Source organism: Manis javanica, chromosome 1 (genome assembly GCF_040802235.1).
Source record: "Manis javanica isolate MJ-LG chromosome 1, MJ_LKY, whole genome shotgun sequence".
NCBI lineage: Eukaryota > Metazoa > Chordata > Mammalia > Pholidota > Manidae > Manis > Manis javanica.
Window position 1 is genome coordinate 107,882,666 of NC_133156.1, and position 144,179 is coordinate 108,026,844.

The window sequence follows — 144,179 nt, forward strand, 5'->3', positions numbered from 1 at the left end:
CTTTGTTACCACTCTAATTCATCATCATAAATTCTGTGCAGTGAAATAGTGTTGCTTTAATTTCCCCATCACCACTAGTTTCAACAGAACAAAAAAAAATCTGGCTCCTGCTGAAAACTGGAGAGTCTGGGCAGGATACTGAGGTGGAAACAGCCAAAACAATGCAGCCTTCTGGGAAAACACAATTTAAGAAAAAGAAAAAAACTCTGAGGCTTATCTCAATCTGACATAAAACCTAAAACATATTTGCTCTTTACACTGGAGGATGTTTGAACATGGGAGTGGGAAGGCGGAAGATAAAAGCAAATGCAGATAAACAAAACCAGAAAAATCAAAATACAGACAATACAGAGCAAAATTACTCTTTCAATCAGCAGTAAAACAGAAATGATTCTAAAATTAATGTGCAAATGATAAATAAAGTGGTAGTTCAACATGCATTTAATAAACCTGTTAAGCAGTTCCTAATAAAAGGGCTATTTTTCCATAGCTTTCTTTTTCTAAACTCAAAGTAGTCACCATCTTTAATAAAGAAAAGTGTAACTTTGTTTTAATTGAGTGAAGCACACTATTTAGAGACCAATACCTTGAACACTATAGAGAACAACAATATTCTGAAAATCCAGTTTATTTTCCATGTTGTGGACAGATCCAGTCAGTGTGATCAGTTTTTCTGCATGTGTAGTAATTTATCAAAGTAAGTTTTCCCATAAGACCCTTTTCCATCAACTCTGAAGATCCTGGTCTGACAAACATACCCAAATAAAGCTCTTGAAAAATCACCTCTTAAAATTTGGAAGAAAGTGTGGCAAGTCTTTCCTGTAACGTTTACTGAACTACAAATGGCTAAAGAGCAATTTGTTTTAAAAGGTGACTAGTACAACAGTTGAGTTCAGGAAATTAATGTTTTAGTGCACTTTGCTCCAGTTTTAGCCAACATGCTACATTGTCTTTTTTGGGGGGCACAGGGGGAACAAAGGACTTGAGGATTTCCATTATACGAAAAGATATGACTCTGCAAGCAAAACAGTGTAAGCTGCCTTTTTTCTTAAGACCTGGACATTTTAAGACAGAAGCTTTGCAAAACATTACACAACTTTTTTATTATTAAATGAGAAAATCTCATTTGTTACATCGTCACATTGCTAGTCAGAGAAAATGCTGCAGTGATGAAGAAAGTCAACGTTGGATCAACCAAAGTCCTCATTCCTACAACATTCATTTACAAAGAAATAATGTTCAACACAGCCCAACACAACATTCTTGGTTTTCTTCATATTGAAGTCCCACAAAATAATCATCTTCTAATGGGGTATTTTACTACATAAATTATAGTTCTTCATTTTTACAATTCACCCCAAACTGTATGAGAGATGTATCACACTAAAATTTCTAAAGCTGTTAGGAAATCCTTCACACATCGTCGTCATCTGACGTGTCACTGCTACTTGTCTCTGTGTCGTCATTCTCAATAGTTGGTTTGAAAGTGCTGTTTTTCCAGGGTCCAAACTTGAAGTCACAGATCAGGCCGTTTTTCAAAATACCATTTTTCCTCAGACCATTCTTCTGTAACTAAAAGGTCAAAAATAAGTAAATTAAATAGATGTACTATCCTCCAAGAGTTACTTACAAATTAAGAATGTTACAATAATTAAATGTAACCATGAATACAATGAAACTTAATAAAATTGCATTCTACCCGAAAATTCAACAGTTTAAGATACCAATTCTGAAAAACTAGTTAAAATACAAGTAATTGATCCAATGATCTGACCATCATTCACCCATCTACTAAACCACACAAAAAAATTAGTGTGTCATGGAAAAAGTAGATTTTAGATTCAGACAATATAGGTGTGAACTGGTTCTGTCACTTGTTAAGGTAACCTTTCCAAATTTTCGTTTCCTTAAGTGAAAACTGTAATAAATATCTTCAGATAATGCCCAGAATATAATCAGCAACCCTTAAGCTATAGCTGTTATTTTTATTATCCTGACTTAATTGGGCCATTAACATACCCCAAGATCTGCTTATTTAAACTTTGTAAAATAAGTAGAATACAAACTATTCCAATAATTACTGCAGTATTCAAGTAAGGTATAAAAAGTAACAAAATCAATTTGTAACCAATCAGATTGTAAAATATTTAAGATTAGGATAGTCTTTTAGTTCTAAAAATGAGAAATCAGAACTAAAGGCTTACTTAGTGTGGTAGGTAATAAGAAATGGGCTCAAGATCACACTGCATGGGGTGGGGGTTTTAGGAAACACTTGGCCAAATGAGAAACATTTAAAGAAAAAATTCATTAACAACATGCACTCTACTAACTCCAACCTTCTGGATTACTGAGACTCTGGTAATTTACATCAAAGTATCTAAATACAATCTTCTGTAAGACCAAATCCAGCTAATAACAAGTTAATATTTGGAACAATTTATAGATTTCATATTCTAGAAGGGTTTTTTAAGAAATAAGGATTAGGGTAAGATCTAAACCCAGAGAGTCACTTACATCACAGCTAATTTTGCTTGCTACAGACCTTCATGACAGGAAGTAACAAGTCTGGGGTCTTCACTTTCAGTTTGCCCTTTTCCCTATTTAATTCCCTATTTCCATAACAGATTTTCTCTTCAACCTAAATTCCAAAATTTAAGCTACCTCCCCTTCATTTTTTTGCAAACTATCTCATCATCTTTACTGAGAAAAACAAAAGCCATGTCCCCAACCCCTGGTGTTTTCAGTCACTGGGATGCTTACAAATACACCTTGTCCCTCCTTCTAAGGTACACTCTTTTGCCATCCCCCAAAGTTTTATCCTTGCATCACATGATTCATCACCCAACGCCACCTTATCTTCCACAGCATGAAATCGGCTGGAGAACTGTGATAAGCACTAGATCTAAACCTTTATCTCTTACTTGCTAAATGCTTACACTGTTCCCCAAGAACACTTCACTTAGAATTAAAAAAAAAAAAAAAAAAACTTTTCAACTAGCTCCTGCTTCTGTAGTCTTGTTTACAGTAATGACACAATGATCAGTTCATAGGCTGAAATTTCAAAATTCTGACCTATTTTTAGATCTTAGACATATTAAGATCATTTTCTACTGTCATTTCTCTACGTTAGGCCCTCATTTATGTCTCCTCTAATTATGACAAATACATTCCCAACCAATCATTCTGATTCTAGTTTTCCTATGTACGCTTGACACTATACCTGTACTTCCTTGTGCACAAATAATGATCATTTCACATCCCTAAAAACACCACCAAACATTTCTTATCCTAGAACATAATCTATACTCCTGATATGGCATACAAAGACCTTTATAATATGACCTCAATATATTTTTCCAACATTCCATCAAGGTTAAAGGCTCAGGATATGAAGTCAGCCAGACTTGGGCTCAAGTTTCAGCTCCATTACTGATAAACTGTATATCCTAGAGAAAACTATACAACAACCTCTATAAGCCTTAGTTTCATAGATATAGCAGGATTTATAATAGGACCTACTTCATATAAATGCTACATAAATGCACTTGGCAATACCTAGAGGACATTAAGAACTCACATAATGTTACTTACATTTAGGGAAGCCCTGTAATTTAACATTCAAAACTAGGATACTTCTGAGAATGAAAGTAAGCACTATTAGTAACTACAGTGGGATAACAAGTATAAAGTGGGACTCTCCAAGGCAAACCAGGGCTTAAACTCACCCTGCCTATTATTGTTATGATCTTTCACTAAAAACTTTCTACCCCATGATCCAGACACTGTGAACTCCAACATACCCTGTACTCTTACTTTATGCCTCTGTACACTCCTTGTACCAAGTATGTCATTCCTTCATCTAACTTGTCGATTCAAATCCAACTCAATTGTGATTTCTCATATCACTGCAAATGAAATTAATCTCTAGATTTAACCAATAGAATATAAATACTATGTGGGCAAAAATTTGGGTTTTCCCAGCACTCTAAAATAGGGCCTAGCATGTAGTAGGCACTCAAGAAAGATTTGATCAATCTGCATGACTCTCTCTCTTTCTCTCAGGCACCTGTCCTCACCTTAAACATTTTGAAAACTGCTATCACATTCTGGTATATATAGGAATTTATCTACCCTCATTAAACCGTTAGCTCTATTACTATGCTCAATGAAATAACTTGGCAAAGACAAAAGCCATATAATTTCACTTATTTGTGGAATATGAAAACAAAGCAAAACAGAATAAACAAAACAGCAAGAGAGAAGTGACTAGTGGTTACCATGGGGGAAAGGTGGAGTAGGTGGGTGGGGAGCATGAGGGGGATAAAGGGGCACAAAATTCTCTATCATAGTATATGCTGGTCACAGGGATAGTAGTACAGCATGGAGAATATAGTCAATGATTCTGTAACATCTTCCTATGTTGGCAGATAGTAAAACCGCACTAGATTTAATAATATGGGTAACTGCTGAACAACTGTGTTGTATATTTGAAGACCTATCTAAGACTGTGTATCAGTGATATTTCAATACAAATATAACTGTTAGCCCTATGAAGGAGTTCATCTGTGTAAGCTCCATAGTATCTTGGGTATAATGAACACTCAATAAATGCTTGCTAAATTGAAGAAAGGGAATTTGAACTCATATTTTTTCTCTTTTACAAGATACAATATAAATCCTTTTATAAACAGCATCACGCCCTAATGATTTTTCAGGCATCTATGTATCAAATGACTTGTAATCATTAATATAAAAATACCCATATCTTTATCATTAGTTCAGAAAAATATGAACATAACACTTGATATGGAGAGCCGTTGCTCTCCTACCCATAGTATGCACACAAATTTTGTATCATTTATTTTATTATTAATAGGGTTTTATCTACCTGCCCCAGTCATCACAAGTTTAAAGCCAATTCTCTCAGTCAGACAAATACTATGCTTTCCTTGGAACTACTACTACCTTTATGGTAATGGTACCTGATGGATTTCTCAATGTCTTTCTCCACAAACTGGTAAATTCATACAATGGTCAACTACTCACCAAACATGAGTGAGTTTTCTAAAGCATGAAAACAGTCAGATCTGAGAACATACAGTTTATGACTCAATTATTTCTGGAAAGGCAAAGCTATAGGAACAGAAAACAAAGCAATGTCTGGCAGGGACTGGAACTGGAAGTTAAAGAATTTAACACAAAGGAGGGACGAGGAGGAACATTTTGGGATGATGGTTATACAATTATATACATCAGTCAAAACTCATCCAATCATACATTTAAAGGCATTTTTTGTATATAAATTATACAATGTAATAACATAACCAGAAAACCCTTCAAAACTATTATCTAACATTAACTTCACAACCATGCTGTAAAAAAAACAGCACTGTTCACTAAGAACTTCTGGATAAAAAAATTTAGTTATCTGAGAAGGGAGAAATATGAAAGTGGAAAAGTAAAATTCTCTCTGTTCACAACCTGACCTTATATAGAGAGAACCCTAACGATTCCACAATAAAAATGAAAGAACAAATATGGCAAAGTCGCAGGATACAAAATCAATACATAAATCAGTTGTAACTAATTCAAAAAGGATATAAGAGAACAATTCTGTTTCTTATAGTATTAAAAAGAGCACTCAGAAATAAGTCAAAGGAATAAATAAACTTATTAATCAAGGAGGCAAAAAAACTTCTACACTGAAAAGTACAGAATGTTGCTGAAATTGAAGAAAACAATAAATGGAAATACATCCATACTTATGGATCAGAAGACTTAATATGGTTAGGAGGCAAATATTACCCAAAGCAATCTACAGATTCAATGCAATACCTATCAAAATTCCAAAGGTATTTTTTTGTAGGAACAGAAAAACCCATCCTAAAATTTTTATGTAATCTCAAGAGATTCCAAAAAAAACAATCAAAAAAAGGCAGAATTGTAGTTTTCACACTTCTTGTTTTCAAAACTTATTACAGAGCTGCAATAATTAAAACAAATTGGTAATGGCATAAAAACAGACGGAAAGCCCAATGGTATATAGAAAACCCAGGAAAACACCCTTGCATACATAATCAAATGCTTTTTGACAAGGGTGTCAGAACCAAGCAAGGGCAGTCTTTTCAACAAATGCTGTTAAAAGGATATTCACATGCAAAAGAAGTTATTAGACCCCTTACCATACAACCATGTACAAAAATTAACTTAAAAATGGACCTAAATGTGAGAACTAAAACTATTAAAACACTTAAAAGAAAACACAGAGGGTTTTTCTTGCTCCATGACACTGGATTTGGCAATAGTTTCTTGGACATAACAACAGCACAAATAACAAAAAAATAAATAAATTGGGCTACCTCTAAATTTTAAACTTCTATGCATACAAGGATACCAATCAATAGAGTGAAAAGGTAACCCACAGAATGGGAAAAATGTTTGCTTACCTTAGAGGTAAACACTCTGAAAAAAAATAAAGAAGTGTATGACTCAACACCAAACTGTGGTTTAAAAAATGGACAAAGGACTTTAAAAGACATTTCTCCAAAAATATACAAATGACCAAGCACACAAAAATATGTTCAACATCACTAATCAATGCAGAAATGCATATCAAAGGAACAATGAGATACCACCTCACACCCATTAGGATGGTATTATCAAAAAAAGGAGGGGGTGGAGGGTGGAATTCTTGAACTCTTATTGGTGGGAATGTAAAACGGTGTAGTTACTATGGAAAAATATCCAGTTCAATAAGTTAAAAATAAATGACCATATGAACTAACAATTCCAATTCTGTGTGTATGACTAAAGAATTTGGACTCCAGATATTTGTACACCCATGTTTCACAGTAGCATTATTCACAACAGCCAAAAAAGGGTATCCTTTAACGGATGAATGATAACACAAAACGTGATATATACAATGTGATATTCAGCCTTTAAAAAGGAAGGAAATTCTAACACATGCTGTATGAATGAACCCTGAAGACATTATGCTAAGTAAAATAAGCCAGACAAAAAGACAAATACAGCATGACTCTATTTTACAAAGTACAAATTCATAGAAACAGAAAGACCAGCAGTTTCTAAGAGCTGGGGGAAGTGAGGAATGAAGAGTCATGGCTTCATGAGTACGGAGTTTTGGTTTTACAAAATGAAGAGTTCTGGAGGTGGATGGTGACAATGGATGCAAACAAACTGAATGTGACACAAAATTCTACACTTAAAAATAGTTAAGATGGTATATGTTACACTATGTGTATGTACTTTGCCAGAAATTTAAGTACCATGGGAAAAAACCAATACATTAAATTCACCCTTTGAAAAATTAAAAGTAGAATGATAGAGTCCACTTTATTATGAAATCAAGTAACTAATTTCCTCAAAGATTTCATTCAAAACCTGAAATGTTTGAAGATTAAGTATCAATTATAACATCTCCATATTAAAAAATTGCTTCTTCATGACAAAAACTGTTTTTAAAAACTGTAACAGATGTGAAAAAAACATCTCAACTTCCTGAGGCTCTATGAAACATTTCCTAAATCTCAAAAAGGAAACTCTAGAGCCATAAAACAAGACGTTTTAGAATATGAAATATTTTTGTTCAAGGGAAGGATAAAAGGTGAAACTACTGACGCTTTCTACTTAGTCAGCCTTCTGCTATTTAAAAAAAGAAAGTCTGGAAAATGACAAATCACAGACATAACTGTTTATCCTAATTCCTAAGCACTGTACACCCACAAATTTAAAGTCATCACTGCAGACCTGTTTAAAACAAATACAATTCTGACCTAGAGAGTGATGTTTAATAAATTCCTAAATAAAACTATGAAGCCCAGCCCCCCAACTGCTTACTTACAATACATTGCTCTAATGAAATAAGGAAGGGCAATTTAAAGTAAATTTGTATGATTCAGTTCTTCTTACCTGTTCACTAATAACTTGGAATTCTCTCATTTCATCCTCAGTTAAAGGAGCACAAGTTTCATCATTTTCACTGTCTTCTTGCCAGCCCATCTCCTTTAACAATCTTGAGAGGAAATTAATAAATTTAATTTACCACTTCACTCAAGTAGGATAATTCCATTTACATTAAGTGCAAGAAAACATGATCTACGATCCATTATACAAAGTCCCCAAAATATATAAAAGGATTTTTTATTTTATGCTCTGAGTATCTTTCTGAAAAATGAACAGCCAAGATTAAGCCCAATAGAACTCTCTCATATAATAAGATCAAAATGAACTGCTTAATTGCTTTATCTTTGGTGTTAGAGGTTCACTAGGCTGGAAACTTGCAAGAAGGCTCTTCAGCATAGAAGCTGAATTAGCTAAATTCTTACACTACAAGTAAAACCAATAAACTTCCCCATTTCTTCAATACCAACCACAATCCATCGTATCCTTGGGTACTCATTAGGATTTCCATTTTGGAAGAGAAAAAAAGATCAGGCTATCTTACCTATTTTCGCATTTCCTAATGTATTTATGTATTCATCACACCTTATATGCATGCCAGTCATCATCCTCAACATGTAATTCAATTTGAAAAAGACATTTTATTCTACAGTAGCAGGAAGATGACTTTTTCAAAAGCTTTCAACCAGGAGCTAAGAACACAGAATGACTAATATGGTTATTCTCTTTTCCTTTCAATTTTCAAGGAAAGTACCTAGACCTCAAGTCAACTAGAGCCTGAGAAGATTAACAGGGAGCCAAATGACTTTCTCAGCTGAGCAAGACACTGTGGCCACAGCTACTGCATCTGACTCAAATATTTCAACTTTTTGCTTCCTATATAACCAAGTATCTTGTACTGGTCTGACTGGACTATTGTTGTTAAATAAATAAATATATCCCTTAAATATTTGTTACTCCTATTTATTTACACCTAGTCATCTTTCAACTTGAGACTACAACAAATAAGCTACTTTACTCCAGGAATCTCATAGAATATCAACCCTCAGAGACTGAATAAAATTTAACACCATACCTGTATTTTACAGATGAAGAATCAAGATCATGTAAATAAAGTAACTCGCCTAATTGATGGTAAAGAAGGAAACAGAATCCTGGTTTTCTGCCTCCCAAGTTAGTATTTATTACAACAAACCCTACTGCCTCTGGACCAAATGTCAGTCATTATTAATTACTATTTCTCTCATTCCTTTTAATCACTTAGAGGTTCTTTCCCCAGTCTTCACTCTTTAACCTAGATGGTTTCCATGTGCAAAGGGCATTTTCATTCCCAATGCCATCTAGCCCAAAGTCTACAGATCCAGACTAACACAATCTAATATGCTTTTGTTAGATCCTTGTTTCCCTTTTAAACACTGAAACTCAACTAAACTATAACGTGAGTGGAACAAAATAATTTCAAATGTTATGAAAGACAAATATTCCTAACTGTTCTCCCCACTTTTCCCTTCCCTCCAGAACCTATAATGTTTCTGGAATAGCTTTCTAAACAAATAACTCTGCTTCCCTCTTTTCCAGTTAGGAATATACTGTAACAGTGATCTGCACTTTGCTTTTCATTAGCATTTCTTCTCATTCTCTTTGAAACTATTACCAAATCGTCCTGATATCACCTTTCACAATTAACCCCTATGCTAACTATTTTCAACTTGGCTTCTCACTTCCCTAAAGGAACACCTTAATTTTAACACCATAACCACAAATTCAAATTCATTATGTTAAAAAAGCACAGAATTAAAAGAACTGGGTCACAATTCCTATCTATCACAAATGAGGTATAAGATACAGGCCAATTCCTTCACTTTCCTGAGCTATTCTTTCATCTGAAACACTGAGTTTCAGTAGATATCAAAGGCCCACTCTGCCTTTCAACATCATCTTTAATTTCATTAAGGACTACACACTCCTATCAAGATATTCCATTCACTGTCCTTAAACAAACGAGATATGTACTTACCTGCAAACATCCCTTCACACACCCCCTTCTAGAATGACTATCCAGTACCCTTGCCCTATTATTGTCTCATCCTTTAATATTTAATTTAGTTCCCAATTAAAATTTTCTGACTGTTATTTTAAAATAATGTTATCTACCCTCCAAACTTCCTTGAATTTTTAGTAACTCATTTCTACTAACTCATTTGGCACCTAAACAAGATAACTATCCCTTGTGATGCTGAGGCTATCTGTCCTCAACATCTTGATAATGATATATTGAAACTTGACAATAAAACTGAGAATATATGTGCCTGATTTTCATATTTTACAGTTTGCACATTTGAACAAAAGAATTGTTATCCTTGAGAAGTGTATCACCAACATCTGATTTAAGTTCAACAACACAAATACTTAATATGTACATAGCTTAAAATCACAACAGAAAATTCAAAGCATTGGGGAAGTATCACTGCATTTTCACAGAGAAATAAAACCTGAAATCTAGAAGAAGTCATTACTTTGTTACCTAAAAAAAGTTTGTTAACGTACATCTTTAGAACAATTACAAACATGCTGTACTAATAAGCATTGAGAAAAGCTAGGAAGTTTAAAATAGTTCCAAATGAGGTGAATCTTTATATCCTTTGCCTTGGAATCCTTTTAACCATGTGCAACACTATTCACAGAAAAATTTATAGAGTCTTTTAAAAAAAAATGTATATGATGAAATACTCATTCAGGTAGTCATCACTGACATCTCTTTAGCAGCTTGGTCCCGCCCATCTCCCTGCCTGCCCTAGAGTTTATTCCAATTTAGGATGTTTTCTTCTGGTTCTATTTGGCTTAGTTCCTAAATCACTCTCTCTTCACTTTCTCCTGTTAGTGGTCATAGAGGACTAAATTCTGTTTAAGTATGGAACTAAAAGTCTCTCTTTCCAGAGTCTTCATGAATGAAACAACAGACCATCAATAAGCTTCCTACACTAATTATATGTCTGCAGACTAAAAAGACAATAAAATAGTTAAGACATTCATTATGGACATTAGGGATTATTAATATTTTCTAATAGAAGTGTGGCTCAACTTTATTTGCTATAAAATACTGAAGGGAAATATAAAAACAAAACAGTATTAAGTGTCAACTTCCTTACAACAACCTTAGGAAAGGTAAATAATTACTTTCACTCTTTTATTGCCTACACTAAATCTCCCTGAAAGAGAACTCATCTTTTACTAGAGTTACAGCATCTGGTTTCTCTGTGTACTTTATTTTCTGTTCATACAACTACTTCTGCCATCTGATTAGAAATATTTTAACAACTATCAGGGTGACTGGAAATCAGCATTTGGGTAATAACAGAACAGTACCTGATCAGTTTAAATGTTTGCCATTTGTTGGCTTCATTTCTAGTAATGTATTCTATACACAGCCTATACAAATACTCAAGGATATGAACACAAGGATGCTCACATCAGTATTATTTGTAAGACAGAGAAAGAATAGAGGGAGGGAAAAGTGGGGTGGGGGCAAAGAATGGGAGGAGGATGAAGCACCTAAATCTTGACAACAGAGAAATCATCACAAATTATATCCACACTACACAACAGTGGCTTCAATGTGGGGGATGCAAGATGATCTACTAGCATGATGGAGATCTACTAGCATGATGGAAGAAAATACTGAGTTTTCTATAAATGTCTATCTTTTTTAAAAGGAATTAATGTCTATTATTTTCTACATGTCATGATGTTGCAACAATTAGGCTATAGACCAGAGACACAGTCAAACTATATGAGATAAAGGAGAATTTCACAACTTGGGTGGGAATAAAAAGTGTGGTTACTCATCCATTCATATTAAATGCACATTAATAAAACATAGTTTGTTTTCCCAAACAAGTGAATTTATAGATATTACCTAGTTAAGTCTGCTCCAAATTAATCTAATTTAATTAACTCCCAAATGGACGTGCATATTTATCATACACCTAATGAATTATTTTACACAAAAGTAATTAGTATATTAGCATAGAAAAATTACAAAATTAAAGCAAATGCCTATAATCACACATATAATAATTATAGCCACATCTATTAGACAGAGCATGACATGATTTGGCAAAGGGTAAAAAAAATGATCATACAGGTAAAATAAATAATAATGTATGAACTGGGCCAGAAAGACAAAGACTTAAAAGACTTTTTCACAAAGGTTATAAAGTCTTATGAGTAAGATAAATGTTGACTAGAATATTAGGAATCTGAAATGAGAAATAGTCTCTCAAAATAGGTACAGTTTTACAAAAAAGTAGCTGGGAAATACTAGAAATGTTATACCATTCACTCATTTAACAATTTTAAGCACACAGTGGTATGTCACACATCACTCCAGGTGGTAGAGACAATTGACTCATTTAACAATTTTAAGCACACAGTAGTATGTCACACATCACTCCAGGTGCTAGAGACCATTGACTCATTTAACAATTTTAAGCACGCAGTAGTATGTCACATATCACTCCAGGTACTAGAAACCATTGACTCATTTAACAATTTTAAGCACACAGTAGTACGTCACACATCACTCCAGGTGCTAGAGACAGTAGTGAACCAAATGGACAGAATTTCTGTCCTCATGGAGCTTAGATTCTTTTGTTGAAATTATGAATTTTTAAAAAATTAATCTACAATAGGTATCACCCAGCTCCCCACTGTCCTAGAATTAATGAATTTCTAGAAGAACAGGTATTAAACCAAACAAAAACTCAAGTCAGTCAACTATGCTGTTAACAAGTATCACCTGCACTGAGCCTTATAGAGGATGTAAGAATTATCTGTGGAAAAAGTTTATTCAAGGCAATTATAGAGTAATATATGACAATATAAGTATATAAAGTAACTTCTTATTGCCTTAGTAGTTATAATCCTTCAGTCATTAAAAGGAATTGAGACTAATAGGTTTAAGAATTCTATCTAAGCGTGAAAAAAACTGCACAAATATATATGGAACAAAGCCTAGAAAATGAAAACCAGAGATTGAAAAGTAAGCTTAAATTAATCCTAATATGTACAATACAGGAGAGAAAGCTGTGGTGCCCAAAATCCCTGTATGGTGTTGAACTTAAATGAGCTGAAGTGTATTTCTGGTTTCACAACTTAAGCTTCAGTAAAAGTTTGTGTGATTCACCTCCCTACTCTGCAACAAGGAATTTAACAGAAGTCCACAAATCCTCACGTACTCATGCTGAACCACGTGGTTTATTTTAAGACCACAGGCAGAGTTAAGTCATTTCTGCAAAACCCAAGCTCAACTATAAAACTCACTGGAAAAAAGACACACAAAAATCCACTCTAGACCTGAATACCCTTCAATACTGAGTGTAAGTCACATAAGAGTTCACTGTTTAAAAACTGTTCTAAACTATAATTATAAAAGCAGACAGTGTGCTTCAAAGTTTATAATAAAAAGTAAATAACATCAGAAGAAAGATGGCAAAGCAGGACAGCAAGGCAGAAACCTCCTCCCACACACTCACCAAGGAAGTATAGCAAATACAACTAACTATGAAAAAGACCTGAAGACTGCAGAACAGACCACCACCTACACCTGGTGACAAAGACCACACAAAAAAGAGTAAAGTGGCAAAGCCACCATCCAGCAGGGCCCAAGGTCTTCCCCCATCCCAGCCCACAGGCAGGAGGAAGAGGAACTGAGGAGAGGGGGTAGGCATCCAGGAACTTTGCACATCTGTCAATGGAGATCTGCTCTGAGAACAAGAGTCCACACTGCATGGGGTTCTGATGATTAGCAGGGCTGGACACCAGAAAAGTCAAAACACACTGGGAGGCTGTGACTCCAGCCACTTGTTCAGTACAGGAACACTCTGCCAGCCCCAGAGATCCAAAGCTCAAGTGGCAGTTTGAAGGAGTTGCCAGCAGTGGGATAGGTGCCAGAGGGGCAAGGGTTGGATGTTGGGCCCTTTCTTGGCTCAACAGTTGGGGCACTCCAGAAGCCCCAGACACTCCACCCCCCTCGCTAGCAGCTCAGTCCTGAGATGCTTCCCTACATACCACCTAGTACCAGCCCAGTCAGTCCAGAAGGGTCATACTTTGCTGTCTGGGAGACAGAGGGACACTCTCCCAGCTATCTCTGCCCAGACAAACCCAGTGCTGTGAGCCACACTCCCACTAGGGAGTGCACCTTCAAATCGCTGTTGCAACACTCCCTTACCCAAGACAGTGCAACAACCCACCCACCCACACATTAGCTCTGCAGCCCTGCCATTGCTTCAGAACAGGAAGAGGGCATCCCTCCCAAAACAATCCCAGCAGAAGCCACTGCTCTGATCACAAAGGGTTGGGTGAGGCAAATGCAAGCTGCAGCAGACTGAGAAAACTAGCAGCAGATAGACAGAAAGAAGGCCCTGCCCACTGCCCATGGACAGCAACTGGGGCTCTACCACAAAGGCAAACCAGGCACTGAAGAGTAAAAGATTTTTGGGCTTCTGGACACCACAGGACACCTTCTTCAAAAAGCCATTATTCTCTCTAGACCAGGAAGCATAGCAGATCCTTCTAATACAAAGGAAGAAACACAGAAACCCTGACAAAATGAGGAGGCAGGGGAATATGCTATAACAAAACTACAGGATAAGACACCAGGAAGAGGGCTAAATGAAATGGAGATCATCAATTTTTTCAATAAAGATTTTCAAGTAAGTCATAGATATGCTGACTAATCTGTGGAAAAGTATTAAGGATCTCAAGGAGCACATCAGTAAAGAGATACACGAGCTTAAAATGCCCCTCAGAGCTGAATAATAGAGTAACTGAAATGAAATATACAATGAAGGTAATGAATAACAGATTGTTGAAAGTAGAGAGACAATGAGATGGAACTGAGAGGACAGAAACACAAAGTTGAAAACAGAGAGAAAAAAGGATCTCTAAGAATGAAAGAATGAGAGCTGTGTGACCAATCCAAACAAAACAATATTTGCATAACAGGGGAACCAAAAGGAGAAGAGAGAGACAAAGGGATAGAAAGTCTCCTTGAGAAAATAATTGAAAGCTTCCCCAATCTGAGGAAAGACACTCAAAGTCAGAGAAGCAAAGAGAGTTACTAACAAAAGGAACCCGAGGAAGACAACACCAAGACATAATTAGAATGGCAAGCACAAAATTTTTAAAAAGTAGCGAAACTGTACAGAAAATCAATAATGGAATACACGAAAAGTGCAGATTATGAAATCTAATACATAAAGTGTGGAGGAGAAGGAGGAGGAGTACTTTTAGATTGTGTTTGAAAGAGTAATCAGCAACTTAATTTAGACTGTTATATAGTCAGGAACTATCCTTGAACCTTTGCTAACTACAAACTGAAAGCCTATAATAGATAAACAAGAAATTAAGAGAAGTCCAATGATAACACAAAAGGAAACCATCAAATAAGAGTATAAGAGAGGAAGAAGAGAACAGAGAGGATCTATAAAAACAAACAGAAAACAATAAAATGGCAATAAATACACACCCATCAATAAATTACCTTAAGTGTAAATGGATTAAGTACACCAATCAAAAGACACAGAATGGCAGAATGGATAAAGAAACAAGACTCATCTATATGATGCCTGCAGGAGACTCATTTCAGACCCAAAGGCATACACAGACTAAAAGGAAAGGAATGGAAGAACGTATTTCATACAAACAATAGGGAGAAAGGAGTAGTAGTAGCAGTACTTACATCAGACAAAATGGATTTCAAAACAAAGGAAGTCACAAGAGGCAAAGACATTACATAATGATAAGGGGATCAGTCCAACAAGAGGATATAACCATTATATCTATGCACCCAACATACAAGCACCTAAATATGTAAAATGAATATTAACAGAATTAAAGGAGAAATAGATTACAACACATTTGCTGTAGGAGATTTTAACACACCACTCACATCAATAGACAGATCAACCAGACAGAAAAATACATAGGGAAACAGAGGCACTGAACAACACATTAGATCAGATGGACTTAATAGACATCTACAGAACACTCCATCCAAAAGCAGTAGGATACACATTTTTCTCAAGTGTACACAGAACATTCTCCAGAACAGATCACATACTAGGCCACAAAAAAGAGCCTCAATAAATTTAAAAAGATTGAAGTTGAATCAAGCAACTTCTCAGATCACAATGGTATGAAACTAGAAGTAAATTACACAAAGAAAATAAAAAAGCCTATAAACACATGGAGACTTAACAACATAATTCTAAATAACCAAAGGATCAATGAACAAATGAAAACAAATCAAGCAATACATGGAGACAAATGAAAACAAACATGCAACGGCCCAAATATCTGTAGGACATGGCAAAGGTAGTTCTAAGAGGAAAGAAAGTACATGGCAACACAGGTTTATCTCAAGAAACAAGAACAATCCCAAATAGTCTAAAACCACAGTCAAAGAAACTAGAAAAATAAGAACAAATGAAACTTGAAGTCAGAAGGAGGGACATAATACAGATCAGAGCAGAAATAAATAAAATAATGAAGAATAAAACAATGGGAAAAAAATTAATGATACCAAGAACTAGTTCCTTGAGAAAATAAACAAGAGATAAATCCCTAACCAGACTTAATTTAACCAAGAAAAAAAGAGAATACACACATGAACAAAATATGAAGAAGGAATAGCTACAATGGGTACCTCAGAAATAGAATTATCAGAGAATATGTAAAATTAAACACCAATAAACTGGACAACCAACACAAAATACAATCTTCCAAGACTGATCCAGGAAGAAACAGAAAATCTGAGCAGACCAATTACCAGCAATGAAAATAAACTGGTAATCAAAGATACTCCCAATAAACAAAAGTCCAGAACCAAAATACCTTCACAGCTGAATTCTACCAAATATTCAAAGAGCTAATACCCATCCTTCTTAAAGTAGTCCAAAAAATAGAAGAACAGGTACTACTTCCAAACTCATTCTATGAGATCAGCATCGCTCTAATACCAAAACCAGACAAAGACACCACAAAACAAGAAAAACTACAGACCAATATCCCTGATGAACATAGATGCAAAAATCCTCAAACTGAATTAAAAAATACATCAAAAGCATTACCCATCACAACCAAGTAGGATTTATTCCAGGGATGCAAGCATGGTATAATATTCATAAATTAATCAATACCATACACCACATTAACAAAAAGGATAAAAACCACATAATCATGTGAATATATGCTGACAGTGCCATTTGGCAAAATTCAACATCCATTCATGATAAAATCTCTCAACAAAATGGGTACAGAGGGTACGACCTCGACGTAATAAAGGCTACATACAATAAACCGACAGCTAGCATCATATTCAGTGAAAAGCTGAAAGTTTTCCTCTAAGATGAGGAACAAGATAAGGATGTCTACTCTCACCACTTATATTCAACATAGTACTAGAAGTCCTAGTCATGGCAATCAGACAACACAAAGAGACAAAAGGCATCCAAATTGTTAAGGAAGAAGTAACAACTCACTATTTGCAGACAATAAGTTGTTATATATATAGAAAATCCTTTAGATTCCACCAAAAAAGTATTAGAACTAATGACTGGATTCAGCAAAGTTGCAGGATACAAAATTAATACACAGAAATCTGTTGCATTCCTATATACTAACAATTTTTTCCTGGACAATTTCCTCAGGCAAGGGAAACAAGATCAATAATGGAAAAGTAGGACTCCATCAAACTAAAAGCTACTTTCTATACAGCAAAGGACATGATCAGCAGAACTAATAGATAACTTACAGTATGGGACAATATATTCATGAATGATTCATCCGATTAACAGGTTAACATCCAAAATATAAAGAACTCATATGCCTCAACAGCAAAAAAACAAATAACCCAATCAAAAAATAGGCAGGAGACCTGAACAGACATCCAAAGAAGAAATACGGATGGCCAACAGATGAAAAGCAACACATGAAAAGATGCTCCACATTGCTAATCATCATGGAAATGCAAATCAAAACCACAGTAAGATATCATCTCACACCAGCCAGAGTGGCCACTATCTAAAAGACAAGAAATAACAAATGCTGACAAGGATGTGGAGAAAAGGGAACCCCCCTCACTGCTGGTGGGAATGTAAACTGGTGTAGCCACAGTGGAAAGCAGTTATGGAAGTTACTCAAAAAAGTAATAATAGAAATACCATATGACAAAAGTGTTCATCAAGAGATGAATGGATAAAGAGGTGGTACATATGCACAATGGAATATTATTCAGCCTTAAAAAGGAAAGAAATTCTGCCATTTGCAACATTGATGGATCTACAGGTTATTAAGCCCAGTGAAATAAGCCAGGTAGATAAAGACAAATACCATGTGATTTCACTTATTTGTGAAATACAAAAACAAAGCAAAACAGAATGAACAGAACGGCAGTACACTCATAGACACTGAGAAATGACTAGTGGTTACCATGGGGGAGGGGTTGGAGTAGGTAGGGAGTGTGAGGGGGATAAAGCGGCACAAAAATTCTCAATCATAATATAAGATGGTCACAGTGATAGTAGTGCAGCAAGGAGAATACAATCAACAATTCTGTAACATCTTCCTGTTAAGACAGTAACCGCACTAGATGGAGTGAGGATTTAATAATATGGGTAATTGTTGAACCACTTTGTTGTGTATATGAAACCAATATAAGATTGTGTATCAATGATATGTCAATTAAAAAAAACTGTCCTCTAATGTAAAAAAATAAATCACATTTGGGGGCAATTAGATGTCCATATGGAAAAGGATGAATCTGGACCCCTACCCTCACAACATACACAAAAGACGCCCAAGCAATAAAAGGGAAAAACTGACAAAATGACTTATCAAAATTAAGTTTTTGCATTTCAGAAGATGGGGAAAACATGGGAAAATGGTATATATGGAACATATGCGAAATGTATAATGAATATTTGTCAGTGAGACAAATAATGCAAAAATGATCAAAGAACTTCAACAGATATTTCTTGAAAGGTATACAAGTTGTTAAGAAGTACTATTTGAAAAGACCCTACACAGTGAACATTAAAGAAAGGCTTATTAACAACCATAAAAAGATACCACTTCATAGCCATTAGAACGGCTGTAATAAAAAAGCCAGATGGTAACAACTGTTGATGAGAATATAGAGAAATTGGAACCTTCATATAATACTGGTAAGGATGTAAAATGGCACAGTCATTTTGGACAGTTTGGCATGGCAATTTCTCAAAATGTTCAGCATATGTACCAGCAATTTCAGTCCTAGTATACGCTCCCCAAAGTAAAACATGTCCATACCAAAACTTGTATGTGAACATTCAGAGTAGCACAGTAGTATCCAGAATACTCAAAAAAGTACAAATAACCCAATATCCATCAACTGATTGAGTAAAATGTGTTAGAGCCATACAGTGTACTATATGGCAATTAAACAGAACAAAGCAGTGACACATCTTACAAAATGAACCTTGGAAGTATTATTTATCAGGTGAAAGAAGACAGACATAAAACACCAATGTATGACTACACTAATATCCATAAAAGGATAAATCTATAGATACAGAAAGTAGCTTGGTGGTTGTCTAGGAGAGTGTAAAAATGAGGAGTAACTGTGTATGAGACAGGTTTTCTTTATGGGGTGATGGCAAAGTTCTAAAATTAGACTGTGGCGATAGCTGCACAACTTTGAATATACCAAAATTCACTGAACTGTACACTTAAAAACAGATGAAATTTATGTTATATAAATCATCTCAATATTAAATTAAAAAATATATTACAACATTTCTATAATAATGTCAAAATTCTAGATGTAGAAAATGCAGAGAAAATAAATATTAACCTGTGTTCTGCCTCAAGTGAACTTGAAAGAACATCAGTTTGTGGCAAGGTTGAAGACCGAATAATCTGTTGGGAAATCACTGAAGCATTACCATTCTCTTGCGGAATTTCGTTTTCATCAAAGTTTCGGTTTATATCCCTTTCTTGGTGAGTACTATTGCTGTTATGCAAATTAAATGAGTCATCATCCTGAGTTTTAGGGGTTAAAAAAAAGAATGAGTTAGAGAATACACTTGTTAAGAAATGTAATAGATCCTGGTTAATTTCCACTGATAATATATAAATCTAGTACTTATTCTCATAAGATGTAAAACTAAGCTGTGAAGGATTAACCACAGCTTTCTGACTCTATGTATAATCATATTTTCAACAAAGGTGAAAAACCAAAAGGATGAATGAAGGTAGGCAAAATGGGGAAAACAGAAGAAAAAGATGAATAGGATTTTTTTTTGCACAAAACTACAGAATAAGAAAAATCTACTTTTAAAAAAAGTCATTATTAGTGCAAATAGCAGCCCTTCAGGAGATGAAAATTTGATTATAGTTTATTAAAAGGTCCTAAACTGTATTTCCTCAAATATTTCAATGACATATTAATGTCAAACCAAGAGTTACTCCACACTCATTTACCTTCTCTGAGCCAGCATGGCTTTCATCTTCATGTTCTTCTTCTACTCTGTCCCTTTTCAATGCCTTCAAAAATTCACTCTTCTTATCAGTGCGCATACGTGTCAGTTTGGTTAGGCGAGGCTGCTGATTAAGTTTGTCAACAGGTGAAGAGGAATTTGAGCGATTACACTAAGAAAAAATTCAGAGTATTGGTAAACATGTAGACAGAGAACTAACGTCAATATAAAGTTCACAACTCCACAACTTCCTATTCCACCTGAATTTCAATACAAAATTGATTTCAAAGTCTATTTCCTTCTATCCATATTACTCTAACAGTCTGCTTTATCAAACCCATTTAATGAGTAAACGAAAAAATTTTCTTCTCATAAAACATGCTGGTAATACTATGAACTATGTTCTAAATTAGGAGTTTAAACACTATTTTATAAAATGGATCCTGAAACTATTTAAACATTTCTATAATACCTAGAGGAGTTTTTTAAACCATGTTTCACAGAGCTCTAAGGTTCTGATAACAGCTCCAATAAAAACTGTTTTATAATTATTTATATGCCAGCACACATAGGATTTATCAGGAAGGATTTCACCAGGGTAAATAGCTGTGGGAGGGCAGGGACATGTACTGGAGTCTTTTTTTTTTTTGGTGTTTTGACAGTGGAATACAAGAGGACGTTAGAACTCTATGTCACAGAGATTTTTTTAGCCACTGAAATAAACCATAATGTTTAACTTAACTGTTGGCAATAATATCTTTAGACAATAATGACTCTAAGCCACAATTCATCAGTTGAGAATCCTGGTCCTTCCACCACAGCTCAAAATTCTATGACTGAGAACTAGTATATGAGAGACTATGACACTTCAATATAGTACCCAGAGAAATTTCACGTTTAACAACAATCACAAGTGTCTTTTGACCTTGAATTGGTCAGGGAACTCTCCGGTCTGCAGGTTTCAGAAACTTGGCTCAAATGAGAAAGAAATACTTGCACTAACAGGTACTCAAAGTCAATACAATAACATTATGTACCCTTCCCTCTTCTCTCTACCTCCTTGAATGTTAGTAATAAAACATCCATCACTCCCAAAAGAAGACTTTATAATATAAATCCTCATTTTTAGTCAAGGTTCAATCCTACAGCATAGTATAGCCACCACAAATATCAAAAATTGCAATTTTCAAAATTCTTAAAAAATATTCTTTCTGGTTGGTGCGTATATGGGTGGTATTTCACTGTATTATTTTCTCTACATTTTAAGATATTTGGAAATTTTCACTAATTTTTTAAAAACTATTCCTAAACTGCAAAAGTGGTTATCAAACAAGATGGATTTATCTGAATCAAGTTTTCTAAAATATCTCATTTTAATGCATTAATTTAATGAATCTACACCTTTTGTTCACTGCCAATCAAATTATGATTAAGATATGTTGCATTCCTCAGGAATAATTTTAGTGACATACCTCTTTCACTGAAGTTGTTGATGGACTAAAATTCTTGGCAGCTGATTTAAAAGCATTAAAGTTGCCAACACCATATGTAGATTCATGAGGGAAAGAAGTCCCTACTTTATTTTCTTTAGTTTGGCTTTTCCATTGTGTAGGCTAAAGAAAAATACACAAATGTTACTGTGTATCAAAAACAATTAGTATAGAAGAGAAAAACAAAGTGACACTATAAAATAAAGAGGAGTACATGTGGCTCATTAAAACAATTTTTTTTTATATTACATCTCATTCCTATATGGTTCTCTTCTACAAATTAAGTCAAAGCTTGATATTCAGATAAAAACATCTGACTACATTGCTATTTTTCCTAAATTTTAAAAACCTACAGTTAGAGGTTTCTTTTGCTGAATACCAAGGAACACAAATGGGAGTTTCAAAAACCTAAAACTGAACGCCAAGGCAACATTATGAATTACTATTGAGCAAACACAGATGTATCTAACAAAACAAAAATTTTATAGATTTCATTTACTACTAAAATAACAAATAACATTCATGGACAAACATACATACTACTTACAAATAATTAAAATAATACACAGTGGGCCAACTCGTTTCACTTAAAAGTCAGCACCCCACCAGTGTCCCCACACTTTGGTATAAAATCTTTCAATATTCTTTCCCAAAGTAATTCAATCGGCATGGACTTAAAAAGTTACATTTTTAATGATTTAGAACTTACTTTTGTAGGTGGAGCAGCAGGTTTAGGGACCAGGCCTTTATAAACACTTGGACCAGTCCCATTCTTAACTGGCTGTGACGGAAGATTTCCCACTACTGGGAATCCAGATAGCTGTAAGTCTTTTGTATTACCTTTCTTAATAACCAGCATTCTTGGAGCTCTAGATTTAGGATTCGGAGGATATTCTGCATAAATAAAGCATGAGCAAGAGTTACATACAGTTTATATTTTAGCACAAAATTAATCACCAAAGGAATTATATATTCTTTAAGATTATATTTTAAAAATAACAGCTGCTTCCTGGGCAAAATAATTAAGCTAAATAAATATTAGCTATATATATTCCTGCTTGGGAAATAAAGCTAAAACATAATCAAACAGATCATTGCAAGAACTGGAGAACGTCATGTAATACAAATGAATTCAGTTACACAATGGCCTAGAATGTTAGAACTACAACCAAACCAAGATCAATTACATTCTACCATATTTCTCAAGGACTTTTTTTTATTAATTTCATCCTAATGGCTTTTAAGACTAGGAATATAAAGTATACTGTTTTCCTCTTCTCCATTTTTTTGAAAAGAGAATTTTCCCAGTTCCTTTTCTTTCTTTTTATCTCATTTATAAAGATATTACCAGTAAGCAAGGAACTTATACAGTACCTCTATTTCTAAATTCCTATTTAATTTATAACTAATGAAAAAATTCTATTTTCACAATACTAATTCATTCAAATACTTACAGGCCATCTAATCACACTGAGGGTACTGTACAAGATGCAAGGCAACCAAATCAATCCTGGCTTCTGAATATAGTACTAGGAATAACAGTTGATAACTGAAAGCTTTTTTCAAGACTACTACAGTTGACAACATACAAAAACTATTTCTAGTGTATATATAATCAAACAGGTATTATAGATAGGCTTGTTTACAATTACTGCAGCGAAGTATATTTTTTCCTTTAACAAAGTTCTGAAATCATAGTTGAAGAGTTCAGAATAAAAGATTTAAGAGAGAAATCCCAGAAAATCTAAATTAAAGTTAGCACTGAGTAGTAAATACGATAGTATCCTGTGAGATGGTGAGTTTCTTAGAAACCTATGATGATGCCCCACCTCAAATAAACCAAACTTCCTAGTGGACATCTCAAAACCTAAACTTAACAAGGAGTCTAGGGACATGAAGGGACTTTCAAAAATCACATGAGGCTTCAAACTCTTCAGAATATAAAGCTAGTGTGGTGCTTCATTTACTACTATGCTGAATGATAAAAGAATAAGGACCTAGAGCAACATGAGAAAAAAGCAACCTCATGTTCCCAAAAGTTAAACAAATGTTAATCTACCAGGGCAAACATTCCAACTTCTTGGCTGTTTTAAAAAGTCTAAGATATAGTCACTAAGAAAGACATCATCATGCCCAAAAGGACAAAGAAATTACATCACTGTTATATAGCTTTTCTGAAGAACTTACACATGAAGTGAACAAAATGAAAATTAGGAAGATCTCAAACAGAGGTCAATGAAGAACACTAAAAATAGTACTAAACAAATTTATTGCAATTATTACTTTTGGTAACAGATAATAGTGTGAACAAAATAATATAAAGAAGATTCTTGTAATTACTAAGAAAAAATCTTGACGGCCTGGTACTCAAAACCCAAATTAAATGAAATTCAGGAATCTGAAAAATAGACTGATGCTGGGAATGCAAAAGATAGCAGAGTTAGCAAGATCCTGCAAGTGTTGAAGCAGGAGGCACAGTACACAATTAAATACCAGTATATCCTAATGACCTAAGTTCAAACATGACTGATGAAGTCTTCTAGTTCAATATGGTCCAAAACACACAACAGTTTATCTTCTCTCCCTTCTAGATCCCTACATTAAAATTACTAGAGGGAAAAGAACAAATACAACAGTAAAGAACAAGAAAAGGATCATCAGCAAGGAGTAGTCATCACAACCCACACTTCTGGAAAGAGAAGTACAGGAAAAACTTCAGTTTAAGAGTATGCACAAAGGAACCTAATACCTGAGGAGAAGACGAATCTGCTCTGTAGAATCTTAGACTGTAGACGGGGCCTTGGAAATGGTATGTATGGCAGAGGACAGAAATGAAATTTTTTTCAGACAAAAAATCCTTAAAAGAAATCCTTAACAATGTACTCTAGGCAGAAAGAAAAAGAAACCACATGCAAAGTTGAAGGTATAAGGAGGAGAGAAAGAAATATTTTTGTATGTAGCAATCATGATTAAAATAGAAGCAAAAGGGGAGGAGGGTAGGATAAGCAAGCAGGTATATGATCTTCATGCCTCAATATAGTTCCTGACTACAAAGTTCATCTTCCCTAAAATCAGATTCCTAGACACCTAGAATAAAGTCTTGCTGTTTCCTCAAAGATGCTTTCAGCAAAAAGAATGATAGACTATTCTATAAAGAAGAAAGGTGAAACCTAAGAAATCAGTCACAGAAGAGTAGGTAGCAAAGTGAAAGATGATAAAGGTACCTACAAAGAAGTTGACAGAGAATGGGAGGGGAGAGAGGTAGACATAGTGATAACACACTAAGTATTCATATTCAAATATTACACTAGAGGTTAAGAACATATGCTTGTGTACCAGGTTTATTGAATTTTAATATTTGCCCAACCTTACTCATCTTTCATCTTTAAGTGGAAAACAATAGTTCCTGTCTCAGAGTTACTATGAAATGTCTTCTTCAAAATAAGTACTAGAAAGTGTCCAGTGAACTCATGTACTATTTAGCCCTATTATAATTACTATTTCCAATTATATTTCAAATTAAAGCTGTCCTTTTTGAAGACTTTCAAGATGACAGCAGGAGTACAGAAGGTAAGAAAAATGTTAACAGAAGCAATCACAATAAAGATTAACCTGTGTCCTGTACAATTACACTGCATATACTATGTAAACTCGCCCACTGAAGAACACAACAGCATTCTTACTGGTAAAAACCACATACAAATAATGGAAAGGGTAATGGCAGCACTAAAAAACATTGCCAAAACTTAATTTGTATTCATTTATATCCATTTTTATTACTTATAAATTTGTTCTACCTATATATAATCTCTACAAATTCTGACAAACCTTCCAAGTTAAATGTTGAAGCTGTTAGATTCAAACAATATCCAATGTCTCCTTCTACACTTTCTCCATTTACTTGTTAATTGGTAAACTATGTAAAAAAGACCCAAATTGTTTACTCTTTTAAGGAGAAAACTTATGCATTTGTGAAAGACTGTACACTTAAAGAGAATTACAAAATAAGCGACTCAGTGACTGCCTTTCTGTAACTTACAAGTACTTATTACCTCAAGCTCATATAAGCAGGTATTCTCATTCAAATTTAAGTTCAAAACACCTACAGGCAAATAAAAGTTTTGGATTTTTTCATTATTTCCTTGGATCCTTACAAACAACTGTAGTCTGACAATAACTGACTTTAAATATCCCTTTACTAGCTTGTTATTCATGTTCTCCCAATAGCCATGAATATAGTAATTAGTTTTATTCCTTAAATACAAAGTCAATGATGGAGGGGGAGCAGCTCAATTCTTTGGAATATTAAAGTACTGCCACATATAATACAAAGAAACTTGGTTACATGCATAATTCAGAGCTGACATCTCAATTCCTTATCCTCTTCTCTCTTTCACTCTCCATATAAGCTTCTATATAAACATTTTCTGATTCAATCATCCATCACTTCATTCTTTGATCTCTCTGAAATTCCTTTCACCTTTAAATCTACTAGAATCTCCCTCGCTTACTGGGTCTGAACATAACTAGCTAACATTTATTAAACACTTGTGATGTAATCAAAGATTTTACACAGTGGACAATATTAACAATGCTTTTCTCATAACATTATTATTGTGATCATCCTCATTTCACAGATGAGAAAATTCACTGAGATATTAAGTAATATGCTCAAAGCATAAATAACCCATAAGTAAAAGACCTAATGTTAGGATTAAGATCTGAGTCCAAAGCCAATGCACTGAACCACCACACTGTATTACTGGAGAAAATGGAAATTAAAGTACTGCTAGACCAGAGCAAAATGTTGACAATCGCCAGCTAAAAACACTAGTAAGCCTTTATTGAATGGTGAGAATAAGAGGCTGTGTGCACTACCAAGTGACATCAGGGCCTACCCTTTCCTCCACCATCACGTTGATGCCAGTTAATAATCTAGTTTCTTTATTATCTCACCAGACAAAAAGGGGCACTATTAATGTGTGAATAAAAGCATATGGCCAAGTGAAGGGTGAATCATATTATTAAGTTTTCACACTAACCTGAAGAGGAATCTAAGTCATGCAAGACGTGATAATATATGAGCATCCAATTCAAAGACATTGATTAAAACAAGTTCCTATTGTGAACATTACTTTTAATACAGAAAAAATAAATTATATAGGTTGACATTTTGAATTTTGCTGGTTTTGAATTTTTTCATTTAATGCGCAAAATCTATTTTTGTTTTATGTAGCATGAGAATTTTAATTAAATGCGTTTCACTAACTTAAATTTATGTCAATAGCAGGGGTACAGTGTTTTTTCTTTAACAACGTCCCCTACATTACTCTTACTTCTCAAATAAAAACAACATGAGGAATAAACAATACTTCTAACCAAATAGAATTTACTTATTCCAAGTTGTCTAACCAAACCCTATTAATCCCCCCCCCCAATATTGAACAGGTGTTGCATTACCACTTTTTTCTCCCAGTTATAATATCAGCAGTGGTTTTCATGTAAGAAAGACACTGCAGGAAAGTGGAGTTACTTCAATACATAAATAATCTACCAACAGAATGCTTTTACAAAGAAATTCAATAAAAGTTACTCCCTTCTCTCTTAATTCTACTTAAAAAGTTCCTTTTTTAAAAAATGAACTCACTGATTTTTCATAACTCATCTAATGCAATCATGTCTCTCAATCTGTAAGCTTCTGGCTAATACTGAAATTATCTAGAAAACAATCCATCTTTAAGAACAATTCGCTTTCATTTAGAAGGCCAAACAAAATTCTTAAAAATGAACCTTGATGGCCTTAAGTAGTATAACGAATATGAGCAAAAATTAGAAAAATTCATCAAATAATCAAGGAAGAGGTACAAATGTAAATGCTGAGTTAAACAAGACTGTGCTTAAGTTAATTACCAATGCTGAAACTTTCCATTATGTAATATTTTAAACACTAAATGTTAGGTTCTGCCAATATATATGTTACTGACTTCTTTTGTCAACACAAAAATAGCCAGGACTTCTGAAAACACAAATCGTCACTACTTATGTCTCAAAGTGCACACAAACATATAAACACTTTTTCTCTTTCTTACCTCCCCCCAATTAAGTCAATCACACAAATAAAATTATTTTAAAATTCTCACCAGCACACTGAAGTACCTTGAATTCCTGCTTTAGTTTTAAATTATTAAGAACATGAATAGATTAATTTGGCAAGCCTTAATTAACCTTATATACCAAACAACAGTGATCGTGGTCAAGATGAAAACACTGCAGAAGTCACAGATATAAGCTGCATGAAGTGTTTCTGATAAAGCTAATTAAGTTCTAAGTAAAATTTAACTTTCTATGCTTTAAATAGGTTATTTTCCTTCAAGTTTTTTTAAATTGGATATTGTGGTTAGACTCCTCTAATTTTTTATCTATAAAAGAATAGCAGTTACAGGGACAAATTGGTTTGTTTTTTAATATCTTTAATACATATTATATTTCCATATTAAATTTTGACTTACCTGGAAGGAGAAGCACTAGAAAAGTTCTACTGAAGTCTTTCCTAAAATTCTCTCATGTCTTCCTCAGGAACATGGCTATTTTAAATATTGCAATGGGGAAAACAGTATTTGGGAACCCAGGGGGTAAAGTGAGAAATGAATAATGAAGTGTAATACAATGAAAGTTTCATTGTATTCCTATGGGAAGTACTGGGAATTTAACAATTAACCAAGCCACAATTAACCATTTTCTTTTTTCTAATGCAGACACTTCTTAGTTTACCTAAGGCACAGTAAAAGAGTACATCTTCCTTTTAAACATCTTTTCAACTACTGCTCAAAATCCTTAGACCAACCCGGAAACAGTAGAACCAAAATCTTTATATTAATACATGTTATTCTCAATATTTTCAAAGATGTATTTGCCTTTAAATCATTTCTAAAATTATTAAAATCAACCAAGGATCAGTACCAATAGTATCTACAGGTAGTTTTATATGACATGCTCAGTGACATTCTTGATTTTTTATTTACTTTCACTCTAATCAAATCCAAATTATTCCTAATTTCTTAGAGATTCTAGTTAACACCTTCCAGGTGGTTCTATATTATGCAATCAGCTGTTCCCAGAAAAACTGAATAATAAGGAAACATACCTAAGAGAGGAGCTTGGGAGATTTTTTTGGTTGGGTATGTGTGTGCCTGGGCGTGTAGGCCTGGGGAGAGTGGTAGAAATACTAATTTGCAATACAGAAAAAACAATGCCATTCACATGGTTCTGACAAAACTGCCTGACCACCCCCACCCCCACCCTCAAAAAGCCCTTAAATAAATCGGGAGTTCAAAAGAAACAACAAAGTAAGTCCCCAGAGTATCACCCCATAAATACAATAAAGAATAGCATAGGAAGTGGCAAAGTTTAAAATAATGCCTTTATTGTTAGGACTAGTATGCTGTCATAAGCCACAATCCTTTTGTTTTGGTAAGTTGCTGATGAAATCTTCAACAGAAAAATACAAATGAACATGTGTACAAGTTCCAAAGTGGAATTTGGTATCAAATAATTAAATTTATTTTTCAGATATCAAATCTTTGTATTTAAAATTTTCCATTATTTTAAACTTCACTTGAAACTTTAAAACTAACTTGTAATATGAGTGCAGTTTAATTTTCTGTAAGATGCTATTAAACTCTCAACACTTTTAAAGAACAGGGAATTATTACCAGAAAAACTGTCATTAAACTTTGACAATCAAAAAGAGAATTTCAAACACAGAGTAGTTCCACAGGCAAATTTATACAATTACTTTTAGTACTCTATGTAAAACTATTTTAATAAGTAAAAAGGTTAACTTTATGTCACACTATGATTAGAAGTACTTATCTTTTCAGTTTAAGTTTTCAACTTTGAAAAACTAAAAATTTTAATTAAAATTTTTGTTTCTTTAGATTATCAGGCTGCTCTCAAAATGACATCAATTCATTATATTAACTTACGGTCATTAAAAAAACTTACTTGCATATATTTAATGGTACTAACATGTTGTGCAAATCAACCATTTCAAATTAAACTCTTCTTCTTATCCCCAATATCTTCTTTTTAAAGGATAAGTGATACCTTTTTTTTGTAGCTTAGCACATTGTAGCTTAGAACAGATACTTAAAAGAGGAAGTTTAAATCCTAGACTACTACTTATTTTAACCAAACACAAAAGTCAAACCTACAAATAAAATCTTATACCCCTCAAAGATAGATTAAAAAATTACTTACCCCATACACCTGCAGCTAAAGATTTATTCTGATTTGGTTCTCTTTCATATTCAGGATTTAAAGAAGGCTGAAAGAAAATTGGAAAAAGAAAAAAACATGTTCAAGCTGCTCACACTGTAAAAACTAAAAATAACGTAATCTCAAAACCATCCTGAAAAGTCTGATAAAACATAATAAACTCTTTAACTACTGAAGACTAATTATTCATAAACCTTACTTTCATCAGCTTATTCTGCTAACCATTAAAGTGGTTACTATCTATACTCCTAGTTGGGGGGAGGAAGGAGAGGGAAAGGTTAAGTGTTTTAAATATTCTCAACCCTAACTACCTGAGGAAGAAGTATGAATAAAAAAACAGAGCAAAGGTGAGAATGTTGTTGTCTTCATCAATCTAAGAAATCATCCTTTTGGCACAGGTGACGTTGAGGACATTAAAAAGAAAATTTGAGTTGAATACTGAATGTGTACTCTAAAGCTAATTTTAGTTAGGTTTACTCTCTGGAATCCTGTATTTACAGTATTTATATCAGGTATTTTCCACATTAACTAGCACCACAGTCTGCCTTTTAAAAAGGTACTTAGTTTATGTTGAATAGAATGAATCCTAATGTAAATACTGTAATTACTCACAAAACTGAATTATAACACTCTACTGCACATTACTACAAAGTTCCAAAAATGTATGCATGCAAACCAGTGTGATTCCTTGACACTATCTAAATAGGACTGAGAAGAGTTTTGGTGAAAGTTCTACATACTGTTTAAAAAATACAGTACTAGAAAACACACCATAAGCCTACATTCCAGGTCTAGGACTGTAACCTCCCCCTAACCATCCTGGAAGTAAAGGTGGGATATAAAAGTATAACAACAACAGCAGCAGCAACTTTTATCATTCACTATGCATTTGGCATTGTTTTAAGTGATTTTTACTTGTATTACTCACTGAACTCTCACAACACTATGAGAGCATATTACTACCATTCCTGGTTTGTTTACATTATAAAAATTCCATTTTATAATAACCAGCAAGTGGCAAAAAATGAACCACCAAACTGTAAGGCATAGCCATTCCAGGTTATTCAATTACAGGACCTAAGAATCTTTTGTTCTTCTCTTTCCCTCACCACTCCCCTGCTCTAAATTCAATCTATCAAACTGTTTTTGACCTACCACACAATCTACCATCAAACCATATCCAAAACAGCTATTCACTTCAAGCCATCACTTTCTCCTGAACTAATGCCACTGCTTCCTAACCAGTCTCCCTGCTATCATTATAACCCAATCAAGACGGAACAATTGGAATGTCTTCTAAAAACTAAAATCCAATCACATGACTTCCCTCCAGAGTTTTCCTGATGCATTTGGAATTAAATTAAAATTCTTTATCTTTACCTGCAAAAGTTCTACTTAATTAAAATCCGTTCTTCCCTCTACAACCTGGTCTAATACGATTCTTTACCCATACTGGCCCAATTTTTATCCCTGAAACATGACAAGCTTGCTCCTAACCTTAGAGCCTTGGCACCAGGTCTTCCCCTCTTCCTCCCAGTCTTAAAAAAGCTCACTCCTCATCATGTAGGTGCCAGATTAAACATCACTTCCCTACAGAAACTTCACCAAAGTAGCCACCCAGTCACTTCTTGTCTTCTCTACAAAATAAATTACTTTTTCTAATTTTCTGAAAGCCTGCAATAGATTAGAAATTAAATGAGGCTAGGGACATTTGCCTATCTTCTTCACCTATGTATTTCGACAGCCAAGAACCACTAGAACTTCTATAGCCACTCAAATATGTTTAATAAAGAATGATATGTACAGAAAAATAAATTACCAAGATTGAATCATAGTAAGTGCTAGATAAATACAACCGTACATCAGCAAAGGACACCATCAAGAGAACAAAGAGAACCTACAATATGGAAGAATATATTTGTAAGTGATTTATTCAATAAGGGGTTAATATCCAAAGTACATAAAGAATTCATACAACGCAACACCAAAAAACCAAATCACCTGATTAAAAAATAGGCAGAGGACCCAAGTAGACATTTTTCCAAAAAAGACATACAGATGGCCAACTGGCATATGAGAAGATGCTCCACATCACTAATCACACCAGGGAAATGCAAATCAAAACCACAATGAGGTATCACCTCACACCAGTTATAAGGGCCACTATCCAAAAGATAAGAAGTAAGTGTTGGCAAGCATGTGGAGCAAAGGGAACCCTCCTACACTGTTGGTGGGAATGTAAACTGGTGGAGCCACTGTGGAAAGCAGTTACTGGAAGTTTCTCAAAAAACTAAAAATAGAAATACCATATGATCTAGTAATCCTGCTTCTTGGAATATACCTGAAGAAAACAAAATCCCTGATTCAAAAAGATATATGCACCTCCATGTTTATAACCACATTATTTACAATAGCCAAGCTATGGAAGCAACCTAAGTGTTCATCAATAGATGAATGGATAAAGAAGATGTACACAATGGACTATTATTCAGCCATTAAAAAAAAAAAAGAAATCCTGCCATTTTCAACAATATGGATGGACCTAGAGAGTATTATGCTAAATGAAATAAGCCAGGTGGAGAAAGACAAATACCACTTGATCTCACTTACTTGTGAAATCTAAAAACAAAACAAAACAAACAAAATAGCAGTAGACTCATAGACACTGAGAGGTAACTGGTGGTTACCATGAGGGAGCAGTTCAGGAGGGTGAAGGGAGTAAAGGGACACAAAATTCTCCATCGTTATAGAAGTTGGTCACAGGGATGGTAGTACAGCACAAAGAATACAGTCAACGATTCTGTAACATCTTCCTATCCTTCAAACAATAAGGCTTCTCTCTCACTTACCAACTTAACATTTCCCTGTATGGCCCCGGAAGATGACTGGTTAGCCAGAGACAGGTAAGATTCCTCAAGGGAGGAACAACCTAAGACAGGCACAGTCGCAGGGGGGCCATCAGGTGAGAAATTGGGGATCAACAGAGGTGAGGCTTAGAACCTCCCCCTCCTGTTCTGAGAGAAATCTTCTGCATACGTGGATGTTTTATTGCCCTTGTCTAGCTTGGATTAACACATAGTCTACAAGCACACACCTGATCATCTACATTTGCTCTCTTACAACACTAAACTATGTTTTCTACCTTTATCTTGTATCTACCTACCACTTCAGCATTTTATTAAAAATAATAATAATAAAGAGAGAAATGTGGTATCCACATATAAATCAAGTATAAAAATCAAATGAATATTCACATTTGAACTGACTGTTTATAGTTCATAATGCATGAGCAAAACCAAAAGCTTCTGTGATGACTGCCCTTGTAATGGTCACCATGTAACTTACTCGCTATGTAAGAATTTGTACTCCATGTAAGAACTTGTTTGTTATGCTTCATAAGATTGGAGACTGACGAAAATTAGGCTTGGGGTGGATTAAGGATTGTGCATTGAGCATTGACCCCCCCTATACAGAATTTTATTGTTGTTAACAACCATTTGATCGATAAATATGAGAGATGCCCTCTCACACACACACACACACACACACACACACACACACACACACACACACACACACACACACACACACACACACACACACACACACACACACACACACACACACACACACACACACACACACACACACACACACACACACACACACACACACACACACACACACACACACACACACACACACACACACACACACACACACACACACACACACACACTTCCAATTGTAAAATAAATAAGTAACCGGGATGTAATGTATAGCATAAGGAATATAGTCAAAATATTGTAACAACTTGGTATGGTGATAGCTGGTAGCTAGAATTATCATGTATATAAATGTTCATCACTGTGTTGTACACCTGAAACTTATGTAATACTGTGTGTCAACTACCCTTCAATAAAAAATAATTATCTAAAAAAAAAACATCTTCCTATCCTGACAGACAGTAACTGTACTAGTGTGTGTGGGGGGTGAAGATTTAATTAATACAGCTAACTGCTGAACCACTGTGTTGTATACCTGAAACCAATATAAGATTGTATATCAACTATACTTCAATTTTTAAAAAAAAATAGAAAGAAAAAAGATCGTACACTGGGATCAATTTTTATGCAAATTGAGAAGCATAGTTAGGTAGGTCATGTCGTGAGATTTAGGAATAGGAAAAAATGAAGAATTTGTTTCTAATTGCTTTATATTTGTCTTTAGTAGTGGAGTTAACATTTCTAATTGTACCTGACCTAAGCTAACAATTAGTTTGCCTTCCCTGACCACGAACAAACTTTTGAAGAGAAAATGTAGCTGAAGAGAGAGCTAACCTGGAAATTAGCTTAAGAGTCATATATGAATAATCAAGTGTTCTTTAAAAGGAACATACTAAGTAAAATGTAATGGGGTAAAATACTTTCCATAAGCTTGATAACTTTTTAGAGGTAATATTATGATGCACTTGCTTAAATAAGCCAGTAAACTCAGCTGTTATATCTAAGGAAAATTCCTTAAGTTTTTGTAAGTAAGAAATGATGTAAAATTTATCGAAAGTATTAGAAGACCACATGAAGAATAAGGAGGAGGTGGGGATAAAGAGGGACAGAATTGAGGGAGGGAAGATTATGAACAAAAAGCCTCACAAAATGATGGACTAAAAATAGATTAATTGGACCCCATAAGTATGATCTCTATAGAAAATGGGCTTTACTGATACTATCTCATGAGAGCCTTCATACTAAAACTTCACTTGCAGAGACATTACTTGCAAGAATAAAGAATATTAAAGTTACAAGAAACTTACAAAATCTTCAGCCTCAAACTGTTTGCGTTCTCTTTTGTCTTCTTTCCTCCCCATTTCATTGTCAGGTATGTTGTTTTCATGTAGTCCTTGGTTTTTTCCAGAATGGAAAATACTGCTACGAGAACGGGAACTTCCACCATGGTATCCCCCTCGATGATTTATGTTTTCTGTACCATTTCTTCCATGCGCACGCCATCCATTCTTTTCTTTCCTTCCAAAGTTACCTATAATGGTAAAGTATTACAAATGCAAAGATGATGGTTATGCTTCAAGACTGAATCACCATCAAAACAATCTTAAAAGAACATGAAGAAAATTATTCTTAAACTCTTTTATTCCTTAACAAATTTTACCTCCATTAGGACGTCCAATACCAGAATCAAAGCCATCTGAAGAGTTGTGTCGTCGACGATTCACATCATAACGATTTTCTGTCCATGAAAAGTTTTCAGAATGCTTCTCAAAATTCAATGATGACTGAAAACAAATTTTAAGTATGCAGGTAAATACACATTTAAAACCTAAGTAAGACTTTAAAAACTAGTAATAAAACTCGCTTAATTTGTTTCCAAGAATTCTAAGTGGTTAAGAACATTTTGTTGTTACTTTCAATGTGTTTAGTAACTGTTAACTGTAAGATGAATTCCATTACTGGTCTTTCTTCTTCTACCTAACAGAAACAAGAGGACGGTTCTGAAAGAAATCAACAACCACATCCACTTACCCAAAGACTTTAAAGGTAAAATGACATTGTAAGAGAAACAAGGCAAAATGTAATTAATATTCTGAATCTTACACTACTTGATTTAAATCACTCAAGATTTTTTCCTTCAATGTCAGAAAATCGTAGCAAATGAAGCTACAATTCTAAATCCTCCAGATTTAGTTCCAAATTCTTCCCTAAAGTAACTGTTAGTGTCAAAAGAAAAACATATAAAAACTATTTTTAAAAATTAGAAATGCACAAAAATTGTAAAATTTACAAATATTTATAAAGTTTGTTGTTTTTCCCCAATGTTCATATATTAATCTGATAAAATCACAATCAGAACTCCGAACTTTTTTTTCAATGCCCTGACCATTTCTCTGGGTTGTACTTTTGTACAATTCCTTCCAGGACAGAGTAGAGTTCCTCATTTAAAATGCAAACCCTCTACACATACCCCTATCATTCAACTGGGCCCTCCATGTTGCCCCTGCAGGAATTCCTGGTGCCAGTTCCCCTACTACCCCAGTTTCCTCCTTATGCTGCTTGTTGTGCCATGAAAGATGAAGTCTTTGATCATCTCATGTCTTCCACTAGCATCCATGTAACAAAAATAAGCTAGCTTGCTAAGCTTGCAAATAGGTTAAAGGCCCAAACCCTTCCCAGACCCAAATAATCTTGACTGATGACAGGGATGTGATGCAGACAAAGCTACAATATTCTGGAAAAAGAAAAACAAGGATCTCCTGGGCCACATTAGGGCATATAGGAAGAGTCTCCAGGATTTGGCAGCAATTGCTCTCAGCCAAGTGATGGGTAGAAATAAGAGTCCCTCACTGTTTAGTGGCCAACAGTGGTAGGATTGAAACAAAGTGCCCAAGTAGTGTTTTAGTAGTTTAACTCAAGTAAGAAAAGGAAGCGGATGTTTCATCTTAATGATGGAGTCGCAGGTGAAATGCAGCATGACGTGGCTGCTGAATCAATGGATCTCCAAAGCTGAAATAAAGTGTCAGCAATGAGAATATAGTCTTGGAAAGATTAAAAATATCAGAAGTGAATTTGCTAAGGTTGAGCTGCTACTGTTTCTACTGTAACAGTAAATGCAGAGCCTAGCTTCTTGGAATGGAAGCTTTCTGGGCTCTCTGTACTCCCCTGTTCCCTTCCTTCCCCCACTAAATAGACCTCAGCACTGTAAAGAGGAAGTCAAGTATGTTGGCATTTAAGAAATGGGAGACAAACTTTAGAGCACTGTTGGAAACAGGCTCCCAAGTCAACATTCTAACCACTTCAACTGGGACAGTACTATGCATATATGGGTAGCTGAGTGTACTGAGGAATGTGGGGCAAAGCCATGGCAGAGTAGGGTTTGGGGACAGGAAAGGTCCCAGACTCAGTGTTCCCTGGAGCCAGGAGGTACAGACATAGGAGAGGAGGCAACACCAACTCTGGTTGAGAAACTGGAAGAGGAACAAAGAATCAACAAACCACCCATGCAATTCCCAAAAAGGCAGTCTGCACTTCCCCACATCTCCAGCTGAAGAAATAATGCAATTTCCTGAAAGCTTAGGCTGTAGCTCTGATGTACATGTACTAAACTCCTTAGTCCGCATCCCAACAGTGGGAAAAGGTGTTCTAGTGCCCCAGTCTGACAGTTTAAAGAAAATTCAGCAAAAAGAAAAGGAAATTTAAGTGATGTTGCAGGTAGGGCCTTTAGGCCAATTCAATGTACTGCTGTATTTCACATTGGTACTAATGTTACATGCTTATACTGAAAATGCTCAAGGTTCTCCCAATCAGGGAATGTCACAGGTTGACAGGTGATTCCTGTCCCCTTCCAGGTGGTGTAGCAAAAACTATATAGGCTCCCAGAAGGGAAAAAAAAGAAAATCAGAAATGTAGTTGAAGATTTTATGGCTAGTGGAGTATTCAGAGGGGTTATTTCCTAGTACAGCAGTGACATCTGCCCTGACACACGCACCAAAACCACTCCTTTTTTAAAGAGAACGTGGCCTCTTGCCCTAATGCTGAGCTCTTAATGAAAACAATTCAAACCAAGGACTAACAAGGAAAGGGCCAACCAGGGCTTTTGATCAAATGGAAATAGTGTGTTCCAGGGTGCAGAAGGCCTGGCCCTAAGGACATTACAGTTTTGCATGAAGAAGTACCAATTACCCTTTGCAATAACCTTATTCCCCCTCCCTGCTACATGCAACAAGGTGCAGGGAAGTTAAGGATCTCAAGTCACACAAGTTCCCCTAAATGCCTGGGCCTGGATCACTGATGGTTAGACTAAATTAAAAGATGATGCTGTCTGTCCACTAGGTGGCAGCAGTCATCCAGACCCAGCAACTGTGGAAGACCAAATGGGTAAGTGCCAGTCATAACAATGCTGTGAACTAATATGAAACTAGTATGAAAACTGTGACTCCTGCTTTAGATAACAGTCTTAAGGACTAGCCATTTGATACTTCCTTGAGTCTTGGGCTGTTGCCAATGGCCTAGTCATCTTGTCCATCACCTGAACATCTACAGAGTAGAATAAAGACACCTCTTTGGATCACAAACTGGGAAACTGCAGCCAGTGCAAGAGCAAATGTCATCGAGACAAATCAGAATGCTGACCAAGTCTGTAGCATGCTACCTAAATCCACCATCACACCAAACATGAAACACATACATCCACTATGGACTGGCCACAGAATAAAGGACTTTCATCTTTCTGATGCAGATGGAGAAGCCACCATCCCATGCCAACTTGTGATTCCCAACAGCTGGTCCATCTGTCTTGCAGTGAAGGCCATCATACTATACAAGGGGAACTATGTCAAACCTTTTGCCACTTCTTAGAACTATCAATGTTGTCTCATCAATGTTAAGCCTTTTTCAGGTTACAGTCTGATGAGCTAACTCTGGTCACACCATCGTGACCCTTGAAATGAACCTGTGTCATGTTTTTGGCATTCCAGACCACTATCATTCCAACAACAGTATTCTTTTGTCAAAAAGGCCACACTGCTATGGAGCAATATTCCAAACACTCAATGGACATTCCATACTCTTCTAACCCCAAGGCACCAAACATCTCTTCACACATCGTAATAAGTGACTGGTCAGTGAATGAAACATAGCCAAAAAGAGATAATCTCAGACACTTTGCAGAGAGTAATCAAGAAGAAAGAAGTGAAGAATTATGAGATTATATAGACCCATTTACAAAATTCAGGATTCTGGTCTATCATCCCTAGACATGATTTTTTTTTCCCCTTCCCCTAAGAGCAACTGCAGGCCAGGCCAGTGGTTACTTGGCCAAAAAAGAACCTAAGGAATTTGAACAATCTGGTTTGACAACCTGAATTCTCTTATTGGACTGACATGGTCCTAGATCTGTAGACAACAACCATTTGGTTGAGTACATTTCTTACAGAGTTCCCCCCCTCCCCGACATTGTCCAATGCGGACCAAGGTGAGAGTTATAACAGATCTCTGCAAATCATGTAAAAAGGCGCTTGTCCCACTCACACCCATCTCCTCCAGATAAAAAAAAAAAACAAAAAAAAAATCCCTTTATCTCTTACATATTTCAAATATTTTTCTGATTCCTTTAAAAAAGTGTAGTAATTTTCTCTCTTATGTCCGTAATATCTCAATCAGTAATTAACAAGACTCTACATGGTAAACAAAAAGTTTCAATGAACTTGGCTACTAGTCTGAATGTTCTAATATTATTAGCCTAACGTTATTGTAACATTACTGAAGGAATGTAACACTATTAATCATTGTTTTTTAAATGTTACCATGAAAGACTGAACAGACACTGATACTACACTAGAGTCACAGAAATAACCACAAAACATTGAATACAAACACGAAAATGTATAGACTATGGAATACTATCATGTTACTGTTTTTTGTTTAGAAAGAATAAAAATGCCTCTACTTTCAATTTCCTACCACCCATCTACTCTTTCTATTAATACCACACCCCAGAGATCTTACTTCTTCAAACAATTGATGATGAAAAAAAAAGAAAGAAAATTGATCCCTGTGATCAGGTGGAGGTATCCCTTTGTCATGTAAGAATGAGAAAGAGAAATATCTAAAACAGGGGTATCTAAAAAGGTTTCTAAATTTTAGTATCTATAACCATTTTAGTCCAGTATTCCTTAAATAATAAAAATTTTACTTTTCAAACTGTAGGTCTGATGTTGAAGGATGAGGAAGAGTAGCAATCTGCATTTTTAGGTATTAGTGCAACACAGGTGCATGACTTTTATTTTAATTCTACCTATATACACAAAAAAACATGGAAAATTTACTTCTTACTAGGTTCCCACCCCCACCCCCAATTCAAACGCCAAAGCTATGCCAGACATAATCAACGACATGCAGTTTAAAATTTCGCCACATGATGGGGCTAAAATTCTATACGCCTCAAAAACTACTCAAGTGCAGTTCTGAAACCATTTTTATCTTTAATTCAAGTCCTTGTATTATCCCTTCTAACAGAAATAAATAGACGTCCATGAGGTTGAAACAGAGAACGAATACAGTAATGTCTGTTCCATTTATTCAGGTGAGATTAAGAGGGCTCCAACAGAAAATAGGTTAATAATAAATGAGCCCCACAGCTGGTCATTTTGATAGATGTTAAAAATAAGACAGAAGGTATAGGAAAAAAAGTCATTACTAAAAGGTATGTGTGCGTGTGTCAAAACCACTCTGGGGAAGGTCTAAGGAAACAGTTTCAAATACTGCTATTTAAGAGTTCTAATTGATAACATTTCCAGGAGATGATTTAGAATAAATTAGAATAATTGAGGATTTAAGACTAGGCAATCCCAATTCTCAAAATAATCATCATTCATGAAGGCCTATACCAGGATCAAGAGTCTGGTTCTAGAAAGCAGTGAGAATTTCACCACACATAACAGTAGTCAATCTTAATCATTATTAGATTAACATTTCAATGAAGACTAGAATTATTCTCAAGCTTTTTAATGCTTTGTAACTAACTTGGTAGGTGCTGGTTAATTTTTATTATCTACTTAAAAATGAAAACAAGTTTTATACTTATTTCAGAGAAAATAAACAAAAGGGGAAAAGGAAATAAAGGAGGAAGCAGGAAACTCATGCATCCAGACTCTAAAGTAGGCCTGGGTAAAAAAATGAATCCCCTAAAAGTATAGATAAGAACACCTGGAGAGGGAGTAAAAGTGGGGAAGCAAATTCCAGAGACCTACCTACACATGAGACAGAAAGGGGCAAACAGAGTTTTGTAACTAAGTGATAAATAGCTTAATCAGAGTGCCCATTTTCCAACAACTTCAAATCCCATTTTATAGTATTGAAATGGAATGTTTAATTATTTCACAGAATTCCAAAATGAGTCCTATGGAAAGAGTGCAGAATAGGAAATGCATCCTGGATTCTAGTCTAGGCTCACACTAATTATATGAAAACAGACAAGTCCATTAATCTTCCAGAGAATCCATCTGAATAAAATAAGGTCAGTCTGTATGCTCATTAAGTCCCATATTTAAACAATATTTTCTAGGAGAATGTAGGTTTTTCAATATATTATATTATGGGCCAAAACTATTATGATCTGAGTAGTCCTTATTGGGAAACAGCTTTCAAAATCTTACAATTATTCCGTTTTTAGTTAACTCTTTTATAAGAACTGCCTATAACCTAAAAAAAGTATACCCCAAAAGGTCTTATCATGGTAGAGCTTGATTAACAGGCAAGCAGATGATCAGGACCATCTCTTGATTCCTTTGTCCCACTGGGAAAAAAACAAAGTGCAAAACAGCTATTAAACCAGGTAGACTGATTCTAACCAATTCCAAGGTCCCTCTCCTGGCACTTCTTGTAAGTTGATGACAATTTCAATGTCTAGCCAAGTTTTTACAAACTATCTGTTTTGGCTTTTAAGTAAAATGAACATTTCTTAGATCAGTGAGTCCTGGTATGATGCAACATTCTTAGCACTCCCAAAATTGTAGTAATGTGCCAAAGTCTTATTTATTGGGAAGACTTCAAAAACCTAGGTTTTTTAAAACATAGCTATAGGAAAGTAAACAAACAATACAAAGAACAGTGTAGAAAAAAGTTAAGCTATAAAAGCAATGTTCAGTTTATCTAGTGGTCTGAATTAAAATAGTGTGGAAAAGACAACTCTGAAGTAAATAGTGTAGTATTATCAGTAGTATATTGAAAACTGACTTTTTAAGTCATAAAAAACAATATTAAATAACTTAGACGGTAATAAAGTATTTCTCCACAAAAATATGAAGACTTCACATTTTAACTACATTATGTATATACAACATGACTGAAACAGAGGCAGACAGAAAGATAAAGAGAGAGAGAGATGCAAGAAAGAGTACCTTGGTTGATGATGGTGGAGTAGGAAAATTAAGCCAGGCTGGAGCAAAGTCATGCTGCGCCATTTAGGTCCAGTCTCTCCAACTCAGTGAAACAAGGCTTCAACACCTCATGGCAAGTCCCTGTCATATAAAAATGGAAGGAATTAGGCCTTAGCTCCTGGTCAAAATTAACTCCTCATGCTGTATCTCCTTTAAATTACAATAATCGTACTATTATATGATTCCATTTATTATTAAGTTCTAGAAGAGGCAAAAATATAGTGACAAAAGCCATATCAGTGGAGTGAGGGTAAAGGGTCTGGAAGAAGCAGAATGACTGCAAAGGAAAGTGGAAATTTTCAAGGTAATGGAGTATTAATCTTGATTTTGATGGTTCTACAAATGTACACATTTTTTTCAAAGCTCATCTTTGGCTATTGTAAATAAACTACATGTCAATAAAGCTTTTTAAAAATATTATAATGGTCTTATTAAAGACTAGACATCAATTGTCTCCTGATGTGACACAATACGATGCACACAGCATAATACACATAATGTATTCTTGGCCCCCACCCCACACAGAATCTGAAATTTGATCTAGCTACCAATGTGCAGGAACTCGACATATAGGAAGAAATTAAAGGACATCTAAGGGAAGTGATTAATCAAATCGATATCACAGGATATTATACAGGTCAAATAGCTGGTTCTTCCAACAAATAAATGGCTCTGTATAGGTAGATCAACCGAAAACAAAATATAGACCATATACAGATCCTTACTCAAACCAACTTAATTTTTAAAAACTGAGGTTATGAAACAATCTAATTTTGAACATGAGCTGAATATTACATGTTAAGAAATTAATCATTTTAGCTGTGATAATGGTTAGCGTGATGATGGTACATATATAAAAGACATACATACACTCAAGTCTTTACAATTAAATTCATGTACCTGGAATTTGTTTTAAAATAATCCAGGGGATACTGAATAGGGGTATAGATGAAACAAGGCTGTTCATGTGTTTATAAATGTTGGCACAAGGTGTACTGCTCCCTCTCTACTTACATGACTGGATATTTCCATAAGCAAAAGGCTTTTTTATAAATATAATCATCATGAGTATCTTAAATATTTTAGGAACTATAGCTATTCTGCACTTTCAATTTAACTTTGAGAGAGCCTCTCAATTATACAAATTAAGGTTTCAAGTTGCCACCCCAATCTAAACAGTAAATTCAGTTTTTTTAAATAAGGCAGAAGCCAACCGGGCAGCTATACTCATTTCAACATAGAGCTCAAACAATTAGTCAATGAAGAAACCAAATGTTCTGAACATCAAAATATCTAAACTTACAAAACACAAATGTAATATTGTTGCAAATGCATACTCTCAAATGTGAAATTTTCAAAAACAAAAGGACAGATACCATTGTTAATCTTCTTTTAAAATTATTCTTTCAAATGTAAATGCTATGGCAGAACTTTTTAAAGCCATACTAATTTGGTGGGGGGAGGAGTGGAAGTGGAGTAAGTCTCAAGATATAACTGAAATTTTCTCTCATTCTACTATCTCAAACTGTACTGGTCTATTGAAAAAAAGTTAAGTGTGGCCAGACAGGAGAAATAGAAACAACTGTTTACTCACCATGGTAATGAAAATGTTTAAATGCTAAATGCTCATGTGTGCCATAAGTGGGAAATACCTGCTACAATTTGAAAAACCTGAGACAAATTCCATAGAACATTTTAGAGAAATTACTGACTTAAATGAGGCTGTTGGGGTGAGTCCAATTACATCCTCTAAGTCCTTATAAAAGGAAGAAATTTGAACACACTAACACACACCAGGGTTGTACAAGTACAGGAAAAAGACCATATGAAGAGACAGCAAGAGGGTGGCCATTTGCAAACCAAGGGGCAGTCTTAGAGGAGAGCAGTCCCTGCCCACATCTTGATCTTAGGCCTCCAGAACAATGAGAAAATAGATTTTTTATTAAACCACCTGTTTGTAGAACTTTATGGCAGTTCTGACAAATGTTAAAAAAGAAACAGGCCCAAGTGGAGTCACTTGCGCTAGCCTCTCATCAGCAAACCAAGACTTAACACGTAACCTAACTGCAGTTTCAGCCCTTCCCAGGTGTGTAATCTCAACGGGTCAGTCTGGAATTTCGTGGTCAGCACCAAGTGAGGCAGTCCACCTGACAGACCCTTCTGTTCCCCAAAAATAGATGAGGTAATCTGCTTTTTCCTTCTACCTGCTCATTTCTGCCTACATAAAAGCTGTCTGTTTTGTACAGCTCTTTGGAGTTACTTTTTATTTGGCTACATGGGGTGCTGGCCTGATTCATGAATTGTTGAATAAAGCCAATTTGATCTTTAAGTTTACTTAGATGAAATTTGTTTTTTAACACAAACTAAAACAAATAGCTATATCAGAAATACACTTACTAAATATATATTTCCTTTTATACAGATACCAACTGGTACATAAAGGAGATTACTACCAAAAGTCAAGGGTTGGGGGGAATATGCAAATGACAGTCCTATTAACACCCAGTTTATTTCTATTAGGCATCTTCTACCAAAATCCATTATAAGGTCTAATGGCCCCATATCAACATTAAATGTCGACATTAAGAGTTAATTAAGATTTGTAAATGCTGTCGTATGAAAACCCTAATTTTTCATCTGTCATCCAATTTATAACTTGTTCAAGAATCCATGCCTTAAGTCTGAACCAGCAACAATAAAAAATTCCCCAGGAGAAAAGTGGTTCTGAAAATACCCCTAATCTAAATTCTGAACATTTTTAAGTGTACGTGCCTGGCTCCGCCCACCAACCCCCAGGCCAAAAAAAAAAAAAATCTGATATATTAAGTCTGAAATATATCTTTGGGCTGAAAAATTATGCACTTTGGCAGAGAGTACACAAAGATACCGGGTTTTTTCCTAGTTTTTGTAACGTTATATTTCTGAACCCATCAAATTTGTGGCAAGTGTTTTCAAAGAAAAGCTTACTTTACTTGATTTCATGAGAAACACTGGAACTGTCTTTCGGTTTGTAATTCAAGTAACTTAAATAAGCTTTAAAAGTCACAAAGCCCATCAAAAACAGCCAAAATCAACCAATAGCTAAGCCATATTAACTTGCGGCAAAAATACAGATACAGATTTTTTTTTTTAAGAAAACTTCAAAGTATTCTTTGCTGGATGACCTGACAAGTTAACATCAGAGTCTTATTTCTTCTCATTAAAATTAAGATAAATTACTACTTACCTTGCAAGCTTTGACCTGAAATATTACTAGAGATATAAAAAGACAAAACTATCCCTTACTACCAAACTATCTACATACAACTTCTGAATAAGGTTTCTTTCAAACATTTAAAGCCAAACTAACATTCCTTCATTAAGAAGAACCAAAAATACTCATATTCGTCCTTACTTCTCCTTCTAATATACCTGTGGAATACTCCTTTAGTATAAGCTTAGTTTAATATATTACTAGATTTCATTTAAAAAGTGGATCTTCCTCTTCCCAATTCAGGCCTAAAATCCCTAACTATATGGAGCACAACAAAGGAGCCAAGGGATCCAGATTGTTAGAGCCAGAAAAGGAGTATTAAGAGTATCAACACCTGGGAGTGAGCCCAGCAGTGGATGTCAGCATCAAAGCACAGTGAAGAAGGGCATCCATGCATAGGGACAGTCAGCAATAGGGTGTTGTGGATAAAATGAGAGTTTCTATGGCCAGGATTCTCACCTGCCCGTGGCTGACTAGCACACTGGACACCTGTGGGCAAAACATGGCTGTTGACTCTATATAAAGAGCTCCACCCAGTGCTCTGGGCATGACGGCTGCAAGGCTGCAGAAGAGCAGAGCAGAGGCTGTAGTAGTGGCAGGGCCGAGGACAGAGGCCCAGAGGACAGCTGTGTGGGACAACTGTGCAGAGATGCCTGGAGGATGGCTGTGTGGAATGGCTGTGAGGACAGAGGGCCCAAAGGATGGCTGTGCAGACAGAGGGGCCCAGAGGCAAAAACCAGCTTGCTGCATGCAGACTCGCTCTGAGTGAACTAGATTTTAGTGACTGACCTGTCACCTGGAAATAAAGTTGGGTATAACCCTATCACCCCAAGAACGTTTTGCTGTCATTTTCTTTGGTCACACTGAATCCATAGCGAACTTGCCTGAAGCTGAAACCCATTGACAAGACAGGTGTTGAGCCCACAAAATATGTTGAAACCATCCACATGGGGGGAAGGAATCAGAATAGGAAGTCAAGAGAATAGGCAGGGATAGGAGTGTCCACACTGATGGAGTTGGCAGGGACCACAATAGAATATTTGGTTTATAAAAGAAACATCAAATAAGCAAACATATTTAGAATAACAAAGGCTGTTTCATGTTGTCAAAGAGAGTAGTAACTAATAATGGAAAGGGTGAAAACTAAAGCGGATGTTGTGATGTTGTACTGTGTTAGTATAGTTAATGATGAATTCATGGCAATATATTAACACCAATATACTAATGTTCATATATACCATAAAGGTAAATATTTGTTTATATGTATGTATGTATGTGTGTAGTTATCCCCAGCCCCCCAGCTCTGTGTACTGAGAGGGCCTGAGCATAGTGACACTCCAAAAGCAATGAGCATACTTAACACCCGGGTCTTGACTTCTAAAAACCATCGTTCACTAAAAAAACAGGCTTTTTTTAGAATAGCTGGCTCCAGGGCTGGGAAAATAAGGAGATAAAATAAGCCTAAAGTATTTTGTTGTAGCAAAAAACAAGGAAGTTCCAATTAATGACAGAGAAATATCAAATGGACACAAAAGCCAGCTTGAATGAGTCCCCATCGCCAAATCAGGGACAACTCGAGTATTAAAAATGAGAAAAAACATGTGAAGGACATCAACACAAATGGTGAATAAAATACAAAGCTTCAAGAGCCTACCACCACAAGTGGAACAACTAAGCAAAACTGAAGGAACAAAACAGCAGCAGACTCACAGACTCCAAGAAGGGACTAGTGATTACCAAAGGGGAGGGGTGGGGAGAAGGGGATTGAGGGGTATTATGATGAGTACACATGGTGTGGGGGGGTCACAGGAAAGACAGTGTAGCACAAAGAAGACAAGTAATGACTGTGGCATCTTACTTCAATGGGGTATGGGGGGGACTTGATAATATGGGTGAATGTAGTAACCACAATGTTTTTCATGTGGAACCTTCGTAAGAGTGTATATTAATGATACTTTAATAAAAATAAAGAACAAAAATAAAATAGAGAACAGCACCTGGGCTAGTAACCCAATTCAGGACTCCAGGCCCCAGGTACTTAGCAGATGGGCCCCAAGTTTTTGTCTTGGGGACTGAGAAGAAAAAAAAAAAAGAGCCTACCTCCACAGAAACACTGAAAATACGAAGCAAAAATCTGTCAGAATCAACTTTGTAAGAACTCTGAAAAAGTCAAAGGTTTAGAGCAATCAAGCAAACACTGAATCAAGATTAACAGAAACTTTAAAACAGTAGGAAAGCTCTATGGCATTTTTCTTGCACATGACCCATCTCTCTCCACAGCACAGTGGACATCTTGAAGACCCAGTGATGGAAACCTGACCTCTAATTCCAGGGTGAACAGAATAAACTTTATCATCACATAATTGTTTGTGTGAACCTGTCTAGGGACTACCTGAGGAATGACAGGAGGCACTTGCCTTTTGTTTTGTCAAGTGTGAAAGAAAAGGGTACTAGGCAGAGAGCATTCCTCCAAAACACTGTAAGGCAAATGAACAACCTCCTGCCTGAGACAAAGGTTTATAGTGGAGTAAGCAAGAGTATACCCCAAAGCCTGAGACAATTTCTTGGGAAATTGTGGCATTGCGAAGAACTTCCTAGTATGAGGCAACTTAGAAAACCACACAAATTCTCTGGGCAAGACACCTGCTCAGAGAAGACCCTGCCACCTCTGGCAGATCTCTAGGTTGAGCAAAAGCAGGAAGTGAATTGAAGGCTAACAGAGTATCAACAGCAGCATGGCTAACTTCAAAGACTTGCACCAACACAGATCCAACAGGTAAAGACAGGGAGTTTTTTTTCTTTCCCTTCATTTTTACTCCTTTTTGGCATGCATCTACAAAACACTATCTGTAACACAGTAAAGATGGCTCTTGTTCAAAGAGCTCTAAGAGCAGGAGGATCCGTGGACAGCAGAAATAAAACCTCTTTTGTACTGCACTGAAATTACTTTCCATAACCATTGAACCTCTGGCAAATTTATTAGAGGCTGCAGCTTTGCTTGACTGTGAAGGATATGCAATCTTTAGACAAGATAATATACTGATCCTGATTATACTTAAATATTTATATTTTATCACTTTTTTTACATTAGGTTTTTTAATTTCATTTACATTATTTATCCCCCAGAAAACAACAAAAACAACACACCAGGTAACCAAAAGCAAAGCGAGAGAAACCAGAGACTACCCAAGACAAAAAACACAAACTTTAGAAAAAGTTTAGAAATCATTAAACATACACCTAAAACCCATAGCAAGCAACCCTGAAGATGAGGGGAAAACATCTGATTCCCTGCATCTCCAAACTACAACATTCAAAACGTTCTATTTTGTACAAAAGTTACAAAGTATGCAAAAGACAAGGAAGCACAGCTCATTCACAGGGAAAGGGAAAAAAATTAGTAAAGAACTGTTCCTGATGAAGCACAGACATCAACTGTCTTAAACACAAAGAGCTGGAAGAAATTGAGAACAATTCTCAATAAATAGAGTATCAATAAAGTGGTAAGAATTATGGAAAGGAGCCAAACAAATTCTGGAGCCAAAATGTGCAGTAAATGAAAATTTCACTAGACAATTTTAATATATTTAAGTCAATAGAAGAATCAGAGAACATGAACATATGTCTACTAAAATTATAAAAAGAGCATTAAGGAAAAAAATAAAGAAAACTGAAGAGCTGAAAAGATCTGTGGGACACCAGCAGCATACCAACATACAACATAATGGAAATTTCACAAGAAGAGGAGAGAAAGGGCAGAAAGATTATCTGAAGAAATAATAACTGAACACTCACCAAATTAGCCAAATACACAAATATACATATTCTGGATGCTAACCAAACTCCCAAGAAAGATAAACACAGAAAGTAACACCAAGACACAGTATAATCAAACGTTCAAAAGCCAAATGCAAGAGAATCTTCAAAGCAGCAAGATAGGCAAGGCAACTCTTGACACAAAATGGGTCCTGAACAATATAATACACGTTAATAAAATGATGGAAAAATACCATATGATCATCTCAACTGGTGCAAAAAAGCATTAGCAAAGTTGAAACCTCCTTCCGGGTAAAAACATTCAATAAACTAAAAATATAAAGCAACTTAACCCCTTGAACATAAATATGAGCAGCTTTTTCCTGAACTCATCTCCTCGGGCAAGGGAAACAAAAGCAAAAACGAACAAATGGGACTACATCAAGCTAAAAAGCTTCTGTACAGCAAAGAACACCATCAGTAGAACAAAAAGGCATCCTACAGTATGGGAGAATATATTTGTAAATGACATGCCGACTGGGGGTTAACATCCAAAATATATAAAGAACTCACAAGTCTCAACACCCAAAAGGCAAATAGCCCTATTGAAAAATGGGCAGAGAACATGAACAGACAATTCTCCAAAGAAGAATTCGGATGGCCAACTGGCACATGAAAAGATGCTCCACATCGCTAATTATCCGGGAAATGCAAATCAAAACCACAATGAGATATCACCTCACACCAGTTAGGATGGCCAACATCGATGAGACTAGGAACAAATGCTGGCGAGGATGCAGAGAAAGGGAAACCCTCCTACACTGCTGGTGGGAATGTAAGCTAGTTCAACCACTGTGGAAAGCAATATGGAGGTTCCTCAAAAAACTAAAAATAGAAATACCATTCGACCTGGGAATTCCACTCCTAGAAATTTACCCAAAGAAAACAAGTTCTCAGATTCCAAAAGATATATCACCCCTATGTTTATTGCAGCACTATTTACAATAGCCAAGATATGGAAGCAATCCTAGTGTCCATCAGTAGATGAATGGATAAAGATGTGATATATATACACAATGGAATATAATACTATTCAGCCATAAGGAAGACACAAATCCTACCATTTGCAACAACATGGATGGAGCTAGAGGGTATTATGCTCAGTGAAATAAGTCAGGCAGAGAAAGACAAATACCAAATGATTTCCCTCATTTGTGGAGTATAACAACAAAGCAAAACTGAAGGAAGAAAATAGCAGCAGACTCACAGACTCTAAGGGACTAGTGGTTATCCAAGGGGAGGGGGTTAGGGGAAGGCAGGGAGGGAGGGAGGGAGAAGGAGATTGAGGGGTATTATGATTGGCACACATGGTGTAGCAAAGAGAAGGTACATAGTGACTCTGTGGCATCTTACTACACTGGACAGTGACTGCAATGGGATATCCAGGAGGACTCGATAATATGGGTGAATGTAGTAACCACATTATTTTTCATGTGAACCTTCATAAGAGTGTATATCAATAATACCTTAATAAAAAATAAAGATTGTTTATCAACAATACCTAAATAAATAAGTAAGTAAGTGGGGGGGAAATAAAAGGCAACTTAACCTGATAAGAGACAGGAACAAAACAAGGATATCTGCTTTCACCACTTCTATTCAATGCCATATTGGAAGTTCTAGCCAGAGCAATTAGACAATACATAAAAAGCACCAAACAGAAATGGTAAAGAAGTAAAGCCATACTTATTCACAAGAGACATGATCATATAAATAGAAAATTCTGAAGAATCCATCATAAAAAAAATACCTATTAGAGCTAATGAATACAGCAACATTGCAGGATCCAAAATCAACACAGAAAACTCTGCTGTATTGCCAATAACAATCCAAAAGGGAAATTAAAACAACAAAAACAGATCTGTTCGCAAAAGCATCAGAAAGAATAAAATACCTAATAAATTTAACCAAAATATAAGACTTGCCCACTAAAAACTATGAAACACTGCTGAAAGAAAATTTAAAACACCTAATAAAAATAAAGACATCTATGTTCAAGGATTGGCAAATATTTAAGATAGCAATACTACCCAAAGTGATCTATAAATTTAACAGAAAGCATTCTCAAATTCATTTGGAACTCCAGGGGTCCCAAATATCCAAAACAATACTGAAAAAGAATAGTTACAGAGCTCACCATTTCCCTGATTCAAAACTTACTACGAAGCTAAAGTGATCAAAAGTGTCATAATGGCATAAGGATAGATATATGCCAATGGAATGTAAGTGATAGTCCAGAAATAAAGTCACACATGTATGGACAATTGATTTTTTAACAAAAGTTCCAGGACCATTCAATGGGGGAAAGAGCAGTCTTTTCAACAAAGGATGCTGGGACAACTGGATATCCAATGGACTCCAATTCACATCATATACAAAAACAAACTGAAAATGGATCAAAGACCTAATTATTAAAGCTAAAACTATGTTAACAGAAGAAAACAGACTTAACGTTTAATGACCTTGGTTTTGGCAATGGATTTTTAGGTATGACATCAAAAGCATATGTAACAGCAGAAAAAAGAAACTGGACTTCATGAAAATTTAATACTTCTGTGCAAAGAATATTATCTAGAAAATGAAAAGATAACTGATAGAATGGGACAAAATATTTGCAAATCATATCTGTTAAAAGTCTAGTGTCCAGAATATACAAAGAACTCTTAAAACTCAACAAGACAAACCAGCTTAAAAATGGGCAAAGGACTTGAATAGACATTTCTCCCCTGCTTCCCCTCCCGAAAAAAAGAACAAAAGAGAGTAAATAAGTGTTAGCCAGTATGTGGAGAAACTTGTACATTGTTATTGGGAAGATAAATTGGTGTAAGCACTGTGGAAAAGTTTTCCACAGTGCTTACACATACCATATGACCCAATAATTTCAAATGGGTACTCAAATACTTGTATACACCAATGTTCACAGCAGACCTATTCATAAGCCAACAGGTGGAGACAAGCCAAATGTTCCTCAATAGATGAATGAACAAAATATGGTATATACCTTCAATGGAAGAAGGAATGAAGTACTGAGGATTAACCTTGAAAAGATGCTAACTGAAAGCAGCCAGACAAAAATAAAGAAGATTACGTATTGTACAACAGCAATTGTATAAAATATCCACAATAGGGTAACATAGACAAGAAGCAGACTGGTGATTACAAGCGACTGATGGGAAGGAGGAATGGAGAGGACTGCTAAATGGACACAGATTTTCCTTCTGGGGTGATGAAAACATTCTGGAACTTGGTAAAGGTGGTGGTTTCACACTACTGTGAATGATTAAATGCCACCAAATTGTGCACTTTAAGATGGTTAACTTCATGCAATGTGACTGTCACCTCAATAAAAATAAACAGCTGTATCATATATAACCTGCTGAATAAAATCCAGATACAAATGTACACACTGAAAAATTTAAGGTTGTTCATACAATTTCTATGTACCTCCAAAAAGAAAAATAGTTATTACAGATTTGCAGTGAAAGAGCATGGAAAATCCTCAATCAACAGATCAACGTGAACCATTGGTAATAAAAGAAAACTGGAAATGTGTGCCAAATGATAGAACACAATGAGCAAAAAAGCACAGCACCACTTTACTTCTGTAATATCCTAGCCAAGGACATATAACCTGAAGAAACACAGCCTGTCTAAACATGAGAAAAATCAACTTGAGAAATGTTATACTAAAATAACTGGCCCATAATCTTCAAGCATCAGATTATAAAATCAAGGAAAATCTCTTTTAAATGATCAGGCAGTGACACATGTTCATTCTCTACTTGTATGAGTCATGTTTTTGACTTTTGAAAACTGTACTTTGAAACCGTATTCCATTCAATTGTTTGCTTCACTGTTGTAATACCATTAATAAGTGCTAAGTGATTTCCAGACTTCCCTAATAAAAAATCAAAGACGTCCCCCCACTGTAAATTCTGATTCAACAGGTCTCAAATAGGGCCTATAATTGTTTTTAAACAAGCACTTAGTGTGACTGATCATCAAGAAAGGATAGTAGAAACTGTAATCATTATTTAAGAGGAAAAAATTATTGGCTAAGAAACCATCTCTAAAGATAGCAAAATATTCTGTTGCTTAACTAGCGTTTTACAGTTTTGATCACAAAACAAACTGCCCAATAGAGTTATCAAACTGCTCAGAATTATAGACCTTTCCAAATACAAAACAGCATCAATGAACTTCACAAGAAATATAGACTATGAGAAATTTTCACCTTTCAAGTTTCATTTTAATGCCTCCTTTAACCTGTAATTTTGTTAGACCCCTATCCTCCTTAGTTTACCTCTTATTTAATCGCCCAGTCCCTTTCTGTGCTTTACTTACATAAAAATCATAAAAAATAGAACAGCAATGCTATGAGATTTGTTACTATTTAGATTGCTACATGTAAAATGTGCTGCATTAACACTCCAAGAAGACTTTTAAAGATAAAGAGCAACATTGGAAACAGAATGCCTTTAATTCTCAAGTTTTTAACGACTCAAGGTGTAATATACAAAAGTGTAACCGAAGAACCTCAAAACTTAAAATGAACTTGCTTAATTTTCAAATAAAATACAGCACTACAAGAAAAAGAAAAAAGAGAAAGAAGCCTTACTCTATAAAGTACTTAAGCCTTAGTTAATAAAGTACTTAACAGTAGTAACTTAAAGCCTTACTTACAGTACTCTATAAAGTCTTACTCATTGAACTTCTATTTCCTCACAAACTGAAGCAGGTTTAGCCACCCCTGAAATTTTTTCTAAGTCAGCCTATGGGATCCTTTTATTTTAAAGAGTTTCTAATGGCAAATTCTATTTTAGAATTATACTGTAAGCAATATGGACTAAAGGAATAAAATTAAATTCAAATCAACACATTTACACAACAGCCAATATGGGCAAAATAAAGTGCTAAACACTAAAGATATATGGCTCAAGAAAATAGCCCTGCCTCTAACAGCTAAGAAGCCGACAGAGTTAACAAATAATTATAAAACGAGGCTGCTGTCTCAAATCAGAAAGGGTGAAGTATAAGCAATTTTTTAAACCTGAAGTATTTCCATGAGAAAAGTGGCAACACTATGAGGGTTCAAATGAAGTAAACAAACACTTAAAAAAAATACTGGGATAGCTTAAAGGTTATCTGAAAAAGGAACAAAATTACAAGACATAATTACACCTTTAAGGTACACAGATTTTTATGACAGAACATTAGCAAAATGAACTCATGCCATTCTGCCTCAAAAGCTGTGTTTTGTTCACTACCAATATATCTCAAACTTTCCTATAGAAATTACTGGAAGTTAAACACCCATTCTCCTACCCGCCCCCAAACCATATTTTCAGAAAGTAACCAAAATAACTTGCTTTCAAATCCCATTTTACTTTACAATTTTTATGAAATTTCTGCGTTGTATACAACATATCCACGTATGTTTTAATACAAAAAAATATTTAACTTATTTACCATCAAGTAAAATAACCTTACAGCAAGTGGTTTGCCCTATGGGTTTCTTAAACCATGTATATGAGATAGCACTGCTGTACTATGTAAAATCCTAGAGATGGCCTAGTTCAACTGGAATGTACATGTATAACTATGGTTAGACCCAAAATAACTACCTTGTATGCAACTGTCTCATATAATGTCTTATATAATGTACAATTTAACTTTTTAGAACAGGGTTATCATATACCACCAATAATAACCAAGAAGCTACTAGTGTACCACCTCTTAAGATACAAAAGATAACCTTTGTTATTTATATTCTCAAACTTGGGTAATCCAAAACTGTAATACTTTATATTTTGACTAAGCAAATACACAATTACAAGCACTGATACGGAAAGGAAATGGAATTTACCACTCTTTCTCCCTGCCTGCCCCACACCTTGGCCAGGAATATAATTCTAAAACAAAACATAGCAAAAGAAGGGAAGGGGAAAGGAAAAAGGAAGATGGAAAAAGAGAAAAGAGAAGAAGCCTGAAACAGTCATTCTGTTAAGAATTTAGAGTGATGGACGATTTTTTTAACGTATTTTTTTAACAGGTCTCTTTAAACTACTGCAGGCTTTCTTTCTAAATGCCATTAAAATCATTTTCTTACTAATATATCTGAACTAATGAATCTGGTCACTGTACTCTAAACACATCAACCCAGTAACGGGCCAACCAAACACTACTTACCATGCCAGGTGCATCTAAATCCGAATAGAGAAAAGTACTTTGGGGACAGTAAATAGTTGGCCTTGAAAAGCACAGACAAATGAGAAATCAAAACTTAATTCATCAGGCAAGGTAAGTATTCAGAAGATTTAAGGTTGCAATTACATGTCCACCTATGTGCCTTCAGAAAATAAATCTGATAGCTTGTGATAAAACTAAGGGAAGAGGGAATTCAGTTAATCAACTGCAGAGAGAAAGGTATTAAAATCTAGAACTCTTGGTTCCCATCACAACAATTCATAACAGTTTTCTAAAGTTTTGTGTTAAACTTTTAAAGGACTATTCGTGAGTTCACTTTCAATTTAAAAAAAGAGCTTCCATCCTAGCCACAAACAAAAAGAATCCATGTTAGTGAAGAAATAAAACTGTTAGTATTTGCAGACAATATGGTAATAGATATAGAAAGCCTTGAAGATTCCACCAAACTTACTGGAATAAACAAACTCAGTAAAGAGGCAGGATACAAAATAAATGCAGAGAAATTTGTTGTGTTTCTATATGCTAATAATGAACCCAGGAAATTTTAACAAAACTTTATTTACAACTGCATCAAAAATAATAAACTATGTAGGAATAAATCTACCCAAGGAGGTGAAAAATCTACTGTGAAAACCATAAAACACCAATGAAAGAAACTGAAGGGAACACAAATAAATGGAAGGATTTTCCATGCTCATGGTTTGATAGAACACTGTTAAAATGGCCAACAGCCCAAAGCTAACTACAGATTAAATGCAATCACTATTAAAATACCAATGGTATTCTTCACAGAACTAGAGCAAATAATCCTAAAATTTGTATGGAACCACAAATGACCTCAAACAGTCCAAGTAATCTTAGGAATGAACACAGCTGGAGGTAGGTATCACACTCCCTGTTTCTAACTACACTACAAAGCTACAGTAATCAAAACAGCATGGTAGTGGCACAAAAACAGACACACAGGCCAATGGAACAGAAATAGCCCAGAATTAAACCCACATTTATGTGGTCAATTAATATATGACAAAGGAGAGAAGAATATTCAATGGGGAAACAGTCTTTTCAATAATGGTGGAGGGAAACCTGGAGAGCTACATATAAAAGAATTGAAACTAGACCACTGTCTTATACCATACAAAAAGATAAACTTGAAATGGATTGTAGACCTCAGTGTAATAAGAGCTGAAACCACTAAATTCCTAAAAGGAAACACAGGCAGTAAACTCACATATATTGTAATCAGCAATTTTTCAGCAATTTTCTGGTTGTGTCTTACCAAGCAAGGGAAACAAAAGCAAAAATAAACTAGTTGGGACTACATCAAACTAAAAGGCTCTGGACAGTGAAGGAAACCATCAACAAGACATAAAAGCAACGTACTGAATGGGAGAAGATATTTACAAATATATATAAGGGGTTAATATCCAAAATATATAAAGAATTGATACACCAAAAAACAATCTGGTTAAAAAATGAACAGAGGATACGAATAGACATTTTTCCAAAGACATACATATGTCCAACAGATCCATGAAAAGATGCTCAACATCACTAACCATCAGGGAAATGCAAATCAAAACCACTATAAGATATCACTTCATACCAGTCAGAATAGCTAATATCAAAAAGACCAGAAGAACAAGTATTGGCAAGGATGTGGAGAAAAGAGAATCCTCAGTGCACTGCTGGTGGGAATATAAACTGGTGCAGCCACTATGGAAAGCAGTATAGAGGTTTCCCCAAAAAATATAGAAATAGCATACAATCCTGTAATTCTACTTCTGGGTATCAACCAGAAGAAAACACAATCACTAATTCAAAAAGATACATGCACCCCTTTGTTTATTGCAGCATTACTTAGAACAGCCAAGATAACAAACCAACTTAAGTGTCCATCAACTGATGAACGGATGAAGAATGTGGTATATGTATGTACACACTGGAGTATCAGCCATAAAAAAAGAATGAAATCTTGCCATGTTACAACTTATTAAGACTTAGAACATATTAAGTGCAATAAGTCAAATACAAGCACCATGTAATTTCATTTATTTGTGGAATCAAAAAATAAAACAAAACAGAAATAGTCTCATAAATACAGATTAACAGACTGGTGGTTTCCACAGTGGAGGAGAGTGGGGGATGAGTGAAATAAGGTGAAGGGGATGAAAAGGTACAAACTTCCAATTATAAAATAAGTCACAGTGATGAAGAGCACAGCATAGAGAATATAGTCAATAATTTTGTAGTACCATTGAATGGTGGCAGATGGTAACTACACTGATCAGCTGAACCTTTCATAATGCATATAATTGTCAAATCACTATGTAGTACACCTGAAACCAATATAGTACTGAATATCAAATCTATACCACAATAAAAATAAAAATTAAAAATTAAATAAAAGAGCTTTCCTTAAAAAAGAAAAACGAATATAAAAGCCAAAATCAAAGTTCTATTCTATAGAATGGAATAAAGAGAGCAGAAATAAGGGATTAGGGGCAAGCGATGTGGAGTGAAAAAAAAGAAAAATTCTTAATCAGTTTCACCACAAATTACTTACCAAAAGGATAGCATAATATATGCTATTCCATTAAATGAAACTAAGCTTCCCATAAAGAAACATTTCTGATATATGTTTCTGAATGACACAATTCATCAACAAACATTTATGGAGCAGCTACTCCAAACCAGCACTTTAAACAATATTCCCTAAGAACACAAACAGTATGGAATGAAGGAACAGAGGGAGGAAAGACTAGCTCATTCTTCCTGTTTTCAGGAGCGGCAATTACAGGTAAAAGACAAAGGTACAGTAATGGTAATCCTCTACAAAAATGTGGAATCCACTAGACCAAGTTATTATCAACTTGATTGATTATTAATTCCATAATTGATTACTTTGTGCTGAAATTCCCACATCAGTACATTTCTTAGCAAAGAACAGTAAAAATCTTGACTTTAGGACTGAGACAGGCAGAAATAGAAAATTACTGTCAAAAGTGAACATCCTACAAAAGGGAAAGAAACTACTTACCGAGCACTTATGTGCAGGTATCATGTTAACCACTTTTACAATATTTATCAATTTAGGACAAGGTTTTATTTTAACCCCTATTTCACAAATCAAAAAAACACTTCAGCTTAAATGGACTGTGCCTAAGGTGTCAAAGCTAGTTCCTAATGAATTTCAAATACAAATGTTTTACTCCAGTCTTTTCATCTAAATTATGGCACAGAATTCACTTTTTAAAATATAATTAAATGTTTGTAACAAAATGAGCTTGCTAATTTAAATGTCAAAGGCAAATTAACTTTCTAGAATTAGGAAACCATAAACTTTAAGAATACAGTTTTCTTAACTCCACAGATAAAATGTCTTAACATCCTTTAATTTCATTTTAAAAGCGACAGTGATTAAGACACCACACTACAGCATGAATACGTGAATATAAAAAAATACCAGTGGAATGTAAGAATTCGTTCACCATGTAAAAACTTGTTCATTATGCTTCAGAAGATTGGAGACTGACGAGAAAAAAAAAAAAATACCAGTGGAAGAGATCAGGAAGTCCACACACTCAAACACATGTAGTATGTGAGAAAAGTGGGACAACTCTCCTACCTCAAAGTTTACTCAAAATAGTCATCAAATAGATCAAAGATTTAAAGGAGAATAAAATCAGTCAAGGAAAAAGTGGGAAAATTGGTTTTTGATCTCAGAAGGGGGGAAGGAAGTCCTTTCTAAGTATGACACAAAAAAGAGAACAAAAATAAATCTATATATTCAAGTGTAAGAGTAAATGCAAAAGGTGGCCTATGACCAAATTCATAACCATTATCAAAGGAAAGAACATATAGGTGAATACTTGCCACACATACCAAAAGGGCTGGCTTTCCTTCATATATGAAATGTTCCTACAAATCAACAGAAAAAAAGAACATAATAGAAAAGTAAGTAAAGAATATAAATATTTCGCAGAAAATAACCTTACATACGAAAATTTTTCATTCTCATTCAAAAGAAAAGGGCAAAATGCCTAGGAAAAAAGTCCGATAGCCCATTTGTGCTGGAAATATAAGTTGGTATACCTCTATGGAGAGCAATCTGGCAAAGCACTGGAAATTACACTCAGAAATTCCACTTACAGGAATGTACCCCACATTCATAAAGACATTCCTAGCATTGTTCAAAACAGTCAAAACAAAGACAATGCACATCAATAAAGGCCTGGCTAAACAGACTATCATGCAGCAAATAAAAAGAATGGAGTAGTTTTACATGTATGCATATGTAATAACATCTTAAAATATTTCATTAGGTAAAAAAGGCTGTAGAGCAGGGAGTAGTAACTCTTGCCCTACTTGTACTAGTAAGAATAATATAATGTGTTTAAATAACCAGAAGATCTCAAGAATAATACGTAAGAAACCAAGAGCAGCTTCTTCAGTTAACAATTATCATAGGGCAACAGAAGGGGGGGACTTTTCTCTAAAACTCTACACTTTCTGTAATTTGCACTAGGTACATGTGTCCAAAATAATTTTAAATCCTCTTTAATCTACCACATCTTTACCATTTTCTGAATCCTCAAACTCTTAACATAATCAATTGTTTTCTGAAACCAGGTTAGGCTAAAAAGCAGCATTCACAACTGTAGCAAACGAGTCCCAAAAATTGAATTTTAAAATGAACCTAACCCTATGAACAAGTCAGCTCATAGCTAACAGAGAGAGGATCCTTGATATGAAATAAAAGATCTGGATATTGAAGTGCCTCAAGGACACACACACACACACACCTTACACAATTTGCTCAGGGCTTTACAAACATCTCATTTAGTCCTTACTACATCCCCAGGAGGTTGATATCTTTTTTCTCAAAACAAGAAAAACAGGTTTTTACATAGATGTGAAGCATATTTTAAAGTTCCCAAGGTCACAATAAGAGTCAGTGGTAGGTGAAGTTCTTGACCACTATATACACATATTTACATACCCAGGATAAATCAGGGAGATCTTACCTTCTCAAAGTAATAGCCTTAATAATGGGCATATAAGTAATTTTCCAAGTTCTGAGTTTAGGTTTTAGTTACCTGTCAGGCACTGTGCACTGTCTTGAGCTACAGCTATAATCAAACCATATAAAACACAGATCTCAAATCTGAGACAGGTAAAAGACCAATAGTTTGAACTATGACTGCAGTCACAACTTGCTTTCCACTAAGCTAGCCAACTTTGTCCTCAAATAGACCTCTTGTTTTCTCATCAAATTCAATCCTTGGAAGTCCTTAAGACATCTTGATTATCAAGTGAACCAATTTTTCAAGTAGTTTCCAACCTACCTAGTGTCCCATGAAACAATGATTTCATCATGCACCTGATACCAGCTGTGTTTAGTATACTTCTACAGCCTTATTAATAAGTCCAAGGGAACTGTAACATGCTTTCTTAGAAAGAACAGAAGCAAGATTACAGAGAAAAATTCTAACAAAAAATAAAGCTCTGTGGGCATGAACCTGCATTTCTATCTTTGTGAAGGAAACATAAAAGGATTATTTCCTCCTCAAATAAAGACTGGTCATGGCCTTCTTGATTTCTGAAAATGAGGAGCCTGTCCACTCACATATTCTAAAGTCATTTCTTGAAACCTAAAGTATTCACTATTTCACTTGACTCTAATGATAACCTTGTGAAGCAGGAAAGAATCACTTTTACTAGAGCAGAAACTAAATCTTTAAAGATCACCCTGACCAACATCAAATAGCTCTTATTTACTAGATGGGATGAAACCAGGTTCAAACGTCAGAGCAGAGGAACTACAGGAATTCACAAATCTTACATCTTTACCTTGTTTACTACTAAATGCCCACCAATGAGAGTGTGGGCACACAGAAGGCACTCAAACATCTGTTGAAGCACTGTACATCTTCTCTAGCACCGACTCAAAAGAGTAGGAATCCCAGATTCACTGTTGGGTCAATGTTTTACAGTAAGTCTGTATCATACTTTCTCATTTCCAATATAGAAATGTCATTTATTTTCCAAATGTGCTCAAGTACAAGTAAGACAGTATCTAATACTTCAGGCCACTCTCAAGATCACTCTATGAATTCAAGATGGCATTATTTTGCAACAGATCTTATTTCACATGTGCAAAAAGACAATTTCCTCTTTTAATCCAGATTTCCTATTAAAGATTTTAGAGAACAAAATATGTCAATCAGGTTTTGAAGCAGAGCAAAAATGTCAACGGCTATCATTTGTACTTAACGACTGTTCTATGACAAAATACACATATATCAATGAAGAATTAACAAATCATTCCACATATACATAGTCAACTGGTTTTCAACATAGGTGTTTCAAAGTGACTCACTGAGAACCAAAGTCTTTTCAACAAATGGAACCATAATAACTGGACATCTATATATATCTGAACCTCAATTATTTCCCCACCCAAAAACATTCAAACCATTCAAACGATCAAAGACTTCAACCTCAAAATATGAACTGAACTACAAAATTTCCATAAGGAAACAGGAGGAAATCCTGTGACCTCGGCCCAAAGATTTCTTAGGACACAAAACAGCACAAACCATTAAGGAAAAATGAACAAGTTCAAAATGTTAAGAGTCTGTTCTTCAAAATGAAGAAATTGCTATCTGCAAAAAGTGTATCTGAGATACTTGTATCCTAAATACATAAAGAACTTTTACAACTCAGTAAGACAATCTAATTTTTTAAAACAGGCAATGATTTGAAGAGACACTTTACCAAAGCACATAAAAAAGACGCTCATCATCATCATGAGAAAGATGCAAATTAAAATTACAATGCAAATTCAAACTATACACACCCAAAGAATGGTTAAAAATTAAAAGACCAACATCAAATACTGAAAACATAGAACTAGAACTGTGTTACACTGCTGGTGGAAATGCAAAATGGTTCCGCACTTCAGTAGATTTTTAGCAGAGTTAAATGCACACAGTTCATCTGACCCTGCAATCCTATTGCTAGGTATTTTCCCAAGAGAAATGAAAATTAACATTCACACTAAGTCCTGTAAGCAAATGGTCATAGCTTTATTCATAACAGATGAACACTGGAAACAACCCAAAAAATGTCTAGTAATTGGAGAATACGTAATTCCACACAAAAGACTACTACCTAGCAATAAAAATAGATAAATTATGATACATGCAACAACAGACATGAAAGAAGCCAGAAACAAAAGTCTACACACTTGTCTGATCCCTTTTACATGACATCCTGGAAAACAATATACCATACAAAAGACAAGAAATAGTTCTAGAGAATGGGCTGGGACTCTGCAAAAGACATAACTTTCTGGGGTGATGAAAGCATTCCGTATTCTCATTGTGGTAGAGTTACACAAGTGATCTGACAAAAAAAATTCAATCTGACAAAAATTATTCAAACCGTACACTTAAAACAGTGAATTTATTAAATGCAATTTATACTTCAGTAAACCTATTACAATGGGTTCACACCCCATTAAAAAAAGTGAAACATTTGTTTACATAAACCAACTACTAAAATGAAACTATATTACTAAAACAGAATGAATAGTATTTCTTCTACATTACTTTAGTCCAAGATTTATTTTCTCTAGTCTGAGGATTTATAAATTAATCTTATTTTTCCTTTACATCTAGAACCAAGTACACCAAATCCAAACTGAATTTTGATTTTTACCTTCAGTTTACAGTTAGAGGAAAACTGATAATTACCTGTTTTCTTTTCATCACTTCTAGAAATACCGTATCACTACACCATAGAATAGCTTTAATATTTGCTAATTGCCCATTCAACTACATTGGCAGTAAATAATAGAAAAATAAGGGAAACATTAATCACTCTAATCACTGTATTTTTATTCAGCCTGAGATAAATTTCCTCTTTAAAGATTAGAAGTACTTAAGAACACCTAGTCATTTACTTTTTTTAAGGGCAAATAGTGGTTTGTAAATTTGTATGCCTGTATGTCTTGGAAATGGTTCTCTTATAGAATCTGTCTTCTAGATTTGTCCTTAGTGCCATTACATATTCAAATTCATTATTTTATTATGTCTTCCTTTTGTTTATCTATTTTTTATTTCAGCTGTGTATTACTGTGTGACTAAGTGCAAATGGTATTTTATTTAAGGACAGTAAAGGGGACTTTAAAAAGTGTTATAGAAGGTGTGTATGTGTCTGACTGAATTCTGTACCATTGCTCTAGAGCTGCATTGTCCAATGACAGCTAGTAGCTAAATGTTGTTTTAAATTTAAGCTAAAATTAAACAAAACATAAAATTCAGTTCCTCATCTGCACTAGCGCCATTTCAAATACTCAATGACAAATGGCTAGTGATTACCATATTTAACAGTGTAGACAGAACACTTTCATCATTTCACAAAGTTCTACTGACACCACTGCTCTAGATTAAGACCTAGTACTTAAAAAACTGAGGAAGTTACCTGTAGCAGAAGAATACAAGGAATTCAAATTCTCACTCCCTCATGTACTGAGGACCCTGGATAAATCATTTCATCTCAGACTGAGTTTCTCAAACCATTAAGTGGAAATAGCACTTATTTCACACAGCAATTGGAAAACACTTTCCTAACTCAAATACCATATAATAATGTTATGAAGTGATGCAAAAGGAAAATATCCCTCAATGAGAATAAACCCATGTGAAGGCGCATTAATAACAAGGCTCAACTGAATCATACTAAGGAAAAAAAATGCAGTTGCTGAAGATAAAATATCTTTTTAAGTTCCTGAAACAGAACAGTATTTTACTTCCCCTATATTATCACCTTAAAAACTGTAACTATGAACCATAAAGGTTGAGTCCAGGTTCTAGATACAGAATATACAGATTTAAGAATACTACTTATTAGTTTGACATTTTGGCAAAATCTCCCTGCCTTCATTTTCTTATCTGTAAAATGAGGACAATAAGGCCTTTCCACACACAGTGTCTGTGAGAATTAAATTAGTTAATACATTTAAAAGGCTTAGAACACTGCATGAAACATGGTAAGCATTGATAAGTATTAGCTTTGAAATAAAAATAAGCACTGAAATCTACTCATTATGGTTAAGTGTTGCTGTGCAGAACACATAAAGAATTCCTAAACTCAGCAACAAAAACAATTTGATTAAAAAACAGGCAAAGGACTTGAATGGCCGTTTCTCCAAAGCAGTACACAAACTGCCAATAAGTACATGAGAGGACATCACTAATCATGAGGGAAATGCAAATCAAAACTGCAATGAGATACCACCTCACACCCAGTAGGATGGCTATCAAAAACAGGAAATTAACACATGTTAGAAAGGTGTGGAAAAACTGGAACCTTTTGTGCATTATAAAAAAATGGTACAGCTGTAATGGGAAACTGTATGGTGGCTCTTCTAAGAATTAAAAATAGAATTATCACACAATCCAGTAATTCCACTTCTGGATATAGACCCAAAAGAATTAAAAGCAGGGATTCAAACAGATATTTGTATATCCATGTTCACAGCAACACAAGTCACAATAGCCAAAAGGTGAAAGCAACCCAATCGTCCATGGACAGATGAATAAACAAAATGTAGTATATACATAATGAACACCATTTTGTCTTAAAAAGGAAGGAAATTATGAATCTGACATATGCTGTAACAGAGATGAACGCTGGGGACATTATGCCAAGTGAAATAAGCCAGTCACAAAAGGACAAATATACTGCACAATTCCACTTAGAGTTGTCAAGTTCATAGAAAGAACAGTGATTGCCAGGGGGCTGGGAAGAGAGGAAAATGCGGAGTTAATGTTTAATGGGTGCAAGAAGTTTCAGGTTAAGAAGATAAAAAAGATGCCCCACATCACTATCAGGGAAATGCAAATAAAAACGACAATGAGGTATCACCTCACACCAGTTAGGATGGCCAACATTGAAAAGACTAAGAACAACAAATGCTGGCGAGGATGGGGAGAAAGGGAAACCCTCCTACACTGCTGGTGGGAATGTAAGCTAGTTCAACCACTGTGGAAAGCAATATGGAGATTCCTCAAAAAAACTAAAAATAGAAACACCATTTGACCTGGAAATTCCACTCCTAGGAATTTGCCCAAAGAAGAAAACTTCTCAGATTCAAAAAAAAATATGCACAATGTTTACTGCAACACTATTTACAATAGCCAAGATATGGAAGCAACCATAGTGTCCATCGGTAGATAAATGGCTAAAGATGTGGTACAGATACACAATGGAATACTATTCAGCCATAAGAAAGAAACAAATCCTACCGTTTGCAACAACATGGATGGAGCTGGAGCATATTATGCTCAGTGAAATAAGCCAGGCAGAGAAAGACAAGTACCAAATGATTTCCCTCATTTGTGGAATATAACAAGAAAGCAAAACTGAAGGAACAAAACAATAGCAGACTCACGGACTCCAAGGAGGGACTAATGGTTACCAAAGGGGAGGGGTGGGGAGGGAGGGAGAAGGAGATTGAAGGGTATTACGATTGGCATACATGGTGTGGAGGGGAATCACAGGGAAGACAGTGTAGCACAGAGAAGGCAAATAGTGTCTCTGTGGCATCTTACTATACTGATGGACAGTGACTGCAATGGGGTATGGGGGGACACTCGATAATATGGGTGAATGTAGTACCACATCGTTTTTTCATGTGAAACCTTTGTAAGAGTGTGTATCAACAATACCTTAATAAAAGATTTTTCTTAAAAAAAAAGATGAAAAAGAAATACTGGAGGTGGATGGTGGTAATGGTTGCACAACAATGTAAATGTACTCAGTATCATTGAACTGTACATTCAGAAACAGCTAATATACCTGTTTATTTTACCTTTTTTTAAAAAAAAGTTCTCCCACTACACTGATTGGGAGATTAATGCAAAGTGGGAGGGGGAAAAAACCCTAACCCCACATTTCATACAGCAGCTAAAAAGGTTGAAAGATTTAAATCTCCTGAATTCATAAAAACTTAGACTATACTCTCTTCTCTAAATTTTTAATATCCCAACCTATTTGTGGGGTGAAGACTCTGGCCAATTATGTTGACAATTAATGGTTGTGAAAGAGTACGTCCTATTGTAGTTTTTAAGTATGTCCACCAATTATTTTGTCAAAAGGTGGAGCCAAACTCCCCCTAACCTGGACTGTGGGCAAGACTTAATAACTTGCTTCTAATGAAAAGAATGTGGCAGAAGTAACTTCTGATAATCAGTCATAAAGATACTTTTACCATTCTCTTCCCAGATCACCTGTTCTGGGAGATGTATCTGCCATGTTGCAAGGAAAGTCAAGCAGCTCAATGGAAAGGTCCACATGTGGCTACAGAGTCCAACAGCCAGAATCAACCTATATGCCCAATCAGTATACCACCTTGGAAGGATATCCTCCAGCCCCAGTGAAGTCTTCAAATTACTGCAGCCCTGCTCAACTTAATGGAGATTTTTATGAAAGACTGGAAGTAGCCAGAACCATTTAATTCAACTCCTCCCAAGTTTCTGATGCACAAAAACCATGAGATCACAAATGATTTTTTTTAACTCAAAGAATACAATTTATAGTCTTTGAAAAGCAAACATACCAGTAATTCTTTTACTAGTATCTTAAAGATAAAAGGTAATATTCCTGACAATCTTTCAGTAAAGAATTTTTAATAATATTTTGCAAGTTCAAGTTTCAACAGAAACACAACTTATTTAGGATTTTAAAACTCATTCTTCTTAAAAAGTTTTTTAAATGTATGGAAGAAACTTAAATATGGCTTTAGAAAATACAATCTGAAAACTTAAACGGCAGAAAATGAGACCAAAAACCTTGCACTCACCAAGCTCTGAACAGAAAGATGACTCAAGAACAAGAAACTGAGTGATCATCTTATATATATTAAAATATCAGAAACTAGCAATTACTTGAAGAGATACAGAGCAAATTTTTAAAAAAGCCTGTTAACTATTTTACTGGGTGTGGCAGCTGACAAAAAGGGAAAAGTAGATAAAACTGATAAACAGACCCACCAACCACAAAATAGTTTCTCCTGTTTAAAATAAAGGACCCACCCAGGAGGAAAATATATATAAACAATCCCCAAATCATCAATTTCAGAGAATTTTCAAACCACTGTTTCCTGAACCCACCCACAGCCAAAAAGAATTTGTTAGGAACCTTTGAAAATGAAACATTTTGGGGGGAGAAGGGAAAGAAGGGTAGATCAACTTGCTCTCTTTAATATGCCAAATATACTACCTAAGGGCTGCTGAGAAAACAAAACCAAAAGCTATAGTTGAGGTAGATTTCTCTGGTCACAGGACCATGGAGGAGAAGAGAATGAACTAAAGGGAAAGAGAAAGGTTAGTAGGTTACTACTTCCTTTGTCAAAGACCAAGCTAGAACAATAAATGAAACTGGAAATGAGGAGGCTGGGCATGAAGGGATTCAGGTAATGCCATTAACACAAACAAGAGAAGAAATAATTTCAGAGACTATAATAAAAGTATTTACTTAACACATGTAAAATTAAGCAGGATCTTAGAATATTGGAATTACAATAACTCTGTATTCTTATTAAACATCACAATTAACAGAGCACCTTCATAAACATCATTTCTATCAGTTTTATAGACCAAAGAAATTAGGTGAATACACAAGGTCACAGAGGCCCTTTTCTAATTATTCCAAATTCTAAGACAAAAATCTCCTAACTCCAAGCCATTACTCCTTTTCTACATCACTATCCTTACCTAGATCTAAACATTTTTATCAAAAATTATAAACAGAAAAGATGCTTGTGTCAAAGACAATTAATTAGATAATGTGGCCTGGATGTAGATTCTTCCTCACTTGCTAATTTTTACTTCTACTCTTCTTTCCCCTATTATTATTTCTCCCTCAGTTCTATAGCGTCAGCAGCTTTAAGCACAAAATACTTGTAGTAATCTCAGTTCAAAAACAGTGAAAAACTGCAAACAAAGCTAGCATACATTTTAGTTTCAGACCTGTACAAAGAGACTATGGGTAAATGAGATCTCAACACAATCTGAAACCACATTTCAATTTTTGGCTCACCAAAGTTATCAAATAGCCACTAATAACAGAACAGTAGTTTCTCTTCTATCTTTTAGCTTGTCTCCAAGCTCCACTAATAATATTAACAAAGAGAATCAGTATTATGAAAAGAAAAACCAAAATATCAGGGATAACTCTCAAACAGAACGAGTTAATAAGTAAAATAAGTTAGTAAGTAATAAGCCAGTGTAAGTACGGCATAATGATTGAGTAAGGGGCCCTGGATTAGGGAATTTGGTCAAAACTCCAACCCATCCTTGGTCCTAAGTAACTTTTTCCTAGTCTCAGTCTCCCTAATTTTCACCTCTATCACAGTAACTAGAATAGTACTTTCCTCATAGGATTGTTTTAGAATTAAGATAAACAATGTAAAGAACATAGCAAACACTGTGACACAATCACTGTTTATAAATGTTAGTCATGATTTTTTAGACCTATAGTTTAGGCACAGGAGAAAAGAAAAAAAGAAAAAAATAGAGGTCTGGGAGATAGGAAAATAGTACTTATTGGGGGGAAGATGCAGCCCAACAACTGTTAAAATTACTTCTGATACTATACATTTCAACACCAATAAAATACTAAAATATTTATTCAAAACGTTCAAGTAAATCTGCCCTTGAACAACTGCCGTAAACTAAGTTCAAAATGTTAGGCTATTCAAAGATTACAGTTAATTGTTCAAAACCCTGGTCTCTGAAGTAATCTTTATCCTGATTAAATACTGCTTCGGTTAACATCAACAGGAGCAATTTAAAGGAAAATAATCACAAATAGCAAATGTTATGTGGTTCTTTGCTATGAATGAAGGCCATTCATTTCCAGTTTAACTTTATCACATTTAAGATGCATACCATATTCTTAGGCAGTTAACTTGAAAAGCCATTAAATTCAGGAAATGTGTAAAATAAAGTGAAAATGGGGGGGGGGACTGTTCTTGCCACCTTTTTATATTAATCAAAGTGGAAATTCAATTAGAAGTACTACACATAGCTCAGACTGAGAAAATACAAATAACCCAGTCTACTTTAACAGAATTATTGAACTCTAATCTCAATTTTAGATGAGAAAATGTTACATACGCACATCTAAACGCCCACATTCTTTTTGGACTCTGCTACCACCTCTGCTCTGAGAGGGCTACCAGGATTAGAAGGTGTAACAAAATTGTCTCAAAATAAATGGGCAACTGAAAATTATTAGGCCATCTTGGCATAATATTCAAAAATCACAATCTTTTACTTCAGAAAGAACATTAAGTGAAATTAACTCTGGGTACACTGATCTGTTCACTTGTATCATTTTAAAGATAGATTTTAGTGAATTTTTTTAAAACACTCCTACTGAATGCGTACGAATCACTGAGAAACTAAATACAATAACTATGGGTAACCAAAAACTCCATTCCATCCTGAAAAATACAAGTACTATCAGAAGATAATTCTCTTTTGTCAAAAGGATTTGGTACAGCAATTAATATTCTTTTTTTTTTTAACTTTGTTTATAAACTTAAACCAGTATAACCTTCCTGGGAGGAAAAAAGTATACTCATTTGTTATTTTAAAGGCTCTTAATCAATCTTGCTCAGTTCCTCTCAGTTTCTATTCCTAGTGAGTTTTGGAACTGAAATTGTAAGAATTTGAAATAGAAAACTACTTCAACAAATTATTTCAAAAACTAATTTCTATAATTGATTAAAGTGTTAGGAACAGTTGTGACTTAAAACAAGCCACTTTATGAAATAGATTAGAAACCAAGCCCTATTTTTATAATTTGCTCTCAACAACTACTTGACTCTAAACCGGAACAGTAAACTTAGAATGCACTCTAAACACACATTTAGGAAGTAAACTGGCTATCAAGACACCGGAAATATCTGTTGGGTTTTTTACCTATTTCTCTACCGATCTATGAATCCGTGAATCCATAAGGGCTTAAGTAAATACTGACCATATGGATTTTTTTTTTTAATTTAGGAGCACAAAAACTAAAATTTGGACTGTTTGAACTTGAATCTTAAATGCTTTCTGAATTTCCGTTTACTTAATAGTTGTTTTCAGGCTGTCCAGGAAAGTGAAACCAAGCATTATTATTGTAAGAAACTGAAAGGCTTCCAAGAATAACATGGGACAAACCTTTCATTTCAAACAAACATTTCATTTTATCACCATCTGGTACTTACAAATTCCACTAGGACTGCACAGGAAGGTGTTGGGTTTTTCTCTGTAATCTTTATGTTTTCCAGTTTGTTTTTTAATTTTGTATCCTCTGAAATAATATCCAAGTTCTTTGAAGATACTTAACCTATGACTATTTGACATAGAGTTACTTCAAGTCAGCTACCCATACTTCTGTTTTAAAGTTTTCATATGGCTGTCTCCAGAATTAGCCAAGTTCCTTGGATTTAAGATTATAAAGTCTTTTTATTATTCCATGTACTTGTCACTGTTGTACTTTTCCACTCGATGAAATATCCAATTTATGAGCCAAAAAGCAAAAGCAAAAGGAAAATTTCACATCTGAAGAGCATTCCTAAACATCAGAATATACAGAAACACATAGCTATCTCAATATTACCATGCTGCTGGGAAACTGCAACATCTTAAATTTCCAAGTAAATAAAAGAGAAAAGGAAAAAAGCTCTGTATTCTTTCAATATCATTTAGAAAAGCTGCCCCATTGGGACATGAAAAGGGCTGAGATCAAAAATTCCTAAAACTTTTAATAAAGGTAAAAATAAACTGCCATGAAACTTCAGCAATATTTAAACAGCAATTTGAAACTGCCGAAACTACTCAGTACACAAATCAAACATATCTTGCAGTTTTGGCTGAAGAACACCAACAACAGGGGAGGGGTTGGGAGAAGGCAAAAAAAAAAAACACCACCAGCTGAAATACTTTAACCAGTTATATAGTTCCGTTTGAACCAAAATACTGAAGAAATGCCTGGGTCTCTTTTAAGCAGCTTGTAGAATTGTTCACTACTATCAATTCACTTCAGAGATGATTCTTGCCGATGTTAATAAACTTCTGGGGCAAAATTATCCAAAAACACGGTAATTCCAAAATGGCCACTTGAAATATCCGGGGCCTTTTACACAAAACCTAGATGATTATCTTCACATCTGTGTAATTCAATCACCTGTAAAAGTTATAAAAGAAACAAGTTACACAGTGAGTTTTAATTTTAAATTAAAAATTAATCCCCATGTTAAAGAGTCAACCCGTGGAAGGAATTCAGGTCTATGTAATTCTACTGGGGGCTGGAAAAAGGCTATGTGCAAGCACGCGACCCCCAAAAAGTATACTGTACGAAAAGGACTTCAAAAGAGAGGAGGAAAAAAGGTGCGAGAATGTTATGGAGGGCAAGTACTGGTATTAACTGGGAATGGAGAGTGGATACAACATCGGATCATATAAGCAAATCTCTTACACTCTCCTGAGTAAATATTAGAAACTATGAAAAGGGCGCACAATCTTACAAAAGATCTCTATTTCCAATTCAATGTGCCAAAGGAAAACGAATAGACAGGTGAGGTGCCACCGAGCATTAATTAGTAAATACAACTTACAAAGAGGAAGAGGAACCCTCCAGATTAGAATGTCTAAAAGAAGCACGTTTTCCCCAACAGTACAAAGATAGGTGGAAAAGAAATGGAGCAAGCACATTCCTGAAATCTGCCTGAGGGCGAGACTTCCCCAGCTTTGAGAGCAGCGGTGGGTTAAAGGTGTCAGTCCCCATTTCCTTGAATTAAGAAAACCGGTTTCTCCCAACACTAAGGGGGGAGTGGAAGATACCAAGCCCCTCTAGTATCACCTGAGTGGTTCTCTCCAAATACACAGCAGGTACCCTCAGACTCCGCTCGGTACACAGCTAGTGCCAACAGCCCGAGAGAGGCGGGGAGAGCGGGCGCGCCTCTGAAGAAACAACCGAAGGCCACAACTCGGCCTCGACTCCCTCAGCCCTCTGAGAGGAGCAGTGTTGCCAAAAGAGGCGGGCGTGTGCAAAAGGCCGGAGGAATAAAGACTGAACGCGGACGGCGTCGGGCCGGTTCCCAGCCTCGGTCAAACAAACCCCCCCGTCCCCCCAGCAGCCGAGCCTAAGCCACCTACCCCCTCGCCACAACCGCCACCTCCGCTCCGCTGGGAACGACTCAATAGCTGGCGGGGCCTCCGGGTGCCGTTCTTCCCTCTCTCCGCTTGCTCTTCGCCACCTCCCCCGCCCCCACCCAGTCCGCGGGCAGCCTTACACCTCGCGCCGCCAACGCCGCTCCGACCCCTCAAACCCCAACGCTGACACGGGCCCCCCCTCACCTCTCCCTGACTCCGGTGTGGAGCACAGAGGACGGAGTTACCTTCTGCCACACCAGAGGTGGCCCTGGCCTGGGGGTTCAGCTGCGCTCGATCCCGGGAGGAGGTTTTCGGTACTTTGAATAATCCCCTTTTGCCGCTTTTCCCTCCCCCACAACCAGTCTCAGTCCCAAAATGGCGCCGACCCGATCCGCAATGTTCTGGGTCAAGTCTCGCGAGATTGTGGAAGATGGCGAGGCGGGGAAGGAATGAGCGAGGTTGAGGAAAAGGGAGGGGAAAGGCGGGGCGAGGACAAGAAGGAGGGAGAAAGGGTGTGGAAGAAGCGGTACTAAAGAACCTATTGGGCGGGGCAGCAGGAGAAGCGCCTCCACCAGAGAACCTTCTGGCCCAAGCAACCGCTCACGCGCTGGCAAAGAACTCCGCCCACTACGTCCCCTGCTGGGGGGAGGGGAAAAAGGCGTGTCTACGTTTGGGGCAGGGCTTCAGGAGGCCCCCGGAGGCAGAGGCGCGCGGGGGGCGGTGGCTCCGTGCAGTGACGTCAGGAGCAGCTGAGTCGGGGATTACCCCCTGCTGCTGACGTGAAGATAGTGAACAATCGGGAATTTTCGGTGGAAGGGGGAATTCCCTGCCGCTCCCTGAGGAGTCCCTCCTCCCGCCCGGGGTCGCCGGGGAGCTTGAGTTGGTAGGGCCGCCGGGAGGGCAAGAGGGGAAGGCTGTGCTGGGAGGCGGCCGCACGGACTCGAGTGGCGCGCGCTGCGGAGTCTCTACCGCCCGGAAGCTCGGAGCTCTGAGGCGCCGCGGCGCGCGCCCCTTGCCCGATACCGCGCTCGTGCCTGAGCGGACGCGGGATCAGATACCGGCCTGGGCACGGCTTTGCGCGGGCGGAGCGCCGGCAGGGCGCCCTGCGCGCGCTGAAGCAATGGAGCCACCGTCGCAAGCAAATACGAGTGTTTGACATAACATATACGCGAGGCCGGCCCTTGAGGAAATGGGAGACTTGCTTCTTGGGAGCTAAGCCCAGGTTCTCCAAGGGTAAAAGTGACTCCTGGAAATACTCGTGCTAATCATCAGTTTTCTTTCTATTAAATCTACACCAGGTGAGAGTTATTTCAGCGGTATCTCGGTCCATACTGTTTGTTTTTTCACATGAATTTAATGGTATTCACAGTTCTCTAATTGCGAGGCCTTTCGCCCATAACTGAAGGCTCACTTTGAAACCTGCAAAGTTAAACCTTCCAAGAGGAAGTAACCACATGTGCCGAGGAAGAATCGGAGAGATGGTCTTAATGAGAGAAAATCCAGAAAATTAAAAATACTTGGCTCTTGGCTCTCCCCCAAGCCACAAAGGTTTCATACACCTTAAGTTTATGGTCCTTTTATATATGCGTTTTGGGGTTGGTAGTTTAATGATCTGCTTATAAAAAGCTCCCCGAAAGAATGTTTGCAAGTAAACTCACCAAAGATTATACCTCCCAAACTTTTAGTCTTCAGGGAGATGGACCCTTTTGGCAATTAACAATGCCTTGCTGAGTGGAGAGAAAAGAGCATTAACGTTTGCTGGATGGACTCTGTCCTTATATTCACCTCTGCAGTGAGTGTTATTTTCATTTCAGAGATGAAATTGGTTCATGTTGAGTAGCATGCTGAGGTTACACAACATGGAAGTTGGCCGCCATAACTTGGCTGTACCAGACTTAAACTCAAGTCTTAGTGTTTTAATCCGCAGTCTTTTCAGCACACTACACAACTTCTGTCGAAGTAGCTTATATACGGGGGCAAGGCCTGCTTCCGCTTCTCCTAAGCGTAATGCCAATTTAAGAAACAAGGAAAAAGTTATAATTTTGAACACAAATTGTGCCTTTCATATAGCAAAAGACCTAAAATTGAAAAATAGTGACGGGGAAACAGTTTTAACGTGTACGGCAACAGTTTAATTATGTATACTGTTACTGCCTTTAATATCCCTTAAGGTTTTCACATCAAAAGCTCTTAAATCGTTAAGGAAAAGATAACGATATCAACTCCTCTAAAAAGCCAAAGGATGTGAACACATTAGTCGTGTACATCAGTAATTACCTCAGTGGAAATCAGAAAGTAAGTAAAATAAAACAATGAGATACCGCCTCTTACCTAGCACACTGGGAAAGATTTAAAGAGTAAATAAAACCTAGATGGGGTTTATGGAATAGGCATTTGCATTAACCACGTTGCGAATCAAATGTGTACTGCTTTGCTGGAAGATAGTTGGGCTTTCATTTTGAAAAATAAGACCCTTTGCCCAGCTATTCTAAATCTTTTAATTTATTTTAATAAAATGATAGGTGTGTCCAACAATTTGTAAAGGTGTTCACTGATAAATTGCTTATAACTACCAAAAAGTCTATAGAGATCAAGTAAATTATGGTACATCCATAGAGGGAATATGAAGCCATTAAGAAATGATAATATACTTTTTGTAAAAAAAAAAAAAAATGGTCACATAAAAAGATGTTCACAGCATAAACCATCAAAAATACAAGGTAGGTTACAAAACTGTCCATATAAATAAAATGTTCCCCTTTTTTCCATTAAAAAATGTAACAAAGGACAAAGTCTGAATATATACAGAAATATTAATTATAATTTCTAGGTGGCAGAATAATGAAAGACTTTGTTATTCTTTATGCCTATTAAGAACCAGTTATTTTTCTAGTCATTATAAAAAAAAAGCTGATTAAAAATTATATATAAGAACCTGTCTCCAACCAGGAACATGTTTTCCATTATTTTATTTTGTGAAATCTAAACAAAGGATTTATCACAGAATAGATTATTTTAATAATGAACATAACATTATAGTAATTTGAGAAAAGAGAACAACATCATTTTAGCTAACCTCTATGCAGGAAATTTTAAATAAACTAGTTTGTAATGTTCTCAATGATTTATAGATACTAGCCACAAAAAGATTAAGTAATTTGCTCCAAAATGTTGGCCCATGTATACAATGATGTAAAAACTAGGTATTCATTTCCAACTTGTAGTAGTGAAAACTAGAAAGAAAACCTAAATGTCTACCAACCTAATACTGGTTTAAAAATTAAGGTATAGCCATATAATAGAACACCATACAGCTGTCGAAAACGGATAAGGTAGTGTGATATATACGGACATGGAAAAAATTAAGTATGTTTTAAGAGAGAAAAGTATGTCTTAATATGTATATGTATTATATATATATATCTTCATTATTATGTTTTTTTAAGAGTATGTCTAGTTATATAGAAATAGAAAATGACTAAAGAATAATGTTTTATATTCATCAGATCATGATTTTTGTTTTATTCACTGCCATACTACTTGAATATACTATTGAGAAAGGTAAGAAAAAATGGAGAGACCAGTCCAACCCAACATACCTAAGTCTTGACAGGATGCATTGTGACTGGAACCATTGGCTCTATAAGGTTCCAATATGTCTTGTTTTTCACGTCAACCTATTGTTTTTAAAAGTTTTATAGCCACTGTGTCCTAGGTTTAGAGACGCCCTTGGTCAGATAATCAATGGACCAAGACACAAACAATGGACCATGACATACACATAAGGTAAATTTGGTGTTAGAGAGTCACCTTTTCCCCATAATACTAAATTTCCCTCCCCTTGGTGGAGATTTTATATGCTGATGCTACATGGGATGACATTTCAACATACATTTATGTATGTAGTCCAGCTATGCCTGTGCTAAATTGAAACTTCTTTTCATGCTAAGTGACCTAATAACTAATGAATAAACATTTTTGCTCCTCATAATAAGAGCTACCCTGATTCTTCTCAGGGCTCACTCTCTTGAACGGCCCACCCTGGCCTATCAAGGTGCTTCTGTTTGCCCATGTCTCTAATAAAGTGCACTGCTTGCTTGCATACTCTGAAGTCTCCGTTAAATTATTTTAATACATGAAGACAAGAACTGTAGACCCTATTCTAGTGTCTGTTAGTAACACTATTTTATAATAATTTAATGTTTAAAACTTAATCACCCAAAAATCTATAATCATTGAGAAACAGAAAAAAATATTTGTATAGGAAACCTTTAATGCTTTAAGGCTATATGGGTGTCCCTTTTCTGTGCTCTTATTGTTTATTGTACAACCCTGTGCTTACCTCTACCCTTTTCTACCTCTACCTTATCCTGTAAAGGTGTCCAACACCTTTCTTATCATTTGTCCAACCCTTATTACAGTAGAGTATAATTGCCTTTTTCCTCACCTGTCTGTTCCACTGGACTCAGAGTTCTTTGAAAGCAGCAATGTGTCATATTCTTGTTTATTTTTAGCAACTAGTACGGTGTGAGCCACCATATAAATTATCCAGTATTTGTTAAATGCCTCACTTGCCCCACCTTTAGTCTTTGTTCTAGCTACAAACTACCTGCAGTTCTCAGAATTTCCCTTGTTCTTGAACACTCTGTACAAATAGTATTCCTTATAACTAGATTGCCTTTCTCCTTCCCTTTGCAGATTCTTATTTCTTATCCTAGAGACCCTGTTCAGCTAACACTCAGGTAATCCATAATCAGGTAAATCTCAGAACTTTAATTCTCTGGACTCTCACATGGCCACTCACTTTTATCACTATTCTCCTTTGTGTCCCCCTTTCTACACTGTCAGACCCTGGGACACTATCTATTCATCCCCTGCCCCTAAACCGATGCTCAGACCCTCACCAAATATGACTATCTCCTATTCCCATGCACCAACACAGCCTGACCAGTCTCTGAGGCCAATGCCAAGGTCCTCACTTATTCTGTATTCATTGCCAATTGTGGTCCTACTATTGCACACTGGCAATTCACAGACAGTCCAAGTTGAAGCTCAAATATCTCACTTGAAAAAACAGAAATTCACATAGGGTTTCTCTAGGGAACAATTAAAAATATTTGCACCCTCCTCTTTCTGGCAAGTTTCACAATTTTGTGCTGATACATTTATGGGTCATTCCTCTCCTCAGTGGGTTTCATAAGAGGAAACCCCTTCCCACTTTGTTCACTGCTGTGTCCCCTGCACCTGGTATGATGCTGGGCACAGCTTTAATGGAAAGACATTTAGGATGTATCTAATTTTTCCTGCTACAAACCATATGTTTCTGAATTTGGGAAGGAAGGAGAGGGAGGTCATGGAAAATTAAGGTAATATGTCTATATGCCTTTATCCCTAGTATAGAGGGATACAGACAGAAGCTAAAAGCATGATCAAAAGCCAATTAAAGGATATCAGAGATGGAAGTAAAACTGAAGATTTCTCATTTTGATACCTAGTGTTAAGCCTTTAAGTTTCAGAATTGGAATAATCATACATCACTTCAACTTTACTGAGACTAAAAGGTGTATTCACCCTAACCAGTTTTTGTTAAAATTCATAGGAGTATGATAATCGAATATGAAAGCATCCTTGATTGTATTTCACCTTTTTTTTTAATTATAAAAATAATACTAGCTTGTTCTTTTAAAATTACAAACAATACAAAAGTATTGTATTGGAAATGAAGTCCTGTTATACCTCCAGAGTTAAACTTTTGTGAACAGTTTATTGTAATTATTCTAGATTTTTTTCTATGCATACATGTAATATATATATATATTTTAATAAAATTGGTCTATATTATACATACTATTCTGCAATTTGTTTTTTCAACTTAGTAATATATGGACATCTTTCCATGTCAGTACACTTAGCACTAACTTACTATTTTTAAGAATTGTATAATAATATATTGGAAGAATTTACCTTATTTAACCAGTGCCTTATGGAAAGACATTTAGGATGTATCTAATTTTTCCTCCTATAAACCATATAATAACGAATGTTGCTGTATTTGGAGTGTGTTTGGGGAAGAAGGAGAGGGAGGTGGTGGAAAATTATGGTAATATGCCAGTGGGTGAATCATTGAGCCAAGGATGGTAGTTTAAGGAAGATTTGGCAAAATAACATTTACTGAGAATTCACGATGAACCAGGTCCTAATTAAATGTGATCCATGCTGCCATTTTCTTAATGGTGATAACTATTTTTACTTTAAAACATTCAGATTAATCTGGATTCCACATAGTGGTAGAAAGAACATGGGCTTTGGAGTTAGAACAAGCTTGAATCCTAGCTCAGTTCACTTCAGATTTATTTTATATTAGGCACTGTGGCTGCACTGCTATGAATTCAGAAATGATTAAGACACAATCTGTCCTTCAGTCTTACAACTTGAGGGATGAAACTGACATAATACCTTTTTTTATTTCAAGTTATTTTGCTCTTTCATTTAATTTTGTTTTATAATCATGCAAAACATTTACATGATCCCTAAGCCACATTTATTTTTTTAAGTGAAATAGATGTAATAGTATAAGTCTTTTTTATTAAAGTATCATCGATATACAATCGTACATTGGTTTCAAATATACAGTACAGAAGTACAATAGTTACCCATATTATTAAATCCTCACCCCCTCTAGTGCAGTTACTATCAATGTAGTAAGATGTTACAGAATCATTGACTATAGACATATATTTTGTTTCACTGCTGTATCCTCCAGTGTCTAGAATAAGGCCTAGTAACAGTAACCACTTAATATTTGTTGAGTGAATACATTTCCAGACTTTGTGCCAAGTGCTATGTTAGAGGCATGCACAGAGGAGACTTTCTGAGGAAAAGCCTTAAAAACTGAATGTGATGAGTTGAACAGAACTCCAGGAGGGACAGGCCTTCCAGTTAGAAGCTGTTGCACAACCAAAGGTGCAAGTATGAAAATACACCAGAGTAAAGCATTTCCAAAGATGCAAAGAGATGGCTACCACACAGGCTGCTGGAAACCGTGAAAGGGGAGAACAGCACAGAGACCACATCACAGAGGTCTTAGCCTTGTGCTAGGGAGATGACATGTTATCCTAAAGGTTTTGGAGAGTCTTTTACAGTAGTTCCCCCTTATCCTTGGTTTCACTTAACAGTAATTAAAGTTACCCAGGTCAACCACATTGGAGAAGTAGATGATCCTCCTTCTGACCTACTATCACAAGGTCAGTAGTAGCCTAAAGCTGTTATTCATCTCACTTCATCTAATCATATAGGCATTTTATCATCTCATATTATCACAAGAAGAAGGGTGACTACAGTACAATAAGATTTTGAGAGACCACATTCACATGACTTTTATTACAGTATGTTATAATTGTTCTCTTCCATTATTAGTTACTGTTAATACTGTGCCTAATTTGTGAATTAAATTTTACTGTAGGTGTGTGCATATACAGGGGAAAACATCATATATATAGGGTTTGGTAGTGTCTGTGGTTTCAGACATCCACTGGAATCTTGGAACATATTCCGGCAGATAAGGGAAGACTACTGTATTTTTAGTAAGTAAGAGCTATGAGTGGATTCATGCTTTACAAAGAGCCTTCTTGTAACCTTCTGGAGAAGAGATTAGGAAAATGAAATTCCAGGAAAAGAAAGAAGCTGGAGGCTGTTGCAGTAATCCAAATGAAAGATGATAGTAGCTGAGGCCTCCCTGGTCATTTTTCAGTTTCTCCTACACACCATGATTCTCCTTCCTGATTCTCCTCACACACCGTGATTGTATGAAGGGTCATCACACAAGCTGTTACTTCTAGCTGGAACATGTGCTTTCTCACCTTCTGCCACCAATTCTTACAGCTTTCAAACCTCAGCCTAAATGTCTCCTCCTTAGGCAGCCTCCCCCAGCTCCCTAGCTATCCTGTACTCTCCCTTATAGCACTGATCATAATTATAAATTAAACATTAATATGGTTATTTGTTTCATATATGCCTCACCCCCTGGGCTCTAGATTTCATGAGAATGAGTGAATATATGAACAGATTCAAGAGTGGAAACAGAGAATGTTATGTTTAAATGTTTGTGAAGATAAGGCAAGAAAAAAGTCAGCAATTATACCTGGCTTCTAATTTGGTCACTTTACGTGGGTTGGTGTTGGTGGCATTCCCTGAGTTAGGAAACTGAAGCAGAGAAACAAGTCAGGTAGAAGATGGAAAGCATGAGTTCAGTTTGGGACATATGGTAGGTACCAATTAAAATCAATTGGGCAAGAAATAACACTCCTCTAAGTTTCCATGATAAGTCCTATATCCCAGTGTTAACCTCAGTCATGTCTGGCACTCCAATATTTAAGGTTCCTGATGCATTCAAATCAGAACTGCACTTCTTCATTCTTTGGAGTTCCTTTGCCAGTGTAACTCTAGGGGTGAAAATCCCAGGACAAAATATCTTTGAAACCGAAATCAGTCAAAGGGATAAATAAAGTAGGAGAAACCCGTTTTTTTATTACAAGCAGTCATCCCACTTCCCTCTGGGCCCTGCCGCAGAAAAAGAGACCCACCCAACCTCTCCATTCCAGATAGGCCCTGGCTCACCCTTGCAATTATCTACTAATATGGAGATGTTACCTCTCTCCACCCCTTGGAAACACCTATTGATATGGAGATGAACTAAAGCCAGGTGGGACATTCTGGAAATACAGCAATTTTACCCACAGCCACTATTTTATAGTGTCTTTCTTCTTGGTTTTCTTTCTAATTTTTTCTCCTTCCAAGCTATAAAGTTATTAAAGCAAATTTGTCACAGCTGTTTAACATCTATGAAGATTCCAACAAAAGTAAATGTGCTTCTAAATCAGGTAGTGAGTGATTTAATTAGAAATAAGGAGATAGTTTCTGATAGGAAGGTGTGTCACCTGAGGGGTTCTGCCCCGGCAAGTTCACTCTGGATTCCGAGAGGTAGAAAAAAGACAGTGGAACATTCGGGGTAAAAAGGGGCTTACACCAAACTTTATTCTCAGGGTGGTGGGTAAACCACTAGAATCGCATCTGCCTCAGTCTCAGCCTCTGCTCCAGGTACTGCATCTGCTCCAGGCTCTGCCCTAACTTCCAGCCTCTGCTCCCCCCACCTCTCACTCTCTCCTCTAGGCTGTGCTCTTAGCAGGAAGGGAGGGGGCAGGGAGCTCTCTTTTTATATATATGCACACACACACACACACACACACATATATATATATATGTATTTTTATTAAAGTATTGATATACAATCTTATGTTGGTTTTAAAAATACAACACATTGGTTTAATAGTTACTCATATTATTAAATCCTCACCTACCCCCGTGGGAGCTCTTATAGCAATGCAAGCAGTAATAGCTTATTGCCAATAGGTATGCAAGCATGCTTCTGCACAGTAGGCCAAGTGTTTACATTATCATTGCACGTTTACAATGGGTAGATTAGATTAAGATTAGGTGAGGATCCTGGCCACAGAACTTCCATTTTCCCTACAGAGGAATTTGTTGCAAATGGTAGGATCTGTTTTTTTCTTATGGCTGCGTAAGGGGAATTTGTTAAATATTGGAATGGATAACTGAGTAGTTTGAGGAATTACTATCTTTCAAATTCTCAAAATTGGAAAGAATTTAAAGTAGAGCCCTTTAAAAAAAAATTGGGGGGGTGAGTGTAAAGAAAATGAAAGTTCCTATGGCCAGGATTCTCACCTGACCCTGGTCTGTTTGCCCACTGCATACTTGGGGGCAATATGTTGTTACTGACTCTATATAAAGGAGCTCTGTCCAGTCTTCTGGACTGCATGGCTGCAGGAGAGCAGAGGCAGGAGTGGTAGCAGTGCCGAGGACAGAGACTGAGGCTGTAGGGCACAGAGAGGCAGAGACTGATTGCTGCATGCAAACATACTCTGAGGCAGATGGGAATAAAGTTGGATATAAACACTTTCACCCCAAGAATGCTCCATTATCATTTTTCAGTCTCACTGAATTCTAGAGTGAACTCTCCTGGGGCTGAAACCCATTGGCAAGACGATGGGTGTGACCAGCATTTCGTTCCCTCTTCTTCTGATAATGGAATGCCAGTTTCTTGAGGAAACCCATCTATGTAGTATGACTGGGACTGACCCTACACCCCATTACCCACCCACTACCCTGTCACACTCAGTTCCAGGTATGGACATGTGTCCTAGACTTGCTTAATTGGAGTACAACCTCCATGGCCACAGTGTCGATTTAGGGCACCTGACTCAAGCTAGACCCATCAGAATCTTCTTTGAGACATTTCAGGAAGTCATTCTCTTTCTGTTAGGAAAGCATTCTCTTTCAACTGGGGGTACTAAGACTGGGAGAGCATAACTATGAAATTTCCATCCTACCTATGATGTAGCTCTCATAGACAAACATAATCAGAGCCCTGACATTCTTTTAGTCTTTGGATCTAGTGCTTCCTGAAGGAGTAACCACCTCGACTTCACAATAATGCAAGCAAATTAATTCCCTTTATTGCTTTACTCTTTTGTGTTGGGTTCCTGTCACTTTCAGTCTAAGGAGTACTTATGAAGTCAGGGTCTTTGTCCTGTAAGGTGACTGTTACTACACAATGTTTTCTTTCATCCATGATATCCAAAGTCAGTTGTGAAAGACCTTCAGTTCCTGGCAAAGGAACTGGTTATCTGAAACAACCAATAAGCTAAGTGTAACAATTCTGGTATTTTTCTTTCTTTTTGTGTTAACACTAGCTAGGCCCAAAAAAGAATTGAATTCACTCAGTCTGTCTATAAATCTGCTTCCCTTTAAAGCAGGGTCTCTTTTGTGGAAAATAAATTGAAAAGGAACCAATTTATCCTACCCAATTTTCTTCTATTATTCAGGGCAGAAACTCTTTTCACTTCAGCAGAATGAAAAGGGAATCTGAGAAAGACTTGGGAAGTCTTACAGTTTGCATTCTCTTCTACTGCAAAGGATAATTCAGCCAAACTTCTGAAAGTGTGAAATGACTATGTGAAGAAAGGCAACCACTTTGAAGGAAAAAAGTTACTGACTCCAAGAGTGAGAGAAAAGTAGAATTGGAATGTGAAAATAAAATTTGATAAGGAAGAAAAAGACAGGAAAATAACCTTACTTAGAATTTTCTTTCTTGTTCTTTGCTTTAACTTACATGCAGAAATTTACTTACCTATGGCATAGTCAGTCATCTGTTAAACAAATAGTTGCATAAAGCCTACTTTGAATTAAGCACCTAGCTAAATGCTGAGGATGCAACAAGGACTAAGATACCTATGACTCCATCCATATTTATAAAAGTCAGAGTTTTGATTATAGGAAAGAAAGAGTAATGAGTGTCAGACACCCACTGTATTATTGTGGTATTCTTCCTATTCCCCAAACTCCACGGGCAATGGGAGGAGGGTGCTTAGGCTGTTCTTAAGCCAATTAAGAGGGAAGATTGGGAGACATACCTGACTCAGGCCTGAAAGTCTCACAGCTGTAGTGACCTACTTTTCTGACAACAGAGGTAAGCAAGGGGACTGTGTTGGGAATGACCTGTGCCCAAAGTTTGGTGGGATGGAGAATGCATGAGTTACCCATAAGCCACTTGTGGACTAAGTGAAGGGAGCTGGACTTGATCCAAGAAGATCTGGAAGGGTGCAGTGCTTCCAAGAGAGGTCGGTCCCTAGAAACCCCTCCTAGTTTACTTCAGAAAGGAAACTGCCTTTAAAGATAAAAGGCATTAGTTAAAGTGTAAGGACAAATTTGAATCAGTGATGTACTCTTGCAGTGGGGAAAAGAATTGGCATGAACTGAACTCCACTTCAACTTGTACAGGAGTAACAGGTCATTTTAAAAGGGAGAATGACTAGGGAGTGGGGAGAGCCAGAGCTCAGTAAAATCAGGGAAAGGAAAACTACAAAAAGCGGGAAGAATGTTGGTCTGTGTGAAACATCTGAGTGTAACTGGCTGTTATCAAAGTTAGACTTCTGTCCTCCCACAGAGACCAGGAGACAGGGCCTTAATCTTCAGGTGTTAGCTGGAACAAACAGTGAATTCTTTTGGCAGCATTGAGGTTTCTCAGGCAGACATTTTAAGGCAGGCTAGAGTTATCCTAGTGATTTGGCCTTGGGCTGTTAGAAACAATGCCAGTATTTATTCAAGTCTTTCTTAGCCAAGGTTGAGGCCTAGTCAAGAAAGGGTGCAGGAGAGCCTGGCTCTTTTGGAGTATCTTTGGACAGTATCTATGTCAAAACCAGAGCATAAGGGAGGATCACACATGGCCAGCCAGAGAAGCCAGGAGGAGCCTACAAATTCATACAAATACGGTTTTTAAAGTAAGATATTCTCAAAGTGAAAAGGGTTTACTAATACATAGAAAAGCACTATATGGGAGGAATTCAGCACTTGGTATCTGTCCAATCTAGAGCCACCAACACTGGATTATAACTATGTAAGCACTTTCTGTTCCTTATCCTTGTTTCTTTTCCAATCCCTCCTTTCAATAAAAGGTGGGAAGGCAATGCAACCTTGAAATTAAAGGCAGGGGAGAAGTAGGGAAGAAACTGACTACACCTATTAACCCACCAAAGGTTTAAAACCTGAAAACATTAGAGTTTGAGGGAGAGGAGAATTTTAATTGGTGATAGCCTGGAATATAGATTATTGGACTGGGCTGACCTTTTTATTATTGGAAAGTGACAGTGAAATACTTCAGAACATGCCCAAGATTTTATCCTGAGACAGATAAGAACCATTCTAGAGAGAGGGTTTAAATGCACAAGACTGGGAAAGAGTAAAATTTTCTTTGTCCCTGACCAAGTCTAGTTTGTTGATTGAACTATTTACATACCTCCATTACCTCATCTTCCAAATATCCCCCTAAAAGTGACTCCATTTGCATATACTAAAGCACAGGGTGCTTATTCAAATGTTTATGCTAATGTGTAGAGGAGAGGTTTCTTAGTGTATGGGCCTAAGATGTGCTACAATGGCCTACTAATTAAAGGGACTGGAGACACAGCCTGTGCAGAAGGCTACTCTGATCCTTCTCTGTCCCTCCCTGAACCAGAAAAAAAAATCTCCCTTGTGCCATCCTTGCACCTGGAGGATAGAAGGCATCCTTATTACCAGAGATTAAGAGAATTCAGATCCGCAAAGCTTGCATCAACAAATCATGTTAATTTTTACTGATTTACTACCCCAGTGTAAACTGTTTAGAATTCCTTATTAATTTAAGCTCCCAAACACAAGTTTTCTTTGTCCTGTTAATCCCTCACAGATTCACTGTCTTTTTGTCTAGAATGTATAAAATTTGCCTGCCATGGTCACTTATTTGGGTATCAATTTCATTATTAGGCTTCCATACATATGTAATAAAACTTTGTTTTGTTTTCTTCGCCTCTCAATCTGTCTCATGTCAATTTGATTCTTAGACATGCTAGAAGAACCTTGAAGGGTGGATGGAAAATTTCCCTCCCCAATATTGGTTTTCATCATATTCTGAAAAGGGTCTATTGATCCCAAAGTGAAAAGCTTTCACACTAGACCAGTGCGTCTCAACTATACATACCTGTAAGGCCAGAGGTACCGGAAGAGGGGATGGGTCTCACTGGAGGAACTGGACTGGGCTAAGGAAGAGAACCGGGTATGTCACTCAAGTGATTCAATGGAAGGTCTCTAGCCGCAGGTCTCGCCTAGAGCACTCATCGCAGTACTCTCTCCAGCAACCTAGCATGACCAATCATCGGTGATTACTACACCTACACTGGCCAATTAGTTCTGTTCACAATACACTCAGGGCTTTCTTAGCTCTCTTAATAAGCCTGTCGCCCCTCCTGCTGGGCGCAACTTCCCTGGCTGGTGCGTGGACCAGTGAACCTCGCCCAGGATTGCGCTAATAAATTTTATTTGGCTCCTTTGTTGCCGCTTGCCTAGTCTAGTTTGGTTTGCCTTACAATACCTATGTCCTCTTCTCTTTTCTAATGTTAAGTATCTGTATTGCCCCCTTTTCCAAATAAACTAGAAGTAATTTATAATACACAGTTCAATGTATAATGCCTGGTTATAAGTTCATTGGTTTACTTAATGAGATAATCATACATTTATACTGTTAAAAAGCAAGAAAACAGGCCCAAATGGAGTTGCTTATGGGTACATCCAATGTCAGCAAACTGGGACTAAACTATATATTTCAGTTTAGGTTCTCTCACAAATGGAATCTTAAACCAGTCAATCAGGAATCTCCTGATCAGCACTAGTCACGTAATCTGCCTGATAGACCCCTGCCATCCCCTAAAGGGAAGTAACTTTGTAATAACCAACCTGCTTTTTTGCCTCATATAACTTCCTTGTTCCTGCTACCTTCTGCCTATGAGTCTTTCATTTGTATAGCTCCTAGAGTGCCTTTCTATCTGCTAGATGTTGCCTGATTCCAATAGATAGTCAGATAAACTCCTAAAATTTTTAGTATGCTTCAGTTTATCTTTTAACAGTTCCCATACAATGATACCAACAGTGGAATCATGGACTGCAAAAGCTATAAATAAAGACTAAAACAAGTGCATTAAACTGACTTAACATTAGCTGACGTGTTATTAGTAGTATTATTTTCCAAAGTTTCTCAATGTTTCTTGGTAAAAAGTTTCCCGTAAAGGAAAGTAGAATTTTCCTTCAATGTATTCAGTAGTTGCATTCCTAGAAAATTCAATGTGCATTACAGCCACACAAGAAATTCTTGGTGTAAGTCTGGGGAAAGGAAATCCCAGGGCAAAATACCTCTAAAAACCAAAATCAGTCAAAGGGAGAAATAAAGTTTAAAACCCGTTTATTGCTTACAAGCTGCAGTCCTGGGCCGTCTTTCTCCTTGGCTCCAGAAGAATCCTGCAAGCAAGCCAGCCCCCGCCCCTTAACCTCTCAGGTTCAGTCATGCCCTCGGTTGCCTAGGTAATTACCCATTGATATGGAGATGACTTCTCTCCACCCCAGAGGAATGATGTAAATACACTAAAACCAGACTTCTTTCCACCTCTGAATGCCTATTGATATGCAGATGTTCTAAAGCCAGGGGAGATATTCTGGAAATATTACAATTTTACCCACACTTCGTGTTTATCTTTTAAAAGAGGTTAGGTTGAGACTAAATTTAGGTTTTCTAAATGCTAGCTTCACAAATCAAAAACACCCTCACAAATTCGCAGGTAACCATCAGGGGCCAATCTGCCATTCAGTGCTGCTGTACTGGGAAGGGTCTATGAAGTTCACCCAGGCCATCTTCTTCCTGAGGTTGTCTCAGTTCTTGCTTACCCCTCCCTCCTGCCTTTCTTCACTTAAGGGGAATTCCTGGTCTAAAGAGAAACCTCTTCAGGGTGTTTTTCTCTTAAAAATGCTAATGAATTGAGATCACTAGATCTGATCACCTAATAGAAATCATGATTGTATTTTGGAAGCTCTAAAACTCTTCAAGTCACTTCTGTGCTCATCACTATAAATAAGTGTTCTCAGTTATTCCCTTATAGTAATTTTGCTTTCAGAGAATTCTCTCTCTACCTGTAGAACCATGCTGATTGGCACCTTTACAAATAAACCATTCTCGAATGTCAGCCCTCATGGATCTGTGTTCTTCTCTGGGACCAACTTCTCACATTTCCCTCAGCACGGATTGCCCAGCCCTCCTGATTTCTTCAAACCTTCTAAGCAATCCACTCCAGCTGAGAAACTCAGTTCCCACCTCACTGAGATAATTAAAAGTTATATAATCCTTTCATTTCCTTGCCTCTCTCACTTGCCAAAAAAGAGAACTTTCTATATCAGCCTGTGTCCAGGCAACTCTTTTAGGAAGTAAAATAACAAGAGACCCAAGATGGAGTGCTGAAATAAAGAGATTTTACTGCCAAGCAGGGGTATCCCAATCTGGCTGTCTGTTCTCTAGGGGATAAGTTTTGAGGAAAGGGAAAATGGTGATGGTGTAGTATTTTAAAACCAGAAAAACACACTGTCCCTATCCTGTATCAGAACAATGCTGATGTGTAAACTATGGGCAGGACCGGAGGGGATCCTCTGTATTTCTGGGGTTCCTGCCTCAAGCCATGATTTGAAATCTCCCTCCTTCAGGTGCAGTCTCCATGCCAATGCCTCTGTCTAGAAAGAACCAGGAGTGTAATGTTAATCACACAAGAGGTCCACATGGGTCAAAGGAAATAAGCAAACTGGCAGAAAGTCCTGTACAGATAACTATATTACTCATAAATGAGGTGAAGAATAGGTTTACAGAAAACATTCTGCTGCCTGCAGACCCAAAGGAAAAGTAAAACTGTTTTATGGGAGTGCATATTTTATAAGTGAATGGTTCTGTTAATTAGAATGGCAAAGTTCTGAAACATGTTCATGTGGAATTAAAAATGTTACACAAATTATTAACATTGTGTTGTAATGTCCTGATTGTAAGGTAAGTGAAACCAGACCAGGCAAGCGGCAACAAAGGAGCCAAAAAAAATTTGTTAGCGCAATCCTGGGCAAGGTTCACCGGTCGGCGTATCCACGGGCCAGGGAAGTCACCCCCAGCAGGAGGGGCGACGGGCTTATCAAGGGTGCTGGGAGAGCTCTGAGGGTATCATGGACAGAACTAATTGGCTGGTGTGGGTGTCGTGATCACCAATGATTGGTCATGCTGGGTTGCTGGGGAGAGAGTACTGTGATGCACGTTCTAGGCGGGACCTGAGACTAGGGACTGGCTATTGAAACATTTTAGTGACATTTACCGTTCTCTTCCTTATTTGGCTCTAGTCGGGTTCCTCCAGTGAGACCAGCCCCTTCCTCCAGTACTTCCGGTCTTGCACTGATTGTTTTAAAATTTTACCCTCCAACTCTGTGCTAAGTACCCCTTTGTGGCCCATGACTACTGTGGGTCTGATATCACTTGATTTGAAGTGCGATACTTTCTTCTACTATAACATTTGTGGGGCCAAGAGTGAAGGGTCCCCACCAGTAAGATGGCGAACTTCCGGCTTCTTTTCGGGGTCCTCGGTTCCCGCCGGCGCCACCTGAAGCCCAATCACCTCTCGCCCCCCTCCCAATCCCAGCACCTAGCCAACAGCCACCAGCCCCGTAGAAGTAACACCACAATCACCCTATGCCCCATCCTATATATCCCAGCACCTTTCCCTAATAAAGCGGAACTCTCCGGTGAATTGCTGCTATGTGTCGCTCCTTTCCTTTCATTGGTGCCGAAACCCGGGAGACGGGACACCCCAACTGGGCCCCGTCTTCCCCCGACACCAGCAGCAGCTTGCCCTCGTCCTCTTTTTCCGGCGCTGGCTCATCACACTCACCACTCCTCTCTGGCCTTTAGGTAAGTTTTCCCCCCGGAGTGGGCCACTCTTCCCCAAGCTATTGCAGTGCCATTGACCGTGATTGTCCGGCAAGGCCCTGACGCTCGGGGACGAGGAGGGAACGCTCCCCGCCTCAGGCCTTCACAGCTGCGGCGGACCCTCAGGCCCCTCCTCCAAAAGCCATAAACCCCCACCTCAGCTGAGACTTTTTAAGCAAAACTTCCCCGGGGTGGGCCACTCTTCCCTGAGCTATCGCAGTGCCATTGACCGTGATCGTCCGGCAAGGCCCTGACGCTCGGGGACGAGGAGGGAACGCTCCCCGCCTCAGGCCTTCACGGCTGCGGCGGACCCTCAGGCCCCTCCTCCAAAAGCCATAAACCCCCACCTCAGCTGAGACTTTTTAAGCAAAACTTCCCCGGGGTGGGCCACTCTTCCCTGAGCTATCGCAGTGCCATTGACCGTGATCGTCCGGCAAGGCCCTGACGCTCGGGGACGAGGAGGGAACGCTCCCCGCCTCAGGCCTTCACGGCTGCGGCGGACCCTCAGGCCCCTCCCCCGACAGCCATAAATCCCCGCCTCAGGCCTTCACAGCTGCAGCAGACTCTCAGCCCCCGCCCAACAGCCATAAATGAGGTGACTCCTTTGCGAATGAGAACGCTCCTTTTCCCGCTCCCTCCTCCTTCTGTTCCGTCCGCCGAAACCTGTTCGGCCTGCCGAAAACGCCTAGTGCTAGGTACCTCGTGACTCCGGCACTCTGCCTTCTTAGGGAAGTTTGGGTGACGACCCACACTTCCCAAGAAATTCCGACTCGTATACGAGTTTCCGCAGACCACCAAGGATCATCGGGGACGCCCTTTGTCTCCTTGTGGTCTGCCTCCAGTCCGAGGATCCCCGTTCGTCTTCCCCTGTTTGTCTCCTTCTCTGTCCTTTAGCCATTTTGTCTCCTTGTGGTCTGCCTCCAGTCTGAGGATCTCCGTTCGTCTTCCCCTGTTTGTCTCCTTCTCTGTCCTTTAGCCATGGGAGCCTCCTCATCCCTCCCTGAAAGTTCACCTCTTGAATGCCTGCTTAAGCATCTGGCTACCCTCTCCCTGACGCCTGATATAAAACCAAAACTTCTCCGTAAATATTGCTCCCAAGATTGGCCGACATACCCCCTAGACAATAACAACCAATGGCCCGCAGGGGGAACTCTTGATCCTAACATCACTCGCAATCTCTTTAACTACTGCCAGCGCCTGAAAAAATGGAAGGAGATTCCCTATATCGAAGCTTTTCGCCTCCTAGCTCAAAATCCCAGCCTCTGCACCACCTGCTCCCCGCCCCAAGTTCTCCTAGCCTGCAAGCCGTCTCCCTCCCCTCCACACACTCCCAGTCCCTCTTCAATTACCTTTGACCCGGCCAACGAGCCTCCGCCATACAGACTTCCCCCTTCAGCCCCTCCCCCTCCTACAACCCCTCCACCCTCCGCCGCCACTGCCGCCTCTTTCCCCATGGCAGAAGCCTCCCGTCCTCTTCCTTCCCCTTCTTCTCCTACAACAGCCCCCCCCTTCCTCTACCGCCGCCACCGCTGCCGCTTTCCCCGCGGCAGAAGCTTCCCATCCTCTCCCTTCCCCTTCTCCTTCTACAACAGCCCCTCCCCCTTCCTCTACCGCCACCACCGCTGCCGCTTTCCCCGCGGCAGAAGCTTCCCATCCTCTCCCTTCCCCTTCTTCTCCTACAACAGCCCCTCCCCCTTCCCCTATTGCGGCCGCCGCCTCCACCCCCGCAGAAGCCTCCCATCCTCTCCCTTCCCCCTCCTCCACCATCTCCTCCTGCACCTCACCACCTCCTCCTCCGTCCCCCTCACCTTCCCCCCTCCCGCAAATCAAGCCTGAGCCTTTCAGCCCCCCTCTAACTAAGTTCCAAGAGCCTCGTCCATCTTTGCCCCCTCAGATTCGGTCCCGAGAGCCTCCCAAAATTATCGCGGCTTTGCCCCCATTACCTGTTTCCCCTGCACAGACTGAGCCAGAACCCTTCAGTCCCCCTCAGACTCGGTCCCGAGGGCCTCCCAAAATTATCGCCCCGCTCCGGGAAGTAGCAGGATCCGAAGGCATCGTGCGCGTTCACGTCCCTTTCTCCTTAGGAGATTTAGCCCAACTAGAGAAACGCCTAGGTTCCTTTTCCACTGATCCCACGACCTACATCAGGGAGTTTCAATGGACCCTCCAGTCTTACAGCCTCACGCATCATGACATCTTCATGCTCCTGGCCAATACTCTCCTCCCTGAGGAGCGTAGACGAGCTTGGGACTTCGCCCAAATGCATGCTACCGAAACCCACAGGACTGACCCCACCTGTCCCCCTGGTCCCACTGCTGTCCCCGAACAAGACCCACACTGGGATTATAACACCGCTGTGGGTCTCCACTCTCGAGATATTTTTGCCTCCTGCTTAATAGCAGGTCTAAAAAAGGCAGCTCGTAAAGTAGTCAATTTTCAAAAGCTCCAAGACATAATTCAAAAGAGAGATGAAACCCCCTCCGAGTTCTTGGATAGACTCACTCAAGCCCTATTACAGTATACCAGCCTGGACCCAGAAACACCTGAAGGAAGACAGGTCCTTATGACATACTTCCTAGCTCAAAGCTACCCCGACATTAAAGCTAAACTCAAAAAGTTAGAACAGGGCCCCGCTACCCCACAGACTGAGATCCTAACAGTGGCCTTTAAAGTCTTCCATAACCGGGAGGAGGAGAAAGAACGCCGTAAACAAAAAGCTGATCAGGCCAATTTCCAGATGTTGGCCCAGCTGATAAAACCACAACCTGGGCGCCCCTCTACAGACAAGCCCCCCCAAGGAGCTTGTTTCAAGTGCGGAAAAGAGGGACATTGGTCAAGGGCGTGCCCCTCCCCCAGATCTCCTACCACCCCATGCCCCAGATGCCACAAAAAGGGCCACTGGGGGTCTGATTGCCCAACCACCCGAAGGGGAGGCTGGACGAACAACCCCCATCCTAAGCCCACCGTAGTGGGGCTGGCAGAAGATGATTGACAGGGCCCGGGGGCTTCTCGCCCGACCATTTCCATCACCAAACAGGAGCCCAGGGTTACTTTAACAGTAGACGGTCGCCCCATCTCCTTCCTCCTAGATACAGGAGCCACCTTCTCAGTCTTGCGAGAATACCGGGGCCCTACCATGCCAGCCATTACTCCTATAGTCGGGGTAGGAGGTAAACAGATTTTCCCATTAAAACCCCCCCCCCTTTTATGCACAATCCTAGACAGTCCCATACCTTTCTCCCACTCCTTCCTAGTTATGCCCCAGTGTCCCATCCCCTTACTAGGACGGGACATCCTTTCCCTCCTCCACGTTTCCATAACTATATCCAATCCCACAGCCCCCAGTACTCCCTTTCTGATGGCCCTCATAGCCGACAACCCCCCTCTACCCAATGAAAGCTCCAGTTCTGCCCTTATACACCCTGTAAATCCCAAAGTTTGGGACATTACAAGCCCCTCCATGGCCCTATGTCCCCCTGCCTCTATCAAATTACGTGACCCCTCTCAGTATATCTGTCAGGCCCAATACCCCCTAACCACTTCAGCCCTCATAGGCCTCCAACCCATCATTCAAGATCTCTTAAACAAAAACTACCTCAGACCCACTCACTCCCCATTTAATACCCCCATATTAGCTGTTAAAAAAAACAACGGATCTTTCCGCCTTGTCCAAGACCTTCGCCTCATCAACATAGCCGTTGTCCCTATCCATCCCTTAGTTCCAAATCCATACACCCTTTTATCGCAGATCCCTGCTTCTGCATCCCACTTCTCAGTCCTAGATCTCAAGGACGCATTTTTTTCTATTCCCCTAGACCCCTCCTCCCAAGATTTTTTTGCCTTCACCTGGACGGACCCATACACCAGACATTCTGTTCAGCTTACTTGGACAGTTTTACCACAAGGCTTCCGAGATAGTCCCCATATTTTTGGACAAGTCCTAGCTCAAGACCTCAAACAGTTTCACCATGATCACCCCAAGTCCACTTTATTACAATATGTAGATGATCTTCTGCTCTGCAGTCCCTCGTGGGAACAGTCTCAACTTGACACTGCGTCTCTACTTAACCTTCTAGCTTCCAGAGGTTACCGAGTATCCCCTGCCAAAGCTCAAATCTCTTCCCCTTCTGTCACTTACCTTGGATTCCTTCTGTCTCAGCAAAGAAAGTCCATTACCTTAGACAGAAAACGACTCCTCTCTGACCTGCCCGTTCCCAAAACCAAGACAGAAATCCTTTCCTTTCTAGGCTTGGCTGGGTATTTTAGAGCGTGGATCCCTAACTTCTCCCTGTTGGCAAGACCCCTATACGACCTCAGCAAGGGCCCCCCTGAAGAACCATTATCATCCTCACCCTGACACTCCTTCATTAAGCTCCGTCAAGCCCTTGTAAAAGCTCCAGCTCTCCATCTCCCTGATTTGTCAAAACCCTTCTCATTATACATTCATGAGAGGTCCAGTCAAGCTCTAGGAGTCCTAGGCCAATATTATGGCCCATCCTTTGCCCCAGTAGCTTATCTCTCCAAGCAATTAGACCCCACAGTTCGGGGATGGGCCCCCTGCCTACGGGCATTAGCCGCTGGACAGCTCTTGCAGAAAGAAGCTCATAAACTAACATTCGGAGCGCCACTTACCATTCTGTCCCCACATCACCTAAAAGATCTCTTAACCTACAAAAGTTTACAGACTCTCCCCCGCTCCAGACTCCTCACCTTACTGTCCTCTTTCCTCCAAAATCCAGACATTTCTTTCCTCCCCTGCCCGCCCCTAAATCCGGCCACTCTTCTTCCTCTGCCCTACTCTCCTCATACTCCCTCGCATGATTGCCTAGAAGCCCTTCACAACTTCCTTCCATGCCACTCCATGATCTCCGAAGGAGCCCTCTCACACTCCGACCTCATCTGGTTTACTGATGGGTCCTCCTTTAAACATGAGGGCATCCACTACTCAGGATATGCAGTAGTCTCCCTCGAAGATGTCATTGAAGCACGAGCCCTACCCCCTGGTACAACCAATCAGCAGGCCGGACTCATTGCAGCCACCAGAGCTTGCACTCTGGCCCGGGACACGTCTCTCACATTGTACACTGACTCCAAGTACGTATTCCACATTCTCTTGTCCCACGCGGCAGTATGGAAAGAACGAGGCCTCCTCACCACAAAAGGGAATTCCATAACTAATTCAGCCTTAATTACTAAACTTTTAGAGGCTTCACAACTCCCACACCGACTAGGCATAGTCCACTGCAAATCACATCAAAAAGATGACTCCCCCATTGCAAGAGGTAACAACAAGGCCGACAGAGTAGCCCGGTCAGTTGCCCTATCAGAAAATGCACCAGGCAACAATCCGTCTGCCCTTGCAGTTTTAGCCTTATCACAAGATGCCCTCTGCTCTCAGGACAAAGAGTCTCTCTTCCGCCTCTTACATGACCTGTTCCACCCCAGCCCCCAATCCTTAATCCATTTTCTACAATCTTTTTTTCCTCTCTCTCCTGAAGACAAAACCCTACTTAACCAAATCACCTGCAAGTGCACCATCTGCCAACGCACTAACCCTAATACCCCCCTCAAAGCCCGACCCTTCCCGGCTCATCAAGCAAGGGGTAATGTCCCCGCTGCAGATTGGCAAATAGACTTCACTAACATGCCCCCTGTACGACGTACCAGATACCTACTCGTGCTAGTAGATACATTTTCAGGATGGGTTGAAGCTTTCCCCACCACTAACAAACGAGCATCCGTAGTTGCCTCTATCCTCCTCACCCAGATCTTTCCTAGGTTCGGGATGCCCACTTCCCTCCAATCAGATAACGGCCCTGAGTTCACTGCCCAAATTATCCAGAACCTCTCCAAGTCGCTCTCGCTCCCCTGGCATTTACATTGTCCTTATCGACCACAAGCTTCAGGAAAAGTAGAAAGAGCCAATAGGACTCTAAAAGACATCCTGACCAAACTATCTCTAGAACTACACCTTGACTGGGTTCGCTTACTTCCCTTAGCTCTACTCCGCATTCGAGCCCTCCCAAAGAAACCTTCCTTCTTGTCACCCTTTGAGATCATGTACGGCCGCCCGATTCTACCACCGGGGCTCCCTTCCCACAAAGGACCAATTCCTCCCAATATAGCCCTTCCACTACTCTCTCTCCTCCGCACTGAATTGTGGAAATATCAAGATTGGCTCCTTCCTGATCCATCCGCCTCCCAAAATCCTCCTGTCTTACAGCCCGGCCAACTAGTGTTTTATAAGCCACCAGAGGATCAGCCCTCTCTCACCCCAAAATGGGAAGGTCCACACCCAGTTATTCTCTGCACCCCCTCGGCTGCCAAGCTCTCACTGCCTGATAACTCTGTCACCCCTTGGATTCATATCTCCAGGTTGAAACCAAATACCCAAGACTCACCTTCTCTGGACACCCAAGACCCATCAGTCACAATCCAGAGTCCTTCGGACACAGCCCAAGACGCTGTCTACTCTACCACGCCTCATCCCTCTGATCCCTTGAAGCTCCGCATCTCCCGTGCACCCTCTTTGCCATCCATACCTGAATCATGACTTTTTCCTCCTTTACTGCTCTCTCGCTTTTTTCCCTCATTCCTATTGTCTTCCCTGCCGCCCCATCCTCCTTTGTATGGCGATTCAAAGTCAAGCAGACTTACACACAGCATCAAACAAAAGTTACTGCCCTCATTGCCACATCAGACTGCCCTCTGAAAGGCTGCTCTGAGCCTTTGTACCTCCACTTTCCTCCCTCCACTGAAGTGTTCACTAGCAGCTACCCTTATTCTCCCTACCTCTGCTTCCTCTATGACCAAAAACAAGCCTATTGCAGGCGATGGCCAGATACCTACAGGAGATGTCCCTACTAGTCTTGCACAATTCACTACATAGGTAACTTCCAGTACACACAGTATTACTCCTCCAACCGTTTCATGAAATATCCCAATGGCTCATTCTCCTTATCAATCCCAGATCCCTGGGACTCTCGATGGGCTGCCAGAGTCACAGCCTCAGTTTACTATGGGGAGTCCTCGACCCCCCACAGTACCCTTCATATCTCTCGAAAGTATGTTCCCTCTCATTCCCAGATCTCTCAAGTTGCATCAGATAGCAGACATTCCGAAAAAGTCATTATCCAAACTCTTGATGGCGCCTCTTCATCTTCTTATCCCCACCCCTCTTCCCATTTCTCCTACTCTTCATTACAGCTCATTCAGGACACCACCATCTTTCTCAACCACACCCTCAACACCGCCAATTGTTTCTTGTGCGCATCACTACAGCGCCCACTGCTGGCCGCCGTGCCCCTTAATATTTCCAACTACTCCTTCCATGCAGAAGGACAACCCCTCCGTCCCCTGGCAGACATACCCCTATGGGAGCCAGAATACCCAGATAATCTCACCATCCACCACTGTGTAGGCCCAACTCCACCCCCCTCCAGTGCACTTCACTGCCTCTCTATCTACACCCCTACCTCCGGCTCTAAGACTTTTACACAACCGGGACACTTCTTTTGGTGTAATGGCAGCCTTTTCAACTCACTGCCTCTCAACTCCGATACACCCTGCATTCTCGTCACCCTAATCCCACAGCTTACACTTTACAGCATGGCAGAATTCCTTGAGCTCCAACCTCCTTTGCACTCGCGCACAAAAAGGGCTGCTTTCCTTCCCATCATGGTCGGTATCTCTTTAATCACCTCAGCCATTGGGGTGGGGTTTTCAGGAGGAGCCTTGGGTCACTCTCTATGGGCAGTTAGAGATCTCGACGCCAAACTTGAGGGAGCCCTGGCATCCACTGCCGATTCCCTAGCTTCTCTCCAAAGACAAGTCACTTTGCTAGCTAAAGCCACCCTTCAAAACCGGCGGGCCCTAGATCTGCTTACAGCTGAGAAGGGTGGCACCTGCGTCTTCCTCCAGGAAGAGTGCTGCTATTACATCAACGAATCCGGCATTGTAGAAACTGACATCACCAAACTCACTGACCTTGCCTCCAGCCTCCACTCTGCTTCCAATTCCAACCCATTCTCGTCAATACTAACAAACCCCCTCCTCACCTGGCTCTGGCCCATTGCAGGCCCCATAATAATCATTCTTCTCGCCTGTCTCTTCTTACCCTGTATAATAAAGTTCATCAAATCCCAAGTCGGGAAAATCTCTAATCAAGCTTTCAACCAGCTTTTACTCAGGAACTACCAGCTTCTGGCCACGGAAGACCCCTCACCCTCACATGACCTCCTCACCACATGCTGAGATGGACCCCTCTCTCCGCTGGAAACTGTTCCTGGAAACAATAGCCGCAGACGCCTGGCTCCTGACACCCATATCCTCTTGGCACCATTAGAATCAACAGGTCCTCAACCTATGGTTACAGGGAACCTTCATTGATTTCCAACCTGAAGAAGTCCACATCTACTCATCCTTACTGTGGGGAGTCCTATCAACCCTTTCCTCCCAATCCTCAAACCCTCAGTCCCTTCTCCGCCCCTGTTCAGCAGGAAGCAGTCAGAGAGAAAGCAACGTCCACAAACCCATAGAGGAGAAAGGGGGGAATGAAGGGTCCCCACCAGTAAGATGGCGAACTTCCGGCTTCTTTTCGGGGTCCTCGGTTCCCGCCGGCGCCACCTGAAGCCCAATCACCTCTCGCCCCCCTCCCAATCCCAGCACCTAGCCAACAGCCACCAGCCCCGTAGAAGTAACACCACAATCACCCTATGCCCCATCCTATATATCCCAGCACCTTTCCCTAATAAAGCGGAACTCTCCGGTGAATTGCTGCTATGTGTCGCTCCTTTCCTTTCAAAGAGCAGGCTGCCTCATGATGTGCCACTCTGACATGTGAGCTGAAAATAATCAAGGCCTAAGAATCAGTAAGATACATTGACCCACCTCCCTCTGTAACTGCATAAAAAGAATTTAGATGGAGGAACTGACCCAGGAGGAAAGCTCTCACCATAGATGACTATATTATAATGTAAACTAGGTGTGGTAGACTGGGAGGGATGTAGTTAAGTCAGTTAAAAGTCCTCTTGGTGCCCTATTTTTTTTGCATGGTTCATGTGGGTAAAATTGCAATATTTCCAGAATCTCTGTCCTGGCCTTAGTGCATCACCATATCAATAGGTGCTTCCAAGGGGTGGAGAGAAGTAGTCAATCTCCATATCAATGGGTGATTGCAAAGGTGGGGAGAGTAAGGGCATATTTGGACCTAAGAGGGTGGGTGGGATCCCTTTTTGCAGCTGGTAGCTAGAGACACGGGTGAGAGATGACTGATTATAGGCAATAAATGGGTTTCTCCCACATTATTTCTCCCTTTGACTGATTTCAGTTTCAAAGGTTATTTGCCGTAGGCTGGGAACATATTTTCCCTCCAGAGGTACACCTTGCGATATGCCTATGAACCTGAAATCTGCCTTCATGGGTGTGATGCTTGGGCAGGCTACCCCTAGAGATGGTGGGGAGATACCCAGAAACCTCCCTGTGGATGGTGGTGAGGCTGCGGTGGCAGCTTACCCTTCTTTCCAGCAGCAGTGGATGGTGTGGCTTCACCCAGGAACCCCATCCATGGGCCTTCCACTTGGGAAGACCCCATGGGAAATTGGTCCAGGATAAAACACCTCCTAGATTGGTGGGCCCTTCCTCAGAATTGGGAAAGGGTGGAAACACCAGAAGCTGTGGAATTAGCCCTCAGAAGCTGTGGAATTAGCCCTCTGTGAGACAGAAGACTGTTTAGAGGCCCTGAATAGCTATGTGGCAGCTGAGATTGTCGGATGTTTGTTTCTCGAGATAGTGAAAAGAAAGGTTATCGAGGAGAGAGACACACTTTGGCATCTCTTGAAGGAGCTGGCCAATGACCTATGGGATGCTCTTAAAAAAGAAAGACAGTTATTGAGAAGATGGATCATGCTCCTGGAAGACACATTAACAGCGAGGGTGGAAGCAGCCAGAGAATCCACAATGCAGGAGGCTGTTGGGGAGGGGGAGGAAGGAGTGGTGCCTTCAGCTCCAGAGATGGTAGAGGAGATATCATGCGAGGATAAGGGGGTGGGGCGGAGGGCTAAATTGTTGCTGAGGCCACAGCCCAAGGCACCAGCCTCTCCAGTATTAAAGGCAACCTGGTTTAATTAAGAAAATTAAAATTCAAGAACTGCAGGCTCCTCAGGGAGAAGAACCATTCCCTCCCTAGTTTATGGAGCACTCCATGGCCCACCCCTATACTCAGGATAAGCTGGTGGACATGAACATCCAATTTGGGCAGAAGCCATCAGAACCTCTGCCTACATGGCTTTTATGTCTTGTGTGGAATATGAGGTGGAAAACATTGTTATGTCAGGTTCTGAAATGGGTAGACTGGCTTCCCTGATGACACCCTTCCCTCTGGCAGTAGTTGCAAAGTGCCCATCACACCTCAGGGAATCACGACCTTCTAGATTGGGTGACAGCAGCCATCAGGGCAGTTTGGCCTAATTAGGGTGATTTACCATACTTTACCCACTAGCTGGAAAATGTATGCAGAGCTCCAGCAGGTGTTACCGGAGTTGGGCATGAAAAATATCATCTATAATATGGACCCCAGGGCCTCAATGAGGAGTTGTTTACCATAGGAGTGAGAAATCTGGTGCTGCATACAGCTCCCACATCTCTCTTTGGGTCCCTAGTGACTATTCTTGACCCCCACATAAGGCAATCCATAAGTGAGGCTACTTGTACTTTAGAAGATCTGGAGGAGGTTGAAACAATAAGAGCATGGAAGGAAGCATGGGCTATGGCTGGAAGAGGTGCAAAGAGCCCCATGAAGGTCTCAAGGACCCAGATATGGGTTGACTTGATAAAGGCAGGGGTAGTGAAAGAAAAACTTGATGGACAGCCCAATAGGATCTTGTTAGAACTATGACACCAATTAAAGCCAGAGCAGTAGTTCAGCTACTGAGGTCTAGGACATGGAAGCCAGAGGCAAAGCCCCATGTCTGGCTAGTGTCCCTGCAAGACTTCCTGGAGGGCAGTATTCTGGTTCTGCCTGGACCATCACCCCCACAAGATGACCGGGCATCACAGTTTGACTGAGGGGAGGGTGAAGGCTCCCACCTTGGGGGACATGGTGGGGACTGGAGGCCACATGTAGAATAAGCAATTCATTGGTTCTCCATGAATGTACAATGTGTCCTGGTGCTGGTGGACACAGTAGCTGAATGTTCTCTGGTTTATGGCAACCCTGGGTGTTTTCCTGGGACCCCTGCTTTGATAGCTGGCTATGGGGGTAAGGCAATTAGAGTGATAAAAGCACAAATCCCATTGTAGATAAGGCATTTACCCCCAAAGGAGTATACTGTGTACATTTCTCAAATACCTAAATATAGTTTGGGGTCAATATCCTGCAAAGCCTGGGGTTACAACCACTGGAGGTGAGTTCAGACTAAGGTTATGTGTGGTAAAGGCAGTTCTGAGGGGACATGCTTAGCACCCGCCTGTAGCTCTATCTGTACCTTGGCCAGTGACAAATACTAAGTAGTAAAAACTGCCTGGGAGGCACAAGGAAATTGGAGAAACTCTACAGGAGTTGGAGAAGGTGGGCATCATAAAGCCACTCATAGTCCTTTTAATTCCCCAGTGTGGCCAGTGAAAAAGCCAGATGGCTCCTGGCATATGACTGTGGATGACTGGGAATTGAATAAAGTCACACCCCCTTTGCATGCTGCTGTCCCCTCTATAGTAGCCTTATGGACACCCTCAGTCAAGAACTAGTGATGTATCATTATGTCATGGACCTTGCTAATGCTTTCTTCTCTATTGACAGGAGAGTCAGGAACAGTTTGCCTTCACGTGGGAAGGCCGGCAGTGGACATTCACTCTCCTTCTACAGAGAGACTTCCACCATCCCACAATTTGTCATGGGCTGTAGCCGAGGACTTGCCCACATGGGAGAAACTGCAAACAGTGCAGCTGTATCACTACATTGATTATATCATGCTCACATCTGATTCTCATGCAGATTTTGAAGGGGCAGTTCCTAGACTGCTGCAATCTACAGGAGGAAGGATGGGCTCTGAACAGCACTGCGGTTCAGGGAACTGGTTTGACAGTAAAGTTCTTGGGGGTTGTCTGGTCAGGTAAAACTAAAGTTATCCTAGAAGCAGTCATAGACAAGGTCCAGTCTTTCCCTACCCCCTACCACTGTGGCAGTAAAACAAGAGTTTTTTGGTCTTTTGGGCTACTGGAGAGTGTTTATCATGCACTTGGCACAAATTCTGAAGCCCTTATACCAGTATGAAAAGGCATCAGGTGGGAATGGGATGAAATATGTGCATTCACTTTTACTGCTACTAAGTAAGAAGTCAAGGTTATACAGGTTTTGAATGTTATGGACTCATCAAGGCCCTGTGAACGAGATGTTCATGAAACTGAAGATGGCTATGGATATGGAAATTGGCAGTGGCTTGAACAGACACGCCAACCTATTGGATTCTCGTCACAACTATGGAAAAGAGCAGAGGTCCTATACACCTTGACAGAGAAGCAACTGGTTGCTGTGTACCATGCCTTCCTGGCTATGGAGCCCATCACCGGAACAGCTCCAACCAAGGTAATAACCATGTATCCCATTGCAGGGTGGGTGCCAGATGGCACCCATGGAGTGCCGTGGTACAGATGCCTACACTGGCCAAATGGGGTGCATATTTACAGCAGCATAGCACCCTCTCTACTAGCCCCTTAAGTGGAGAACTCCAACACTTATTGGGGCCACTAACATATACCAAGGGAAAGCAGGAGGAACTTGCTTTTTTTTTTTTTTTTGGTATCATTAATCTACAATTACATGAAGAACATTATGTTTACTAGGCTCCCCCCTTCACCAAGTCCCTTCCACATACCCCTTCACAGTCACTGTCCATAAGTGTAGCAAGATGCTGTAAAATCACTACTTGTCTTCTCTGTGTTGCACAGCCCTCCCCATGCCCACCCCGCACACTATACATGCTAATCGTAATGCCCCCTTTCTTCTTCCCCCCCTTATCCCTCCCTTCCCACCCATCCTCCCCAGTCCCTTTCCCTTTGGTAACTGTTAGTCCATTCTTGGGTTCTGTGATTCTGCTGCTGTTTTGTTCCTTCAGTTTTCCTTTGTTCTTATACTCCACATATGAGTGAAATATTTGGTACTTGTCTTTCTCCGCCTGGCTTATTTCACTGAGCATAATACCTTCTAGCTCCATCCATGTTGTTGCAAATGGTAGGATCTGTTTTTTTCTTATAGCTGAGTAATATTCCATTGTGTATATGTACCACATCTTCTTTATCCATTCATCTACTGATGGACATTTAGGTTGCTTCCTTATCTTGGCTATTGTAAATAGTGCAGCGATAAACATAAGGGTGCATCTGTCTTTTTCAAACTGGAGTGCTGCATTTTTAGGGTAAATTCCTAAAAGTGGAATTCCTGGGTCAAATCGTATTTCTATTTTGAGCATTCTGAGAAACCTCCACACTGCTTTCCACAATGGTTGAACTAATTTACATTCCCACCAGCAGCATACGAGGGTTCCCCTTTCTCCACAACCTTGCCAACATTTGTTATTTGTCTTTTCGATGATGGCGATCCTTACTGGTGTGAGGTGATATATCATTGTGGTTTTAATTTGCATTTCTCTGATGACAAGCGATGTGGATCATCTTTTCTTATGTCTGTTGGCCATCTGAATTTCTTCTTTAGAGAACTGTCTGTTGAGCTCCTCTGCCCATTTTTTAATTGGATTATTTGCTTTTTGTTTGTTGAGGTGTGTGAGCTCTTTATATATTTTGGATGTCAATCCTTTATCGGATCTGTCATTTATGAATATATTCTCCCAAACTGTAAGATACCTTTTTGTTGTATTGATGGTGTCCTTTGCTGTGCAGAAGCTTTTTAGCTTGATATAGTCCCACTTGTTCATTTTTGCTTTTGTTTCCCTTGCCCGGGGAGATATGTTCATAAAGAAGTCACTCATGTTTATGTCCATGAGATTTTTGCCTATGTTTTTTTCTAAGAGTTTTATGGTTTCATGAATTACATTCAGATCTTTGATCCATTTTAAATTTACTTTTGTGTATGGGGTTAGACAGTGATCCAGTTTCATTCTCTTACATGTAGCTGTCTAGTTTTGCCAGCACCATCTGTTGAAGAGACTGTCATTTCCCCATTGTATGTCCATGGCTCCTTTATCAAATATTAATTGGCCATATATGTTTGGGTTAATGTTTGGAGTCTCTATTCTGTTCCACTGGTCTGTGGCTCTGTTCTTGTGCCAGTACCAAATTGTCTTGATTACTGCGGCTTTGTAGTAGAGCTTGAAGTTGGGGAGTGAAATCCCCCCCACTTTATTCTTCCTTCTCAGTATTGCTTTGGCTATTTGGGGTCTTTGGTGGTTCCATATGAATTTTTGAACTATTTGTTCCAGTTCGTTGGAGAATGCTGTTGGTAATTTGATAGGGGTTGCATCGAATCTGTATATTGCTTTGGGCAGGATGGCCATTTTGACAATATTAATTCTTCCTAGCCAGGAGCATGGGATGAGTTTCCATTTGTTAGTGACCTCTTTAATTTCTCTTAAGAGTGTCTTGTAGTTTTCAGGGTATAGGTCTTTCACTTCCTTGGTTAGGTTTATTCCTAGGTATTTTATTCTTTTAGATGCTATTGTGAATGGAATTGTTTTCCTGATTTCTCTTTCTATTAGTTCATTGTTAGTGTATAGGAAAGCCACAGATTTCTGTCTGTTATTTTTGTATCCTGCAACTTTGCTGAATTCTGATATTAGTTCTAGTAGTTTTGGAGTGGAGTCTTTAGGGTTTTTATGTACAATATCATGTCATCTGCAAATAGTGACAGTTTGACCTCTTCTTTACCAATCTGGATTCCTTGTATTTCTTTGTTTTGTCTAATTGCCATGGCTAGGACCTCCAGTACTATGTTGAATAACAGTGGGGAGAGTGGGCATCCTTGTCTTGTTCCTGATCTCAGAGGAAAATCTTTCAGCCTCTCGCTATTCAGTATGATGTTAGCTGTGGGTTCATCATATATGGCCTTTATTATGTTGAGGTACTTGCCCTCTGTGCCCATTTTGTTGAGAGTTTTTATCATGAATGGATGTTGAATTTTGTCAAATGCTTTTTCAGCATCTATGGAGATGGTGTGGTTTTTGTCCTTCTTTTTGTTGATGTGGTGGATGATGTTGATGGATTTTTGAATGTTGTACCATCCTTGCATCCCTGGGATGAATCCCACTTCGTCATGGTGTATGATCCTTTTGATGTATTTTTGAATTCGGTTTGCTAATATTTTGTTGAGTATTTTTGCATCTACGTTCAGCAGGGATATTGGTCTGTAGCTTTCTTTTTTTGTGGAGTCTTTGCCTGGTTTTGGTATTAGGGTGATTTTGGCTTCATAGAATGAGTTTGGGAGTATTCCCTCCTCTTCTATTTTTTGGAAAACTTTTAGGAGAATGGGTATTATGTTTCCTCTGTATGTCTGATAAAATTCTGAGGTAAATCCATCTGGCCCGGGGGTTTTGTTCTTGGGTAGTTTTTTGATTACAGCTTCAATTTCGTTGCTGGTAATTGGTCTGTTTAGATTTTCTGTTTCTTTCTGGGTCAGTCTTGGAAGGTTGTATTTTTCTAGGAAGTTGTCCATTTCTCCTAGGTTTTCCAGCTTGTTAGCTTATAGGTTTTCATAGTATTCTCTAATAATTCTTTGTATTTCTGTGGGCTCCGTCGTGTTTTTTCCTTTCTCATTTCTGATTCTGTTGATGTGTGTTGACTCTCTTCTTCTCTTAATAAGTCTGGCTAGAGGCTTATCTATTTTGTTTATTTTCTCGAAGAACCAGTTCTTGGTTTCATTGATTTTTTCTATTGTTTTATTCTTCTCAATTTTATTTATTTCTTCTCTGATTTTTATTATGTCCCTCTGTCTGCTGACCTTAGGCCTCATTTGTTCTTCTTTTTCCAATTTCAATAATTGTGACATTAGACTATTCATTTGGGATTGTTCTTCCTTCTTTAAAAATGCCTGGATTACTATATACTTTCCTCTTAAGACTGCTTTTGCTGCATCCCACAGAAGTTGGGGCTTTGTGTTTTGTTGTCATTTATTTCCATATATTGCTGGATCTCCATTTTAATTTGGTCGTTGATCCATTGATTATTTAGGATCATGTTGTCAAGCCTCCATGTGTTTGTGAGCCTTTTTGCTTTCTTTGTACAATTTATTTCTAGTTTTATACCTTTGTGGTCTGAAAAGTTGGTTGGTAGGATTTCAATCTTTTGGAATTTACTGAGGCTCTTTTTGTGGCCTAGTATGTGGTCTATTCTGGAGAATGTTCCATGTGGACTTGAGAATGTGTATCCTGTTGCTTTTGGGTATAGAGTTCTACAGATGTCTATTAGGTCCATCTATTCTAGTGTGAGGAAGAACTTGCTTTTGAGCTATTGGTAGCTGAGAGTCCTTATCAGGCGGGAAAAGCCCCTATACGTGAAGATGCTTGGTAAACAGACAGCTTGGTAACCCTCCTGATAATTGTGGGATGGGCAGCCCCTGAAGTGGAGGGCCGTGGCTTTCCATCCTAAGACTGAGACAATATGGATGGAGGATGGAGAGGGGAAGAGCAGCCAATGGGCTGAATTGCAGGTAATATGGCTTGGGATCATCCACCAGCCCTCCTATATAGTTGTCAGCACTGACAGCTGGGCCATCTATCAGGGCTTGACCTTGTGGCTACTGACATCGTATCATGCCAACTGGATGGTTGGTCACTGGCTCCTTTGGGGGCAAGAGTTGTGGGCTTCTGGTCAGACTAAGACTGTTACTATATGTCATGTGACTGGCCATTTGCCTTTGGCATCCCCAGGGAATAATGAAGCAGACATACTGGCCCAGGTGCACTGGCTATAAGGAAAGCCTGCCTCTGATGTAGCCCAATGGTTACATCAGCATTTGTTGCACATGGGGCAAAAGACAATGTGGACTGTAGCCTGTTGGTGGGGCTTGTTGTTGACCTTTGGAGAAGTCAGTAGGGCCCATAAGGAGTGTCCTGTGTGCTCTAAGAGAAATTTGAATAGAGTCCTGCAGCAACATGGGACAATAGTTAAGGGGCTGATACCCCTTGTCGGATGGCAGATAGACTGCATTGGGCCTCTGCCCATATCAGAAGGATGTCGGTATGCCATGACTTGTGTGGATATGGCTACTGAACTGCTGGCTGCTTTTCCTGCATGTCATGCAGATCAGCAAACCATCAAGAGGGGTGTAGAGCATCTCCTTGCAGCCTGTGGCCGGTTGCAGGTGATTGAGAGCAATCAAGGCACCCACTTTACTGGACATGCATTACAAGAATGGGTGCAGCAATTAGGAATAAAGTGGAAGTTTCATGTACCATATAAGCCCACCAGGGCAGGCATGATAGAGAGATACAATGTTTTGTTGAAATCTGGCCTGAAGTCGGACACCAATAGTCTACAGAGCTGATTGCTTCTGGACAGTGCTACGGTGTTTGAATGAGGAGCCACCAAAGAGGAACCTTGAGCCTTGTGGACATGCAAACATGTATTACTGCCTCTCCTATACAACTGTGTGTGCAAACCAAAGAGGAGTTATTGAAGCCAGGATATGGCCAGCAGAGCAACATCCTGCTGCCAGCCCCTACTGCATTAAAGCCTGGAGACAATGTTGAATGGACTTGGCCCTGGACATTTCAACACATGGACCAGCGATGGCTGGCCCTTCTGTTACCTTGGGGAAAAGGCCTGGAAGCTGGCCTCATGTGTATTCCTGGAGTAACAGTAGAGTGGCTCCCAAAGATCACAGTAGTGTTCCCAAAACATACATGAGGTAAGACCATATTACAGGGAAGTTTTGTTTTATCTTTATGGCCAGTGCATGTACCTCCTATAGCCCTATGTATTGACTCATATGTAACTCCACAGGGAGGGAGTGAAGGTCTGGTATATGAGACCAGGACGTGATCCCATTCCTGCCACTGTCCCATCACAGGACCACTCTCTTTCATGCATCCTACCTAATAAACAAAATTTGCCTATGCTGGTGTCATTAAAACATGTATTTCATTGCCCTGAAGGTTATTTCCTTCTACAGTCCCTGTGGCCTGGACCTGCCACCTGCCTGCAGCTGCCATGTGCTGATTGCTCTGAACTCCCTACCTATTCAGCTACTGACCGCCTGCGGAATGGGTGAGCTATGGACTTAATCTGTATAGGGCATTAAACCTATCTGAATTCTCCAGTTTGAGGATTATCAATGTTTTATTGCTGATGGTATTGTATATTATTAGTCTGGTTACACCAGTTTTCTCACACAGGAGCCACTGAGGAAGATGGGGAACAAGTAAGGCAAGATTTCTGGAGGGGTGTGCTGTGGGTAAAATTGCAATATTTCCAGAATCTCCATATCAATAAGTGTTTCCAACAGGTGGAGGGTAGTAGTCCATATGTATATGAATAGGTGATTACATGGGTGGGCGGAGAGAAGGCATATATCGACCAGAGAGGTTTGATGGGGTCCATTTTTGCAGCTGGGTTGCAAAAGACATGTGCAAGCAAAAGTGGATGATAGCTTGTAAGCAATAAATGGGTTTCTCCCACTTTATTTCTTCCTTTGACTGATTTTGGTTCCAAAGGTTATTTGACCTGGAGTGGGAACATACTCCCCCACCCCTCTTGCCTCCTGGAGTTACAGTCTATCAAATGTTTGTTTACCAAACACTCTTTCATATTCCTGTGAATTGCTTCTTCCTTTTCCCTTGGAGTCCCAGATCCCTACTCCACTTTTACTTGATTGAGGATGACATATAAACCTCATTTTTCCTGACTGTCTTTAGAATCTAAGACTATGGATTTCCTGTACACATGTAATTAAAGTCTGTTTTCTTTTTCTCCTGTTAATCTGTCTCATGTCACTTTGATTCTTAAACCAGCTTGAAGGAATTCTTGGGGTAAAGGAAAATTTTTTCTTCCAAACACCTTCATAAAATCCCCAGAAGATGGGTCCATTTCCCCTTCGTTAGTAAATAGGTACTGACGTTTTAAGAGTAATTACTTCCATGTTGTCAAATTATGGGTGATCCACTATTTTGTTTTTCAGATTTTGAACAATAGGCTTTTTCTTTCTTAACTTTGATGAATGAAAGTACAAAAAAGCATAACTAATACCTGTGTTCCCATAAGGCAGAGCTCTGTAACAAAGAAACCCAAAATTTGTATAGGTTACAGAATGGATACATGAGGTGGTATGTCTGCCTGGCAGTCTTAAATCCAATGGTGGGCTTTCAGCATGAGCTCTAGTGCTGCTGATTTTTTTCCTGATTATAAATGATGTTAAACATTATCTTATAGAATGTAAAGGAGCAGACTGATAGTGAAATCAGAAGCCAGAAGTCATTACTTAATATGTAAAAATAAAATAGTATTTTCTCAAGTCTAGCTGCTCTGGAGAAAGTCAAATCACAGGTGAGGAATAATTTTAAAAGATGATGAAGATACCTTTGCTATGAGAATAATGCTATAGAGCTTACTATGTGCCAAATACTATTCTAAGTACTCATTTAACCTTGACAAAAATGTAGGGATATCATTATTATTATTATCCTACTTTATGGATAAAGAAACTGAGGTATAGAAAATATAAGTGGCTTGCCAACAGTCACACAAGTGGTAGATGGTGGAACTGGGAATATTAACTGAGGCAGTCTAACTCCAAGGGTCTTGGCGCTTAACCTCTATCCTCTACTGACCTCCCATGGGTACAAATGCTAGAGCCCCAAGTCCTAAATCAAGTCTGCCTTTCTCCCAGTAGAACTCCCATCATTTCCCCATAAAAAAAAAAAACCAGCCCAACCCAGTGATTTAAAACAACAACAATCATTTCTTTAGCTCATAAGTAATTTGAGTATTCAGCGGGGAAGGCTCACCTCTGCTCCATGGAGAGGAGGCAACTGCAGCAGCTCAGTAGGAAGCTGGAAGATCCACTTTCAAGATGCTTCACCCTCATGGCTGGTTAGTTGGTGCTGACTGATGCTGAGAACTCAGCCAGGAGTCACAACTGAGGGACAGGATTCCTTTCCATGTAGGTCTTTCCACATGCTGCTGCACATTTCTTAAGTCAAAATGGATGGGTTTCAAGGGCCAGCATCTCAAAGAGACAGAAGTAGAGTCTTCCAGTGTCTTAAGACCTGGGGCTGGAAACTATTAAAGCATCACTTTTACCATATTCTATTGGTCAAACAAACACAGAGCCCAGATTCAGAGTGGGGGGTGGGGGGACATGCAGAAACCCCAAAGCATTTGGGACCATGTTTTAAAAGCTTCACATTGGGCTGAGGATTAAAGATGGCCTATTAGGAACACAAGATGGAAACCTCCTCCCAAATACACATAAAAGAGGAAAATACAGCAAATGCAACTGGACCTGAAAATGACCTGAAGACTGCAGAACAGACCCCATACACCTGAGAAAGAAGAGAGGACCACCCAGAAAAGGGTGAAGCAGCAAAGCCAAGAGTGAGAAAGACCAAAGCCCTCCCCTCACCCCAGCCTACAGGTGGGAGAAAGAGAGGAATGGAGCAGGGAGGGGATAGAAGCCCAGGACCATTGAATACCTGGCCCTGGAGATCTACTCTGGAACACGAGCCCACATTACATTCAGTTCTGGTGATTACTGGGGCTGGACACCAAGGGCAGGTGGAATTCTCCGGGAGGATGAAACTCCAGCCAGTGGAGGACAGGCATGCTCTGCCACTCCTGAGACCCAAAGCAGAGGCAGCAGTTTGAAAGACTTGCCAGCAGTGGGAAGGGTACCAGATGGGACAAGGGTTGGATGGAGCTCTCTCCTCAGGAGAAAGGGCAGGTGGAGGATATCTCCCCAGATTGGGAACTCTTGGGAGCACCAGACGTTCCATTCCCCTTCCTGCAAATTCAGCCTTGAGGCTCCACCTTGTGCATACTGCACACAGACAACCCACTTAGCTTAGTGGCAGCATCAAACTTTGCTGTCTGGCAGGTAGAGGGAGACTCTCCCAGCTTACCTGGCTCCATTTCAGCCCAACCAGAGAGGTGCCTGGAGAAGCCAGCCCCAAGAGCTCCTTCCTCCTTGCAAGTGTCCAATCCTGGCACTGTGTGTCCAGCTGGGGCACATTGGTCCACCCACCCCATTCACCCTGCAACCCTGCTATAGCTGCAGGCCAGGCAGATGGTGGCCTGACCCACAGTGAGCTCACCAGAGATCCTGAGCTGATCACAAAGGTAACAGCTCAAGCAAATTGCCCATCCAGACGTAGACAACTATAGAAGCCAGACAAAAAGGCAGCCTTGTCCATGGCACGTTAACAGCTGGGGCCCTCACAAAATAGAACCAGGCACTAGACAGCAATGAATCTTGAGCTTCTGGGAACCATAGCCCACCTTCTTCATAAAGCTATTGCTCTTTAGACTGGAAAGCATAGCAGAAACATCTGATACATAGGAAGAAACACAGAGTCCCTGACAAAGTGAGCAGGCAAAGACATTTGATCCAGACAAAACTACAAGACAGAACCTCAGAAAGAAGGCTAAATGAAACAGAGATTACCAATATTCTTGATAAAGATTTCAAAATAAAAGTCATAAATATGCTCACAGATTTATTCAAAGTATTCAGGATCTCAGGGAAGATTTCAACAGAGATAGAAACCTCAAAAAAGAGCCACTCAGAGCTGAAGAATACAGTATCTAAAATGAAGCATACAATGGAGGGATTTAAAGGCATTTTAGATCATATAGAGGAGACAGTAAATGAAAAAGAAATTAGAGAACAGGAAAACAAGCTGACGAACAGAGAGAAAAAAGGAACTCTAGGAATGAAAGAATAATAAGAGGACTATGTGATCAATCCAAACAAAACAATATTCACTTAATAAGGATATCAGAAGGAAAAGAGAAAGACAAAGGGATAGAAAGTCTCTTTAACTAAATAATTATTGAAAACCTCCCCAGTCTGGGGAAGGAAATATACATTCAGGCCATGGAAGCACAGATATCCCCTAACAAAAAGAACCCTGGGAAAATAACACCAAGACATATAACCAAAATGGCAAAGATCAAGGATAAGGAGAGTGTGTTGAAAGCAGCCAGAGAGAAAAAGATTACTTATAAGGAATTCCCATCAGACTATCAGAAGACTTATCAACAGAAACTGTACAGGCCAGAAGGGAATGGCATGATATACTTAATCTACTGAAACAGAAGGACTGCCAACCAAGAATCCTCTACCCAGCAAGATTTTTATTTAAATTTGAAGCAGGTATTAAATAATTTCCAGATAAACAAAAGGTGAAGGAATTCACCACCACTAAGCCAGTCTTACATGATATGTTAAAGGTATTGCTGTAGATGGAAATGACCTTAAGGTTAAATAGCTTTCATAAGAACAAACCCACAGCAAAGGTAGTAGACCAACTAATTACCAAGCAAGTAAGAAGTTAAAACAAAACAAAAGATGCAAAATCAACTATACACAAAATAAGTCGAGGGATGCACAAAAAGGTACAGATTATGACATCTAATATGAAAAACGTGGAGGAAGAAAAAGAAGATGGGAAAAAAGTACCATTAGATAGTGTTTGAATAGCATAATAAGCAATTTGAGAGAGACTATTATTTAGTAAAGAAGCTATCCTTGAACCTTTGGTAATCACAAAACTAAAGCTTACAATGAACACCCACACATAAAAATAAATAAATTTTAAAAAATCCAATTACAGCACTAAATAAAACCATCAATAACAAGAGAAGAGTATAAGAAAGGAAGAAAGGAACAGAGAGGATATATGGAAAACAGCTAGAAAACAATTAATAAAATGGCAATAAGTACATATCTATCAATAATCCACTTAAATGTGAATTGACTGAATGCACCAATCAAAAGACATAGAGTGGCAGAATGTTTAAGGCAACAAGACCCATCTACATGCTCCCTACAAAAGACTCATTTCAGACCCAAAGACATACACAGACTAAAAGTGAAGAAATGGAAAAAGATATTCCATGCAAATAATAAAGAAAAGAAAGCAGAAGTTGCAGTACTTGTATCAGACAAAATTGATTCCAAAACAAAGAGAGTAACAAGAGGCAAAGAGGATATTACATAATGATAAAGGGATTATTCCAATAAGAGGATATAACCATTATAAATATCTATGCACCGAACATAGGAGTACCTAAATATATAAAACAAATATTAACAGAATTAAATGAGGAAATAGATTGCAACACATTCATTTTAGGAGACTTTAACACACCACTTACATCAATAGATCAACCAAACAGAAAATAAATAAGAAACAGAGGCACTGAACAATACATTAGATCAGGTGGACCTAACAGATATTTACAGAACACTCCATCCAAAAGCAGCAAGATACACATTTTTCTCAAGTGTACATGGAACGTTCTCCAGAATAGATCACATACTAGGCCACAAGAAGAGCCTCAACAAATTAAAAAAGATAGATATTATATCAAGCAGCTTCTCAGACCACAATGGTATGAAGCAAGAAATAAATTACACAAAGAAAACAAAACACTTAGAAACACATGGAAGCTAAACAACCTGCTTCTAAGTAATCGATGGATCATTGAACAAGTTAAAACAGAAATCAGGCAATACATGGAGACAAATGAAAACTAAAACACAACAGCCCCAAATCTGTGGGACATGGCAAAGTTAGCTGTAAGAGAAAAGTGCATGGCAATACAGGCTTACCTCAAGAAATAAGAACAATCCCAGATAAACAGTCTAAAATCACTTTTAAAGAAACTAGAAAAAGAAGGACAAATGAAACCTGAAGTCAGTAGAAGGAGGGACATAATAAAGATCAGGGCAGAAATAAATAAGAGAAGAATAAAAAAATAAAAATAAATCAGTGAAACCAGGAGCTGGTTCTTTGAAAAAATAAACAGAATAGGTAAACCCCTAGCCAGACCTATCAGGGAAAAAAGTGTACACACATAAACAGAATCAGAAATGGAGAAGGAATAATCCCAACAGATATCACAGAAATACAAAGAATTATTAGAGAATACTATGAAAAACTATATGCCAATAAATGGGCAACTTAGAAGGAATGGACCAATTCCTAAAAAAATACAACCTTCCAAGACTGACCCAGGAAGAAACAGAAAATCTGAACAGATCAACTACCAGAATGCAATTGAACTGGTAATCAAAAAACTACCTAAGAACAAAATCCATGGACCAGATGGCTTCACAGCAGAATTTTAACAAACATTTAAAGAAGATCTAATGCCCATCTTCATTAAAGTTTCCCAAAAAGTGGAAGAGGGGGGAATACATCCAAACTCATTCTATGAGGCCAGCATCAGTCTAATACCAAAAGCAGGCAAAGACCCCATCAAAAAAGAAAATTACAGACCACTATCCCTGATGAAGACAGATGTAAAAAATCCTCAACAAAGTATTAGCAAACCAGATACAAAAATACATCAAAAAAGATCATCCATCATGACCAAGGGATGCAAAGATGGCACAATATTCATAAATCAATCAATATCATACATGATTAACAAAAAGGATAAAAACCACATGATTATCTCAATCGATGCTGAAAAAGCAGTTGACAAAATTCAACATCCATTCATGATAAAAACTCTCAACAAAATGGGTATAGAGGGTACATACCTCAACATAATAAAGGCCATATATGACAAACCCACAGCCAACATCATACTTAATAGTGAAAAGCTGAAAGCTTTTCCTCTAAAATCAGGAACACAGCAAGGATGCCTACTCTCACCACTTAATTTAACATGATACTGGAGATCCTAGCCATGGCAATCAGACAACACAAAGAGATAAAAGGCATCCAAATTGGTAAGGAAGAAGTTAAACTCTCACCATTTGCAGATGACATGATATTATGCATAGAAAACTAAAGAATCCACCAAAAAACTAATAGAACTAATAACTGAATTCAGCAAAGCTGCGGGATACAAAACTAATTCACAGATATCTCTTGCATTCCTATATATTAATGATGAGCTAGTAGAAAGAGAAATCAGGAATTCCATTTACAATTTCATCAAAAAGAATAAAATAGGAATAAACCTAACCAAGGAAGTGAAAGACCTATACTCTGAAAACTACAAGACACTCTTAAGAGAAATTAAAGAAGGCACCAATAAATGGAAATACATCCCATGCTTATGGATAGGAAGAACGAATATTGTCAAAAGGGCTATCCTGCCCAAAGCAATCTAAGATTCAATGCAATCCCTATCAACATACTGATAGCATTCTTCAATGAACTAGAACAAAAAGTTCTAAAATTCATATGGAACCACAAAAAGACACCAAATAGCCAAAACAGTCCTGAGAAGGAAGAACAAAGCTGGGGGGGATTATGCTCCCTGACTTCAAACTCTACTACAAAGCTACAGTAATTAAAACAATTTGGTACTGTCACAAGAACAGACCTGTAGATCAATGGAACAGAATAGAGAGGCCAGATTGAAACCCATTATATGTGATCAATTAATATATGATATAAAGGAGCAAAGAATATAAAATGGGGAAAAGACAGCCTCTTCAACAACTGGTGTTGGCAAAATGGAACAGTTACATGTAAGACAATGAAACTGGATTATTGTCTAACTCCATACAAAAAAGTAAACTTGAAATGTTCAAAGACCTGAATGTAAGTATGAAACCATAAAACTCTTAGAAGATAACATAGGCAAAAATCTCTTAAATATAAACATAAGCAACTTTTTCCTGAACACATCTCTTCGGGCAAGGGAAACAAATTCAAAAATGAACAAGTGCTACTACATCAAGCTAAAAAGCTTCTGTACAGCAAAGGACACCATCAGCAGAACAAAAAGGCATCATACAGTATGGGAGAATATATTTATAAATGACTCATCTGATAAGGGGTTAACATCCAAAATATATAAAGAACTCACATGCCTCAACACCAAAAAAACAAATAACCTGATGAAAAAATGGGTGGAGGACCTGAATGGACACTTCTCCAAAGAAGAAATTCAGATGGCCAACAGACACATGAAAAGATGCTCCACATAGTGAATCATCAGGGAAATGCAAGTTAAAGCCACAATGAGATATCACCTCACACCAGTTAGGATGGCCAACATCCAAAAGACAAGAAACAATAAATGCTGGTGAAGATATAGAGAAATGGAGCCCTCCTACACTGTTGGTGGGACTGCAAATTGGTACAACCATTGTGGAAAGCAGTATGGTGGGTCCTCAAAAAACTAAAAATAGAAATACTATTGGACCCAGTAATTCCACTCCTAGGAACTTACCTGAAGAAAATAAAATCCCTGATTCAAAAAGATATATGCACACCTATGTTTATTGCCACACTGTTTGCAATAGCCAAGATATGCAAGGAACCTAAGTGTTCATCAATAGATGAATAGATAAAGAAGAGGTGGTACATATACACAATGGAATATTATTCAGCCATAAAAGGAAAAGAAATCCTGCCTTTTGCAACAACATTGATAAATCTAGAGGGTATCATGCTCACTGAAATAAGCCAGGCGGAGAAAGACAAATACCATATGATAACACTTATTTGTGGTATATAAAAACAAAGCAAAACTGAAGGAACAAAACATCATTAGACTCACAGACACTGCGAAGTGAATTAGTGGTTACCAAGGGGGAGGGGAGTGGGATTATTGAACCACTGTGATGTACATTTGATAATCAAAAAAAAAGCAACCAAACTTCACAGTGTCTGTTAGAGCTCATGTCCAAGTTTGTGTAGCTCTGTTCCCTCAGCTTTTGATGATCCCGTGGCTCCCAATGAAGTGAGCTAACACGTAACATCCTACTCTGGAAAGGAAAAAGATCCATCTGCCCCAACGCTTCACTGTAGTTGATGGTGGTATTAGACCTCAAACCTTAGACAATGCGGCTTACCACTTAAAACAGTCCTCATATTGTGGAACTTTTCTGAACTGTCTGATAAATCAAGAACTTTAGAGGCCAAGATATCTCTGAAATAAACAGTTTATTCAGGCATTACTGATGCTAATCAGATAAAGGACTGAGTCTTGGGACAATGTTTCTGCTTCACTAGCAGCAAGGCCAGTTAACAGGAACAGTTTGTCCAACAGACTCAAGATAGAGGGACATTCATGAGGGGTTTCAAGGGAAGAAAGTTCTTTAAATAGATATTGGCTACAGATAAGCAGATGGGTGAACACATAGTGGGGAAAGGCTGGGAATAGGTGGTTGGTCCTTAGAGAAGGCTCAGGGATTGATCATTGGTGATGGTCAGACTCTCATGCACAAGGAGGATGCAGTGGTTCTTGGGATCTTCTAGATGATTGTTGAAAGGATTTCATCCAGGAATGTGGAGTTTCTGGTTAGCTACAGCCCATGGCTATTGACTGATGACCTTCCTTTGTCTCTTTCCCTCCTTCTTTGGCCCTCACATCACTTAATTTAGGATGGTTAAAAATTTTTCCTTATCATGCACTTTTAGTTTCTGTGCAAGTCACACTTGGAGTCATCATCTTATAAACCTGGGTCAGAAGATACTGGAAGAAACAGCACACAATATAACCTCAAAATCAAACTGCTCTGCTTACTATTATACATCTTCCTTCACCCCTGCCCATGTTCTCTGGCTCTCCTACTTAGGATGAGTTCCTTCTGCAGCAGGGACACTGAGTCTATGAGGTTAAGATGGGTTCTTAGGTGCCTGGCCCACCCTATCTCCCTATTTTTCTCCTGCTCCCCTTTTTCCCCTATACACACCTCCTTTGAGATTCTGCTCCAGACAACAAAGGGAACATTTTTTTCTAGGCCCAGTGCAAAATGAAAAGGTGGGACCCCTTGTTCAAAAGCAAGAATAAAGTATCCTTAAAGGCACCAAAATGTGAAGTTTTTCTTTTCTTCTTTAGTACTCTCCTGACTTGCGGTGTTTTGTTGTTTCTGGTAAAGAAAATTTAAAACAAGAATTTATTTGCATGAATTTTACCATTCATATAGTATACAATGTCAATTTTAAATGCAAATATAAGAGCATTTAACTTGCTTATTGAAACACCAAAATCACACAATTTATATTTCATAGTTTGTATTTGCATATGTATTTAGTTCTTAGTACAGTGAAACACTGCACAAAACTAACCCATTTTTTTTTTTTGAGAGGGCATCTCTCATATTTATTGATCAAATGGTTGTTAGCAACAATAAAATTCTGTATAGGGGGGTCAATGCTCAATGCACAATCATTAATCCATCTCAAGCCTAATTCTCGTCAGTTTCCAATCTTCTGAAGCATAACGAACAAGTTCTTACATGGTGAACGAATTCTTACATAGTGAATAAATTCTTACATGGTGAACAGTACAAGGGCGTTCATCACAGAAACTTTCGGTTTTGATCACGCATTATGGAGGAGAAGTTGACCCTGACTTCACTTCAAAGTACTTATATGCTCATTAGCATACTAAAAGTCACACCCATTGGCTCAATGACAATTCCAAGGAAGACCATCTAAGCACAAAAAAAGAGCATCACCCTATCCCCCCAGAAATCCCCTCCCTGTTTCCAGAAAACCCCATCTAACCTGATGAATATTCCACCGCTGCTTAAACTCCAGTGTGAGTCTACCCAGTCCGAATCCCACTGTGCTGCTCACCTCTGGAGCACGCGTGCTCACCTCCTTGGGGGCGCACTTTGCTCTATTAAACTCTTCTTTGCTGGTACCTGCTCAACCTGCTCATGAATTCTTTCTCCATGAGAGTCAAGAACCCTCCCACAGACCGAGGTCTCACCTAGCATGCAGGGAGATCTCCCGGATTGGGTTGCCTGACAACATTTGGTGACCGCAGAGGGACTCTTACCTGGTCCTTTTTAATGACCTCAGCAAGGAGCAACTCTGTGCTGCTCTCAGGCACACACCTTGTCTTTTTCTTTTGGATCCTTCGTGGGTTTTCCCGCTTCTTAGGTGGGCACAGGTTGATTATTTAAAATCCACCTGGGTGGTCGTAACCTACAATAAATCTCCTGTGTGAGGATAAGCTGGTCGTGGAAAGGGTTAGATTGGCTCTAGGCCAACCACCAATCTCAAAACAATGTCCATGCATAGAGGTACGCTGTGAAGCAAAACCATCACCTCACCCTGCAGCACATTCTCCCTACAGGTTGTGGTCTCAACTTCCAAGTATCCATTTCCTCCCCTCCTCGTTCTCTCGGGTGCCTCCTCCTTGACTCAGTCTGGCGCTTCTTCCTCTCAGTTCCGTGTCTATCCCCACACTTGTGTTAAGAGTAGCCAGTTGGTAAGAAATGAGGAAGGGAGAGGTGGAAGCTGGTGACCCTCCTAGATAGGTTTATACCCACTCTTTGCCTAAAATGAGAAGTAAGTGAGAGCCAGAAAGTCTCTAAGGCTGCCCAAAGGACCCTGAGACATACCTGAGAATGACCTTGGCCCATTCACATGATCGTTAGAATATTCCCTCCCACCTCCCATGGGTTTTTCTGTCTGAATTATGAGTAAGAGCATGTACAGAGCCAGAGCAGTTACATGTTGTGAACCTGTTAATGCACCCCTTACACTTTCCCATAAAACCAGTAAGTATTCAGATATGCAGGGCTGGTCCTGCTCTCTCAACTGCCCACTCTCTCTTTGAGAGTGTACTTTGTATTTGCTAAATACAAATGTCTTCTAGCCTTCTCATTTTCCTTCATATTTCCTGTCTGTGTGCTCTGGAGCAGGGATGAGAAAGACCCCTCCTGAGAACGTTGGGATGGGTGAAATAGGTGAAGGGGATAAAGAGGTTCAAACTGCAAATTGTAAAAGTTAGACACTGGAATAGAAGAACAATATAGAGAATTTAACCAATAATACTGTAATATCTTGGTATGATAATGGGGTAACTACATGTATTGTGGCAAGCATCTAGCAATACATACACTTATCCGGTCAGTATGTTGTACATCTGAAACCAACAAGAGATTCTATATTAACTTTGTTGCAAGAAAGAAAGATAAAATTAAGAATTTTAAGACTAACAGCCGAGCATTAAACCAAGTGTGGAGACCTGAGGATTGAGCCCTGTGCTGCCTCATAAATTGTATGCATGGAGCACGCTCTGGTTCCAGGGCCAAAATTCAGCCCTCTCAGGCTGTTTACCAGGTCCTGGGCAAAAGAAAGAGCAACATTTGAAGCATCCTTTGAAATTAAAATATATTTTTTAAAATTATTTTATTTCTAAATGAGATTGGATATTTTATAGCATTAGGGGCTGAAGTTAGATGTTCTCTAATGGGCAGCTCTCTAGCCCTGTCATTCTTTAATTTTATAACTTCCTTTTAATCTATTCTATCTCTTTGGTTTCATTTGAGATATAACTGACATTTAGTAAAATGCATGACTCTTAAGGGCATAGCTCAATAACTTTTTACTTTTTACAACACTCTTGTAACCACTACCTTGGCACAGTAGGGAATATTTCTGTCACCCCAGAAAATTCTTTTGTCTGTTCCCAGTCAGTAACTACCAATCCCCATCAAAGGTTGCTACCATTCTGGTCTCTAGTAGCCTAGACAAGTTTTACCTATGTGTCTTTTTTAGAGCTTTATAACCAGCAGTGTGCATTATTTTGTGTCTACTCTGCATAATGTTCTTGAAATTCATCTGTGCTGTGAAAGGTACTTTTTAAAATCATTGCAATATTCCATTATCCATTATATGAATTTATCAGAATTTGTTTATTCATTCAAATATTAATGGACACTTGAGTAATTGTTTCTGGTTGGAGCTATTATAAATTATGCTGCTATGGGCATTCTTGTACAAGTTTTTATGTGAGAATTTGTTTTCATTTCTCTTGGGTAAATATTAAAAGTGCAAATGCTGGGTCATAAAGTGGCAGATATTTTACTTCAGGAGAAATTGCCCTTGAGTTTGCCAATAATTTTCCTCTATGTACATAATATTATATAATTTCCCACCAGCTACTATGTATGAGCATTCTTTTCTTTTGCTTCCCCTTTTTTTCTTTTCCTTTTGCTCTCTTGCTTCTTCAACTTCATAATCATTTCCATATAATTGAGAAGAGAGCTCTCTTTATTTAGGAAGAAACTATGTTCATGGCCAGAGAATAAAAATAATTGAAAGCCTGATCCTAAGCAGTTTAATTCTTAGTATTATTTCAAAGAAAAGGGGCATACATGTGTGTGGAGGGAGTGTGTGTCCTTCATGTGTTCTTAAAGAACTCATGGGGGCCAACTGGAAACTGGGTACTTTAGGAACATCAAGCATATTCTCCTACTTTTCATATTTCGATTTAATCTCTGCACATTAGCCATCCCAGAATAATGTAGAAAATTATTTTTTTTAAGTTTGAGTTATTATTGGTTATGATGGACAACCTACATATGCTTTTTTTTTTTTTTTGCCCTCAGAGGTTGACAGCAGTTTTATTCATAGTTGCCCAGCCTTGGAAGCAACGAGGATGTCCTTCAGTAGACGAATGGATAAACTGTGGTGCATCCAGACCATAGAACATTTTTCAGCACTAGAAAGAAACATTACTAACCCACAAAAAACACACAAAGGGACCTTAAATGTAGATGCAAAGTGAAAGAAGCCAATCTGAAAAAGCTACAACCCCAACTTCATGACGTCCTGCAAAGGGCAAAACTACAGCGACAGTAAAAAGATCAGTGATGGCGAGGGACGGGGAGAAGAAGATGAGTAGGGGGCACCGAGGAATCCTAGGACAGTGAAAATGCTTTTACATATGCTTTTTTTTTTTAATGTTTAAGTTTTTATGTTGAGATACATACAATAAAGTGCAGAAATCTTAGCCTGTGGCTTGATGAAGTTTGACATGTCTATACACTCATGTAATCATCACCCAATATACATAATATTTCTAGAAGAGATGATTCAACAGATAGTGCCAGAAATGTACCTGTTTTTATTGCATTCATTTAATGGTTTATTATTTGAGAGGCCTCAACATTTCTTTTTTTCCACAAAACCTTCCTTGTTAACAAAATAGCTACAATGCTTGAGATGAAACACACATGCACACACAGTAAAATAACATTGCTCAGATCTTCTGGCAGCTGCCGCACTCAGATGTACCGTTGTGATTACCTGACCTGTGCAAGGGAAGCAGGCGCTGCCGGTCACGAGCAGTGAGTGGCTTAGGGACCTGGTCCCAGAAGAGGGCAGCCAAGAGCTGCCTTGACGACCAAGGAGTGACCTGACTGAGACCTTTAAGGTTGATGAGGAAAGCGTTCCTTGCCCATTGTGGACATTTATATCTCGCAGATATAAAACCAGTTTGGAATGTGATGAGCTCAAACTTGACTAGACTAGGAATAAAAGTCATAAGGAAGCAGTTCTGGTATCCTGGAGTAAGATTAAGGAAAAGCAGAGAGTTGCTGGCACATGCCAAAATCATGCACAAGAGAGGTGACAAAAGATCAAGATCCACAAAAGGAACGGATTGACTGACACGCTTTCTCCATTTTTCAAATAAAACATTTTTCCTTTTAAAATATTCACATCATTATGATACACTGGAAATGACAACCGGTTTGTTCTAATGATGAGTTTGGGGCACTTTCAAGGCTGGAAACTGGAAGAAAGTTGGGATCTACCATTGTATCAGGCCTTAAGCCTCCCTTGGAGTCAACTCGGGAGTAAGGGTCAACACTTCCATGCTATCCCGGAGTTAGCTGAGGTCTCCCGTGTTCTGAGACCGAGACAGGATTGGCTTGGATGCTCTTTACTTACGGGAAGCCCAAAGTCCTCCCTGGGATTTCTGTGAATCTGTGGGAAGGAAGAGTCAGGTGTTGGGTACTACATTCTCATGGTCACATTTACATATGTGAAGCAAAGCATTCAGAAGAAATCTTGGCTCCTTTCCCAAGTGAGAGTTTCTTTCCCCTCTTCAATCTTCTTTCTCCTTCTCTCTTGCTTTTTCCTCCTTCTTATTTTTGTTGTGAATTTTGACTCTGAGTGCCTCATCCACTCAATATGGCCAGTGAGTGGCTTGTCTAACTGTTTCTTACTCACGTCTCATTCTGCACCATGTGAATTGATTTGTCAGTTCCATTTCCTTTCTCAAATGGTACGTACTCATAACACCACCACTCCCCTCTGGCCCTTAACACACACAGACCTGTGTATCTGTTAACATGAGACGTCTATGTTTTTATCAGAATTAGTGAAAATTTGGGGAGACAAATGAGGTGTGAATATTTACAGCTCAACAATGTGAACTCCTTCCACTTGAGCACTAGGCACTTCTTAAAAGTCTTTTTTTCAGGAACTGGCTTTCCATCCATACCGGGACTCAGCAACACAAAAGCTAGCTTCTTTCCCTCTCTCCCAGGTCCCATCTTCCCTTAGCACCTTCTCTTTCCTGGGTTGCAGGCCCCAGTGCAAATTTTTTATTCTTTATGCAAAGTATAGCACTTCTTGTTGGTGCTATGTCCACGCTAAGGTCAGACCCACTTTTGCATATCCACACCCATCTAAATGTTCAGTAGAACAAAAAGACTTTTGCTTCCCATGCTCCATTCTCCTTTTAAGGACATTGTGGTTGTAAATTTCATTTTCTAACTCTTCTTTGCACAATGCAGGTAGAATGAGGGAGATTCAGCAGGAAGTTACCTGAAAAAAGACAAACTGGGAGAGAAGTTGAGCATCCTAGGGAATGGATTGACAAATAAAAAAATCTAGAGGCCAAGAGATCTCTGAAATAAAAGGGTTTATTGAGCCTTTACTGATGTTAGTTAGCTAAAAAACTGGGTCCTGGGACAGGAAGTTTCTGCTTCACCAGCAGCAAGACCAGTTAGCAGGAACAACTTGTCCACCAGATTCACAAAATGGGGGACATTTATGAGGGGTCTCAAGGGAAGTTCTTTCAATTCGCATTGTCTATAGCTAAGGAAGGTGGGCTAACACAAGGGGAAAGGCTGGGCTTAGGTGGTTAGTCCTTAGAGAAGGCTCATGGGTTGGTTGTTGATGATGGTCAGACTCTCACGCACAAGGGGGGTGCAGGGTTCTTGGGACCTTCTAGATGATTGTTGAAATGACTTCATCCAGGAATGTGGAATTTCTGGTTAGCTATGGCCTGTGGCTATTGACTGATGACCTTCCTTTGTCTCTTTCCCTCATTCTTTTGCCCTTATGTCACTCAATTTAGGATATTTTAGAATATTCCCTTATCAGGATTAACATTTGGAGAAGTATCTGCAAGTAACATGGTAATTTCAGTCTAGAAACCCAAACCAGAGGAATTCAGTTTGTAGGAAACAAGGCATACTAAAAATTCTATCCAAAACAAATCAAGGGAAAGGATGTTAGAGACAAGTTTCCCCCAAATGGGGCTAATAGGTAAGATAATCAGCCAACAACAGGCAGTTATTAGGGGGCCTGACAAAGCTTACCCATATTCCTGGCACCTGTGTTATGGGGTCTGAAAAAAGGATGTGGAAGAAACCCTCAAACCTGAAAAATCCATGTGAAAAATGTTTAAGTAACCACCCTAGCTTCTTGATGTGGATCTGAAAAACCTCTGACACCCATGATGTGATTAATAATCTTTCCATTCTTGGGGAAAACAAATGTGATCAAGTACACTTTTTGTTACCTATCAATCTTAAGGAATCACTATAAATCCCTTCCCATAAAATAAATTGTACATATTGAGACAGGAAAAAGAAAATGTAATGGTAGTACAATTTCACTGCAGATCTATTGAAAAATTGACCAAGTACAACACAAATATAAAATCAGTCACATATATCCAAAATCATAATAGTAACAATAGTATAAAGCTTACATTGGAAAACAAATGGACCAGTGGAACAGACTGGAGAGCTCAGACACATATGGAAACTTGATATTTGATAAAAGTGGAACCACAATAAATGTAGAAAGGAGATATTGTTTCTTATGTAGCATGAGAAAACTGTTCACTCTACAGAGAAAAATGGAGCTTGATGCTGCATTTTTACTATATGCAAAAAGACTCAAAATGGACTTTACAACTTATTAAGGTAATAGAAGATGTAGGGAACTAGAGGCAATACAAAACTATGTATTTTACAAGAACGTATTTCATGAACCATGAGGGAAGCTTTTTAAGCCAGACCCCAAAATACAAACATGACATGAAAAATGATTACTGTAACTGCATAAAATTTAAGGATTTCTGTTCAATGAAGAACTTAGGAGACAGGTGACTGACTAGGAAATTAGCAATGACATTAAAATTAGAATATACAAAGAGCTCTTGCAAATCAGCAGGAATAAAATTGGAAACTGAAAGACAAATAGATAAAAGATATAAATAGGCAATTTGAAGCAAAGGAAGTCCAAAGAGCTCACAAATAATGAAGAGATACTTAACCTTATTAGTAAATTGATAAATAAAAATTAAAGCAAGAATAACATACCATTTTACACCTGACTGGCAAAAATTAGAAAGGATTTTGTGTATCAGCCTGGCAAGGATAAGGGGAAGTAATACAAAGTGATACAGGTATTCTGGAAAACATACTGGCAGAATTCAGTGAAAATTAGTGCATGTCTCTGATTCAGTTATCTCAGGGTAAAAATATACCCAAGAAATTGTGCATGGATATGAAGCAGAGTTATACAAGGATATTCACTGCAGTATTTTTGGAAATGGTGAGCTAGAGGCATGCTGGGGATGGGTATGTAAAATGAGATGGATGTGGAATGCTATGAAGGTAGAATCAGTAAACCATATATATAAAAATATATACACACACAGAATAATATGGGTAGACCATAAAAACATAATACTGAGGGAGAAAGAAGAAAGAGAACATAATACATAGCATGTATCATTTATATAAATTAAAACACATAGGTAATACAAAACTATATTTTACAAGGACATATGCATGTTTTATAACCTGTTTCAAATGCATTAGAGTGAAGAAAAGAAAATGGGATCAGGGATTGAAGTTAAAAGAAACTAACATAAACCAGTAATAAGCTGTAAAAACCAGTAAAAACCATTACATAGCTGGCCTTGATATTAAGCAATGAATTGAGAGGTATGACTAAATTTTTCTACAACTGAAGTCTAATATAAATGATAAAAAAATAAACATGATAAAAACACATGCTCACCTAGCATTAACCACCTCAAAAATATTATGATAAAGTAATAGATAATTTTAATTAAAATACACATAAGGAATGATTGCATTACTGGAAATTTAAATATGGTATGAGCTAAAGGGTCTTAGAAAGGGAAAAAGAAAAACAACAAAAAAATGCCAGAAGTATGTTGTTCTTTCTAAGTCACTTACAACATAATATCATTCCAATCAAAACACCACTAGGGCAGAAACATGGTGGAGTAGAAAGGAAAGGCAGAAACCTCCTCCCACATGTACACCAAGGAAGCAACTACAGCAAATACAACTGAAAATGACCTGACGACTGCAGAGCAGACCACCTTCACCTGCTGAAGAAGAGAAGCCCATACAGAGAAGGGGAAAGTGGCAGAGCTATGATCTATCAGGACCCAAGCCCTTCCCCCATTCCATCCCACAAGTAGAGGAAGAGGAATGGAGAGGGGAGAGGATAAGTGCTCAGGAACTCTGCACACCTGGCCTTGTAGACCTGCTCTGGGAACACAAGTCCACATTGCACTGGGCTTTGGTGATTAATGGTGCTGAACACCAGGGACAGTTGGAGCACTCTGGGATGCTGATACTTGTGTCACTAATAGAGGACAGGCATGCTCTGTGGGTCCTGCAGAGACCCAACACAGCAGTGACAGTTTGAAAGATTTACCAGTAGTGGGAAGGGGTGCCAGAAGAGTGAGGGTTGGAGGTAGCAGGTGGACCATGTTTCCCCAGCTCTCCCTCAGCCCACTGGTCCAATACTGGTGGGAGCCAGCTGTAAATACTCCATCTCTTTTCCTGGTGGCTCATCCCTGAGGTTCTTGCCTGCATGCCTGGTCTGCTCAGCCAAGCAGCAGTCAAACTTTGCAGCCTGGTAGGTGGATGGAGACTTTCCCAGATTTTCTGGTCCTCTCTCAGCACAAATGGGGAGGCACATGTGGGAGTCAGCTCCAAGCACTCTTTCTTCTGCCCCAAGCTATGCTCCCCTGCACACCCACCCTACCCACCCTGCTGGCCCAGCAGCACTGCCAACTCTGCCAGGCAGGCAGAGGGGGGCCAGCCCACAACATTCTACAGAAGCACAACCACTGGGCTCACAAAGGCCCAGCTGAGGTGAACTGCCATCTGTAGGGGTCTGAATTGAGCCACTGCCAGCAAACAGACAGAAAGAGAGCCTGGCCCACAGCCCACCAATAGCAACTGTGGCTTCAATGCAAAGGAGAACCAGGCACAGGTAAGCAAAGGTCCTGAGCTTCTGGGCACCACAGGACACCTTCTTCATAAAGCCAAATCTCTAGACCAGGAGGCATACTGGCTTTATCTAACACAAAGGAAGAAACACAGAAACCCAGACAAGATGAGGAAGCAGAGGAATACATGCCAAAGTACAGGATAAGAAACCAGAAAGAGGGCTAAATGAAAGACATCACCAACCTCCTTGATTAAAGCCTTCAAAGTAACAGTCATAAATATGCTCATTGACCTGTGGAAAAGAACTGATTATCTCTTCAATAAAGAGATAGATTTAAAAAAGAGCCACTCAGAGCTGAAGAACACAGAAACTGAAATGAAAAATACAATGGAGAGAATCAGTAATAAATTGTTGCAAGTGGAGGAGACAATAAATGAGATGGAAATTAGAGAACAGGAAAACAGTGAAGCCAAGGAACAGAGATAAAAAAAATCTCTAGAAACAAGACGATGCTAGGAGAGTTGTGTGACAACTCCATATGAAACACTATTCCCATAATAGGGGTACAAGAAGGAGGTGAGAGACAACAGAATAGAAAGTCTCTTTGAAGAAATGATTGCTGAAGACTTCTCCAATTTGGGGAAGGAAATAGACACCCAGGTCTTGGAATCACAGAGAGACCCTAAAAAAAGAAAACTCAGGAAGTCAATACCAAGACATATAATAATCAAAATGGCAAAGATTAAGGATAAAGAGAGTATTGAAAGGAGCAAGAGAGAGGCAGACAATTAACTACAAGGGAAATCCCATAAGGTTATCAGCAGATTTCTCAGCAAAAACTTCACAGGCCAGAAGGGTGTGGCATGAAATATTTAATGTGTTGAAAGAGAAGAAACTTCAACCAAGAATCCTCTACCCAGAAAGGCTATCACTCAAAATTGCAGGAGAGATTAAAAGTTTCTCAGATAAATGAAAGTTAAAAGAATTCACCAGCACTAAACCAGCCTTACAGGATTGTTAAAGGGACTTCTGTAGATGGAAATTTTCTTAAGCCTAAGTATTTTTCATCAGTGAAAATGAACCCACAGTAAAGGTACTTACTAAGAAAGTATGAAATTAAAAAAACAAAAAAAGTAGTCAAATTAACTATAAACAAAATCAGTCAAGGAATACACAAAATGTGCAGATTATGACATCTAATACATAAAGTGTGAAGGAAGAATAAGAATAAGAAAGAAGTACTTTCAGATTGTGTTTGAGATAGAACAATCATCAACTTAATAGAGACCATTATATATTTAGGAAACTATGAATCTTATACTAACCACAAACCTAAAGTATATAATAGATATACAAAAAATTTTAAAAAGAATTCCAATCACAACACTAAAGAAAACCATCAAAAAGCAAGAGAAGAGTATAAAAGAGAAAGAAAGGAACAGAGAGGAACTACCAAAACAACCAAAAAACAGTTAATAAAATGGTAATAAGTACATACCTATCAATAACTACTTTAAGTATAAATGGACTGAATGCAACAATCAAAAGACATAGTGTGAAAGAATGGATAAAGAAATAAGACCATCTAAATGCTACTTACAAGACACTCATTTCAGACCTAAAGACATACATAGACTGAAAGTGAAGGGCTGAAAGTGAAGATATTCCATTCAAATAACAGGGAGGAAAAAAGCAGGAGCAGCATTACTTATATCAGACAAAATAAACATCAAAACAAAGAAAGTAACAATAGACAAAGAAGGACACTATATACTGATAAAGGAGTCAGTCCAACAAAAGGATATAACCATCATAAATATCTATGAACCCAAAATATGATCACCTACATATGTAAAACAAATACTACCAAAACTAAAGGGAGAAATAGAGTGAAATTCAATCATATTAGGAGACTTTACAACCACTTACATCGATAGACAGATCAACCAGACAGAAAATAAATAAGGAAACAGAGGCACTGAACAACACATTAGATCAGATGGACTTAACAGATATCTACAGAACATTCCACCCAAACACAGCAGGATACACATTCTTCTCAAGTGTACATGGAATGTTCTCCAGAATAGATCACATATTAGGACACACAAAGAGCTTCAATCAATTAAAAAAGATCGAAATTGTATCAAGTAGCTTCTCAGACCACAATGGTATGAAACTAGAAATAAATTACACAAAGAAAACAAAAATGCCTACAAACACACAGAGGCTAAGCAATATGCTTCAAAATAATCAATGGATCAATGAACAAATCAAAGAAGATATCAAGCACTCATGGAGACAAATGAAAATAAAAATACAAGAACTCAAAATATGTGGGACACTACAAAATTGGTTCTAAGAAGGAAGTACATAGCAATACAGGCATACCTCAAGAAATCAGAACAATCCCAAATAAGCAGTCTAAAATCACAACTAAAAAAACTAAAAAAAGAACAGATGGAACTCCAAGTTAGTAGAAGGAAGGACATAATAAAGGTCAGAGAAGAAATAAACAAAAAAGAGAAGAGTAATACAATAGAAAATAATCAATGAAACCAAGAGCTTGTTCTTTGAGAAGACAAACAAAATGAGCCCCTACCCAGCTTCATTAAGAAAAAAGAGAGAGAACATACACAAACAAAATCAGAAAAAAAAGTAATAGTGACAACTGATACTATAGAGATCCAAAGAATCATTAGAGAATTCTATAAATAATTGTATGCCAATAAATAGACAATTTAGAAGAAATGGACAAATTCCTAGAGAAAGATGACCTTCCAAGACTGACCCCAGAAGAAACAGAAAACCTGAACTGACCAATTACCAGTAATGAAATTGAATTGGTAAGTACCAAATGGCTTTACAGCTGAATTCTACCAAACATTTAAAGAAGAGCTAATACCCATCCTTTTTGTAGTATTCGAAAAAGTAGAAAAGGAGGGAATACTTCCAAACTCATTGTGTGAGGCCAGCATCACTCTAATACCAAAACCAGACAAAGACACTACAAAAAAGAAAATTATAGAGCAATATCTCTGATGAACAAAGATGCAAAAAATCCTAAAAAAATAGTTAGCAAACTGAATTAAAAATACATCAAAAGGATCATCCATCATGACCAAGAGGGATTTACTCCAGTGATGCAAGGATGGTACAACATTTATAAATCAATCAATGTGATACACCACATTAACAAAAAGAAGGAAAAAACCGTATGAGTATTTAATAGATGCTAAAAAACATTTGACAAAATTCAACATCCATTCATGATAAAAACTCTTAAGAAAATGGGTATAGAGGGAACATACCTCAACATAATAAATGCCTTATATGAAAAACCCACAGCTAACATCATACTCAATGGTGAAAAGCTGAAAGCTTTTCCTTCAAGATCAGGAACAAGACAAGGATATCCACCTTCATCACTTTAATTTAACATAGTACTGGGAGTCCTGGTCATGAAAATCAGACAAGATAAAGAGATAAAAGATGTTCAAATTGGGGGCTGAGCCAGGATGGCGGCATGAGTAGAGCAGTGGAACTCTCCTCCCAAAACCACATAGAATTATGAAAATATAATAAAGACAACTCTTCCTAAAATAGAGACCAGACGACACAGGACAACATCCAGACCACATCCACACCTGTGAGAACCCAGCACCTCGCAAAGGGGGTAAAATACAAGCCCTGGCCCGGCTGGACCCGAGTGCCCCTCCCCCCTCCTCCCAGTGGGTGGAAGGAAACTGGAGCAGTTTTTTTTTCTTTTTTGGCGAGTGCTTTTTGGAAGCCTTAAAGGGACAGGGACCCCAATACTAGGGAAACAGGGCAGCAAGACCGGTGAGCGGGGGCCTGAGACCAGCGCCTGAGGACAAAGAAAATTGTGCGTTTTTCCCTTTTTTTTTTGGCGACTGCTTTTTGAAAGTCTTAAAGGGGCGGGGACCCCAATACTAGGGAAACAGGGCAGCAAGACCGGTGAGCGGGTGCCTGAGACCGGCGCCTGAGGACAAAGTAATCGCGCATTTTTTCCTTTTTTTTTCCCTCTTTCCCTGTTGCTGTTGTTGTTTTGGTTTGGAGAGTGCTTTTTGGAAGTCTTAAAGGGGCAGGACAGGACACTTAGCCCAGAGGCAGGGAATCTGGGGATCTCTGGGCACTCTAACCCCCTGGGCAACAGGGAGCACAGAGGCCCATTACGGAGATAAATAGCCTCCCGGCCGCTCCCCCTCCAATGGGGCTCCACAATTTTGGAGGAGCATCCCCAGCCAGACCACGCCCACAGCAACAGCAGAGATAAACTCCATAGCAAATGGGCAGGTAGCAGAAGCCCTGTCTGCGCATAGCTGCCCAGCACAAGCCACTAGAGGTTGCTATTCTCCCAGGAGAGGAAGGCCACAAACCAACAAGAAGGGAAGCTCTTTGAGCTGTCACTCATACCAGCTCTGCAAACTATCTCTATCGCCATGAAAAGGCAAAACTGCAAGCAGACAAAGATCACAGAGACAACACCTGAGAAGGAGACAGACCTAACCAGTCCTCCTGAAAAAGAATTCAAAAGAAAAATCATGAACATGCTGACAGAGATGCAGAGAAAAATGCAAGAGCAATGGGATGACATGCAGAGAAAAATGCAAGAGCAATGGGATGAAGTCTGGAGGGAGACCACAGATGTCAGGAAGGAGATCACAGAAGTGAAACAATCCCTGGAAGGATTTATAAGCAGAATGGAAAAGATGCAAGAGGCCATTGAAGGAATAGAAACCAGAGAACAGGAACGTATAGAAGCTGACAAAGAGAGAGATAAAAGGATCTCCAGGAATGAAACAACACTAAGAGAACTATGTGACCAATCCAAAAGGAATAATATTCATATTATAGGGGTACCAGAAGAAGAAGAAAGGGGAAAAGGGATAGAAAGTCTCTTTGAAGAAATAATTGCTGAAAACTTCCCCAAACTGGGGGAGGAAATAATCGAACAGACCATGGAAATACAGAACCCCCAACAGAAAGGATCCAAGGAGGACAACACCAAGACACATAATAATTAAAATGGCAAGGATCAAGGACAAGGAAAGAGTTTTAAAGGCAGCTAGAGAGAAAAAGGTCACCTATAAAGGAAAACCCATCAGGCTAACATCAGACTTCTCAACAGAAACCATACAAGCCAGAAGAGAATGGCATGATATACTTAATGCAATGAAACAGAAGGGCCTTGAACCAAGGATACTGTACCCAGCACGACTATCATTTAAATATGATGGCGGGATTAAACAATTCCAAGACATGCAAAAGCTGAGGGAATTTGCTTCCCACAAACCACCTCTACAGGGCATCTTACAGGGACTGCTCTAGATGGGAGCACTCCTAAAAGAGCACCGAAAAAAACATACAACATATGAAGAATGGAGGAGGAGGAATAAGAAGGGAAAGAAGAAAAGAATCTCCAGACAGTGTATATAACAGCTCAATAAGCAAGCTAAGTTAGGCAGTAAGATACTAAAGAAGCTAACCTTGAACCTTTGGTGACCACGAATCTAAAGCCAGCAATGGCAATAAGTACATATCTCTCAATAGTCACCCTAAATGTAAATGGACTTAATGCACCAATCAAAAGACACAGAGTAATAGAATGGATAAAAAAGCAAGACCCATCTATATGCTGCTTACAAGAAACTCACCTCAAACCCAAAGACAAGCACAGACTAAAAGTCAAAGGATGGAAAAACATATTTCAGGCAAACAACAGTGAGAAGAAAGCAGGGGTTGCAGTACTAATATCAGACAAAATAGACTTCAAAACAAAGAAAGTAATAAGAGATAAAGAAGGACACTACATAATGATAAAGGGCTCAGTCCAACAAGAGGATATAACCATTCTAAATATATATGCACCCAACACAGGAGCACCAGCATTTGCGAAACAAATACTAACAGAACTAAAGAGGGAAATAGACTGCAATGCATTCATCTTAGGAGACTTCAACACACCACTCACCCCAAAGGATAGATCCACTGGGCAGAAAATAAGTAAGGACACACAGGCATTGAACAACACACTAGAACAGATGGATCTAACAGACATCTATAGAACTCTACATCCAAAAGCAACAGGATATACATTCTTCTCAAGTGCACATGGAACATTCTCCAGAATAGACCACATACTAGCTCACAAAAAGAGCCTCAGTAAATTGCAAAAGATTGAAATTCTACCAACCAATTTTTCAGACCACAAAGGTATAAAAGTAGAAATAAATTCTACAAAGAAAACAAAAAGGCTCACAAACACATGGAGGCTTAACAACATGCTACTAAATAATCAATGGATCAATGAACAAATCAAAATAGAGATCAAGGAATATATAGAAACAAATGACAACAACAACACAAAGCCCCAACTTCTGTGGGACACAGCGAAAGCAGTCTTAAGAGGAAAGTATATAGCAATCCAGGCACACCTGAAGAAGGAAGAACAATCCCAAATGAAGAGTCTAACATCACAATTATCGAAACTGGAAAAAGAAGAACAAATGAGGCCTAAAGTCAGCAGAAGGAGGGACATAATAAAGATCAGAGAAGAAATAAACAAAATTGAGAAGAATAAAACAATAGCAAAAATCAACGAAACCAAGAGCTGGTTCTTTGAGAAAATAAACAAAATAGATAAGCCTCTAGCCAAACTTATTAAGAGAAAAAGAGAATCAACACAAATCAACATAATCAGAAATGAGAATGGAAAAATCACGACAGACCCCACAGAAATACAAAGAATTATTAAAGACTACTATGAAAACCTATATGCCAACAAGCTGGAAAACCTAGAAGAAATGGACAACTTCCTAGAAAAATACAACCTCCCAAGTCTGACCAAGGAAGAAACACAAAAGTTAAACAAACCAATTATGAGCAAAGAAATTGAAACGGTAATCAAAAAACTACCCAAGAACAAAACCCCGGGGCCGGACGGATTTACCTCGGAATTTTATCAGACACACAGAGAAGACATAATACCCATTCTCCTTAAAGTGTTCCAAAAAATAGAGGAAGAGGGAATACTCCCAAACTCATTCTATGAAGCCAACATCACCCTAATACCAAAACCAGGCAAAGACCCCACCAAAAAAGAAAATTACAGACCAATATCCCTGATGAATGTAGATGCAAAAATACTCAATAAAATATTAGCAAACAGAATTTGACAGTATATCAAAAGGATCATACACCATGACCAAGTGGGATTCATCCCAGGGATGCAAGGATGGTACAACATTCGAAAATCCATCAACATCATCCACCACATCAACAAAAAGAAAGACAAAAACGACATGATCATCTCCATAGATGCTGAAAAAGCATTTGACAAAATTCAACATCCATTCATGATAAAAACTCTCAACAAAATGGGCACAGAGGGCAAGTACCTCAACATAATAAAGGCCATATATGATAAACCCACAGCAAGCATTATACTCAACAGTGAGAAGCTGAAAGCATTTCCTCTGAGATCGGGAACCAGACAGGGATGCCCACTCTCCCCACTGTTATTTAACATAGTACTGGAGGTCCTAGCCACGGCAATCAGACAAAACAAAGAAATACAGGGAATCCAGATTGGTAAAGAAGAAGTTAAACTGTCACTATTTGCAGATGATATGATACTGTACATAAAAAACCGTAAAGACTCCACTCCAAAACTACTAGAACTGATATCGGAATACAGCAAAGTTGCAGGATACAAAATTAACACACAGAAATCTGTAGCTTTCCTATACACTAACAATGAACCAATAGAAAGAGAAATCAGGAAAACAACTCCATTCACCATTGTATCAAAAAGAATAAAAAACCTAGGAATAAACCTAACCAAAGAAGTGAAACACTTATACTCTGAAAACTACAAGTCACTCTTAAGAGAAATTAAAGGGGACACTAACAAATGGAAACTCATCCCCTGCTCATGGCTAGGAAGAATTAATATCGTCAAAATGGCCATCCTGCCCAAAGCAATATACAGATTTGATGCAATCCCTATGAAACTACCAGCAACATTCTTCAATGAACTGGAACAAATAATTCAAAAATTCATGTGGAAACACCAAAGACCCTGAATAGCCAAAGCAATCCTGAGAAAGAAGAATAAAGTAGGGGGAATCTCACTCCCCAACTTCAAGCTCTATTATAAAGCCATAGTAATCAAGACAATTTGGTACTGGCACAAGAACAGAGCCACAGACCAATGGAACAGACTAGAGAATCCAGTCATTAACTCAGACATATATGGTCAATTAATATTTGATAAAGGAGCCATGGACATACAATGGCGAAATGACAGTCTCTTCAACAGATGGTGTTGGCAAAACTGGACAGCTACATGTAGGAGAATGAAACTGGACCTTTGTCTAACCCCATATACAAAAGTAAACTCAAAATGGATCAGAGACCTGAATGTAAGTCATGAAACCATTAAACTCTTGGAAAAAAACATAGGCAAAAACCTCTTAGACATAAACATGAGTGACCTCTTCTTGAACATATCTCCCCGGGCAAGGAAAACAACAGCAAAAATGAACAAGTGGGACAATATTAAGCTGAAGCGCTTCTGTACAGCAAAAGACACCATCAATAGAACAAAAAGGAACCCTACAGTATAGGAGAATATATTTGAAAATGACAGATCCGATAAAAGCTTGACGTCCAGAATATATGAAGAGCTCACATGCCTCAACAAACAAAAAACAAATAACCCAATTAAAAAATGGGCAGAGGAACTGAACAGACAGTTCTCCAAAAAAGAAATACAGATGGCCAACAGACACATGAGAAGATGCTCCACATCGCTAATTATCAGAGAAATGCAAATTAAAACTACAATGAGGTATTACCTCACACCAGTAAGGATAGCTGCCATCCAAAAGACAAACAACAACAAATGTTGGCGAAGCTGTGGAGAAAGGGAAACCCTCCTACACTGCTGGTGGGAATGTAAATTAGTTCAACCATTGTGGAAAGCAGTATGGAGGTACATCAAAATGCTCAAAACAGACCTACCATTTGACCCAGGAATTGCACTCCTAGGAATTTACCCTAAGAATGGAGCAATCAAGTATGAGAAAGACCAATGCACCCCTATGTTTATCGCAGCACTATTTACAATAGCCAAGAATTGGAAGCAACCTAAATGTCCATTGATAGACGAATGGTAAAGAAGATGTGGTACATATACACAATGGAATACTACTCAGCCATAAGAAAAGGGAAAATCCTACCATTTGCAGCAACATGGATGGAGCTGGAGGGTATTATGCTCAGTGAAACAAGCCAAGTGGAGAAAGAGAAATACCAAATGATTTCACTTATCTGTGGAGTATAAGAACAAAGGAAAAACTGAAGGAACAAAATAGCAGCAGAATCACAGAACTCAAGAATGGACTAACAGGTACCAAAGGGAAAGGGACTGGGGAGGATGGGTGGGCAGGGGGGGATAAGTTGCTGAAGGAGAAGGGGGGTATTAAGATTAGCATGCATGGGGGGAGGGAGAAAGGGGAGGGAGGGCTCTACAACACAGAGAGGACAAGTAGTGATTCTACATTTTGCTATGCTGATTGACAGTGACCGTAGGGTGGTTTTTAGGGGGGACCTGATATAGGGGAGAGCATAGTAAACATAGTATTCTTCATGTAAGTGTAGATTAAAGATTAAAAACAAAAAAAGAAAGAAAGAAAGAAAAGAGGGATTACTCCTTCATAGGATAAAACAATTGGTAAATCAAAGATTAATGCATGCTTTAAATATCCTTAATGTTGATCACTTAAAGGGTGTCAGATGATCAGCTATGGAGGTACTCTTTTCTGATATTTTTCCTCTTAATAAAAAAAAAAAAAAAAGCAGTTCCTGTGTGCTGACCTCCAATGAGTTCTACACAGTGGTATAGAGGGCATGTCAAAGTGTGGGCAATGGGTCTGTTTGTTTCTATGCAGAAGATCAAGGCCTAGCTTGGCTACCCAGAAAATGAACTAAGATACTATATGAGGAGGAGCTTCCGGCATCAGCACTCTCTGGAGGACTCGTGCCAGGGGATGATCATCAAAAAGCCTCTACAGGGATCTGGGCGATGCTGCGGTTGTGGCTGCGTCCACCCCACCGTTTCCTGGACTTGCCATTGGAATGAGGAGGGAGATGTCTAGGCTGGCATGTTCATACAGTGAGACAACGAATTTGACTGGATCTGTACTGTTGGAACTCAATCAGGAGTTGGGAGGGGTGCAAGTTGTAGCGCTCCAAAATCCTATGACTATAGACTATCTATGGTTAAAAGAACATATGGGATGTGAACAGATCCCAGAAATGGGCTGCTTTAATTTGTCTGATTTCTCTCAGACTGTTCAAGTACAGTTGGACAATATCCAGCATATCATAGACTAATTTTCACAAATGCCTAGGGTGCCTAAATGGTTTTCTTGGCTTCACTGGAGATGGCTGGTAATTATAGATTTGCTTTGTTTATGTCACCATATTCCTATTATGTAAATATGTGTGCACAAGTTAGTTAGTAGTTTAAAACCTATACATACTTAAGGTACTCTACAAGAAGATATGTCAAAGAAATAATCAATCCTCCCATGTTTTCTTCCATATGCTACCTCTATAGCTTTTCTTCTTCCTTCCTAATTACAACCCTTAAATAGAATTCCTGCCTTATATCAAATTTACTGAGTATCATAATTCCTCCAGGTGGTAAAGATACCTCGAGACAAGTTCTGGGCATAGAAGCCACAGGGCATAAATCTGCAAAGAAGTAAAAAGCTAACCTTTTCAAACAATATGGCTTCTCTCTCACTTACCAACTTTACATTTCCCTGTATGGCCCCAGAAGATGACTGGTTAGCCAGAGACGGGTAAGATTCCTCAAGGGAGGAACAACCTAAGACAGGCACAGTCGCAGGGGGGCCATCAGGTGAGAAATTGGGGAACAACAGTGGTGAAGCTTAGAACCTCACCCCCCCGTGTTGAGAGAAAGCTTCTGCATCCATGGATGTTTTATTGCCCTTGTCTAGCTCAGATTAGCACATAGTCTACAGGCACACACCTGATCATCTACAATTGCTCTCTTACAACACTAAACTATGTTTTCTACCTTTATCTTGCATCTACCTACCACTTCAGTAGTTTATTAAAAATAAAAATAATAATAATAATAAAGGGAGAAATGTGGGATCCACATATAAATCAAGTATAAAAATCAAATGAATATTCATATTTGACCTGATTGTTTATAGTTCATAATGCGTGATCAGAACCGAAAGTTTTTGTGATGACTGCCCTTGTACTGTTCACCATGTAAGAACTTATTCACTATGTAAGAATTCGTTCACCATGTAAGAACTTGTTCGTTATGCTTCAGAAGATTTGAGACTGATGAGAACTAGGCTTGAGATGGATTAATGATTGTGCATTGAGCATTGACCCCCTCTATACAGAATTTTATTGTTGTTAACAACCATTTGATCAATAAATATGAGAGATGCCCTCTCAAAAAAAAAATACTGGAGAAATAAAGCATTGTCCCTAAGTAAAAAAAAAAAAAAAAAAAAAGATGTCCAAATTGGTAAGGAAGAAGTTAAACTGTCACTATTTGCAGATGATATGATACTATATATAGAAAACCCTGAACACTCCACCAAAAAACTATTGAAATAATGGGATTCAGCAAAGTTGAAGGATACCAAATGAATACACAGAAATCTATTGCATTCCTATATACTAACAATGAACTAGCAGAAAGAGAAATCAGAAAAACAACTCCATTTACAAGTGCATCAAAAAGAATAAAATACCTAGGAATAAACCTAACTAAGGAGGTAAAAGACCTGTGCTTTGAAAACTATAAAACACTCATGAGAGAAATTAAAGAACCAATAAATAGAAAGTTATCCCATGTTCATGGATAAGAAGAATTAATATTGTCAAAAGGGTCATCCTACCCAAAGCAATTTACACATTCAATGCAATCTCTATCGGAATACCAACAGCATTTTTCAATGAATAGAACAAATAATCCTGAAATTCACATAGATTCACAAAAGACCCAAAAAGCCAAAACAATCCTGAGAAAGAAGAACAAAGCTGGGGGAATTATACTCTACTACAAAGCTACAGTAATCAAAACAGTGTGGTATTGTCACAAAAAACAGACCTGTAGATCAGTGGAAAGAACAGAGAGCCCAGATATAAACCTATGCATATATATGGTCAATTCATATATGATAAAGCAGCCATGAATATGCAAAAGGGAAAAGACAGCCTCTTTCCTCTTCAGTGACTGGTGTTGGGGAAACTGGACAGATAACATGCAAGATAATGAAACTGGATGACTGTCAAGCCCCATACAAAAAGCAAATTTGAAATGGATTAAAGACCTAAGTATAAGACATGAAACCATACAACACTTAGAATAAAACATAGGCAAAAATCTCTCAAACCTAAACATGGGAAATTTTTTTCTGAACACATCTTGGGCAAGGGAAACAAAATAAAAAATGAACAAGTGGAATGACATCAAACCACACTACTCTACAGAAAAGTTTGCCATAAGAGGAACAAAAAAGCAACCTACAGTATGGGAGAATATAGTGGTAAGTGATTAATCCAATAAGGGGTTAATACCCAAAATACATAAGGAATGTATATGCCTCAACACCAAAAAATATATCACCTGGTTAAAAAATGGGTGGAGGACCTGAACAGACATTGCTCCAAAGAAGAAATACATATGGTCAACAGGCACATGAAAAGATGCTCCACATCACTAATCGTCAGGGAAATGCAAATCAAAACCACAATGAGATACCACCTCACACCAGTCTGAATGGCCACTATCCAAGAGACAATAAATACCAAGTGTTGGAGAGGATGCAGAGAAATGGGAACCCTCCTATTGGTGGGAATGTCAATTGGTGCAGCTGCTGTGGAAAGGAGGATGGAGGTTCCTCAAAAAAAAAAAAAAAAAGAAAAGAAATACCATATGACCCAGTAATTTCACTTCTAGGAATGTACCTGAAGAAAACAAGATCCCTTACTTGAAATGATATATGCACCCATACTTTTATTGCCACATTATTTACAACAGTCAAGATATGGAAGCAACCAAACTGTCCATCAATAGATGAATGGACAAAGAAGAAGTGGTGTATATACACAATGTTCTATTATTCGGCCATAAAAAGAAACAAATCCTGCCATTTGCAATCACATGGGTGGATCTAGAGGGTATTATACTGGTGAAATAAACTAGGTGGGAAAGAAAAGTATTGCTTCATTTATTTGTGGACTCTAAAAACAAAAGAAAACAGAATGAACAAAATAGCAGTAGACTCATAGACACTGAGAAGTGACTGGTGGTTACCATGGGGGGAGGGGTTGAGGTGAGTGGGTGGGGAGGGTGGTTGGAAGAAAGGAGCACAAAAATCTTAATCATAGTATGAGTTGGTCAAGGGGAGGGTAGTACAGCATAGAGAAAACAGCCAATTGTTCTGTAACATCTTCCTGTGTTGACAGATAGTAACTGCACTAGTTGTGGTGAGGTTTAATAATGTGTATAACTGTTGAATCACTGTGTTGTATACTTTAAACCAATATAATATTGTCTATCAAGTATACTTTAATTAAAAAAATATCAGTAGGATTTTTCTTAGAACCAGATAACACTGATGGAAAGTTCACTAAATATAAAGTTAATGTATCAAAGAATAGTTTTAAAAAGAACAAAGAAGGGACAGTAGATTTCAAGATAGTAAATTATGTATTGATGCAACAATAATTTATATAATGGCACAAAACAGGTTCATGGAACTGCATAGAAACCTCAGGTATTGCACATAGTAATTTATTATATAATAAAAAAAAGACTGTAGGGAAAATGGAAGTTACCATAGCCAGGATCCTCACCTAACCCCAATCTACTTGCCCACTGTACACATGCAATTCTTGCAGGTGCATGCTTGCACACCTGTTGGGGACAGCTATAGTTATCTGTATTGCTATATAAGGAGTTCCTCCCAGTGCTCTCCCTGTGAGGTTGTGTGGAGGTGGAGAGGCCCAGAGGCAGAGATGGAGACAGATTGTGTGATTGCCAGATGTCATTTTAGTACTTCACCTGCCATCATGAGAATAAAGGTTGGTATAAACTCTTTACCCCAACATTCCACTTTAATTCAGTCTCATTGAATCCAGAGTGTAATTCCAGGGAGAGGAAATCCCAGGGCAAAATATCTAGCTGAAACTGAAATTGGTCAAATGGAGAAATAAAGTAAAACCCATTTATTGCTTACAAACTACAGTCCCGGGGCTGTCTCTCTTCTGCTCCTGCAGAAGCAAGCAAAGCTTCCCCCATCCTCTCAGGTTCAGATAAACCCTTGGTCACCCAGGTAATTACCCATTGATGTGGAGATGAACTACTTTTCTCCACCCCTTAAGAATGCCTGTTGATATGGAGATGCACTAAGTCAGGCAAGAGATTCTGGAAATACTACAGAGTGAATTTGCCCAGGGCTGAAATCCCCCTCAGGCAAGAGATTTGGCATAGTCAGCAGGACTCACTGCAAATAGAAAAATGGAACAAGCTGTCCTCATAGGAGGGGGCTTCAGTGGGCTGTCCTTATGGTTGGGGAAATACTGCAGGACCCCCTTATGGAAGAGGAGGAATTTAGGTGTCCCCCAATGGGCAGGTGGATCAAAGTGGCTTCTAAAGGAATGGGCCCTTGAGGGGATGTGGAGATGACATCTGAGGCAGTGATAGAGGCCTTCCATGAGATTGGGAGATCCTTACAGAAACAGAGTGCTTGTGAGGTGGCAGGAAACGGGTTGGCTATTTCTCACAGTATTAAAAAAGACCATAAAGGAGAAGGCTGATCTCCTGCAAGAAACACAAGAAGAGGCAGCACAAGAATGCAAGCTGTGAAGTTCTGTGGAGGTGGAAAAGATTTATTAGAGAATGAGAACGCATCACTGAAAAGTGCTGAGGAAAAGATAAAGGCCATGAAGGAGAATGTGCTCTTGTGAGAAGCACGAGAAGAGGCAGCACAAGAACATCAGCTGTGAGGTATTGAGGACAAGGTAAGAGAGTTGTTGAAGACTTAGATGGTGTTGCTGTGAGGCATTGTGGAGAAGGTAAAGGATGTAGTAGAGGTGCTCAGGGAGTGGCAAGGAAGCTGCCATTAGCTCTGGAAGCAGCAGAGGATAGTCAGAGAAGGACGAGGGTTTGGGAGTGGTGCCAGAGTTCCCAGTCCCTCCTCTATTGAAAGCCTTCCTGGTTGTAGTCAAGAAAATAAAGAGGCAGCAACTGCAGGTTCCTCCAGGAGAGGTGCAGCTCCCTCCCCAGGTCAGAGAGCACTTCATGCTCTGCTCATACACCCAGGCAGAGCTGGTGGATTTCAGTTCCTGGTTTCAGCAGAAACCCTCAGAGTTTCTGTCAGCCTGGCCCCTATGCCTTGGGATGTAGGGGTGGATGGGATTATTCTGTCTGGGTTAGAAATGGGAAAGCTGGCTTTCCTGACAACTCATCCCGCCTTGAGTCAGAGATTACAAAATGCATACCAGAGTATCCCCGGGCAACCACTTCCTCCTTGATTGGCTTATGGCCGCACCTCTTACTGTATGGCCCAATTAGGGTGATTTATCATTTTCCCCTCTAGATGGCAGATGTATGCTGAGCTCCAACAGGTATTATGGGAGTTGATCATGAAAAATGCCAGGAAATCATGGCCCATATGAGGATCTGTTTACCACAAGTGTGTGGTGCTGCAAATGCTCCCCCCACTTCCCTCTTTGGTTTCCTAGTGGCTGTTTTTCCCCCTTGCTACTCAGAGGAAGAGTTTCAAAGGCCCTGTGAAGGCCATGAGGCCCCACATGTGGGTCGATTTGATAAAGGCAGGAACAGACAAAGAGAAATTGGATGGAAAGTCAAGCAAAATCTTACTGGAGCTATGGCAACAACTGAAGCCAGAGCAGTGGTTTTGGCTGTTAGCTAAGGTGAGGACCAAGAAATGGAAGCCAGAGACAAAGAAAGACACAAGTCTGGACCATGTGCCTGCAGGACTTTCAGCAGAGAGTGAGGCAGCCCCACCAGGACCCTCACAGGAAGATAATTGTGAACCTGCCTATTGGATTCTGGTCACAAATCTGGAAGGGAGCAGAGGCCATTTGCTGCTGGCATCCCCAGGAAATAATGAAGCAGATGAACTGGCCCAGTATAAACCAAGGAGGAATTGTTGAAGCCAAGGTTTGGTCACCAGAATAACATCTTACTGCCAGCACCAACTGCAATAAACCCTGGAGACTCTGTTCAGTGGACTTGCCTTGGACATTTCAACACATTGACCAGTGATGGCTGGCCCTCCTTGAGCCTTGAGGACAAGGCCTGGAGGCTGGCCCCTGGTGCATTCCTGGAGTAATGGCATAGTTTTCCCCAAAGATCATGGTAGTGTACCCCAAATGGCCAGAAGGTAAGAACATTTTACCAGGGACTTTTGCTTTATATTTATGACCAGAGCATGTACCTCTGGTAGCACTATACATAAACCCCTCAGTAGCCCCCACAGGGAGAGGGGTAAAGCTATGGTGTACTAGACCCAGACAGGACCCCCTTCCTGCCATAGTCCTATCACAGGATTGAACTCTTGCATGCATCTTACCTGATGGACAAAATTTGCCTATGTTGGTATCATTAAAACATGTGTCTTATTAACCTCT

General features: G+C 38.6%; 1 protein-coding gene across 6 annotated transcripts; it reads right to left on the reverse strand.

Annotated features, from left to right (window-relative positions):
* Positions 1 to 1,077: 1,077 nt before the first annotated feature.
* On the reverse strand, positions 1,078 to 73,142 carry GPBP1 (GC-rich promoter binding protein 1). Of its 6 annotated transcripts, XM_017652393.3 has the most exons (14): positions 72,896 to 73,142; positions 70,721 to 71,682; positions 59,317 to 59,352; positions 42,117 to 42,236; positions 35,375 to 35,498; positions 35,022 to 35,245; positions 30,191 to 30,257; positions 29,076 to 29,135; positions 22,641 to 22,825; positions 21,914 to 22,054; positions 20,446 to 20,613; positions 19,817 to 20,004; positions 7,933 to 8,035; positions 1,078 to 1,572 (listed from the first exon to the last, which is right to left on the reverse strand). In XM_017652393.3, exons 4-14 carry the CDS (start codon positions 42,177 to 42,179, stop codon positions 1,414 to 1,416), a joined length of 1,482 nt encoding a protein of 493 aa, XP_017507882.1. In that variant the 5' UTR covers positions 42,180 to 42,236; positions 59,317 to 59,352; positions 70,721 to 71,682; positions 72,896 to 73,142; the 3' UTR covers positions 1,078 to 1,413. The 6 variants fall into 6 exon arrangements, with proteins under 6 accessions (XP_017507882.1, XP_017507879.1, XP_017507880.1 ...); XM_017652390.3 differs by lacking the exon at positions 59,317 to 59,352 and having other exon boundaries at positions 72,896 to 73,140; XM_017652391.3 differs by lacking the exon at positions 59,317 to 59,352 and having other exon boundaries at positions 72,855 to 73,140.
* Between the last annotated feature and the right edge of the window lie 71,037 nt (positions 73,143 to 144,179).

Bases quoted from the DNA above. Each gene is read 5' to 3' on its own strand.
- GPBP1 (XM_017652393.3), bottom strand. From the start codon at position 42,179: ATGGCGCAGCATGACTTTGCTCCAGCCTGGCTTAATTTTCCTACTCCA. The intron at 22,826-29,075 runs GTATGTTTCCTT...TTATTTATGCAG, and splicing joins CTCCCAAGCTCCTCTCTTAG to AATATCCTCCGAATCCTAAA. The intron at 20,614-21,913 runs GTATGTCACTAA...ATTTTTTCTTAG, and splicing joins CAACAACTTCAGTGAAAGAG to TGTAATCGCTCAAATTCCTC.